This window comes from Takifugu flavidus, chromosome 21 (assembly GCF_003711565.1).
Source record: "Takifugu flavidus isolate HTHZ2018 chromosome 21, ASM371156v2, whole genome shotgun sequence".
Taxonomy (NCBI): domain Eukaryota; kingdom Metazoa; phylum Chordata; class Actinopteri; order Tetraodontiformes; family Tetraodontidae; genus Takifugu; species Takifugu flavidus.
The window spans coordinates 490,055-595,022 of record NC_079540.1 but is presented as its reverse complement, the minus strand read 5'-3'; the positions used below and the strand labels follow the sequence as shown (position 1 = coordinate 595,022).

Sequence of the window (104,968 nt, the reverse complement as noted above, 5' to 3'; positions counted from 1 at the left end):
AAGTTCTTGAGAAGGTTGTGGTGACTCTAGTTGTGGTGAGCACCTGCAGAGGAACAGCCTGTTTGAGATGTTTCAGTCAGGCTTTAGAGCTCATCACAGCACAGAAACAGCACTTCTTAAAGTTACTAATGATCTTCTCATAGCTTCCGATCATGGACTGGTCTCTATGCTGGTTCTGCTGGACCTCAGTGCTGCTTTTGATACAGTTGATCACAGCATCCTGTTACAGAGACTGGAACATGTGATTGGGATTAAAGGGACAGCACTAGACTGGTTTAGATCATATTTATCTGATAGATACCAGTTTGCTCATGTCCATGGTGTTCCCTCCTCATACAGTAGGGTTAGCCATGGAGTTCCTCAAGGTTCTGTACTTGGACCAATCCTCTTCACCTTGTACATGCTTCCCTTAGGGAACATTATTCAGCAGCATGGGATACATTTTCATTGTTATGCTGATGACACTCAGCTTTATTTATCCATGAAACCAGAGGAGACAGAGAAGTTAGTGAAGCTTCAGACCTGTCTTAAAGATATAAAGTCCTGGATGTCTTCAAATTTCCTCCTCCTTAACCCAGGAAAAACTGAGGTCATGGTGTTTGGTCCTGAACCTCTCAGGAATAGATTAGATCACATGATCACTCTAGATGGTATCCCATTAACATCTAGTCTCTCTGTGAGGAATCTAGGAGTAACTTTTGATCAAAATCTGTCCTTCTACTCACACATTAAAACAGTCTCTAGAAGTGCTTTTTTTCACCTGAGGAACATCCCAAAGATCAGGAAGCTACTGACGCGGCACGATGCTGAAAAGTTAGTCCATGCTTTTGTTACTTCCAGGCTGGAATATTGTAATTCTTTATTATCAGGGTGTCCAAACTCCTCTTTAAGAGGCCTCCAGGTGATCCAAAATACTGCAGCCAGAGTTCTGACAGGTATTGACAAAAGAGATCACATAGCTCCTGTAATGGCGTTGCTTCATTGGCTGCCCATTAAATTTAGAATATATTTTTTAAAAATCCGCTGACCTCTAAGGGCCTCAGACTCAGAGTCCTAACCATCCTACCTGGAGGAGCTAGTGACACCTTATCATCCAAATAGACCGCCCCGCTCTCAGAATGCTGGTTTACTTGTGGTCCCCAGAGTCTCTAGGGGTAGAATGGGGGGCCGAGCATTTAGCTACCAGGCCCCCCTGCTGTGGAACCAGCTCCCTGTCCAGGTACGGGAGGCTGACTCCATCTCTCCTTTAAGATAAGATCAACTTAAAATCTTCTCCCTTGAAAAAGCTTATTGTCACTAATTCTGTAGTTCCATTTATTATCCTAGACAGAAAAATGATTGCGGGGGTCCAGGAACATGATCACCTGACAGGCCTCTGTCATCCCACTGGATAAGTGCTTCCTCTCCTCTCAATCATTGATGATGTTGTTTGACGATTGTATATCGTCTTTTTGTATGTGTTTCTATGCTCTGTGCCTCTCCTCTCCTCTCCTCTCCCTTCCTCTCTCTTTCCCTCCTCCTCTCTCTCTCACCTCCCCTTCACTAGTTCTCCTCTCCTCTACCCCTCCCTCTCCCTCCTACTTCTATCCTCTACCTGTCCTCCCCCTTCTCCTCTCTCCCGCCGTATTCATCAACAGGTCTAGTCCTTTATAGCTATGCTGGCCTGCGACCTCTGACCCTGCTGACCCACTCTACTCTATACCAGCAGCTGTGCTATTAATGTATCTCTATGTTCCTATGTTCTCTATCTATTCTCTCCTCTCTCTGTCCTCCCCCCTTCTCCTCTCGCTCTACCCAGCCGGCCATCAGCAGGAGGGTCCCCCTACATGAGACTGGTCCTGCTTAAGGTTTCTTCCTGTTAAAGGGGAGTTTTTCTTTGCCACTGTTGCTTGTTGGGGTCAGGCCCTGGGATTCTGTAAAGCCCTAGAAACAATTTTGATTGTAACAGATGCTATATAAAAAAGATTGATTGGTTCGTTGGTTGTCAAATTTCTTCCGTGTCCATGTGAGGGTGACGTTAATTGTGATAGGGATGTCTCACAAGGATGGAAAATGTACAGATTCAAGTTTATTGTAGCAGATGAAAAAAAAAAAACACCGGTTGATTATTTTCTGTATAATTACTATGTTGATTTCCACTGAAAACACTGGTGAGAGCAACACAGACATCTGCTAAGGATGACTGTGTTGATGATTGTGCAGGTTTAATGAAAAATCGTTGGATACAAGTAGTTTGGGGATATCCTGTGTATCTTTATCAAACATATCTTTAGCAGTTATTAGCTGTTTCCTGTCTGTTTTGCAATGTTTTTATCTTCTAGGAATAAAATATTTGAAAAAACATATTAAATATTGTTACTCCAGGTTTGTGTGCAACAATAGGCAGAGTAAATGGGACAAAGTAAAAATCGGTCAACTTTTCCTCAGGCACAACAAAACAAGGGAATAGGTTCCCAAATAATAATTATATTAATTTGAATGCACCAATTTGTTGGTTGATTTTCTGTAAACATTTTATGGTGTTGAAAAAAAACCCAGAAACTAATGTTTAAAATAATGAAATCAGCTTCCTTTATTGTAATTCAGGGTGAATATGTGATTGAAAGACCAGATGGGACTGTCCCCCAAACATATGTATTCTGGGAGTCTGTTACTTTTTCTCTCCTTTACTGCCTGCATATTTCCTTCTTCTTTTTAAAACTTTTTGGCTGAACCTGGGCACAGCCATTGAGGTGGAGCAATGAGGCCCACCATCCTTCCCATCAGGCAGCTTCCTCTGAACAGTGGAATTAACAACATTCATCTGTGTGTCCGTCATTGGTGTCACCCCTGACTGAAATTTAGGCCGCTTGGAATCTTGACAAGTTGGGTCGTCATCGTTAGAGTCACGATTTCTTTTCTGCCCTGTTTTTAATTGGCTCTCTTGGTTCTTCTGGGGGGTTTCACACTGCGACTGCAACGTCTGTCCATTTTCCTGGCTGGCAGTGACCTCTAGCTCTTCAGAGGTAGTCCCCACCCTTTAAGACACAAATACATGACTTAAATAATTATCTGCAATCCTGCAAAAAAAAAATTAAATGGATAAATCAATGTTTTAGGACTGAAATGAATGACCTGTGTGTAGACTTACTCAGTGTTTGTCAGAAACCCATGATGCAGCAGTTGAGCTGGGGTAATGCGCGTAGCAGGATCTAGGTCAAGCATTTTCTTTAGCAAGTCAACAAAAGGACCAAGTCCTAGATTTTTGCTGCCTTTAGTAGGGATGTCCTGGAACAATAAAAATTTATTTAAGTAGTTAATTACCCTGCAAATATATTCTTTATGCTATTAAGAAAGCGTTGTTACATTGATGTGAATAACAAATTAAAACTGGAAAAACATACGCTTAAAATGTCATCCAGAGAATCCAGAAAATGACATCCTGTGTGTTCTGTGGCATTTCTAAACAGATAACAGAAAAGGAGTTAATGACAACAAAATAAACATTCCTACCTATTAATTTGGGAAAAAATTAGAGTCCGTAAGAAATATCTTAGACAAACTACCACAGATACCTTTAGTTTCCATGATCGATTCCCTGCGCACATATATTTCTTAAAGTATTGCTTTGTATTTATTCCTGCATCCAGCATTCGATTTGGAGGTTGACCTAGGAGGTCCACAATGCTCCTCATCTGTGGGTAAAGAAAACACCACGTCACAATATTCACCAAAAAAAGTTTATGTTGCAGAAAAGTTCAAAGAAAAGAATGAAGTAAACTCCAAATACCGGTACTACAAATATACTTACCATGTCATACTCATTGTCCCCATCAAACAGCGAAATCCCCAGGTGTAACTTGGCAGCCAAACAGCCCAGAGACCACATGTCGACAGCCTCTGTCAATGGAAGACCCAAAAGGAGGAGACCTATAAAAGGGTGTTAATTTGCTTTTTACAGTTGGTTGTTTATAGATTTCCGTGATTTTAAACATTTGTAAAACATAATTACATGGAACAGAGGGCCTGTATAACTGAGCCCTGTGGTATAGTGGAGGCAACAGTGGCAATTCCAAAGTCGATGAGTTTGACTCTGAAAGGCTGCTTTTCATGGTCCACTAACATAATATTGTCCAGCTTTATATCGCGGTGAGTCACTCCCACGCTCTTCAGCGATTGAAGTGCAATTGCAAGCTTAAAGAAAATAAAACACTTTCAGAATACTTTTTCAACATTAGATCAAAGGGCTATTAATGAAAAAGGAAGTGCAGTGAGATGTACCTGTTGGACAACAGATTTGATTGCGTTTAGAGGCAGAGGACGAAAATCGTTCTCCGCCATGTAGTCAAAGAGACTTTTGTCCAGGTACTCGAAGACGAAGCAGAAATACCCTCTGTCAAAAAAGGCTGCGTGAATCTGGACAATGTTGCATTTTTCTGCATCCAGTCTTTGAAGCCTTAGCAGAGCTTGTATCTAAGGAGACAAATGTCAAGGTTCACCTTAATTAAACCACATACAGGGGCAAATAGGAACAAAAGTTGTTGTTACATACTTCCTGCTCTACACAATCATAGTAATCTTCTTCTTTCTTCATGACTTTGACTGCCACAGTCTTGTTGTCTCTCAACCTTATACATTTGACTACTTTGCCAAATGCACCCTCTCCCAGAATGGATTGCACCAGATAATTGGTTTGTCTGGAATAGAGGATGCTTCCAATTTCCACTATGTTGGGCTCATATGCAGATGGATATGGACACCAATGTTGGTAGCTATGTTAGAAGAGAGAAGAAAAAAGATTAAGAGAAGTTTCCTTTTCAATCAAAATGGAGTACAGAAATTCTAGGGAAATACTGATCTCATGACAAGTTGGAGTCATTCTTAATTATCAAGCATAACAGGAAATTTATTAAGGTCGTCTTCAGTATCATTGATCACCTTAAGCTTCCCCTCACTGCACAGTGGCCCATTTACCAAAGGACTAAGCCACCCTAACAACTGTATCCAAAGATATACGATGCCTGCTATTTCTCCCCTGACACCATGAAAATAACCCATAATTTCTAGTTTTGTTGCAGAAACTTTATGAGCCGCTTCACACATAAAGCTGCAGCAGAACAGCAATAAAAGGGATGTACGGCGCTTCCAGTTGATTTGGGGACATGGGTTACGATTACATTTTTCTAGATCTTGTCTGCCAATTTTGTCGGCCGATATCTGCTGTCACTCTATTCTCAAAATAAAATTATTTCATGTTCATTTCCAAACAACAATATCAAATTTTCACCACACCTCAAGTGTGTGTGTATTGTCATGATTCTTTGTGCATGGAGAAGGATATATAATAAAAATATAACTTGTCCAATGCTCAGACACTAAAATAATCATTAGAGAGAAAGTCAATCAGGTCCACCATTTTGTCAACAACCTTCAATCTCAAGGCCAGACACTTTATTTTTAGCTAATGTAAATTTCCTTGCCAAATAATTAAATTCATCAAAACTTACCAGTGTGCCATCTTTTGTGTAGTGCTGAGTAGTATGTTTGTTATGACTCTACAAACCAGAATATTTCCAAGCAGAATGAAACAGCCAAGTTATTCCTATCTTAAAACCTTCTGGCAAACATGTAATTCAAATTGTCGACCAGTTTCTCTATTAACCCAATCCTTACAAATACTGGATAAAAATTACTAATGTTAAACTCTGTCCTTTCATACCAAAGCTCAAAGTCTATAAAATGGGCTTTTATTAAAATATATTTGTCTCAAATATCAGACATGTTCAAAGATCAAAGACATGATATCCCTTTACCCACAACCCCTCTGTCACCCTTTGTCATTTTATAAAGTACTGGTAGGTTTAACAATAGAAAACTGTAGTTTGTGTGATAGTAGACTCTCCTCTCCTCATAGACTTCAATGGAAAATGACAAAATGGAGGGAAAATCCAAATCTCAAAGCCCACTCATCTTAAACCGAGGCTGTATTTTAAATAAATGCTCTTATTTTATTTTATTGGTTGGTATTGGTTTTGGTTTTAAAGGTTTTATGGGCAAAACTTAAGGGTACATATGGGTTAAATGTAGCGTTTAAAGGACTGATCATCAAGGTGCTGTATTACGTTAGCCGCTCAGTGGCAGGAGAGAGACAGCAGCAACATTGTTAAGTGGAGAAGAGAGGAGCACATGCCCTTCACTGGACTGTGATTACGAAAAACAATGTCGGACTCTGTAGCATTCTATGGTCCCCTCAACTGTCTGGCCAGCGATGAAATGTTAAGTCTCATGTTGTCGCTTTGTTGCTCGCTGTCATCGTGGTGCCCCGAAAACCAGGTGTCCTTTGTAGACGATTGGAACAGTTTTTGGGGGAAACCTGGTCTGATTAGGAGAGACGGTGTCCATCCCACACGGGATGGTGCCTCTCTCATTTCTAGTACCGTGGCCAAAATTATTAGACCCAAAGTGACCTGACAAACCAGGGTCCAGACCAGGATGCAGAGTTGTAGTCTTACACACCTCTCTGCTGCTTCCATAGAACCCTCATCCACCAACAATAACATATTTAAAACTATAGAGGTAGTCTCTGTTCCACGGTTAAAAGTTCACCAAGCACAGAGCAGGGGAGCGGTCAATCACCAAAATCTTATTAAAATTAATACTGAAGCACAAGTTGGAGAAACTAATATCACAATTAAGTGTGGACTGTTAAACATTAGATCTCTTTTGTGTAAATCCTTGTTAGTACACGACCTGATAGCGGATCATCACATTGATTTATTTTGTCTTACTGAGACCTGGCTTCAGGAGGAGGAGTATGTTAGCTTAAATGAATCTACTCCTCCTACCCATCTTAATCATCATATTCCTCGTGGCACTGGTCGAGGAGGGGGAGTGGCAGCAATCTATCACTGCAAGTTATTAATTAATCATAGACCCAAACACATCTCCAGTTTATTTGAAAGCCTGACTCTTGGCATCACTCATCTGAACTGGAAGGCAGAAAAGCCACTTTTGTTGTAAATGACAGCTTTAGAAATGTCTTCATTTCATTGCTTGAGTCAGTTGGTTTCCTCCAGCAGATAAACCAACCAACTCATAGCTTCAACCACACCCTAGATCTAGTTCTGACTTATGGTGATGAGGTAGAACATGTGTCAGTGTTCCCTCAGAACATTTATGATTAAGGTTTATTCTATGCTCAGAACACAGTCTTACTATAGCAGATGTCTTTCAGATAATGCTGTAGCCAAGTTTAAGGAAGTGATTCCTGTGCTGATCCCAGGACCACTGTGTGCTTCTCCAGGGATCAATCATAATCTTAGCCCTGCTGAGGTTGAATATGAAGGTGAAGGTGCAGCAACATCACTGAGAATCATGCTTGATTCCGTTGCCCCCCTGAAAAAGAAAATAGTAAATCAGAGGAGGTGTGCCCCCTGGTATAATTCACATATCAGGACCCTCAAGCAGAAAGTGCAAAGACTGGAAAGGAAGTGGCATTCTTGTAAAATAGACAGCTATCATGTAGCCTGGAAAGACTGTCTATTAGTTTACAAAAAGGCCCTCCGTAAGGCTAGAACAGCTTATTTTTCTTCTTTAATTGAGGAAAATAAGAACAACCGCAGGTTTCTTTTCAGCACTGTGGCCAAATTAACTAAGAGTCACAGTGTTTTAGATCCATGTATACCTTCTTCCCTTGGTGGTGAAGACTTCATGAGCTTCTTCACTGATAAAGTTCTAGCTATCAGAGAAAAAGCTAACTAGGCCATCCCAACAACTGGACCATCACCAGATGTGCTGACTGTGGGAACATACAGGTTCTCCAACGAGCCCTTAAACTCCTTCAGCCCTATATTTTTTTCTGAGGCGTCATCGCTAATTCATAAATCCAAGACCACCACGTGTCTTTTAGATCCCATCCCAACACACCTGTTGAAGGATGTTTTACCATTGATAGGCAGTTCTATCCTGGAGCAGATCAATGGTTCTTTAGTGTCAGGTTATTAAGATTAAGATGAACTTTATTCATCCCCGTGGGGAAATTGAATTATAGTAGCAGCATATGCAGAGTAAAGAGACAGAAAAAAATAAATACAGATAAGATTAGACTGTTATAAGCATATATACAGCATATATTATAAGCATATATATAATATATACATAATATAATATATACATATTATAAGCATTATAAGCATATATACATAAATATAGAATAAATTAGAAATAAAATTACAACATGAACATTACACAGTTGTTGTTATTGGCTGGGTTTGGATGAGTTATATAGTCTGATGGCGGACGGCAGGAATGACTTCCTGTACCGTTCCTTGGAGCAGCGAGGCTGCAGGAGTCTGTTGCTGAAGCTGCTCCTCAGTTTGTCCACTGTGTTATGGAGGGGGTGGGAGGGACTGTCCATGATTGTCCGCAGTTTCAACACCATCCTGTCCCTCACCACCTCGTCCAAGTTATCAAGTCTACAGCCAACAACAGACCCTGCCTTTTTGATGAGTTTGTTGAATCTGTTGGCATCCTTTGCTTTAATGCCTGCACCCCAGCACACTGCAGCAAAGAAGATGGTGCTAGCCATGACAGACTGGTAGAACATCTGGAGCATCCTGCTGCAAACACTGAAGGACTTGAGTCTCCTGAGGAAATAGAGTCTGCTCATGGCCTTCTTGTAGACAGCATCGGTGTTTGTGGACCACTCCAGTTTATGTCCAGATGGACTGGAGTGGTCCACAAACACCCCATGCACCCCAGTCCTACAAGGTGGCAGTTAAGCCGTTGCTTAAAAAAACATCACTGGATCCTGATGTATTAGCAAATTATAGGCCAATATCCAACCTTCCTTTTATCTCTAAAGTTCTTGAGAAGGTTGTGGTGACTCTAGTTGTGGTGAGCACCTGCAGAGAAACAGCCTGTTTGAGATGTTTCAGTCAGGCTTTAGAGCTCACCACAGCACAGAAACAGCACTTCTTAAAGTTACTAATGATCTTCTCATAGCTTCCGATCATGGACTGGTCTCTATGCTGGTTCTGCTGGACCTCAGTGCTGCTTTTGATACAGTTGATCACAGCACCCTGTTACAGAGACTGGAACATGTGATTGGGATTAAAGGGACAGCACTAGACTGGTTTAGATCATATTTATCTGATAGATACCAGTTTGCTCATGTCCATGGTCCTCATACAGTAGGGTTAGCCATGGAGTTCCTCAAGGTTCTGTACTTGGACCAATCCTCTTCACATTGTACATGCTTCCCTTAGGGAACATTATTCGGCAGCATGGGATACATTTTCATTGTTATGCTGATGACAGTCAGCTTTATTTATCCATTAAACCAGAGGAGACAGAGAAGTTAGTGAAGCTTCAGACCTGTCTTAAAGACATAAAGTCCTGGATGTCTTCAAATTTCCTCCTCCTTAACCTAGGAAAAACTGAGGTCATGGTGTTTGGTCCTGAACCTCTCAGGAATAGATTAGATCACATGATCACTCTAGATAGTATCTCATTAACATCTAGTCTCTCTGTGAGGAATCTAGGAGTAACTTTTGACCAATATCCCTCCTTCAACTCACACATTAAAACAGTCTCTAGAAGTGCCTTTTTTCACCTGAGGAACATCCCAAAGATCAGGAAGCTACTGACGCGGCACGATGCTGAAAAGTTAGTCCATGCTTTTGTTACTTCCAGGCTGGACTATTGTAATTCTTTATTATCAGGGTGTCCAAACTCCTCTTTAAGAGGCCTCCAGGTGATCCAAAATGCTGCAGCCAGAGTTCTGACAGGTATTGACAAAAGAGATCACATAGCTCCTGTAATGGCGTTGCTTCATTGGCTGCCCATTAAATTTAGAATATTTTAAAAAAAAAATCCTCTGACCTCTAAGGGCCTCAGAGTCCTAACTCCATCCTACCTGGAGGAGCTAGTGACACCTTATCATCCAAATAGACCGCCCCGCTCTCAGAATGCTGGTTTACTTGTGGTCCCCAGAGTCTCTAGGGGTAGAATGGGGGGCCGAGCATTTAGCTACCAGGCCCCCCTGCTGTGGAACCAGCTCCCTGTCCAGGTACGGGAGGCTGACTCCATCTCTCCTTTAAGATAAGATCAACTTAAAATCTTCTCCCTTGAAAAAGCTTATTGTCACTAATTCTGTAGTTCCATTTATTATCCTAGACAGAAAAATGATTGCGGGGGTCCAGGAACATGATCACCTGACAGGCCTCTGTCATCCCACTGGATAAGTGCTTCCTCTCCTCTCCTCTCAATCATTGATGATGTTGTTTGACGATTGTATATCGTCTTTTTGTATGTGTTTCTATGCTCTGTGCCTCTCCTCTCCCTCTCCTCTCCTCTCCCTTCCTCTCCTCTTTCCCTCCTCCTCCTCTCTTCTCCTCTACCTCCCCTTCACTCTACTTCTCCTCTCCTCTACCCCTCTCCTCTCCTCTCCTACCTATTCTATCCTCTACCTGTCCTCCTCCCCTTCTCCTCTCTCTCTACCCAGCCGCCATCAGCAGGAGGGTCCCCCTACATGAGCCTGGTCCTGCTCAAGGTTTCTTCCTGTTAAAGGGGAGTTTTTCCTTGCCACTGTTGCTTGTCTGGGGTTAGGCCCTGGGATTGTGTAAAGCGCCTAGAAACAATTTTGATTGTATAAGACGCTATATAAATAAAGATGATTTGATTTGATTTGTTTCTTGTATAGTTTCTCTGCTCACCCCCCCCCCCCCCCCCCCCCCACCGTATTCATCAACAGGTCTAGTCACCTTTATAGCTGTATGCTGGCCTGCCGACCTCTGACCCTGCTGACCCACTCTACTCTTATACCAGCAGCCTGTGCTATTAATGTATCTCTATGTTCCTATGTTCTCTATCTATTCTCTCCTCTCTCTGTCCTCCCCCTTCTCCTCTCGCTCTACCCAGCCGGCCATCAGCAGGAGGGTCCCCCTACATGAGACTGGTCCTGCTTAAGGTTTCTTCCTGTTAAAGGGGAGTTTTTCTTTGCCACTGTTGCTTGTTGGGGTCAGGCCCTGGGATTCTGTAAAGCCCCTAGAAACAATTTTGATTGTAACAGATGCTATATAAAAAAAGATTGATTGGTTCGTTGGTTGTCAAATTTCTTCCGTGTCCATGTGAGGGTGACGTTAATTGTGATAGGGATGTCTCACAAGGATGGAAAATGTACAGATTCAAGTTTATTGTAGCAGATGAAAAAAAAAACACCGGTTGATTATTTTCTGTATAATTACTATGTTGATTTCCACTGAAAACACTGGTGAGAGCAACACATACATCTGCTAAGGATGATTGTGTTGATGATTGTGCAGGATTAATGAAAAATCGTTGGATACAAGTAGTTTGGGGATATCCTGTGTATCTTTATCAAACATATCTTTAGCAGTTATTAGCTGTTTCCTGTCTGTTTTGCAATGTTTTTATCTTCTAGGAATAAAATATTTGAAAAAACATATTAAATATTGTTACTCCAGGTTTGTGTGCAACAATAGGCAGAGTAAATGGGACAAAGTAAAAATCGGTCAACTTTTCCTCAGGCACAACAAAACAAGGGAATAGGTTCCCAAATAATAATTATATTAATTTGAATGCACCAATTTGTTGTTTGATTTTCTGTAAACATTTTATGGTGTTGAAAAAAACCCAGAAACTAATGTTTAAAATAATGAAATCAGCTTCCTTTATTGTAATTCAGGGTGAATATGTGATTGAAAGACCAGATGGGACTGTCCCCCAAACATATGTATTCTGGGAGTCTGTTACTTTTTCTCTCCTTTACTGCCTGCATATTTCCTTCTTCTTTTTAAAACTTTTTGGCTGAACCTGGGCACAGCCATTGAGGTGGAGCAATGAGGCCCACCATCCTTCCCATCAGGCAGCTTCCTCTGAACAGTGGAATTAACAACATTCATCTGTGTGTCCGTCATTGGTGTCACCCCTGACTGAAATTTAGGCCGCTTGGAATCTTGACAAGTTGGGTCGTCATCGTTAGAGTCACGATTTCTTTTCTGCCCTGTTTTTAATTGGCTCTCTTGGTTCTTCTGGGGGGTTTCACACTGCGACTGCAACGTCTGTCCATTTTCCTGGCTGGCAGTGACCTCTAGCTCTTCAGAGGTAGTCCCCACCCTTTAAGACACAAATACATGACTTAAATAATTATCTGCAATCCTGCAAAAAAAAATTTTAAATGGATAAATCAAAGGTTTTAGGACTGAAATGAATGACCTGTGTGTAGACTTACTCAGTGTTTGTCAGAAAACCATGATGCAGCAGTTGAGCTGGGGTAATGCGCGTAGCAGGATCTAGGTCAAGCATTTTCTTTAGCAAGTCAACAAAAGGACCAAGTCCTAGATTTTTGCTGCCTTTAGTAGGGATGTCCTGGAACAATAAAAATTTATTTAAAGTAGTTAATTACCCTGCAAATATATTCTTTATGCTATTAAGAAAGCGTTGTTACATTGATGTGAATAACAAATTAAAACTGGAAAAACATACGCTTAAAATGTCATCCAGAGAATCCAGAAAATGACATCCTGTTGTTCTGTGGCATTTCTAAACAGATAACAGAAAAGGAGTTAATGACAACAAAATAAACATTCCTACCTATTAATTTGGGAAAAAATTAGAGTCCGTAAGAAATATCTTAGACAAACTACCACAGATACCTTTAGTTTCCATGATCGATTCCCTGCGCACATATATTTCTTAAAGTATTGCTTTGTATTTATTCCTGCATCCAGCATTCGATTTGGAGGTTGACCTAGGAGGTCCACAATGCTCCTCATCTGTGGGTAAAGAAAACACCACGTCACAATATTCACCAAAAAAAGTTTATGTTGCAGAAAAGTTCAAAGAAAAGAATGAAGTAAACTCCAAATACCGGTACTACAAATATACTTACCATGTCATACTCATTGTCCCCATCAAACAGCGAAATCCCCAGGTGTAACTTGGCAGCCAAACAGCCCAGAGACCACATGTCGACAGCCTCTGTCAATGGAAGACCCAAAAGGACCTCTGGAGACCTATAAAAGGGTGTTAATTTGCTTTTTACAGTTGGTTGTTTATAGATTTCCGTGATTTTAAACATTTGTAAAACATAATTACATGGAACAGAGGGCCTGTATAACTGAGCCCTGTGGTATAGTGGAGGCAACAGTGGCAATTCCAAAGTCGATGAGTTTGACTCTGAAAGGCTGCTTTTCATGGTCCACTAACATAATATTGTCCAGCTTTATATCGCGGTGAGTCACTCCCACGCTCTTCAGCGATTGAAGTGCAATTGCAAGCTTAAAGAAAATAAAACACTTTCAGAATACTTTTTCAACATTAGATCAAAGGGCTATTAATGAAAAAGGAAGTGCAGTGAGATGTACCTGTTGGACAACAGATTTGATTGCGTTTAGAGGCAGAGGACGAAAATCGTTCTCCGCCATGTAGTCAAAGAGACTTTTGTCCAGGTACTCGAAGACGAAGCAGAAATATCCTCTGTCAAAAAAGGCTGCGTGAATCTGGACAATGTTGCATTTTTCTGCATCCAGTCTTTGAAGCCTTAGCAGGCTTGAATCTAAGGAGACAAATGTCAAGGTTCACCTTAATTAAACCACATACAGGGGCAAATAGGAACAAAAGTTGTTGTTACATACTTCCTGCTCTACACAATCATAGTAATCTTCTTCTTTCTTCATGACTTTGACTGCCACAGTCTTGTTGTCTCTCAACCTTATACATTTGACTACTTTGCCAAATGCACCCTCTCCCAGAATGGATTGCACCAGATAATTGGTTTGTCTGGAATAGAGGATGCTTCCAATTTCCACTATGTTGGGCTCATATGCAGATGGATATGGACACCAATGTTGGTAGCTATGTTAGAAGAGAGAAGAAAAAAGATTAAGAGAAGTTTCCTTTTCAATCAAAATGGAGTACAGAAATTCTAGGGAAATACTGATCTCATGACAAGTTGGAGTCATTATTAATTATCAAGCATAACAGGAAATTTATTAAGGTCGTCTTCAGTATCATTGATCACCTTAAGCTTCCCCTCACTGCACAGTGGCCCATTTACCACAGGACTAAGCCACCCTAACAACTGTATCCAAAGATATACGATGCCTGCTATTTCTCCCCTGACACCATGAAAATAACCCATAATTTCTAGTTTTGTTGCAGAAACTTTATGAGCCGCTTCACACATAAAGCTGCAGCAGAACAGCAATAAAAGGGATGTACGGCGCTTCCGGTTGATTTGGGGACATGGGTTACGATTACATTTTTGTAGATCTTGTCTGCCAATTTTGTCGGCCGATATCTGCTGTCACTCTATTCTCAAAATAAAATTATTTCATGTTCATTTCCAAACAACAATATCAAATTTTCACCACACCTCAAGTGTGTGTGTATTGTCATGATTCTTTGTGCATGGAGAAGGATATATAATAAAAATATAACTTGTCCAATGCTCAGACACTAAAATAATCATTAGAGAGAAAGTCAATCAGGTCCACCATTTTGTCAACAACCTTCAATCTCAAGGCCAGACACTTTATTTTTAGCTAATGTAAATTTCCTTGCCAAATAATTAAATTCATCAAAACTTACCAGTGTGCCATCTTTTGTGTAGTGCTGAGTAGTATGTTTGTTATGACTCTACAAACCAGAATATTTCCAAGCAGAATGAAACAGCCAAAGTTATTCCTATCTTAAAACCTTCTGGCAAACATGTAATTCAAATTGTCAACCAGTTTCTCTATTAACCCAATCCTTACAAATACTGGATAAAAATTACTAATGTTAAACTCTGTCCTTTCATACCAAAGCTCAAAGTCTATAAAATGGGCTTTTATTAAAATATACTTGTCTCAAATATCAGGCATGTTCAAAGATCAAAGACATGATATCCCTTTACCCACAACCCCTCTGTCACCCTTTGTCATTTTATAAAGTACTGGTAGGTTTAACAATAGAAAACTGTAGTTTGTGTGATAGTAGACTCTCCTCTCTCTCCTCAGACTTCAATGGAAAATGACAAAATGGAGGGAAAATCCAAATCTCAAAGCCCACTCATCTTAAACCGAGGCTGTATTTTAAATAAATGCTCTTATTTTATTTTATTGGTTGGTATTGGTTTTGGTTTTAAAGGTTTTATGGGCAAAACTTAAGGGTACATATGGGTTAAATGTAGCGTTTAAAGGACTGATCATCAAGGTGCTGTATTACGTCAGCCGCTCAGTGGCAGGAGAGAGACAGCAGCAACATTGTTAAGTGGAGAAGAGAGGAGCACATGCCCTTCGCTGGACTGTGATTACGAAAAACAATGTCGGACTCTGTAGCATTCTATGGTCCCCTCAACTGTCTGGCCAGCGATGAAATGTTAAGTCTCATGTTGTCGCTTTGTTGCTCGCTGTCATCGTGGTGCCCCAAAAAACCAGGTGTCCTTTGTAGACGATTGGAACAGTTTTGGGGGGAAACCTGGTCTGATTAGGAGAGACGGTGTCCATCCCACACGGGATGGTGCCTCTCTCATTTCTAGTACCGTGGCCAAAATTATTAGACCCAAAGTGACCTGACAAACCAGGGTCCAGACCAGGATGCAGAGTTGTAGTCTTACACACCTCTCTGCTGCTTCCATAGAACCCTCATCCACCAACAATAACACATTTAAAACTATAGAGGTAGTCTCTGTTCCACGGTTAAAAGTTCACCAAGCACAGAGCAGGGGAGCGGTCAATCACCAAAATCTTATTAAAATTAATACTGAAGCACAAGTTGGAGAAACTAATATCACAATTAAGTGTGGACTGTTAAACATTAGATCTCTTTTGTGTAAATCCTTGTTAGTACACGACCTGATAGCGGATCATCACATTGATTTATTTTGTCTTACTGAGACCTGGCTTCAGGAGGAGTATGTTAGCTTAAATGAATCTACTCCTCCTACCCATCTTAATCATCATATTCCTCATGGCACTGGTCGAGGAGGGGGAGTGGCAGCAATCTATCACTCCAAGTTATTAATTAATCATAGACCCAAACACAGCTCCAGTTTATTTGAAAGCCTGACTCTTGGCATCACTCATCTGAACTGGAAGGCAGTTGGTTTCCTCCAGCAGATAAACCAACCAACTCATAGCTTCAACCACACCCTAGATCTAGTTCTGACTTATGGTGATGAGGTAGAACATGTGTCAGTGTTCCCTCAGAACATTTATGATTAAGGTTTATTCTATGCTCAGAACACAGTCTTACTATAGCACAGGGGTGGGCAAACATTTTGATTCGTGGGCCACAATGGGTTCTAACATTTGACAAAGGGGCCGGACCAGGAGCAGATGGATGGATGGAGTGCTTTGGTAACCTCACCTCATTGGAGAAAAAATACACATCTTGGGATATGGAGAAAACATGTGCTTTAATTTCAAATGAAAATGAAGAGAAGCATTACAACAAAATATCTGACTTTGGAATGAGTCTTAAAACACTTAAAATCAAATGAATAAAATGTGCCTTTTTAAAAAAAAATGAATAACCATTTCTATTTTAAAGCACTGAAAGTTCTGTTATCCTTCAGGATATCACCATCACTCTCCTCCTGACTGTCTTTTTTTTAGTGGGAAAACACCAGAATTGCCGTGAAAATTTAACATTAACAAGGTTTATTCATTTAATTTTTCAAGTTTGGCGGGCCGGATTAAAACGTTTAACGGGCCGCGTGTGGCCCCCGGGCCTTAGTTTGCCCATGCCTGCTATAGCAGATGTCTTTCAGATAATGCTGTAGCCAAGTTTAAGGAAGTGATTCCTGTGCTGATCCCAGGACCACTGCGTGCTTCTCCAGGGATCAATCATAATCTTAGCCCTGCTGAGGTTGAATATGAAGGTGAAGGTGCAGCAACATCACTGAGAATCACGCTTGATTCCGTTGCCCCCCTGAAAAAGAAAATAGTAAATCAGAGGAGGTGTGCCCCCTGGTATAATTCACATATCAGGACCCTCAAGCAGAAAGTGCAAAGACTGGAAAGGAAGTGGCATTCTTGTAAAATAGACAGCTATCATGTAGCCTGGAAAGACTGTCTATTAGTTTACAAAAAGGCCCTCCGTAAGGCTAGAACAGCTTATTTTTCTTCTTTAATTGAGGAAAATAAGAACAACCGCAGGTTTCTTTTCAGCACTGTGGCCAAATTAACTAAGAGTCACAGTGTTTTAGATCCATGTATACCTTCTTCCCTTAGTGTTGAAGACTTCATGAGCTTCTTCACTGATAAAGTTCTAGCTATCAGAGAGAAAGCTAACTAGGCCATCCCAACAACTGGACCATCACCAGATGTGCTGACTGTGGGAACATACAGGTTCTCCAACAAGCCCTTAAACTCCCTTCACCCCTATATATTTTTCTGAGGCGTCTTCGCTAATTCAGAAATCCAAGACCACCACGTGTCTTTTAGATCCCATCCCAACACACCTGTTGAAGGATGTTCTACCATTGATAGGCAGTTCTATCCTGGACCAGATCAATGGTTCTTTAGTGTCAGGTTATGTACCCTGGTCCTACAAAGTGGCAGTGATTAAGCCGTTGCTTAGAAAACCATCACTGGATCCTGACGTATTAGCAAATTATAGGCCGATATCCAACCTTCCTTTTATCTCTAAAGTTCTTGAGAAGGTGGTGGTGACTCAGTTTCTGGAGCACCTGCAGAGAAAAAGCCTGTTTGAGATGTTTCAGTCAGGCTTTAGAGCTCATCACAGCACAGAAACAGCACTTTTTAAAGTTACTAATGATCTTCTCATAGCTTCAGATCATGGACTGGTCTCTATGCTGGTTCTGCTGGACCTCAGTGCTGCTTTTGATACAGTTGATCACAGCATCCTGTTACAGAGACTGGAACATGTGATTGGGATTAAAGGGACAGCACTAGACTGGTTTAGATCATATTTATCTGATAGATACCAGTTTGCTCATGTCCATGGTGTTCCCTCCTCATACAGTAGGGTTAGCCATGGAGTTCCTCAAGGTTCTGTACTTGGACCAATCCTCTTCACATTTTACATGCTTCCCTTAGGGAACATTATTCAGCAGCATGGGATACATTTTCATTGTTATGCTGATGACAGTCAGCTTTATTTATCCATGAAACCAGAGAAGACAGAGAAGTTAGTGAAACTTCAGACCTGTCTTAAAGACATAAAGTCCTGGATGTCTTCAAAGTTCCTCCTCCTTAACCTAGGAAAAACTGAGGTCATGGTGTTTGGTCCTGAACCTCTCAGGAATAGATTAGATCACATGATCACTCTAGATGGTATCTCATTAACATCTAGTCTCTCTGTGAGGAATCTAGGAGTAACTTTTGATCAAAATCTCTCCTTCAGCTCACACATTAAATTAGTCTCTAGAAATGCCTTTTTTCACCTGAGGAACATCTCAAAGATCAGGAAGCTACTGATGCAGCCTGATGCTGAAAAGTTAATTCATGCTTTTGTTACTTCCAGGCTGGAATATCGTAATTCTTTATTATCAGGGTGTCCAAACAACTCTTTAAGAAGCCTCCAGTTGATCCAAAATGCTGCAGCCAGAGTTCTGACAGGTATTGACAAAAGAGATCACATAACTCCTGTAATGGCGTCGCTTCATTGGCTGCCCGTTAAATTTAGAATAATTTTTAAAACCCTTCTTTTGACCTACAAGGTCCTCAGAGGCCTAGCTCCATCCTACCTGGAGGAGCTAGTGATACCTTACCAGCCCAATAGACCGCTCCGCTCTCAGAATACTGGTCTACTTGTGGTTCCCAGAGTTTCTAGGAGTAGAATGGGGGGCCGAGCATTTAGCTACCAGGCCCCCCTGCTATGGAACCAGCTCCCTGTCCAGGTACGGGAGGCTGACTCCATCGCTAATTTTAAGATCAGACTTAAAACCTACCTCTTTGAAAAAGCTTATTGCTACTAATTCTGCAGTTCCAGTTATTATCATAGACAGACAAATTATCATTCTTAGGGGGTCGTCTAATCATTACGTTAACATCTTAGCTATGCTGCGATAGGCCAAGGCTGCCGGGGTCCAGAAACATGATCACCTGACAGGCCTCTGTCACTTCTGGGAAATGGTCTCCTCTCCTCTCCTCTCCTCTCCTCTCCTCTCCTCTCTCCTCTCCTCTCCTCTCCTCTCCTCTCATCAAATAGACTAGTGATGCTATTTTTTGTGTCGTTTTTCTGCCCCCCCCCCCCCCCTTCCATATTCGTCTACAGGTATCGCCACCTTCAGAGCTGCATACTGACCTCCGACCCCGCTGACCCACTCAACTTGACTCCACCGGCAGCATAATTTACTTAATATAATGTATTTCTGTATGTAATCTCTATGATCTATGCCTATTCTCTCCTCTACCTCACCTCACCTCACCTCTCCTGTCCTCTCCTCTCCTCTCCTCTCCTCTCCTCTCCTCTCCTCTCCTCTCCTCTCCCTCTACCCACCCCCCCATCAGCAGGAGGGTCCCCCTACATGAGCCTGGTCCTGCTCAAGGTTTCTTCCTGTTAAAGGGGAGATTTTCCTTGCCACTGTTGCTTCTCTGGGGTTAGGCCCTGGGATTATGGAAAGCGCCTTGAAACAATTTTGATTTTAAAAGATGCTATATAAATAAAGATTGATTGATTGATTGATTGATTGATTGATTGACAGAGAACAAGAAATTTAGGGATACAAATAGCTCAATGTTTGGACTAAAGGAGCAGGTGGCTGAAAAATAGTACTACATTAAAACACTACCTGAACTTTTAGTCACAAAACCCAGCAGAGCGAGGTCACAGGGAGTCTCCCGACTCGGGGGAAAAGGTTGTTTTCTCTCCATGTTAGACTTGTTGGGTAACCATGACCCCATGATTTAGAAAAAGACTCCAACAACAAGGTGCAAAATACACTAATAAAGCAACACACAATGAAATGCTTGAGTAATTGGCTGCAAATCATCCAGGAAGTTAAAACCAGCCAGCAGATTCCACCCCATACATATTTTTCTATATTCGCCCCTTCAATTAATAATTAAATATGAACAAGACATACGTGGTCGTGCACAGGCTGTCATGTTGTGACACCAATTCTCACTTTGGCCGCTAGATGTCAGGCTACGACTTCTAACTGATGTCGACATTAAAGTTACATGTAACTTTATTTGATGCCGTCATCGGGTGATATTAAAGGTCATTCCTGTGTAAACTGTCTATATTGTACAGAGACAACTCTGTTTTTAAACTTTCAAGCACTTCTGATACCGTCTTAAACGAATGCGTCAAATTAGATGTGCCACATTATCTGTCATACTTGTTTTGATTTGCATTCTTTTATTTCTTCAGGTGTTTCAAGCTTAGATGTCTAGCATTCGTCAATGATTCCATACCAAAGGAGGGCTAATGGAGAGAATGACTGCAGAGTTAGTGACTTTTCCCCCTTTCTGAATCTGGAAAGTGGCCCTTCTGTGAGCCAGGCCAATCACATACCAAACATATCTGACTTGACGCTCCACTTTCACAGTGCTGAGGGATCAGTTTTGGGGGACCGGTATAAGCCCGAGGCTGATTAAGTAATGATGACTTCATCTCGGTGGTGCAGCTCAGAGCGAGACAGCTGGAGGTTTGTGGGCACGATGACTTTTCCACGTATCTGTTCGGCGCTACCACGACTTGGAAAGTTTTGTTAAGATCTGTCGGAATGGGTTTTCCATTATTTCTGCGTCTGTGGTAGGCTGCCGTTAATCCCAGAATGAAACCCAACACCCTAAATGTGCAGCCTCTCATCAGGCATTCCAGAAAGCTGCTTCCACGATATGAATCGGCAGCCTTATCAGTGATCTTTCTGCACACACAGAAATGCCTCAAGGCCAACTGTACGGCTCCAACATGCACTCGTTGGATACAAGTCAGGATTTGTGACGTGGCCTGGGTCAGCTTCCAAGCATTACCCAGGCCTGTTTGACAAAGCTGGACAGACCGATGGGTCACTGAACTCTGGATGTTGCTGCTGCCTTTGTCAGCAAGGGTGCAAGTGTGAGTGCAACACTGAAACATAGCTCCCCCCCACACACACACACTTCCAGGGCTGGAGGTGATGCTCGCTGCTCGGCTGCCAGACGGACGTCTCAAGTGTCGCCAGCTGCACATTTCTGTAGCGTGCAGCGGAACGAGAACTATTATTCCAGAGATATAACACAGTGTACTTGGGATGAGCATATTTCCTTGCGTAAGTATGTCTTTAACGTGTGCGTGCATGTGTGTGTTCCGGTACTTGCAGCATAATGGGAACCAAAAGAAATATTTAGACAGCAGAGTGAGAACATTTTTGGACTGTCCTGTGGCGAATCCCTGCAACACAAAGAGGGCCCATTTGAGCCGATAAAGCTAGCACGCGTGTGTTTGTTGTTATGTCACGTGCGCTCTCTCAAAGCCAAAAGTTTGTGTTTGTGTGAGTGTAATGCACACGTAGCTCCACATCACCCACAGCTTCAGGAAGCAGCACTTTTCCTCCGCTGCGAGTTGCGCCTGTTTGGCTCCAGAGCGGAGCCCGGTAAAGGCGGAGAGAAGGTCCAGCCTCGGTGTTGGGTAGAAATCTTCTCATTACAGAGGTTGAAATCATCTCAACGCTCAGGAAAAAAAAAAGAGGCTTTCCAGGTTTGTGTCACGCAGTGAGGAGCTTTTTTGTTTTTTGATGGATATGGAAAGAACCTCAGCCAGAGAAGGAATCTGTTCCTAAGTGGTTGATGCAGACGAGCCATCAGTGATACTTTGTGTTTATCCACACCCACCCTCACTATCATAAGTCAACACACTGTCTAAGGAAAGGGAGGAACGTGTGTTCCAAAGTGAGATGCTTCCAATTTCCTGGATATAATAACCAGTCGTGCCTGCTTTTGCCATTTAGCAGATCCAGTCATATGCTGCATTTAAAGCCCTCTGGATCCCCTGGTATGTAGGGTGGCCTTCTGTTAAAGGAACAGTGTCATTTCTGAGTAATGGCCAGCAACCTGAACGCATCTCATAGATTTGGAGCTTTGTTTATTCATATTGGTGCATTCTTAGCTCTCTGTGTTCAAAGGAGCAATCAATCAAGGGAATATTTCCAGCGTCTTTCCGGAGACAGCGAAGGCCTGGGGCTCTAAATCATGCTGAATATCAGATTTATGAGTTTGCACTTTTGATCTGATGCACTGCAAAAAGAACAGAACTACAAATTACAATTAGAAAGTTTGGCTTTAAATGTGGTTTAGTTCATTTATTGAAAGACTCCCATGTCAGTAGAGTGAACATGTGACTAGGAAACACAAAGATGGGAATAATAGTGTGAGTGTGTTCTATCCTTTTCCTGACATTAAATGACCAGAAATGTGACAGACGTGGCAGCATGGTGGCGTATGGTTTCCTCCCAGAGTCGAAAAACATCTTAGGTTGATTGGTGACTGTAAATTACCCCCAACTGTGTGTATGTTTGCGTTTGTTAGTGTGCTTGTCCTCACATTTACTACATATTGTCCCTAAATGCTCATTCAAGTAGGGCCACGTCTGCAAAGTGGGGCCCTTTTGCTGGGCCCCACGACTTCAAAGGCTTGATTAAGGGCTAAGACAGGGTCTTGTGGCTAAGGTTAGAATTGGGTTAAGGCAAGGACCTGGGTAAACTATGTAATCCATTTATCTTGGATTATTATATATATGTGCGTGTGTGTGTGTGTGTGTGTGTTCTTTTTTAAATATTTTTTATTCTTATTTCAATTTTTTTCTGTGTGTTTTTGCTGCTGTTGCGCTGTAAATTTCTCCATGTGTGACAAATAAAGGAATCTGAATCTGAATGTGTACGTGTACATCACCACAAAGATAGAAATGTGAGGATATGTGTGTGTGTGTGTGTGTGTGTGTGTGTGTGTGTGTGTGTGTGTGTGTGCAGAACGCCGCCAGGTGATGACTGTGGAGAGATTAGCATCAGGAATGAGTCTGAAATGAAAGAAATGACGGATGAGCAGCAGGTCAAACGGGGGGCAGGAGATGACGGCTCCACAGAGACACGGTCTTCTGCGAGACTTGACTCTCTCTTTTTCCCCCTTTTTTTGCATTTTCTGCCCATGTCAAGTGGAAGGTGAAAGGAAGGTGGAAGGAACAGCCTGTGCAGACCTTCGTGCCCTTTTACCCTTTTCCAAACATGATAAAAGAGCTTTCAGGCAGTGAGAGGGGCTTCATCTGCTGCCAGGAGACGAGGAATCCCTTCCTTTAAACACACACACATCAATTCAGACTTCATGTTCTGATACTTGTAGCGTTTGAAGAAATAAATCTCTGTGCTAGGCTCTGTAAATCACCCTTTTGTCGTTATATGTTTTCAGGAATGACATTTTGGCTTAAACCTCACGTATGCCTGATAAACATCTCACTCTCCCCAAAACCTCTGGCTTCATGGCTACTCCCTTTATTTCTACATCAGCCCCACATGTATGGCTTGCTGCAAAATCCTGCGCAGGGCGAAGGAGCCAAAGTTCAGAGCTGGAATCCCGACCACGACTTGTCAAACGCGTCGCACGTCTTTATGTTTTAAGAATAAATGAAGTGGTGAAAGAGGCTAAACGTGGTTCTGTTGCACTTTAAAGGTCCAGTCTGTAATCCATCCATCCTGGAGAGGGGCAGGAATAAACCCTGGACAGGTCAGAGGGCCAGCAACGGATGTGCACGCTCTCTCTCACACACACACACACGCACACACACACACACACACACACACACACACACACACACACGATCAAATGAAAGTTCTGGGCTCTGACCAGATGCTTTCTTTTTCCATCGCCGTAAAATTTAACGAGGCTCTTTAATGAGACACCGAAAGGCACACTCGCATTAATATTAAGCCAACAAATGGTTTCATTTAGCTTTGGAAATAATTGCAATCACAACAGCCTCTGGACACTGGATGGGTTAATGATTTCAGGGAAGCCACGTGGCAGGCTACAGGGAAGCCTCCTCGTGGGAAGCGGACATGTCTCCGAGCAGCGCTCCACCTCTGGAGTGTGACTACAGCAGGCTGGATGTTCTGAGCTCAGGCTGGTCCGATGAGCCAAGTCCATTTTCTCCCCCCAAAATGCTCACGTCTGTCTCTCCGGTTGAAGCCTTCCAGAGCTAAAAATTACGTTTTTCTTCAGGTTTGGCTCATTAAAACAGCCTTCCCGCTATTTTGCTAAGGTTTATTTAACATGTGTATGTGTGTGTGTGTGTGTTCGTTTTTATCTCAGTGGAAGATGTCAAAAGTTGCTGTTAACAACTTCTGACATTTCATGAAAGAGGCAAAGTAAAAGCTTCCCCCTGCATCGATGGCAAAGCTCACGAACTGCTGGGCCACATCAGCCCCGTTGGAACACTTCATTCTTTTCTTTTAAAAAGAAAATTCCTGTAAATGATTCTTGTTTGTGTTCCCATAAATCTCTGGAGCGCCTTGTGTTTATTGGCTGGGACGTCTGTAACAACACGGGAGGAATAAATGTCCTCATGCACTTTTTTTCGGACAAACTGTGGCTCTTACGTGATATCTGCCGCCCCGCATTTCTATTCTCACCTCAAGGAAGTGGTCAAAGCTAAAAATAGAGCGGAGCATCGCACTTATACACCAGCTTAAGCTCATGATTTGAATCAATTTGTCCCAAGTAATGAACATGAGGCGCAGATTTGAGCCCAAAAATTCCAACCAAGGAGAAAACAATGTTGAAGTAAGAGGAAAAGCGCCACTGTGGGAGCAAGCAAATCACACAATTTGGCAGGATTGCTGAAGTCAGGGGTTTTGACAGCTGGACATCGGGATGGAGGAGAAAATATGTCGAGAATAAAAGAATCGCTGTAATCGAAAACAGGCGAGGAGGAGGAGGCGACCCGAAGCGTCTCGTGTGCAGAGACGTGGACATGGCCCAGCTCTCCTTCCTCTTCTTGTTATCATTAAAGAAGAGGAAGGTGAACACATCAGAGTGTTTGGCTTTGTTCTTGACTTCATTCAGCCTGAGTAAGAACCTGGGCAGAGCGCCATCCCGAAGACGGGACACGCTGCCATTCTTCCCCTCAAATCCGTGATGCCGGACGGACCTGGGAGTTCGGATGAGCACCGAACATGCGCTTACCGTAAACTTTCTCCCTTCCCACTACCGCTTCCACGTAGGCTGCTGTGAACTGTGCTGACTGGGCCGGCAGAGCCGCGGTGGGCCACCAGATGTCTGTCTGCATCGCTGGCTGTTCCACCCGTGCGCACTCACAGGTGTTTTACGAGGCCTTAAACGTGGGGAACTCCAGCATTTGATGTTGCTTTTAAAGTGGGCAGAAAGTGCTGACCTTGTCATCCAGAGGTCGCTCAGGAATGTAATAGATGCTAATAAATTAGACTGGAGGAGATGCTAATTTTGGTGGTGCTAATTTCCTGAACCAGCATTAAGACCTCGTCTCGTGCGGCAGGGACGCTGTGAGAATGGAGAATGGCCTCGATTGCAATATTTTTAGAATTTCGAGCAGAAAGAAAAGCAAGCACATCCTCCCTATTTCCTGCCTTTTTAAGGCACACACTTGTAAGAGGTGGCTAGTTTCTACTCAATATATGGTTATTTCTTCTTCACGTCATTAAGCTGAAGTGTTTTAAACCCCAATTTCTTTCCGGAGGTAAAATGCGGTTAAAATGTGTAAGTTGCGCCTTTTAAAGGTGGAAGAGGAAATGACTTGACCACAGGCCAAAAATGGCTTTAGTTTTTCCGGTTTAGCAATTTCCTTATTTTACAACAGTCGTTTTGCCACTACAGAGACCTTTACCAAGTAACCATCCGAACCATCCGAACTCATCGCGTAAACAAATACTTCCAGCGGACGTGAACGCGCCTGTGCTCCGGCGGTGATGCTGTTTTCATAAAGTGACAGATGTGTCGTTTCTTCAGCAGAGGCCACAGCTAATTCCAGTGGTCCAACGTCTCAAATCAAAGGAAAACAGAGGCCCCCGTCCAACTTTCGACTCGGCCGAACAGCAGAATTTATGAGGCGTTTCCCATCCAGCTGTTATCTGCTTTCCAGCGGCGTGTTTTTGGAGCGAGGACGTGATGGAGCGCTGCGGGCTCGGCTCTGAATGCTGAAACCTTCGGGCAACCACAGAAGTGGTGTGGCAACATTTTTTTTCTCGCTCTTGTTTTTCGAGACACAGGCGCTACTTACTTCAGTCCTGCTGTCTGAGGCGTTGTCTCTGAACGTCCACACATTGTCAGCTGTCCCTTTAGAATGGAATGTCAATTTAAGCCCATTTTTTAGGCTTTGATGACATTCGACTATTACTTAATGTGCTTTAGTATAAACCTAAGTTGTAGTTTAAATCTCTAAATACAAAGAAAATACTCGACTTTAAGGGTGGAAATACTCCAGCAAAAATGTATTTTGTCCTTCTACAACCACCGTAGGAGGTGATACTGGACCAAATCTTTCATTTTAACTGAAGTCAATCTCCAATGGTAAATCCAAGGAGCAGATGCCATTCAGCATTTATGTCACTGAGCTTAATTTATCTTCCTTCCTCCAGCTGAAAATTGGAGTCTCCAAACTTCTCTTCTCCCTATACAGCTACAACTTTCCTTCCAGACTCACAGGTACCCTCAAATAAATAAAAGGACTAGAAGTGCAGTTGAAAGTTGTTAAGTATAATTTACTATATAACATTTATTTAGCAAAGAAAAGTCTTAAAGCCACAGAAATCAATGACGATGCGTGTGTCTCTGTAGAGATCATCCACAACGCTTCAGCTCAGGAGCCTCCTGTCAAACCTGCTGAGTCAGCAGTGCAGAATGCAGACATTCATGCAGTTTATGGGCTTTTTTTAAAGAAAAAAAAGATGCAAAAGTGCTCAGAAGTGAAACCTTCCTCCCAAAGGCCCTAAAAATCCAAAATAATGCCCAGCTGTGGTCCTTATGCGTCATAGTCAGTGTCAGGGAGCACGTACACGGACCTGCTCTTCTTTTTCCTGCTCTCGGCCCTCCTGTGTGTGGCCTCCGGGCTCTCAGAGAAGGACAGGTAGGCGGCGATGCTGTTCCTGACACCGTAGCTCAGCGCGCTGTCGTCGCAGCTGTCAGCGCTGACCAGCTGTCCTCTGCCAAAGGCGGCGAAAAAGAGAGCCGGAGGTTAGACGGTTGCATTTTCCCAGCAGTCCCCAACGGCTTCGACGCCAAAACAGATCATCGATGCGACCAGAGGCGGTGTCCACGCTTCTCACTCACCTGTCCACTTTATTCCAGTCGAAATTGCGCCTCATGACGACCGGTGGCGCTCCGGGACTCCTGTCCAGCGGTGCATTGGCGGCGGACAGGCAGGGGGAGGTCAACACAGAACACAGGCCATCTGCAAGTTCTGAGACAGCGAGGGTAAGTTAAGACAGGCGCTGTGGGAAAGACACTGCCCGGTTACCATCACCGTGTGCTTCTCATTTCCCCTTCTGTGTCAGAAATATGCACCCAGAAACAAAAACATCTATATTTAGATCCCGCTGCCATTTCAGAACCTCTAATGTTTCATTACTCCACTTCCCATAGCTGTGGAAACACACTATTAACGGGACATTAAGAGCTGTGCAACGTCTCCGTCCACCCACCAGAGTAGTGGTTGATCATGTCCTCCAGGCACTGGAAGGTGAGGCTGGGGGAGATGTAGTACCAGCTGTTGTCCAGTCTGTAGATTCGGTAGTGCTTCACGCTCCTGTGCTTCACCGACAGCGAGTACGTGCCTGCGCACACGAGGCAGACTTTATCCACAGACAGCTTTTTTATCTCCGTGTGGCCCAGTTGTGTTAACCAGACTTCAGAAAACACATTTCCAGCCTGATTTTCTACCCTACGCACAGAAAACGTGTCCAGAATTGATTAGTCATGCATCATCAACTCCCTCGTACCTTATCTGTCTGCCGAGTCCAAATTTCAAAGGCGTGAACCCAAATTTTCCGGTTATTTATTGATATTCTAGGACTAGACTGGAAGAAGGAATCCGTCAGGGTTTTAGTCATGTGACTTAAGGAGCCTTTGAAGTTCTGAGCATTTAGGTTGGCTCCTCTTGGCTGTATTTTGTGGAGTCGGGCCCGTACGGGGACGCAGAAGCGGCTTCCTGGTACTCACCTCTCTCCCTGGAGCTCTCTCGCACCATAAAGGAGCCGACTTTGTTCCCAGGTAGGCTGAGCAGCTCCTCGGCCTTCTGCCTCCCTACCCCCTCGAACAGCCAGCTGCAGAAGCCCAGAAACATGACCGAGACTCAGCTTTGACCTGTTTCCAGCCCGATTACTCTCCTGAAAGCCGTGCAACAGTGCTTAGACAGCAGGTCCAGCTGCACCTACCCGTGGTAGACCTTGGCAGCGTGGCTGTTGGGTATGATGTTCTCCTGTCCCGTTTGGACGGAGCGGACTTGCCACCAGTAAGCCCCTCTGTCCACCATTGACAGACAAAGAGGAATCATTTTGAGGAAGCGTCTGTATGTGACGCAAATTCAGAGGTGCAAGAACCAAGTAAATGGTGTTGAATGCAGAAACCACTGTCTTACTGGGCCACAAGCTTGAGCTTCTCTCCTATCCTGTAGATGGGCTCGCTGATCTCGGCGGACGGGTAGTCCTGCAGCACCACGATGTCGCCTTCGGGAGCTGTGGAGAGCCAGCGGAAAAGCCCACCCCATGAGCGTCGTAGCGTTTTTAGCATTCGGCGTGAAAGCTCTTTTCCCACCTTTCAAAGAGCCGTCGCAGGTATCCGTGGAGACGTCGGGGCGGCCGATCGCGCTTCTCATCAGGTTCCCCATCCTCCAGCCTGAAGTCAGCGCCTCCTCAGACGGCGTCCATCAAGCTAATGGCAGCTTTCCTCGGAGTTTCTACAAACCAATGAGCGCTGTGACACTTTAAGGAAGCTGAGGCTAGACGCTAACATCATCAGCTATGTGGGTTGGCAGCTAACGTCCAGCTTTGACAGCAACTTCACTTATCCCAGAAGTTGCATGTGAATTGCAGTGCACACATTTTCCACACCTACTTCTATCCTGAGGTCTCGGAACAGCAAAGAACGTCCTTTAACACCAATAAAGAGGAAGGAGGAGCTTGTGTCCCCGCGGGATCTGCAACTCACCTGCTGGCTTTTCATCCACCGCGGCGAAAGAGCGGACGGCCCGGGCAGGGCATGACAGCGGCTCTGGCGTCTGCCACTAAAGCAGAACTGTTTTCTCGAGAGTTTGCCGCGATGACGCAAAGCAAGGTGCAACAGCATCATTCTGCAAACTCACTTCCTGCAGCCAAACAAGGAAGAAGAAATCAAACCAAAAAAAAGAGTGGTAGCGAAAACAAGAAAGAGGGTTATGAAAGCTGCGATCAGCTCTCTGAAAGCTTAGTTAGAATATTAGAGGCTAATGCTTTTGACTGGACACCGTTTGGTTATGCTTTTTCTTATGAAAAAAGTTTTAAAACATCCCATGAACTAAGAGGTTTGGTTCCAGCCCCAACCACAGCCGTGTCAGGCAGTTGCAGGGAGCCACGTCGTCCCACAGTGGAAGGGGGCCTTAAAAGCACCGCAATGCTGTAGGTTTGATCAGCTGGTGCGTTTTCATGTGCAGGGCTGAAACAGGAAGTGTTGGAGCTGCATCTGGGAACCAGAACCCCGTTTGGTTTCAGGTCTCGGAGAGGCTCTGCAACTTCCTCATTTCTGCTTGAACGCCTGAACACCGTCATTAATGCTTTCTTTTCGCAACACCCCAGTAATGTGTGTGCGTCCTCTCTCGGCCACAGGCCCCCGCTCCACTCGCTTCGCGCCTCATTTATTTAGGCCCGTGCAGGTGCCCAGCAGTGGAAGTTAGCTCGCCGCGGGCTAACTGGATCATTCTGGGAAGCTTGCAACCATTTTTAAAAATCTGAATTAATGTGAAGAAGAACATCTGCCGACACACAGAAAAGATCTTTTTCATCATACTTCCGAGCCCTCTGCAGGTCAGAAGTGAAGAAAAGCCGCTGAGTTGAGCCTTTTTCCTTTTTCAGGCTTCCTGCTGTGGACGAGGGCGATTGTGAGAAGCGTCGTTTCTAAACGGAGCTCAGGCGTTGTCACAGCGGAGGAGCAAGTCAGCCGTAAAGGGTTTTAGATGGAAAGACACAAGAGTTCAGCGCACAACCTCTGCAGGGACGGTTCAAACTCAGAGTTTATCTTTGGAATGTGAAAGTGCAGCACTTCCTGTTGTTTTTTTTTAAGGACGAACTCTAATCTGAAAACAAACACATTTTTCTGTCTCATGCACAGCATTTTGTCCTGAAATCCTCATAGATGCAGCAACGGGAACAGTTCTGGGACAAATTCAGGCAAGAATTTGGGGAAAAGTCGGCACTCCTGTGTGGTTTTACCCGCGTTCTGGCTTCTTTGTGCTCGCCAGCAGAAATAACAGGTGAAATTTAACCACTTTGACCTCTGTCTCAATGGACCCTTTGTTACATCAGGATAAAAAAATGGATTCCCTGAGCAGTTAAACATAATTAATTGTGACTCTGTCCCATCTGAGCCGCCACTTTTAATAACCTTGGGCCGATTGGATCAGGCAGGTTAGGAAAAACAAGAAGGCGGCTCAGATTAGCCTCCGACTCACGAATCCGCCCTCATTTCTAAACGCATGCGGAAATTTGAGGATGGATGCAAATAAAAACAATGATTATCATGGTTCACAGCGGTAATCCTGCCCATAATATGACCAGAGGAGGCCAAATAATATCAATAATGTAGAAATGTGACCAGATATCTGATGATGTAGTTCTTATAAAATTCAATAAAATTGAAGAAGAGGCCAAAAATCATAGAACTGTCTACATGACCGTTGCTGCTGCGTCACTTTGTAACACCCAAACACTGACTTATGTGCACATTTCTGCCTTTTCCCTTTTCCCAATGACAAAATTGCCGACCGTTGAGAGTTTCCTTCATAATTTCTTGCTTCAAAGAGTCGGAATCAGGAGATTGTCGCTCTCCTCACTCTGTGATGTGTAATAATATCTACTGTGTATTTCCACATGTTCCTCTGGCACCGGAGTGGCTTCTCATGTGGTGTTTGTGCTCCAGCTATAATGAGCAGTAGCTAAATGCGGCAGTAGGGCCGACCCCACTGGAGACGGAACCACAGGGCTGACAGGAATGGGGCGTGTGTTCCGCTATATGTGCATATGGATCTGCAGCTTCCTTCACTGCCGCTTTATCCACAGAACCTTTGGAGTCTGAGGTATCCACCAGTACAAAACGACCTCCAAATCCTCCCCGGGTGGGCCTGTAATCATTAAGAAGCGGTGGCCCACGAAGACGTCAGGAGTATCCTCTGCACAGCCAACAGTCAGTGTATTCCGAATTGGTTGGTTGTTGTCCTCAGCAGTGCTGGATTGCACGTATCTCTGAGGCAGGGACGTCCCTATCGCCACGGCAACTGAGGAGACGCCGCAGCCACGCCTCTGTTCTGCTTCCCAAAACCAAGATTTCCCCGATGTACGTTGCTGGCGTTATTTTCCCAGCTTCTTTCTCACCAAAAGACGCTCTGCACCTTGTTTTCCCTGGCTGAGCAGCGGTCTCCACGGTGTGTAAAAACTTTGGAAAGCACCTCTTAAGTCGGTCAGCAGCGGTGGAGGTTATTCCGGGACAGACGGGCTTCCACCAGCGGATGATGAGGCTCGCGCCTGCAGCCTAATCCTCATAATAAAACAGGAGCGCTGAGCAGAGAGGGAAAGTGCTCCTTAATGTCAGGGTGTCATTACAGCTCTGTTATCAGCCCCTGAACGAGGCACACCTGGATCTGGCCGCCCCCACCATTTACACGTGCACGCTTCAAACATAATGCCAGCCCTCACATGCAGGTCGGGGTAACTATCTGTTACCTGGTGGTGCTGCCAAGCCCATAATAATCCACCGCCGTTCTCGTGATCCATCACAACCATACTGCTGTTCGACCCCAACAAGCACGGGCGGCGGCCCTGCTGACAGCTCTCGTGGTCGTTTTTGGCTTCGTCTGATGAGGTCCACACTAAAACCCAGGGTCTAACCTCGGCGCTACCTTCAGTGCGCGCCAGAGAAATGACCAGTGACATAAATGGAACGATTCCGCCTCTTTAACTGGGACTGGGGCAAATATCACGCGACCATAGTAGAAGTCTAGACTCACTCATCATGTGGGGCTTTTATTCTGAAATTCTTTAGCAGCAGTGCGTCTGATTCTTAAATGCTCAGTTGTTTAATGGTCAACAGCAGGAAACGAAGCATCATTATAATGTGGCTCATAACGTCAGCAGATATCCTCCCTTTTTCTTGGGTTTCCTTTTTATCACATCAGATCAGGTTTCTGTGCATGAAAGTTGCATCTGCAACGAGCCGAGCTGCCGTGGGAGGAGGAGGAGAAGTCGAAGGCTGCTTAATCACTGCAGCTATCGTGTGATGCTAATTACTAGCTTGTGCACACTAGCGAAGAGTCAGCTATTCGATGTGATTGGAATGAATACTTGTGGTCACGAAGAGCCTGAAACGTGGCGAACGTGTTCAGTGTTTACTGCTCCTACCAGCTGATGATGGTGGCGAGGAGGAGGGGGAGGGGGAGGGGGAGGAGGTTTGAGTAAGAGTTGCATAATAAACGAAACAGCCTGAACTCATTTTTCCACAAGCAGCTTTTTTTCCCCCAGACTTTGGGATCATCTAATGTATTCATTTCCTGCAAAACGCTCCACTCTGGAACTGTAAAATCTGCTGCCAGCCTTTCAAATGTTTCCTTCTCTGTCCTCTTTGATTTAACCGGTAGGTTTCACCCGTTCTTGTGGAGGAGCCAAAGATTCTTCCCGTTCTCGGTTCCTCTGATGCTTCCGTCACTGTAATGCGACTCATTTCCTCACATTCCTGAAATTCCTACCTGGAGTTTTAAACCCTGGGATTCACCTCGTGGTTGGAGCCAGCCGGCGTTTTGCTCGTTTCCCTCCATCGGGAGGTGGCAATTGCACGTCTGCCGGTGGTTTTACGCTCGTTGCGGCAGGTTCCTAGATTCAGACGCAGTTGGTTCATTTCTAAAATGCAGAAAGGTCATTAAAACAGGAAGTGCTGGCTCAGGAACACCTCCCCCGTCGACGGCTCCATGCTCTGAAGCTCTATCGAGGGCATTAAACTGCAGCGTAAGATCGTGCTCCAGGGTCAGAGGCAGACGTTTCTGAGCAGATGTCCAGCGGTTGCAGGGTTTTAACAAAGCTTTGAGTTCTGATCTAATAAAGCAGACACATGTGATGGGGTTCTGTTGTGATTCTGCTCAGCTCTGGATCCTGTTAACAGCCTCCAATCCTCCCAGCCTCTGGGTCCAAGAGTCTCCCTGATACCCCAACAACTAAGAGATAAGCCCACATAAACATCTCCCAGCAGCAGCAGCAGCAGATCAGAGTGCTTGGGCTAATTCCCAGACGCTCGCACAGGCTTTGCATAACTCGGGTTATTGGCTCTAATAAAGTCGTTCCCCTCTTTGATGAGCCAGATGAAAATATGAAAGAAGAGTCGCAGCCGAGCAGAAAGGCCGATACACAAGTCAGATAACATCACGTGCCGTTTCTTGGCTGCTAATGGGAGCTATTCAGACTCATCCTCGGGCTAGGTCTTTAAAGATCGTGGGTCAGCCAGGATAAACATCGTGGGACGAGGCGCTGTGTGGGCGCGGCGCATACGGTGGAGAAATGTCTGGATCTCAGCACAGAAAAGGGCTTTTTACTGTATACGGGGGGAAGAAAAATGGCCATGTGGTTACGCTTTTAAACAAATGGAGTGAAGCCAGTCTGAATTACAGTCAAAGTTAAGCTGGAGAGCAATCAGGATCATCCCAAATCCCACCATTTGTTGACATATCATCTCTCGCCAGCCAAGAAAAGCAACGCAAAAGCACCATCCTTAGGTGCTTAAGACCACGGGCTCTAGACACGCGTGTGCTTGGTTGCATTTGGCCTCAAAGGCGGCGAGATGGCGCGGCGTGCTCGCGTGCTGGCCGAGCCCTTAGCGCGCGTGGTGGCTGAGTGAGGACGTGTTGAGCGGAATCTCAGCTTCGCTCCGCACTGCGTCGCCCTGGCGCTTGCGTTGGGTCCAAAAGAGGCCCAGGTCGAGGCAGAAAACACAGACCGGAGCGCCGCGCTGTTTAAAAGGCTATATGGTTCAGAGTAAATGTAGCTGCAGACAAAACAAGCCATGATGGAAAATAACGTCATACGGGGGGGGGGGGGGGGCTCAACAGCGTTTGATCGGGACATTTTCATGTAAATCCACTTATAGGAGCGGAGCTCCAGACCTCCAGCAGATCCCTCGCTGCTCCATTGTGCACATCAATCATTTTCAGGCATGTTTACAGTCATTTTTATTGCAGGACATTTGGACGCCATAAATCAACGTTTGAGCTGTGGCGTTTGGTTTCGTTTGAACACCTGCGTTTGGCCGGCCCACCGGAGTTGCACCGCACAGGTTCGAGTGGTCACAGATGCCTTGGTGACACGAGGAATCGCTCGCTGGCCGGCCGCTCAGGGCTCTCGCGGCTTTCTTCATCTTGCGGATCCCCGCAGATGTTTTCCTCTGTCCGTGAGCCTCTGCAGACCACAGCTATATAAAAACGGTATAATTAGCAGACTGCTCTGCCATGCCCTGTATATGCAGCTCCCAGAGTTCAGTCAGGTTAAAGGACAGTAAATGAACCCACATGCACATTTTCTGAAGATGCTTTTATGCTAATGCTATGTCTAGCATTTGAAGCACAAGCGACTGGTTGTTAGCATCTAGCAGTCATGCATAGTGAAAATGGGTGATGTCTGAGCCAACACTGCCTGAGAGCAGGCAGACAGGCTATAAAAATATATTCAAGAGCAGTCTTGAGTAAACAAGAAGTGACTCTTTAAGCACTCCAGCAGTTGCCTAAGAGAGGGGTGAAGGTGGCCACCAGGGCACCCATGACGCCTCTAAAGGTCAGATGCTGAGCTGAGAGTGGCTCAACTGCTGGAGTTTGTTGGAGTCGTCACACAGAAGCAAAGACCGCAGAACGTTTAGGCTAATAAAAGGCCCAGTTCATGCTAGCACAAGCAGCTCGTTTAGCTGGAACTGCACTTTTACTGTGTAGCCAAAAATAAAAGATAGAGATCTCAGCCCATTTGCGTCATTTATGTTGGACTCCAACTGCCACTGTGCAGCACGTATTGATTCAAGCGTGCTATTTAAAACTCCAGAGTAAACAGTTTATGAAGTTACCTGCCTGCCGGAATGTACGGAACATTTTCCCACACTGGTTTGCTCACACTTGCTTTGTGTGTGTGTGTGTGTGTGTGTGTGTGTGTGTGTGTGTGTGTCACCTCAGCAGTTTTCGGTCGCCTCAAGGTGTCGTAAATTCATTTTCCCGTTCTGAGCAGGATTACCGACTCTACTTGACTTTGAAGCTCGAACATTTCCAAAACACGGCCCGACTTCAAGGCTTCTTCTTGATTTTAATGAGGGGATTTTCAGTTTGACCAGCTAAGCAAGACTGGAGCCAGAGATGGTTGCCCCCCCCCAATCAGGAACCCTGTCGCACTTTTATTGTTTTAACTGCAGTGCTTTTGTCTCTGGGATGCAGATAAACGTCACATTAATGCAACGGCTCACACCCTCAGGTGATGCGCTGGTCATTAGGGCACCTGTATTTGCACAAATTACATGTTTCCAGACCTGTTCCATTTAAATCACATCAGTCCTCCAGATTAATTTATATTTGTGAGTGATGTAACGTGTTGACATCCCCATTTGTGAACCCAGGAAAGTATTTTTATTACCATTTTAATAACTATACACAATGTGACTAAAGATAGAACGGTGGGAGTGCACGAACACAACAGTTATTTACAGTAATTATAGCTCTAAAAGTGCTAGTAGGTGGATTTTGTTCCCCTCAGACAGCGCTGTCTCCATCTTTGAGGAGGCCACTAATCAGTTGTTAGCAATGGCATTTGTCAGCAACAACAGCCGCAGTCCTATTGTTTCAGACATCTCGGCTCGAACCTGAAACCTTTAGGTTAAACACGCTGTAATCGAAGTGAGTGGGTCACGCTAGCCTGAGCTAAAGTTTAGTTCCGGTGACCAACCTGCCGTTCATTATGGGATTTTTTTGCCACAACAACAGAAGCACCGAACTGATGTCACCCGATGGTGAGCGTGTACAGGGATGTAAAGCAACGCAACCACCGCTGACACATCAGACCAGAAAATGCGGGGCAGATGCTCGGCGAATGCGCGAACGTGTGCTGTGATGCTTTTTATTTCCTGTTTCTATTCTTGATGACCCAGAAAGTCCCTCTCCATTGAAAATAGCCTTTGCGACACGCCTGCGTTTGTGCGCTACATCACGTCCCCATTAGCGCAAACAGCTAAGATGATGGAACTGATGCGTAGCCGATCACACCCTGAACACACAGAGGTGTGAAGATTAATGCGGTTCCCTGAGAATGACTGCTACCAAAAAGCTGTGATTGAAGATTCCAGATGTTTAATCTTGGCCTTTTGTGACATGCAGGGCTGGAGCCGAACCATGAGAAAGGAGAGACTGCTCACAACAGAGACGAGGGCCATTTAAGAATAAATGGAGCAAAGTTTTCTCTGGCTCTTTTCAGGCAAAATCAGGTGCTTTCCTGTTAACACTGGTCCTATTTAGTGGTAATAATAAGTCATCAATCAATTAGGAAACCAAAGATGATAAAAGACACCGTTGAATTATTGCGGGTCCAGAAAAGACTCTAAATATGAGAGAAAAATGGCAGCAGAGACAGAGAGAGGCCATTGTGAGGTGGCGAGACCTGAGCAGAGATGGTCTCAGATCAGCTCGGAGGACGACAGCTCTCTGACAGGGAAAACGATATGGGGTTCAGGCCCGGGGCACCTCGCCGCTCTTCCCCCGTCTCCTTCTCCCTCCCTCTGTCGCCTACAGCGGATAATCCCCGCTGGATTATCGCCTGTCACATTTCTCATCGGCCAAATGAGCAGCGTGAGCTGTCAGTAAAGACGCTCTCCACATATATCAGCCGGCGGGTTCCTCTCAAAGACAAATGCTCACATTTCCTGGAAAATGGAGGGACGGCAACGCCTGAGAGGCAGATGACATCACTGATTGGAAGGGAACATCTGCGGGCCAGGCGTGGCCCCAGCCTCCGACAGGACCTGTGCGGTGTATTTATTCAGCTCCTGTAAAAGCAAAGGTTGGTATGGGGGTTATTCCTGGAGCAGCTGAGCGCTGACTCACCTGCGGTGGTGTCAGCGGGGCCTCAAAGTGGACTTTAATGAAACTGACGCAGGGAACTCGGGTCAAATGTTGGACTAGCTGTAGTTGGGAGCACTCGGGTAAAAACCGGTTCCCCAAAGCCCCAAAACAATTCAGGTACACGTGTGGAGCAAAAGCCAGATGTGGCTCCAAATGACCCCAAAGGTGAGACGAATAATCCGCCGTTTATCCGACGCCATGTAGGATTCTGAGGCATCTGTGGAGCCTCCAGTTTCCTCTAAATCGCCTTGAGATTTGAGAGGGTGTGAGTGATGTCTAGCACCGCGGCATTCGTAGGGCGTGACCCCTGGAAGACCGCCCCAGAGGATAAATCCTCCATTTTTGTGTAAGGCTGCCCACTCACATATGCTGCGGTCAGAGAAGCTTCCTAAAACTGGTCCAATCAGAGTTAGCAGTTGATTATGGCCCCGCCCATGCGGCTGTCAATCATGTGTCACACTTTTAACACACTTTTTTAAAACAAGGAAAACTACCATAACGACTTCAAAACACGTTTTATATATTTAATAACAGATGTAGTAGTTCAAATACATACATGTAAAGAACACACTTTCTCCTTTGTCCTGGTCCTGGTCCAGGTCCTCTGAGGCTTCCCAGACCCGCCCCGACCACCTCAGAGCTCCGAGGAGGGGACGGAGCTGAGGAAAAGGAGGAGAAAAGCCATCACATCCCAACACCAGTGTGCGGGGCTCGTCCTTGGCAGCCCTGACGTCAGCCCGGACTGTTTATCAGCCCGTCAGACGACGCGGAGGTGACAGCGGACGCTCGGGGATGTAGGACACCTGCGCACGGCGGCGTCGGGAGCCTCTGAAACGGGACCCATTCTGGATTCAATGCATAATTCCCACTCCCTCTCCAGTGATGAGTTGGCTTCTGTGGTGGATTGTAACAGCAGCCGGGATTCAACAGGTGGGGCGGAGGAAAGAATTGGACCGCACCGATGTTTGGTCAATGCGCTCCAGACCCAGACGCGCTCAGAAGACGTTTATGGCAACATTTACAATGCCAGCGTTGACTGGTGCTGGCGTTAGAAATGGATGGGCTTTACTTATATGGTCATTTGATTAAATATGGAAAGCTCCAGCACCCTGTTGGATCAACTTATGTGCTTGAGAATTAATTTAGGTTTAAGGGCGATTGGTTTGGTTTGGATAATAAGTAAGATATCCGAAGCTGGGACATGGGCACATTGAGATTAATCTCATTATTCTGGCTAAATGTTGACTAAGTCTCTGTTTTAACAAGAACAAACTGCTAAAAAATGTAGCTAAAACAAATTTTCCCCCTATTTTTAAGTATTAAAAGCTGAAGAAGTTTAGGTTGGAGTGGCGTTCTTTCATATTTATGGTTTTAGTGACACCTAGAGGTGGAAACCGATTACTGATTTTATCTCATTCTGGATCAGTTTCTAAAACTAGATACTGAGATAAATATATTTTTTTGGAAATTCAAATGAGTTTGGCATTAAACTGTAAAAATACAGTTATAAATGAATACATTCTCCCACTATTATGTTGTGTAGCAGTAACTAATATAAAATACTTCACCTTCCTGGTAACTGCCTGTGTCAGCGCAGGTTCTAGTTTCATATTTGAAAGTATTTGCCACCCATATGTGACCATCATTTTGTCCAAACGCATGCAAATCTCACTCAGTCAGTTGAATTTCATAGCTTAAACCTTTTTTAATGGATGATAGACAGCGAGGTTCATTTCAGCTCAGATCATTTGGGATGTTGTTGTGTTATGAGTGGATCTTTAGATTGTGTTTTATTCTGTGCAGTCATTGGCAGAACTATCCACCTTTCTGTCCAAAACGGCTGTTTTTTATGCGCATTGTGCCTTAAAAGTGATCAGAAGTGACTTTAAGTGCGGCAAAGTGGATGATTGGTCTCTGAGAATGAGGTCGCTGAGGGAGGGAACGTACAGCAATGGATGATTGTTCCTCTTGGCAACCTTCTTGTGACTGTTGCTGGCTTCAAGCATCGTAACAGAATGAGACTTTCCGTGGTTTTGAGATTAGCTTCATTAATTATCGTTGCCTTGTTGCTGCGGAGAGTCGCAGAAGCAAAGAACGGGAATGATTAAGCGTAAAAAGCATTGAGAATATCGCCCAGGCAACGACTTTGAGTTATTATTGCGCAGGGCTGTTGTGATTAACGACCTGCATTCTTCAGGGAAAAGATCCTCCCGGACTAAAGCCTCCCTTTTCTTTCCTCTCTCCAGGCCTTCTCCCAGAATTCCACTGCCATGTCCCCCGCCACCACCACCCCGTCCATCACGACCGCGGCGCCAGAGACGTACAACCGCACGCAGTACTGCAAGTGGCCCTGCGAGTGTGCCAGCGTCACCCCGACGTGCCCGCTGGGGGTGAGCCTCCTCATGGACGGGTGCGACTGCTGCAAGACCTGCGCCCGCCAGGTGGGCGAGGTGTGCAACGAGGCTGACACGTGCGATTACCACAAGGGACTGTACTGCGACTACAGCTCGGACATGCCTAGGTACGAAAAAGGAGTGTGTGCATGTAAGTGTCACTCACTGGAACTGACGTGGTATTTTACACCCACCACCTACAGCACACACACCCAGCGTTTGCTGCGTTCGCGGTGACAACGGGGGTCATGTGACCAGAATAGTCGACCAAGTGCGTTAATTTAATAACTGCACAGGGCGAGGATTTATAAGTGATGTATATATAACAGTAATATGCAACTTTGTTTTAAAAATGATGCTTTAAAACATCTCACGATATTGACCGGCTGCATTGTTTGACATTTAAAACCATACAGTGATGAAATGGCACAAAGTCTGGTGCAAATATGGTAAAAAACATCTAATTTCTGCAGATTTTAAACACCTTTTTACCTGTTTGCCTCCACATTTTCCATGTTTCGGACTAAAATGGGGGATTTATGCATATTTGCCATGATTGGACGGAACATTTAAAGTTGATTTGCTTGTGTTGTCATTTACAGCAGGTTTGAGATTTTAACCTGCAGCCTGACAGAAGAGTTCTGCTTCTCATTTTCTCCGTCTGTCCGGCTTCCCCTCGCTCAGATATGGCGGGATCGGGCTGCGAACACGACGGCGTCATCTACCGCAATGGGCAGAGCTTCACGCCGAGCTGCAAGTACCAGTGCGTGTGCGTGAACGGCGCCATCGGCTGCGTGGGGCTGTGCACAGAGTCGCAGCCCCCGCGCGTGTGGTGCCAGACGCCACGCCGGGTCAAAGTCCCGGGGCAGTGCTGCGAGAAGTGGATCTGTGACGAGCCCAGGAGGGGACGCAAGACGGCGCCGCGGCACGCCATAGAGGGTAAGATGCTTCACCAGGGAACCCGTCCAAAATCCAGCTGACACAGGACAGAAGGCGCATGTGTTGTGTAGCTGAATGTGAGGTTTGTCAGGAGGCTCTGGAAGACCTCCGCCACGTTCCCATCACTCATTAGAGCCACGCTGTGAAGGGAATAAGGTTCTTTTTGTTCTGCTACAGCTGTAATCCCCTCCAGATAACAGCAACTTAGATCACAAACAGATGTGGAGGAGGAGCTCTAGTTGATGCATTCACACAGGGGAACCAAGACGTACCGTTTGCATATGCTTCCGGATGGTTACATGCAGGGTTTCTTAGTTTGGCTCTTCGTTTCGCTCTAATTGTCTCATGATTCGTAACACCAAAGTTCTCTGTTGGTCCAGCTGCTCCGGCTGAGACCAGGAGCGTGCACAAGAACTGCATCAGCCAGACTACCTCATGGAGCCCCTGCTCAAAGAGCTGTGGCCGCGGCCTGTCTCTCAGGGTGTCCAACGCCAACGAGCGCTGTGAGCTGGTCAAAGAGTCGCGCCTTTGCAACCTGCGGCCCTGCGAGGTCGACATCACCCATTACATCAAGGTAGCGAGACCCCAACCCACGGTTTTTATCCGTTTTGACGAGATGCTTTAAATCCCCTTTTGCTCCCTCCCTCCACCAGCCCGGGAAGAAATGCCTGAACATCTACAGAGAAGATCTGCCGTCAAACTTCACCCTCTCAGGCTGCACCAGCAAGAAGCTATACAGGCCCAAATACTGCGGCGTCTGCACGGACGAGCGCTGCTGCATCCCCTACAAGTCCAAAACCATCGACATCGAGTTCGAGTGTCCCAACGGGACGAGTTTCACGTGGAAGATGTTGTGGATCCAGGCCTGCTTCTGCAACCTCAGCTGCAGGAACCCCAACGACATCTTTACCGAGCTGGAGAATTACTACAGTTACTCAGAGATCGTGAACTAACGGGCGCCGAGGGGACGAGGGCCCGTTTCCTGATGTTACGCAATGATTTTGGCGCATGAACATGTGGGAGGGATATTTCTAATGGCCTTTTTTCCTATTGGAAAAAATATGTAAATATGAGATGTACGTCTCCAGAGCACTTCCTCAATATATATGATGAGTTTTTGAGGACAATATTTGGGAAAACAAGTGTAAAATACTGAGGGCTTAATTTATTTATGCAGACAAAGTGCACGCAATGCTCCTACGCTAATGTATAGCTGGACACAGGTTTTCCTCTATATGGAATGAACGTAAAACAAAAATTAAAAAAAGGACCAACATGCATTTAAAGTCAGTTACAAGTTTTTATTGTCTTTTTTTAATAAATACAAACCGTTATGTCACCTTAATGCCTCTAAAAGCATTAGAAGCCTGTGAATCCCATCTTTACAAAGCTGCATGTGTGTTCTACAGAGCACGGAAAAAGGAGCAGAGGATGTCGAGAACGTTTCTATGGTTACACCTCAACTCCCCCCCCAAACATGCACAGCTACACAGGAGGTGAACTAGTCCATGGCACATCTTTGTTCCTTCGTGCTTGATTGCATAGAAATTAATATTAAAGTGAATCTATGGAACGAAGCCTACGACACCACAGCTTTTGAATTAAACCTCCATAAAAGGTGTTTCGATTGATCTCAAACCACAACGGTCTTCTTGAAATGGACCAACCCCCTTGAAAAGAGACACCCGATTGGTGGACAACACAATTTTGAAACTAAAAGTCAAGAAAGAGGATGCGGTCGCGCCACCCTGTGCGATTTGTGGGATCGACGGCTGTTTATTTATAAATCCCGAGCTCATTGGCGACACACCTACGTACAAACACTTCAGACATGAACAAATGAGATGATTGGATGAGTACGGCGAGATTGGCGGCGGTGGGGCTGGGGGGACGGGAAAGCCATGTCAGTGTGGTCAAACGACAGAAACGGGAAAGGGACGCGATCACAGAAATGAAAAGATTCTTATAAACAAATGAGATTATTAGCGATACATGTACAAGCTGGTGTGCAGCTCGCTCCGATTCTCTGCTTTGGTGTCTTGTGCTGCGTTGCCCCCGACGACACACTGGCCAATCAGCCGACAGCGCCGCGGCATGGCTGCCGCAACACTGGACTCAATCAAAATGGGGCCACTCGTCTGGGTGGATGATTTGCAGATGACCGTCCATTGTGCGTTTTTATTTTTCTTGCACGACAGCTTCAGGTTCCACATCAGTGTGCGTGCGGAGGATATTCGTGTGTCAGTCGGAGGCAGCGCAGCACAAACAGAAAGGGTCCTGAAGCGGTTTTCAGGAGAATGGAGGCTCGCTTAGCAGGACACTTCGGTGGACTTGGGCGCGGCCTGGTCGTTGGCCGTGCCATCCACGTGGGGGTGGCCGTGCTGGTTGTCGGCCGTGTGGCTGCGGCTGCGACCCTCGTTGGTGTGCGAGCGGGAGCGGTTGCCCTCGTTGGTGTGCGAGCGGGAGCGGTTGCCCTCAGTGGTGTGGGAGCGGGAGCGATTGCCCTCGAAGGAAGTGACGCTGGAGCCCGAGGCGGTGCGGGAGCGGGCCAGACGGGTCATGCTAGCAGCGGGCACTGAGGGAAGGAGGAATTTGGTAAATGCACAGGCCAAAATCTGCACATAATCCATCCAATCTATACCTACATAATTCCTAAACTAAGCTATAGCTCTAAAGTACATTTCTCAGATTTAACAGCGTTAAAGATAAAAGGCTCCGTTTGCGATTATTAACACAGCCACTAGATGGCGACACACATCCTGAAAAGTGCGCCAGTCTAAAGGAAGGACGTGCGTGTACTCACTGTAGCCCATCCCCTGAATGAAGTACTTGAAAGCTTCTGTGAGTTTGCCGGGCTGCAGAGAGGAGAGAGCTGCTGTTAATCATCACAGTTACAGAACACCAGACAGTGACAGACTCTGGTCCAGGAGCCTGTTGCTCACGGTCTGGAATCTGACAGCTGCGATGAGCAGGTGCTGTGTAGGGTGGGAGGACGGGGGGTGGGGGCCATTATAACCAGAGGACTGTGGCTCATGTCCGTCACTCGCTAATGCTCTTAACCCTAAACTTCTTATGCCATCCAGCCTCCCACTTGACCCTCATCGCTGATTATCCAGCCTGCTCGACAACATAAACAACGCCCCGAAAATAACTCCTGCTCCACTTGCCATACACACCTGATCGACTTGGGGCATGCCGCCACAGTCGGCCATCTGGAGGAGAGGACGGAAAACAGAAGAAGCTGTTAGCATTGGGCATGTTTTCGCTTGCACATTTACACGAGGGTGGACACACGTCATTACCCCCTCCCCATTATACACCACACGTCCCGTTTAAACGCGTACGGCATCGCGTCGCCCACGATTAACGACCATTTCAGCTCCAAGGGCCTCTGGGTTTCAGCTGTGGGGCGTAAAACGGTTGCTATCGGCCAAAGTAGGTCAGCCACAGTGGATTGCGTCGTGCAAATGAACAAATACTCCAAGGACGCCTTCGCAGGTCCTAACCCTTGGTTAATATGTCACCATGTAGATGCTGAGCTAGTGGAATCTTATCAGGACTCTACCTTGAGCAGGGTAGCCTTGGTCGGGTCCAGCTTAGTGTTGCACTCCACCTGTGGATGAGGGTAAAAGTCTGTTTATTCCTACGACTCTTCTGCATCCTGAAGATCCAGTTATAGCCAGTGGCCATTGCTAACAGATGCTAGCAATTTGCGTTCTTGAGTAATTGTCTTAATCAAGATCTGGGGCCAATTTTGTAATTTTCCCTCTTATTGTGGAGTGACTAATGCCCCCGCAGAGGGAAGAATAAACATTCGGTGAGTACATGAACTCACCACAGCGTCCACAGCAGGAGAGTTGTCTCCAACCACCAGCAGAGTAGGACACCTGGACAAGGAGTGAGAGTATATGTGAGAGGATTGTATTTAATAGAAGGTATCCAGAATGCTGGACTGGTGTGTCATGACTCACTTCAGGGTTCTGACATGGCTTCCAGGGACCGGCCTCTCGATTTCCAGGTCCCTCCGGCTGAGGACAGAGACGCAGGATTACTCTCACCTTCACCGACTTTGGTTTTTGTGTGTGTGAGCCTCATTCTGGGAGACTTTACCTCTCGTACGCCTTGACAAAGAGGTCCAGGTTAAAGTTGTTCATGCCCTGGTGGATGTGGTGCCGGTAGGTTCCAATCAGTTCATGGTTGTTGTGGATCTCCGACTGTGGCGTTCAAATGAGACAGTCAACCAAACATGACGAAAGGGGCGGGACAAAAGGAAACGCGGACCGAAGCCGTACCTTGCCGAAGAGGTGGCTGATGATGGTGTCGGGCAGGGCGTGGGTCAAGCCGCTGAGCTGAGGGAGGAAACCACAAAACAGGCTCTGTCTCGTCACCATTTCTCCAATTTGGGGCTTTATTTAAATGTGCGGTGCGAGCGTTACCTTGTGTGCAGCCCAGTCCATCCATCCCTCAGCACACGGGTTGATGTTGATGAGCAACAGGCCCTCGACCATGTTAGGATAATCCAGCTACAACAGCAGAATCGGGAAACAGAGTTATTAGTTATTAGTAAGAAACAGCGGTGAGCTTTGTGTCAACGCAGTGAGCCTTTGGCGCCGCCGTACGGCCAAAAATCCGATCCATCTTGGCTAATCTTTGAATAATTAAAACTCACTGCTGTCAAAGGAGGGGAAAACTTACGGCGAATCTGGTCAGAATATAGGCCCCCGCCCCCATGGCTATTCCGATGAAGCTCTTCAACCTGCAGCCAAACAAGTGGGGATACTGTTAGAACAACGGGTTGGAACAGTCACTTGGGAATAGAGCGCCGGGTATCAGTGTGAAAAGGCAGCTCCGCTTACCCAAAATGCTTCAGCACCAATGGGAGGGTCTCAGAGAGCTGGTCCATGGACGGATACTCATAGCTGGGAATCAAAGCAGACACTAGTTCATTCATGGATTTTAGGTACCTGAACGCACCGTACGGCTGTTAATATGCGGTATTAACTATGGAAAAGCAAGGAAATGAAAGCGTTTGTTCCAGTTTTCCAGCATTGAAAATGCGAGGAATAAAAGTCTAATCTCTGATCAGCTGCTTCTACATGATGCTCAGATGGTGGTAAACAAAGTCCAGTCATCAGAGCCGAGATTAGCTTGAATGAGATAAAGGCCGGCCTGTCTCAAGGATACGTTTGTCAAATTAGGCCACCTTAAGTACATCCGCCGTGAAGTACTGGCAAAGTCAAAGGTCACAGACTGACATACATCTGGTAAGTAGGCGTGTGTCTGCCTCACCCAGTGGAGAAGGTGTTAGCCCCCTCGTGTTGGCCCGGGGCGTCGACGTGACAAACGGCAAAGTGGTGCATGATTTCCGACATGTCCTCGTGGTTGAAGAGCGTGTCCCAACAGGTTTTGTCTGGGAGAAGAAGAGCGGGACTCGTTATTGTCTGTGACTGCAGGCAAACAAAACCCAGAATGCTGAAAGGAAGAAAAACTTACGGTTCAGGCCGATGTCATGCATGGTCAGGATGATGGGCCTGTCGTTCTTGGGGACCCCCTTCATCGTGCAGTGGATTCTTCCATATGGAGTCTCCACATCATGCTCCTATAGGTGCAAAGAAGAGGAATATACAGCCCAAGTTGAGGCGTAATGTGAAAGAATGCCTCCCACATCATGTTCGCTGTCTCGTCTCAGCATCAAAATTCTAACCCCCCCCCCCTCATTTCAAGCTACTTCCAAACACAAAAGAGACAAAGCGGCTGCCATAATCCGACAAATCCAATAAAGTCGACCGTGTGCACACAATAGCCATCTACTCACGCTGACTTCAATCTCCGCGACGATCATTTCCACATCAGAATCCTCCAGAACCATGTTTACTAGCGAGGAGTTTGAAGCGGTCTATAAAGTGCACTCACAGTGGCTCCCTGAGTTAAGTTCCGAATGTCGGTAAGCCACTAAAGAAGTCTCTGCGCTGAGGGCTGCGTTTTATACCCCCACTGCTTACCGGTTGTCCTAAGCCTCTGGCTTCCCACCTGGAGCCTGGTCAAAACAAGCTAACTCTAGATGGCAATATCCCTAAATTGGATCAGTCAATGTCAGACAGAGGGGCATCAGCTGATGGGACAGACAGGAATAGTTGTGCAGGGATGTGATGAATGGGAAAGAACGCTGAGTGAATGTGGGAGGAGGGTGTGCTCGTTATTTAGCAAGAATTACAGGAAATCACGATCTCAAGAGGCAGGAAACTGCATCAGGATTTGCAAGCAGGTGCAAATCATGATACTATAAACATCACATTTGCACTCGTGCTCGTCACAGTTTGTCTAAACAATATATCCAAACTATGGAAGAGAAATATTCCTTCAATTTGACCTAGATGGTTCTCAAGATGTTCCCATTAAAAGGGACATTCAAAAGGGTGTGTAACCTATTTAACGTTCATGTAAACAAGCAAGGATTCACCTAAAGCCTCCTCTTTAAACGTAAGCACCTTATCTGCATGGGTGGCAGAAACCTACACACTCAAAAGGTATTTTAGGCAATAAATGGAAGTGAAGCAATATAATCTGAAATGTCTACTTCCTGACCCACAAGTTACAACAAACTAATGATGTTGTAGCGTTTTCCCTCACGCTCTCTCTTTAAGATTGGTGGCCTGAGTAACACAAAAAAAAGGGCGAGGGAACTGTAAAAGATGCCAAATCCAGTTAAAAGTGAGATTTGTCAGTTTCAATAGCTGGATAAATTAACGGATGCACAATTCAGTCCCCGGCCTAATAAAGTCACAACGGATGAGAGCCAATCAACAAGATAAATGAGCCACTGTTGATCTGAGACTGCAGTTCTGGAGATCATCACCAGGGGGCGGAAGGTAAACCTAAATAGTAAAGGCCGCGGAACAAAAACCCTGGACCTGAACAACCATGAGGTCCAGCTTTTGCCAAACGCAAACTCAAGTTGAATTCACCAAGTTTATACACAGTTTATGCGATAAATGCTGGCTCTGGCGTCCAAAACATACCTTAGTAACGAGCTGCTGCACAGCCTCTCTGAGGCCCTGCAAAGGAAGAAGAGTGATGAAAATAACACAAATGCAATTACAGAGTAACTTAATTTAATATCCTGAGAGTGGCATCCTGTCTACAAATTAATTTCTTTGTAAAAATACATGACCTGAGTCATACTGCTAATATTCCCATTAATCTAACATGAGTTCTAACATGATACATCTTCATGAGCATCAATGAATATTTTCATATCTTTTAAACTAAAAACAGAAAAAAGAGGCTTATTAATAAAGACTAATGGTTAAGCCTGGACTGTACCTTTGAAACTAATGTGCATCTGATATTAAAAACAGATATAGGCTTGATTAAATACATTAAATCTTCATCTTTATGTTATTATGGCAGCTTTTAAGCAAACGGAGTTAAAAGCAAATATCAGTAAACGTTTGAAGAAGAATTTGAATTTTAGCATCGCTAATAAACAGAAATAACTGGCAGCGGTCATGCAGAGCTGAGCCGAAGAGCTGTGTCATCGGTGTTTCTTCAGAATACATACCGGTATTTCCAGCAGGGGTTTGGACTCAACAACCTGGATATCGTCCATTTCAAAGACTCGTGCAGCCTGACAGTGAGACAGATGAGAAGCGTTAGAGAGCGAGCCGCTCGACCGGTTTCATTTTAGAGCTTTCAGCATGCCGATTCATGCTAAACAAAGTGCAGGGCTTCCTCTTTCCTGCAGCTCAGGTGAGTTTCACCTGTTCAAGCCCAGAATCCACCACAGTAAATCACTTTTGCTGTGCTTTATCTGCCGAAAGACAACAAATTCCAGTTTCTAAAATGTCACAGGGCCGACTCTGATCAAATCTTTCCAAATCTGTTGTGCTTTTGGGTGCTGCATCAAAGTGAAAAAGAATTTTAGATGGAGGGGGAAGGCCAAGGCGTGCCGATGGGAGAGATTCACAGGCTGCAAAAATGAATACAGATGTGTCCGCGCTTCAGTCAGTAAGGAACGACTCTCAAAGGCTGCTCTGAGCCCTCAGACTGGATTCTGCGGCCCAATTCAAGGAGCCAGATGAAATATCAACAATGCAGCTATCACAGACAACAGGAAATTCACCACCATTCAGATAAAGAAGAACGTTTTATATTATGCAAGTGCTTCCTTTCAGCTGGATTTCTCCAGTGGGGCTCAACACAGGACTTGAAGGCATCTGTTTAAGGGCATGGCTTCATTTGATCCAGTACAGTGCACCTCAACCAGCCTCGTCTGCCGGAACCCCAGCAAGAAAACTGCTAAACAAATGACGTTTATTATCAGCAGTCAAATATTTGTCCTTTACCCGCCTGACAGACATTCATTTACGTCATTTCTCTGCTTTTCAGAAGCCGTCACCCAACACGCACGATCTTGAGACTCTTGAAAAAGGTGCGGCGACCGCTTGTTGGGTCAAAGTCAGATGTTATTGAAGGCTGGGTGGTTCTTGTTTGCAGAGGCTTGATCACACACCGGGTACACTTGTATGGAGGCCTGCAGAGACTTGCTGAACTCTGCACCAACATGCTGCACCAACAGCCACCAACTGTCTGAAATCTCAAAAACAGGAGCTGCTTTTTGAGTCACCATAGCACATAAGAATACTAGCTCTCCTGACCTGGAAGACTTAGGTGACCGAGCGATCAGAGAGAAATAAAGAGAAAGAGGAAGTCGGACTTCAGCTCATGGACTGCGATTCTGTGAGTGAAGGAAATGAGGAAGGCAGCAGCTCTGCATGCAAATCAAATTAGCAGGTCAAGAGGCCTCTTTGTCCGAAACACTGAGGGCTCCCGACAACCAGGACGTGCTCCCTCTCCCCCTATTTTGACAAAGTATGAAGATCCCCACCTTCATCGGCTGTTCCCAGCCCTTCCCCTCGCTCCCGATCTACTGCGTTCCGTCACTTTTCCACCGTCTGTTTCTGGTTTGGCCCTCCTCTGACTGTTTTGTTCTCTCCGTTTGTCTTTCTCAACGCACGACTAGAAGGCAAATGGCGCCGCAGGGCCACAATGCGACCACCGGGGCAAGTTGGTCCCTGTGTGCGCGGGGGCGATTGTTGCCGGGGTAGAATCCACCCTGGATAATCAAGTTCACAACAAAGCTCTGTTTGAGAACAGCGTCTGGAGCCAGTTGGATCCGACAAGAGCGCAGAGGAAGAGCGGTATCACACAGCAGGTTCATTTTCCTTCTGGGGCCTTGGAAAACATGCAGAGATCATCCCCCGTCGAGATTTCACAGCCATGTGTGAGAGACGGCATGTTCTCCGCAGAGGGAGAGAAGGCCTGACCCGAGGTTTCGAGGTCAGGCAAAAGAGCCAGAATCAGTTCCTACGTCAACACAAGGGCTCCACCGAGCCCCTATTCTATTCAACCCACCCCAGAGAGCTCCCTTAAGAGCCTCTAAAGATTGCTCTCCACACCACAGGGGGCGCTGCCGTTCACCTAGATCACAGTATCAAAACAATCCACCCAGCAGCTGTGCAAATCTGCGCACTGATCAGCTGCGATCAGCTCTACAGCTACAACAACAACAACAACAGACTTTCACACTTAACGCGAGCAAACCGACAGACGGGGAGGGGCGCTAGCCTGACAAATTGGGAAGAACACATGCTCCAGGAGTCCACGCAGGCTCTCAGTCATCCAGGTCATGATGCCCATCACAGGGGTGTGAATAGCCATCGTTAAACCCTTGTCAGCTAGACAAACGCCCATCCTAACCACTTGATGGGGGGGTGCCTGTCGGGTGAGTCCATTTGTCCCAGGAGAGAGGGTAGGGTTTACACCTAGGTGTGAATAGCTGGTTTCCTGTTTAGGAGGGATTAATTAGCACTGTTGGGTGAAAGGTTAGCCTTAGGCCGCCCGCTCCGGTTTTAGGGATGGTTGTTCCAGCCTGACTGAGATGTATTCCCGTCCATAGGAATTGTCTCGTCTGTGTTGCCATCAGATACAACTGGTAACACACCCAATAGATTTTCCTCAGGTATTTCTTTATGTGCCCTGATTTGCTCAGTCGGAACAGTCACAGAGGGTAACCTCACTCACACGTGCGTGCCAACATGCAGACTGGCAGCATCAGGTACCAATGAGGGGGCAGATGAGATCAGGTTGAAATGTACACCTAGGAGATGATCACGAGGGTGTGTTCGTCAAGGAGGAAGGAGGTGTCTCCGTTCTGAACTATCGTCTTATTTACTATGTAATAATTAATTGCATGTATATTAGGAAATGTGGACCAATGGTCAACAGTTCACCGCCTGACGATCTTTGTCCCCGCAATTTGTGAAATACAATAAATGACTTAAGCAGACTATAAATTAAAACCTGTTCAGTCGCCAACATCTGATACGGTCTTTAACCAGGTCTAACCAGTTCTTTTACTCATGATACCGGTCAACTGCGTCCGCGCTTGCTAAATATTAAAGAGAGCGTGAAGTGAGTGGACTGTTCAATAGAACCTCTTGGCAGAAGTGAAACTGTTACGCAACCATGAACAGGAAGCAGGAGGACAGACTTGGGATGATCTCAAACATGTGCAGTCGTATGGTTTCTGAGAAAACAAAAACATACACCCCCTCGACTCCAAACTTTCAGGAATAATGATCACAGCAGATCCTGGACTGTCCTCCAAGCATCTTCATCATCATTAGCGTCCATTTCTAAAAGCTCACCTGCAGCAGCCATAAGAAGAACAATAATAATAGGACCTGCAAAAGACATGTTTGCTTTCCAAAGCAAATCCAGACATGACACGAATTAAGACAGGAACTCAAAGTTACAAAACAATCTAAACTCTCTCTCTGTTCACTGGGAGTGGGGGGGGCAGCATATGCGCTGATGAGATTTGGCAGCCAGAATCAAGGCCATGCAATCCCTCCTCTGTGTAGTGTTAAATCCACCGCTGTCCATCTGCAGAAACAATGATTGCTTCCGTAATCTTTGGGAACTCGCTTAATCTGTCAAATCCCTGGTTCTGAAATATCAGTAGCAGCACCGCTGGACTAAGCTGACACAGACCTACATTTGGAGAACGTAAACTGCCTAAAATGGGTGCGTGATCGCTATGGTAAAGAGAGAAACGGGTGGGGGGGGCTGAGGGTGGTCAGGACCGCAACTCTTCCACATGCGATTTAGGGTTGTAAACAAAGACGTGTAATACAAGGGATTGCTCTTTTACATTTGGTATACACAGATTCATGCGGATCTTATGCGCTCTCGGAGGAATAGTAATGCTTATTTAAGGAAAAAAAAGTTGTTTCATGTTTGATGATTAAGAATTTACATCCTTGCTTTTCTATGCCGACTTTAAAAACAGCTACAAAAATACACCAGATCCAGCTGGAATATCTCAGTTTATCGGAAAGTGCCAAATCGTGTTATGGCACGCATCAAAACTTTAAAACAACGCGGGTCCGCACCCGCAAAAATACTTCCATCTTCCCATTTATCTCAATCCTACCTGTTGCTCGGAAAACTTGTGATTGTCCTCAACACTTGAACGCAAAAAAGTCCACTATTTCTTTCTCCCTCTTCAGAAGAACAAACTGCAGCAGCTGTCAGCTTTGTTTATATGGAGACGCGTGAGGCGGATGTATGAAGCAATTTTTATAAAGGCTGGAGTCTTTCTGGGCACGCCCACTTCCACCCATCCTCTCTTCTCATTGGTCAACAGCAGCTGCGGGGTCGACAAGGCAGGTTTCCAGAAGTTGCGCGAGGAGCACGGTGATTTATGGCTGCGACGTCTTCCTGGACGTCCTTCCCGCCCCTGTGATGTAACATCGACCCAACCACAGATAGTGTTTCTGGACTTTTGGTTTTTTAATCTACAAGTCTAATTTTTGTTGTTTATCAGCTCTATAGTTCTGTCAAAAGGAGCTCAGAATCTAAAGATGTACTGGAGAAAAGTACTCATTGTCACAGAGATACAAGTTTAAGTAAAAAAGTTGTTCATGCAACAGATCTGTTAAAACAAATTATATATATGTTAAGTATATGTAGCACAGTATATACTACATGATGTATTTACTATATGGGTCAGGACTTTAAAACTTCAGCAAAAGTCAACAGTGTAAAGTCAGCATTCTTTGGTGGTGGTGTTTTGGCAATGTGGTAAATGTTTGTTCTGGGTCTTGGGAAGAATTTAGGGATGGGGGGTTTGTTTAAAGCTCAGCTTGTGTGCTTGTTTTGACACCATGAGGAGACGTGCACAAATGGCAGCCACTCTTCATCATGGATCCTACAACTCTTCCTCAAGGCAACGTTTACGCAAAAACATTGCTAGCAAAAATGGAAAAGTGCCCTTTCAAAAACGCTCTGTGTTCACACAAGGACTGTGTCAAAACGATGCACCGTCACGCGTCTCAGCAATAACGGCTGAAAACACCGTAGCGAGCATGCCAGGCCAGTAGTTGGCGATGTTTGTAGGAAAACATCTGTTTGTAGGGTTTCATCATGTTACCTTTATTTGTAAGAGTAATGTGCCGCGTGTCACCGTTGTCACTGAAAATGTCACGCCCTGTTTACACAAATATAACAACATTTTCAAAACCTTTCACTCCGGAGACCCAAATGTGCGGATTCAGGCACTCCGGGCACTGTTTTCGTGTAAACGAAAGGCGCAAATGCAACAAAACCTCGGTCATTTTTGTTGTAGTGTAAACGGGGCCCCAGGAGTCAAACCAAACACCAGCTTCTCCTTGATGCAATGTTCATAGGGGGGATTTTCCTCAACATGAGAGAAAACAAGAAACTTGCAACAATCTGCTGCATAAATTGGCCCATCTGCAGTCATGCTTGGTCCTGAATGGCCCCTTTGTTGCTTTGGCAACTGTTTGAAATCGCAGTTGAGTGCGGATCTAAGCGCGTGAGCATGCATTGGTATCTTCTGGCTGTGACTGAACTGGATGGGATTCACCTCGGTCTTATTGCGTCCATCGTCTCCAGGAATTCCTCATGGAAATTTCCACACCTGTAAGGATCTGACTGCTTCACTGTGAATCTGCCAATAAGCGCGAGTAGCGGCAGTAAGCGTGTGAAAGGTCCTTGTCAAGATACAATAGCCGCTCTGTGGGCCTGTAATGTGAGGCCCTCAATAGAAACACCCTGGACAATAGGCGCTTTGGGTGGAAAAATATAATCAGCAGGCTTATTTCATGTCAGGCCTGAAAATCTTGGAAATGTTCAGATAACATCCCTTCAGTCAGTGTGTGTGCATGTGTTCTGTACTTGCTGCATATTGTGTACCAGCAAAGTCAGGACATTTTTAGGAAATGAGGACATTTTGGCTGGTCCTCACAACTGGGTAAAGACCGGATTTTAAGGTTGAATTGAGTTTTAGGGTAGGGAGCTGGGTAATATGTCCATGAGAATCCTCACAAAGATAGAAGTACAAGTGTGTGAGTGTGTGGGTATATGTAGGTTGCAGAGTATCTCTGCTTGATAAAAGAAATGGACTTTCCCCAGTTTGATGGCATTGTGTGTAGGAACAGCCGGCAGAATTCCGAAAGTAAAGGTGAAACAAGGACAGATGTTCAGGGACCAACCCTGTACTGCTGCGTATTCTGACCTCTGTTCTCCATCACTACTTAAAGATAGTTTACACAGAGATAGGAGAGATTATAGTAATCAGATGGAGCATCTTTGGAGGTGCTAATTTAGTGACCAGTAATGTGTGTGAATACTGGAAGTACCCTATTCATATTCCATGCTGTGTCAGAAAGTCTAAAGCCCAGAACACAACAAGACAATGGCTGACTGGCTGAAATCACCTGACAGGGAATTTTTTCACCCCATGCTCCTTAATTTTGAACAAACACACATTTGATACAAGTCGTTTAAGTCAATCAGAGCAGGAGGGGATACGAAAGATACAAGAGGACCGAACATTTAGAGGTGTTTGGCCAGAGGCAGTCACAAACAACTGAAGCTCAACTGTAAGCAATCGAGGTTGAATAAGCTTGCGGTGGTTCTTGTTTGTGCATTTAAGATAGCAATGTCTTTGTTGTTATCACTGCCTTCAATAAAGCAGGTTTGACAGCGTAAGCTGTTCTGGCCCTGCTAGTCTTATCCCAACAGTAGTGGAATTAGATGAAAACATCTCCAGCTGCATGTTAACAGAGGTCATCGAGGTAAAATGTGTTTGATACCTAAGTTCACCACACTCGGGACAGATGATAGATGACAGACTGTGACTCCAATGTTCAAGTCTTGTCCCATCGACAGCACTCATGTGAGGGGAAATAAATTTCCAGTTTAATTATGAATGTCTGTTCTCCTCTGAGAACACACCTTACGCCTCCTCCTATGTAGGTGGATTTCACAGTGATGCAATGCATGTGTAACAAAAGTGGCTCATGAGTCAACGTGTGTAGAGTCACGTCCTGAAAAGTCAGGAATGTGACGTAAATTCTTGACTAACGCTCAGAGGCATGCCTCAAAAGGCTTTGCAGTGCAATGAGAGAGCCGCCACAAATGACGATATTTCAACTTCAGTCATAAAACTTAACAAGATGTCGGAAAAACAAACAACAGGACTTGTACCCTCGTCAAAGATTGTTAATCGCTGCGTTTGTGTGGCCCAATTCGGCCAGGAATATTAAAGTGAGGTGTGTGTGTGTTGGAGATAATACCTATAACCTTTAGTTACACTTTAAACAGTAAAAAAAAACAAGCTAATTAGCTTGAATCCAAAACAGCTACCTACGTATTGTATTGTTTGATTGTAGAAATGAGAAACAACAACTTTGTTTGCAGTCCATAATAATCTCAACATGACAAATGATCCTGAAATTATTGTAAACTGTTTGAGATTAGAACATTTTGTCCCCAAATAAATTGGCTGTTTTTTTTCCCAAATGATCTCTGAGTTATTCCCAAACTGAAAATGAAATTTCATTTCGACCTTGTCAATGATAGATAGCAATGTTATGTTGGCAATAAATGTACAACTTGGCTGATAGAGATCTGATCTGAATGGGTAAAAAAACCTCCAGACATTTAACAATGTGAGACTTGCAATTCACGATTTTTATTTTGTTGTAAAGTGCTTTTAGCACCACTGATAGCTCAAGCTCCTCTTTGGTGTCGCTGTGAAGACCTCGCCAGCCTGACCTATATTCAGTAAAGTCACTAACTCCGATAAGAATGTCCTCTTTTCTCTTAAGGGTGATAAGGTAGTTACTGAGTGACCATGCTGGCTTATATATTACAGTCCCCATTAAACAGTAAAAAACTTAACAACTTGCTCTGTTTGTCTAACGCTCTTGGAGACAAAGGTTAAACCAACTTTGAGTCCCCCGCCGCCATCGAAGCGGATCGAGTAATCTAGGAATCATTTTCAGTCGTGCTAATCAGAATGGTTCTCAGTTCGTGTTATGTTAAAAGTTATCGTTATTAGTGGCACAATTTCAGAGTCACACAACGCTGGCTGACAGCTGACACGCTCTCATGGCAACCCGAGTGTGTGTAATTATTAAAGGCTGACAAGGCGTACACAAACCTCTGTTTCACAAAGTCACAAGACTTGTGTGTCTATTTATGTATTCACAGCATCTAAGTTAACAAACGCAAATCTTTACAGACAGTTGAGAGATAATAGGATACGCATTGTTGCTTCTTTATGCCACCCGAGGCCCCACGTAGGATCCGAGAGGGAACTTTGTGAGTCAGGTAGTTTGATAAATTGAGTTGTAAGCTAACTTTCCCTCCTAGAGCTGCAGACAGCCTGTACTTTCACTGTTTTATACGCATGGTCGTCCCATGGTTGTCAGGAGAATGCATGCTTGCTTATCTTTAGTGTTATTTATGTGCAAATTCCAGTATTATTTTTCTGCATGCGGTTGTGGGAGGGGTGACACACATTCCAGCAGCGGAAGGACGGCTTGCGCAGATAAAGGTGGAACTGTTTTGATTCCTGAGGAAAATGTGTGAGATCATGATGACAGGATGTCAGCTGGTGGGGGGAGACTAAAGGGTCAGGACCGAACCCGGCAGAAAAATAGAGCAAAAAAACTGCTGGAATGGGAGCTCAGGTGTTGAAAACAAACAACCTGCTGGAGAACGTGCAAGAGTGGAGAAAGCTTGAAAGCAGCCCCAGCTGTTGCACTGCTGCTTCTCCATGATCCCCCAAGATCTCCATGAACAAGACGGTTTGTATCAAGTAATTGGAGTGTTCAGATCGCCGGGGTGTCAGAAGGAATCTGCCTGCTGGAATGTTTTTAAAAGAGAGAAAAGCAGGATTTCTGTTGTTAATTAGCTTTGTCAAAGGACAGTTGTATTCCCTTTGTTCCCTGCTAGTATGTGCATGCATGTGTGTGTGCATGCGTGTGTGTGTGCGCGTGTGTGTGTACGTGTGTGTGTGTGTGTGTGTGTGTGTGTGTGCATGTGTGTGTGCTTTTGTTGCTACATACTAAGTACCAAAATATTCATTCTACTAGCAAAGTGGGACCATTTAGCTTGTCCTCACAATGATAGATAGATAGATAGATAGAGATAGATAGATAGATAGATAGATAGATAGATAGATAGATAGATAGATAGATAGATAGATAGATAGATAGAGATAGATAGATAGATAGATAGATAGATAGATAGATAGATAGATAGATAGATAGATAGATGGTTGCGTTTTTGCACATGGTTATTGTTTACTGTAGTCATGAGTCCAGCTGGTCTGTAGGTCAGACGGTCCTTCAGTCCCATCGTTCTTCTGATGCTCTGTTCACCCTCCTCCTCCCCAAAAGAGGAGTTTAACAGTTTTAGCTTGCTTCCATTTGGGTAACGGTGGAGTGATTTTACGGGGCCGGGGCCATTGGTGCATGTTTCCCCTACAAGAATCTCCCCCAAAAGATTATTTAAAAGAACTTTTACAGAGCCTACCTGAGACCCTGTTCCAGGGTAGGGTTTCAGATCCTGCCGAGTCGGTCTTGAGGCTCCCTCGATGCCGGTTAAACATAGAGATTGATGTGTTGATGAACCCAGAAGAAGAGGAACACATAGACCCCTGCTTCTCCTCTCGTTCCACCATGTACACGAACCCAAAAGCAAGAAAAGCACCTAGCTTTGGCCTTCTTGCTTTGTATTTATACAAAGTATATATATAATAATTATCACAGCACAACCTGTGCTTTTTACTTGATATTTATGAACACATTGATATGTACACAGATACAGCTTAACAACAAAGGTAGTGTGGCTCCGTAACTGCACCCTTCAAGAACCTGTAGGAAATTATATGTTAGGGTCTAAATTGCTGCACGATTGCGCTGCCAGTGAAACTACCCCACATTGGAGACATAACCATCAAGAGGGCCAAGTGAGAGGATTGGTTCCTGTAAAGTTCCTGCCCCAGCATTTACCAGGAACTTCTGCAGTAGACATGCATGTTTTGATGGAACTAGGGACAAAAGAGTTCGCCCGACCAGCAAGCCAGCCCACCTGATCAGCTTTTAAAAACTGGAGGTCTGCCTTAGATGTGCTTCCACCCTAGCACACCACAGCACCGGAAAGAACACTGGTGACCATAGACTGATGAAGCGTCGACAGGAGCTTCCTGCAGATGTTGAAGGACCACAGCCTTCTCAGGAAGAACATCTTGCTCTGAGCATTGTAGACCTACTTGATGTTGCTTGACCAGTTCAGCTGTTGTCCAGCCACAGGCCAAGATATTTAGAGGTCCACAGGAAATCCACCTTGTCTGCTACCAACAGAAGAGTTCCGGGACTGGGATTGTCTCCTGAAACTAAGTACCTTAGTCTTTGAGGTGATGTCCTTCGCTCTGACGGATTGTCCATGAGGTCACTGGAACTCCAAGCCACCAGGCAGGAGTCTACTTGCATTCTGATGTGTTATCCAGACACAAATGGGCTTGTTGTGGGAGGTAGAGGATGGTGTCATCAGCAAACTGTAAAGTGTTCTCATCGTGCTCTACCTGAGGCCTGAGGAGGCTGACGAAGAGCTGCTCAAAGATTTTCACCAGGTGTGAGTGCCACAGGCTGGATGCCATTCAGTTCTCTGGACAGGTTCTTCTTTTGAACTGGAATAATGCATGATGGCTTTCAGAGTGTGGGCAATCTCTCGAGTTGCTGGCTCAGGTTGAAAACCCGTTGAAGCTGCTCCCCTAGTGCAGCAGCTCAGGTTTTGTGTAGCTGGTGACACACCCTGTCTGGTCCTGCTGCCTTCCAGTGCTGGAGCTTCTTCAGGTCACATTTACACAACAGTGCTCTCACCGTAAATGATTCCCTTTGCATTTCTAAAACCGCTCTGTGTTCACACAGAGATGGTTTGAAACCAATGCACATTCACACGGATTGCGATGACAACGGAAAATGCTGTAGCAAGGAGGCCAGGCCACTGATGTGCCATGTTCAACCTGACGTTTAGTGAATATACCAAATGCCTCTATGCTGGTCAGAGTATTGATGCAGCAAATCCACATTTTGTGCGAGGAGCGATAACACCCAGTAGTCCACCATAGCTTCTGTTGTTGTTACCTTTATCTGAAAGTTGTGTGAGTTCTGTTTCCACTGAAACAGTGTTTACACGGAGATAAAATCAATAACGTCTTCAATTTTTTGCAGTGTTGAGCACAGTTTCCAAAGGTTGTGTATTCAGGCGTTTGGGGCACCGTTTTCGTGGCGGCAAAAGGCAGAAACATAAAGAAATCCTGCCATTTTTGACCATCCGGACCAAAGTTGTCCCCTCACCTGGTCAACTGTGAGAAGAGAAGGGGGGGCTGGGCAGGGGTTGGTGCGAGACAATGTTGAGGGAGAGGCGACAGGGTGGGGGGTGGCTGGAGCTGGTGGATTCCTGTTGCGCTGCCTGGGTGGAGAGGCACTGGGATGGGGGAGGGGAGCTGACTGAAGGGGTGGAGTGGAGGGGTGAAGAAGTTGCTCAGGTAGTTCACTCTCTGGGGAACAGGGGGGTTGTACTGGGAATGTATTTGCTCCAGGTTGTGGTCTGACTTGCCCAGTGGGGGAGGGCATTGACTCTGTGTATGCTTCAACAGGCAGCCACTACTTCCACCTTAAAAAAGGACAGTTTGAGGAATAAGACATTTAAAGCTGAATTTAGAATTTAGGTTAAAATTGGGCTGGGGGTGGGGGTTAGAAGGGATGGTTCAGGCAGGGAACTAAGCAATATGTCTAGGAAAATACCCACAGAATTTGAAATGCAAGGATGTGTGTGTGTGTGTGTGTGTGTGTGTGTGTGTGTGTGTGTGTTCATATTTGAGTGGGCTTATTTCTTCTATCCAGGAGGGGTGAGTTTGTTTCATTTTTGGTATATTATATAAGTGAAGAAAACTTCTATCCAACCAACACCAGGAATCCCTTCATCACTAAATCAGGAGGATATTCATATAAATAAAGGCTGTGAAATGATTAAGATAGTGAAACACAGGTTTATTGTGGATACATTCCATTGTTGATTCCCATTCATTATTAATTGTGTTTCCTTTTTCTGGACCAAAAGACTCATGACAGAAGGTAATATGTACACTTAACACATGCACTATAAAAGAGATATTATACCCAGATATCAAAACATTTTGTTTGTACTCAGCCTTTCAAACATCCCATTGCATAGAGTGGTCGTTCTTAATCAAATGCTCGCCATTAAGTGGAACTTTTAATTTAAAAAAACTCTAATTAACAATGCAATTGGATCAATCTGGATTTTTCCTTTAATTTATCAGCCCCAATAAAATATAATAATGCTACTTGATGCCATATAGCAGCCTGGAATGGACAAATTAGATGCAAACTGAAGATAAAATCACTTATAACCGCCCACTTTTGCTCTGTTTTTTTTTTTTAACCTTTAAATGGATCCAAATATATCAGCAATAAACCTCTGGACCATGAACAACTGTGGATGGAAAATCCATGTTGTCAAAACACACACGGTGATTAACATGGCTCTTGGAGTCATGCTCGTTACCCTGCTTTTAATAATTGACTGCATGTTTGGGCAAAAGGTGGACAGCACAATGATTCCTGACCTAAATGGCACCATTGTTAATCATCCATTACTGAGCCCAAGGTAATGAAAAACAATCCTATCTCACCTTAAAGGCAGGTAATAATCCCATAATATTGCTGTTGTAAATCAAAGGCACTCCTGAAATAGGACTCATAGGTCAAAGCGTCACTGGTCATTGGTTTTAAATAGCATTTTAAAATGTTTACTGCATATATGTCTGTTTTTCTTCATACTTTACTTGCCAGCTACAACGACGGTGCAGCGTGGGTGAGACGGGAAACATGTTGCTGCAGTCGCCGTTAAACACACGTTTCCAGTCCCGACGGACGCAACGTTTGCGCTATAATTGCTAGGTGCAGATAAGTGCCGAAAAGAAGATGCTCCGGTTGTGTGGCAATGCGTAAACCAACCTAAAGACAACAAAGCTTAAAAGAAGATAAACAGGGTCGAAAAAACTGAACATACTTGTACACTGTCAATGCTTGTGTGACGTGGGGGATTTAAGTGACACGTTGTGGGTGGAGCTGCGCGGTGCCGGGAGCGACGACGACGAGGAGGACGAGTGAGACGTGACTGAGCAGAGAATGGTGGATGGTCGTCAGCTCGGGGTTGATCTCCTTAGAAAGGGTTAGGTCAGTGAGACTTGTTAAGGACTTAACGATACTGAATGTTCCTTAAACCGAAGACCTGGATGTCAGGAAGTACTATTCCTCTGCATTTTTAGGGAAAAGAAAACACGTTCCATATTCACCTCAGTAAGCACTGTGTGTATTTATTATCTCTCGGTTGTTTTTTTGCAACGTAAAATTGATGAATATTTAATAGCCCGGATTAAAATATTGCTTTCATAGATGCTCAGCACTGATAACCATTACTTCACACATATTCGTGGAATTCTGTGTTAGTTTAAGTCACATGGGTCAGTCATTTGTAATAGTACTTGGCAAAGCTTGGGGCTTTTCCATTAACTTATTTTCAGCCACTCCAAAGATGTAACTCTCAACGGGGAGGAAATGGATGAGCTAATATTAGCACTTTTGTCCTTTGTGCAACAACAAACTCCCGCGCTATTCCACTGTAAACAAGCTGCTAACAACTGTCTGGGATTAAGTTGAAACGTGTAGACGTGCACACACACACACACAGACAAAATACGGATACAGTGGGAGAGGTCAGAGTCAGTCAGGAGGGACTTCAGGAGCTCAATTGCTCGGAACAGTGGCAGAAACAGCATTTAAACATGACTCTGCGAGTGACCTCAAGTTACTGAACCGGGGCAGAGATTAGTAAAAGGTAAGAAACGGCACACATATGGAAATAAAGCTCACAGAGCAACAACAGAAAGCAAATGTGATGGGGATCTTGTGCACAAGGCAAAGTGTGTCTATGGGTGGGGGATTAAAGTTTAAACCAGTTTACTCAGCCAGTAAACCAGCAACTGAAGTTAATCCTTAAAAATAAACACAGGCAGGCAGACGAGCTTCGGATTTAAAGATCTTGGAACTGCATCTGCGCCTGCACTGAGAAATGCCCGAAGGGAGTTTCAGTTCCATTGTGGCCTGACGAAGCAGCTCTGGAGAATAACCACACTGTGCAAAACACGGCGGAGCATAATAAGAAAAGCAGAAAATTCACCCCCACCCCCGGTCACATGCTCGGCCATGCTGGCTGCCAAACCTGCTGACTGTAATCTCTGTTGGGAAGTCAGCAGAGGGGAAGAGAGAGAAACCACGGAGGTCAAGAGGGCCGCCTTTCAATCTAGGTCGTCCCTCCGTAATCCCACATGGTGGAAGTATGTCGTGGGCCTGGATCGCCAAATGCTGAGCTCACCCAGCACCTCTGCCTCCGTGTCAACCCCCCCTCTGCCCCACCCGCCCAGTTTGTCTCACACGATCTGATGTTATCTGCATGAATTCCTGATGTCAATAGGAAATTACCCTGACAATGCTAAATTCTGACAACACTTTATGCCGTCAATGCATTAAGCCTCCCTGCTCTAAACCATTATCTCCATTTATTTCACATGAACTTGCATATTACTACCAGAGCTCCATCAAGACGTGAAGGTAGAGCAGCCCAGAGCTTCATATGAGGACATCTGAAGATGCCCATGGACAGATTATACGTTAACTCCTGAACATACGTGTCACAGATGGCAATGTTGGTGTTCTCTCTATACCTGGCATCTGTTGCACATCTGTCCCCCCCCCCTCCCCAGGTTTTCCTTACTCAGGTCCAGTCCATTTTGTTGCAGATTTCACCTATTTGTTCAGTTTAACCTTGTCTGTCTGGTCAGTCAACCTGCACGTTTCGCCACCTGAGTTTGAAGTCCACGTTCTGCTCCAGCACATTTATAGGTGAGATTAGGAGGAACCATGTGGGCAAACAAGAGCAGGGTTGAACGATGTAGTCCGCCGTTTATTGTTCAAAGTTTTCACAATATTACATCACAGTTGTGTTGTAAAATGACAGGCGGCGCTCATGCCGAACACAAAAGAAACACCCCTTTTTTTTAAAAAATAAAATAAAAATCGTGTTCTAAAGCATGTCAATTAAAACGTCTGAAACCCACTAAGAGTGTGGTTCAGGTGCATCTATTCAAAAACAAACACGGAGAAGTGCGACTGTAGCAGGAAAATGAACTCTCACAAACAAAAATGCAAAGCATCGTGGGTAAATGCTGGAAGGGTGTATCTAATGTAGCTGCTGTGGGCACTGGTGAAATGAGGAGCAGCACTGGTTCTGCTGGAAAAAGGCCACGAGGCCCCTGTGAGTATCTTCTTGGCTTGATCACCAGCAAGTCCTTGGTGTGTGCTGCCCCCTGCTGAGCAGACGGGGGCATGACCAGATGGCCTGTGAAGGAGGAGAGGCTCTCCAGAGTCCCAGCTGAAGCTCCTGTGTGGACCAAAGCCAGGCTGCTGCTCCGATCTGACCTGCGCTCCTGACAGAGGAGAAGATCTGGAGGTGCGAGCGGACGGACCGTCTCTCTTCAGGAGGGATTCGATGGAGAACGGCCCACTGAACTTCACCTCACGTCGGTTCTGAACTCTGCGCGCTGCTGCTGCTGCTGCTTCAGGGGCTTTAAGGCTCCCCTGGCCCCCCAACGTCCTGCTCCTGTTCTCCGCTTCCACCTTGGAGGCCAGCTCAGGGAAGAGCTGCAGGATTCCTTTAAAGTGGCGCCGCGCCATCTTCGCTGTGATCTGGCTGGAGTCCAGTTTCCAGTATTTTCTTTTGCTGTCCAGTGAATCTGGAACCACTGGAATCTGAGAAAGACGGCAGATGTGAAGTTCCTCCATCAAGACACTCAAAGCACGTGAAATATGAAAGAGCCAGAGATCGAATGTCACCTTGACAAAACACTTGTTGGTGGACAAACAGACTCTGATGTTGTTCTCAAAAGATCTTCTGTTTTCAGACATGATTGGCATCAGATGGTCCATCAACTGGAAGGCAGCAGCTTTAAATTAGAGCCGGGCTCCTCACAGGGAAACTCACATGAAGAGAACTTGCCACCGTACCTGAGGAAAGGTCAGCATCTTCTCTGGAGCACACTGCAGCACCACGGCGATCTTAGCCAGGTAGGTGCTGCTCTTCCTGAAGAGACGCTGCTGGGAGCTGCCGACTGGAGCACACAGAGTCCCAAACGTCTCCATCCTGCTCTGGACCTTCAAGCTCGACACAGAACCCCAAGAGTCAACTCTCCCTCACACACACTCACACTCACACGGAGGAGTGTGTTCACCAGCAGGCCGAGTGCTGAGGTGAATGTGTTGTCCGTGGATAGAACTCCTGATGGGACAATAGGACATCAGAGGGTGGAGCTGCAGGTTGATGAGGAGCGATTGATGCCTCGATGAGCCGTTATTGATGGAGGCGGAGCTACAGATCACAGCAACAGTCCCTCTTCAAAAGTTCATCAACATGGCTTCAAAAGTCTCTCTAACGCCACCGTTTGGTCTAAGATGAAGGGGAAGCAAAGATCATTTAATCTATAAATCCCAACCTCGATCCATCACATTTAACAGGAATCAATTAAAGAATAACCCATTTAGTTTCAGCCTAATTGTTTGTTGTAAGTCAATCAGAAGTCTAGAGCATTAGCAAAGACGCAGCATCAGACAGCAGACTGACAAACAACTAAGAGCAAACAGATCAACAGAAACCTGCACAGCTTTAGCCAGAGTTCTTTTGTTGAGTGTGAAGCTCTGAGGACACCCCCACCCTGGAATCCTCACACCACTCTCACCAGAGGCTCTTCTCTGCTTTAGACAACATTTCAGTGGCTGATATTTGGACAATCTTCCCGATGAACTCACAGTCAGGTTATTTTTAGAGGAACCCTGGGCTCTCCAAGAGCCAAAGGTGTAAACCCCAGGAGGAGCAGGCAGAAGTGGGCCTGATTACCAACCTCCTGCAGCTGTGCGCTCCTCACCACCGTCTGCACGAGTGTTTCTGCCCAAAGCTTCTCATTTACATCAGATGTTTTAGGTTTACCCTTATGTTATAAATGCTGCTGCTGTTATTCAATACACAACACAGGAATTCCAATGAGCACTCGTGTCACATTCCAGCCATTTGCACGTCGTTCCTCTCAAATCAAACATGCTGCCTTTTCTCTGCAGTAATGAAGAAAGGCCATTTGCATCTTTGATGCCCTTTCAGATGCAACGACACCTCAGCTGGACTGAACAGTTCATGCAAACTCAGGCAGGAGTTGACTTGACAGGTTTCCATTTGAAGGAACAAGGCGATTGTTCCTAATAGCGTTTAACCCATTGAAGCGTTGCGCTTTGTTTAACCCAAACTATTACCCATCTATATTTGCTAAATCTTTAATGACATCATATTTAAAGTAAAGGTTTTTTTTAAATGAGGTAACAGAGAAGAACATGACAGCAATGACATCTTGAGCATATTCTGGTTTAAAGCCACATAAACTTCCAGGAAAAGGAATTTTTCAGTATTGTCCCCCATCATTGTGGGTCTAAAAAGCTTTAGTTTGAACTAACGATGAACTCTCTCTTTTAAACTGCGCTTAAATGGACCACAGCAGCAGAGGAGGAATGTGGGTAAGGGATAGATGTGATTTGGTTCTTTTTAAAAAATCATTTCTTCTTCCAAAAGTCCTTCATTGACAAAATCAACCACTGAACGAAAAAGAATTTCACCCCAAAAACTCCCAAAAGAGCCTAAAGCTAAATGCAAGATAAAGCTGAGCTGAGTTCAAATCTCCATTTTCTGCACATTTATACTGTTTATGAACAAGTGTAATTCATTCATTTATACTCTGGATCTGCTCGCTCCTCAATAAGATGGTGCTGTTTGTTTCTGATGAGAGGATTCTAGGGTGGGGGTGTCCTCAGAGCTTCACACTCAACAAAAGAACTCTGGCTAAAGCTGTGCAGGTTTCTGTTGATCTGTTTGCTCTTAGTTGTTTGTCAGTCTGCTGTCTGATGCTGCATCTTTGCTAATGCTCTAGACTTCTGATTGACTTACAACAAACAATTGAGGCTCAAACTAAATGGGTTATTCTTTAATTGATTCCTGTTAAATGTGATGGATCGAGGTTGGGATTTATAGATCAAATGATCTTTGCTTCCCCTTCATCTTAGACCAAACGGTGGCGTTAGAGAGAGTTTTGAAGCCATGTTGATGAACTTTTGAAGAGGGACTGTTGCTGTGATCTGTAGCTCCGCCTCCATCAATAACGGCTCATCGAGGCATCAATCGCTCCTCATCAACCTGCAGCTCCACCCTCTGATGTCCTATTGTCCCATCAGGAGTTCTATCCACGGACAACACATTCACCTCAGCACTCGGCCTGCTGGTGAACACACTCCTCCGTGTGAGTGTGAGTGTGTGTGAGGGAGAGTTGACTCTTGGGGTTCTGTGTCGAGCTTGAAGGTCCAGAGCAGGATGGAGACGTTTGGGACTCTGTGTGCTCCAGTCGGCAGCTCCCAGCAGCGTCTCTTCAGGAAGAGCAGCACCTACCTGGCTAAGATCGCCGTGGTGCTGCAGTGTGCTCCAGAGAAGATGCTGACCTTTCCTCAGGTACGGTGGCAAGTTCTCTTCATGCGAGTTTCCCTGTGAGGAGCCCGGCTCTAATTTAAAGCTGCTGCCTTCCAGTTGATGGACCATCTGATGCCAATCATGTCTGAAAACAGAAGATCTTTTGAGAACAACATCAGAGTCTGTTTGTCCACCAACAAGTGTTTTGTCAAGGTGACATTCGATCTCTGGCTCTTTCATATTTCACGTGCTTTGAGTGTCTTGATGGAGGAACTTCACATCTGCCGTCTTTCTCAGATTCCAGTGGTTCCAGATTCACTGGACAGCAAAAGAAAATACTGGAAACTGGACTCCAGCCAGATCACAGCGAAGATGGCGCGGCGCCACTTTAAAGGAATCCTGCAGCTCTTCCCTGAGCTGGCCTCCAAGGTGGAAGCGGAGAACAGGAGCAGGACGTTGGGGGGCCAGGGGAGCCTTAAAGCCCCTGAAGCAGCAGCAGCAGCAGCAGCGCGCAGAGTTCAGAACCGACGTGAGGTGAAGTTCAGTGGGCCGTTCTCCATCGAATCCCTCCTGAAGAGAGACGGCCCGTCCGCTCGCACCTCCAGATCTTCTCCTCTGTCAGGAGCGCAGGTCAGAGCGGAGCAGCAGCCTGGCTTTGGTCCACACAGGAGCTTCAGCTGGGACTCTGGAGAGCCTCTCCTCCTTCACAGGCCATCTGGTCATGCCCCCGTCTGCTCAGCAGGGGGCAGCACACACCAAGGACTCGCTGGTGATCCCGCCTTATTTCGCCAAATTCCTCAGCAGCTACATGAGATACACCCTTCGTACATTTACCCATAATGCTCTCTGCGTTTGCCCCCAATATGTGTTATGTGACTCACTTCAAAGAAGCACTATACTGTATGTTAATGTCAATAAAGGACTTAAAAACATCCACTCGTCCATCCCAACAACAGGATGGTGCCCCGGACCCTCTGGTACTTTGGAAGGGTGGAAATGCAGCACCTTTAAAAAGACTCTATTAGGATTTTAAGTAGATCTAAAGAAATTCAAATGGGATTGTAGATCAGTTGAGCAGGATTTGCATCTTTAAAAAAGCCATTTAAGAGAGCGGGGAGGTCGTTCTCCTGTGAACAGGCTCCCATCAACTGAGAATACAGGTAAAATTTGTTGTTTTTCTTGCTTTCAGACTCTCCATCATCATCATCATCATCAGGAGGGCACGAAGATGTGACGAGGGTAGGGGCGGGGGGGCTAAGATCTTGGCAGCAGGGCTGATGCACTCAGTTAATCCCATCTCCAGATTCTTCCTTACACACTAAAAATCTCCTAATCCAAGTCGTCTGAAAACATTTAGAGCCGAATTTTCCTCTGATGAACGGTAAACAAAAGACGCAGTTTGGAGTCAAAATGAAATAAAATGGCATTTTATTGTTCAGCCGTGTCATAACTTTGTCTCCAAAATAAGCACAGCAGGACTACAACTGGTTTGTCAACCTAGCTACCCTTGATAGCACATAAAACTGGGTTTTATCAGACCACCAATGATAGAAGCCTTTCTATCACACATCCAATGATGCCATACAAAATAGTTGTTAACCTACCAGTGATACTGTATATAAAACACTTGTCTCTAGATTTCCCCCCCGACCCTCCCTCAATTTCACCCATACCCCTCTTTAGAACATTTGTGACACCAACATATTTTATGCTTCAACAAGCACATATTAAGAATGCATAATTCTCCATTTCTGAGATTATAAAAAAAACTACACAATGTTACACTTAAAGTCAGAGTACAATTTAACTGATTATTAGTGTTCTACACATTCGACCATAAACCAAAAGGAACATTGTATAATATCACTATAACTTAACACTACGTGTAATATATGTAAAAAAAAAATAAAAGAAAAAAAAAAAGAAAGGAAATTACAAATGATTAGGAAATGAAGCAATGAAGAGGAAATGAAGATGACTAGTGCGAAGGCAAGGTGGGTCAGTACCATAACAGAGAATGAGTAAGACAAAAACAAATCAATAAAAAAAATATAAGAAATAAAAACTGATATTACAGGCAAAACCAAAACATGTGTTTCAAACTTAAGATCAACCCATGTGCACTCATCCGTTCAGGTAACCTGCTCAAGACCTCCATTGTGTGATCCATGTGTAGTACTTTAAGCTCTGCTCCTGCTTCCACTTGCTTAAACCTTCCTGTGGCAACCTTCTTTGTTTTCTGGTGTCAGGCACTTTCCAAGACGCCTCCTCCTCCTCCCCACCTTTGACAACTCTACAGGCCAATCATAAAGCTGATTCAAACAATCCGGGCCAATTTCTACGCAGGTTCTATCAAAGTACAACTGCAAAAAAAGCGCACACAACGTCTGCTCTCGTCAACACCGAAACATTCATTTTATTGGAAGCTTGTAAGTTTTAAATGGGGAGGGGGGGGTTCTTACCAATCCTACAGGTCGGTGTCAAACCAGGCCAGCTGGTTACTGTCCATCAGGTCCTGGGTGTGGCCCAGGTCTGGCAATGGATCAGTGTGGTGGCCCAGGTCTGGCAGAGCATCAGGATGGTAGTCTGCACCTTCCATCATGGGGTCTAGGAGGGAATCCTGCCCGTAGGCTGCTGGGTAGGCCCTGTAGCCGTCTGATCGGGGGAGGGGGGACAGCCAAATGTTTCAGGCTTTTACGACCAGAGCAGCAGAATATCCAATAAGGATAACGTGTTTGATTCTAGGTGATACAACGCCACTCACCATCCTGCCTGTAGGCCAGGGGGTCTCCCTGAGCCCCCATGTCCAAGCCCATTTCTCCAGTCTGGAAAAGAAGAAGTAGAAATAAGTCTCGTAATACACATCTGAGTCTACGGACCATAAATAACATAACACTCGTCTACTCGACGTCTTTGACGGACGAAGACCCACGTAGGCAAGGCCGTCAGGGTGCACGATGGTTACCGTATCAAAACAAGCAACATCATTTTAGAAATTCAATATTCGTCAAAGGCGTGGCCTCGGTCCCATGGCGGAGGTGTGGCTGTTGGATGGACCGCTGCCATGTAACCACCTTAGCAGAAGATTTCTAGCTGAAAAAGTTATCCTGAATGTCAAATTATTGGCCCGTGTGTGTGTGTGTGTGTGTGTGTGTGTGTGTGTGTGTGTGTACCTCATTCCAGGCCATAGGCTCCGTCCTGAACAAAGAGCTGGTCAGCTCCACTGACAGGCGTTTCTTGTAGTCCTGAGGTTTGTCCTCAGACATGCGGAAGAGGACGGCGGCGGCGTAGGTGGCTAGAGGACACAATGAAGCGGCGCGATGTGAAGCAGAAGGTTACAGCGAAGCCGGACGGTTCCGCTCCTCGGACTCACCCACGCCTTCGTTACGGGAATGCAGTAGTTCGGTGAGTGGTGCGGTGGCTCCTTCCGCTTCGATGGCCTCTGCGGCTTCCTTGTCCTGAGCCAGCTCGCACAGAACGCCAGCGGCCACGCGCTGGATATTTTCGACTGGAGAATACAGCAACTGGAGAGGGGAGAGCGGAGGGAACGGTGACACTTGAACGCAAAGCCCTGGCGTGTCTTACCGCCTTAGCCGAGTCTCACCTGGACAAAAAGTGGAATGGTATTAAGCCCTCTGATGACAATTCTGTTGTGGACATCCCGGGCCAGGATGTGCAAAGCTCCTGTGCAGCCCTCCACTATCTCCTCCATACGCACACCCTCCTGAAAAAGGAAGGGGGGAGGGGAATCAAACACACCAAACATCTGAACGTTACATTCTTACGGGTGTTGGCATGGTTACGCACCACAAACTGTTGCTGGTTGCCTCCCATGCTGGTGCGCCTTTGGGTATCCTGGTGAGCTCTGACGAGCAGTTGGACCAGCCGGGGGATGGCGCCCTGCTCCCGCAGAGCGCTGTGGTTGGCCGGACAAAGAGCCAGGTTGCGGATGAGACCCACCGTGGCCTAGACAGAGAAGGAAGGGCTTAGAGTCAATACCGATAAGGTAGCAGAACAGGAGGAACATCTGTAATGTGCTATGATTGGTGAGTAAATAGTTAAAACTTGGATAAAGATATTTCCAGTAACCTTGATTAGTGGCCAGTGGGATGGAGGGTGCAGCAGTTTGACCACCACAGGGAGGCCGTAGTGAAGACGCACAGCATTCTGGGCCATCTCGGCATCCTGGTGGCGCGACGTCAGATGGCGCAGAGCGCAGACGGCGGGCTCGGTGATGTCCTCCCTGTCGCCGGCGCGGAGCACCGTTCGCACCAGGGCTTCGATGCCTCCAACCTACCCGGGAGGGCATCGGTGTGGAAAAGACGGCAAAGACGTTGGTTTTCAGAGGAGATGCAACCGAGTGAAAACCCTCGGCATTCACGGTCAAATAGGAAGAGAAGCGTTTCCCCAACGGTACGTACCTGACACACCATGAGTTTATTACTGTAGTTGTTACACGTCAGGTTGGAGAGGATGCCGGCAGCACATGTCACAACATTAATGTCATCACTGCCCAGCAGCTGGACCAGAGTCCCCAGAAGACCCTCCATTCCCTCCTGGAGAGATCCCAGGTTGGGTTGGAAAAGGCAGATGGATGAAAGCATTCCAGATCCATTGAAGTCATTATGTCACATGGGACTCTATAAAAAGGTGCCGCCATGGAGACGGAGCATCTAAACAACTCCGTCCTCTGTGGGACTTCATCGCTGCGTTACCTGTTTTGTGGCAGCATCTGAAAGATTCCTCAGAGTCCAGAGGCAGTTCTGGACTAGACGCTGGCTCGGGTCGGTCAGATGGAGACCCAAAGCCTGCATGCCTCCTACACAGACATACAGCACCCAACAAAAGCTCTTTTATTACTCCGCTAGATACAAACTAGTCCAGTATCACAGCTGTAGTTATGGATCATTTTATTTTCAAGATGAACAGAGACATGCTTGCAATATTTATCCAAAATAAATAAATATCTAGCCCATTAACCTAATGTTTTATGTTTCTGACTAACAGCAACCAAGCCTGTGTCCATCGTGGGACTGAAGCAGTGACGCAGCAGCGATACAGCAGTTCAATATTACAGATCTCAAAGAGCAAACACGTCTTTTCATCTTGAAACCATCTTCAAATCCATCCAACAGGCAGGTCAAACTCAGTCCTCGAGGGCCGCGATCCTGCCGGGTTTTCTATCCCAATGAATGCATTTTCAGCCTGGTAGGACAGAAAACCCGGCAGGATCGTGGCCCCCGAGGACCGAGTTTGACACATGTGATCCAGGATCTCCAATGACAGCAGTGACTAGAACCAGAGCTGGAATATTTATAGTGTTTGTTCTGACCACCGCACCATATGTTTGGACTTACCGGCCTCAACGATGGCGGGCTTGTTGCTTGAGCAAACAGAGAGCACCTTGAGCACCCTGCTTGTGGTCCACAGCAGTTTCTCATATGTGAAGGTTCTCATGATGTTGACCAGAGCCTGAGGACCTCCGCTGGCCAGAATGATCAGCTACAACAGAGACCGTTTCAACCCAGGTCGCGATCCAAGAACAGAACCCACGACAACGTGACGTTTAGCTACCTTGCTCTCCTGGTTGCCGTAGGCCAGGATCTGCAGACAGTCGGTAGTGATGGCCAGGAACTTGACGTTGGTGTTGGACAACAGCGCCACCATCTTCTGCAGCCCCCCGGCCAGACGCACAGCCATCTTTGCACCCTCCTGATGCAGCAACAGGTTGTGAAGTGTAGTGATGGCGTAGAACAACACGCTGTCCACAGGTGAGCTGAAACAACAAAACGGGAAGGATGAGTTCCACGGTTCCAACAGACGCATCCCAATGCTTCCACCATGAGGCTCTGCATGGGACATCACAATCATGAATGATCCGTGGGAAGGGGGGGGGGGGGCATCCACATTTTCAGAGCAGCGATGAGCATAGTGACTAGAGAAACATAACACAGCTGAGCGGATCACAAGAACTCACTTATGGATCTGTTCCAGCTCATTCCACTGGTTAAACAACAAGGTTCTGTCAGGAATGGCAACCAAGGCAGGAAGAATTAAGTCGGGAATATTTATATTAGAGAAATCTTCCTGAAGCTACAAACATTTGGAATAAACTTGGCTAGCAATAGACACATGGGGATCGTTTAGAGCGACTGGAACACATATTCCTTCCTCACTGGTTCCTATGGGCCCATTTTGTTTTCCAGTCCCAGTGAACAATCGTCGCCTTTAATCATTAACTAGTGGAAGATTATCTGTGGTTATGTCAGCCCGTGTCAAAGTGGAGCGGGTTCGTGCTCTCTGGTTATTTTGAAGACCTCTTTGAAATGAGCCGATGTATTTATTCTCACCAATGCCATTTAGCTAAACGTACCACTTTATGACCGTGGTGTTTATCGCTCCAGCCGAGCGGGCAGACGGGGGAGGAGCGACGCCAGTGGCCTGTTCCCCAACAGCCAATGGCGTGCTATAGGCAGTATAGCCCGCAGTACTATAGAGAAAACACGCGTTGCTCCGAGGTGACGCAAAAATAACGCAAAATAAGTGATATTTGGATTTCAGCATTGAACACAAGTGGAATCAGCCTGGTATTGGGGGGGAGCTCTTACCCCAGCATCTTGACCAAGGCTGGGATGCCTCCAGACTTGAAGATTGCCAGGAGCCCCTCGCGATGGTGGGAAAGGTTATGCAAGGTCCCGGCAGAGCAGCGGGCCGTCTCCACGTCGCCAGAGTTCTGCATGGCACGAACAACTGCTGAAACCATTTGTGGGGAGCGCATGAGGGCGTGGCGCGATGCCTCCTTCTTTGATAATTGATGCACCATCACAGCTGCCTTATTCACAACAACCTAGGAGGAAAAAAGGATTTCTATTGTTAAAAATACACAGAACCTTGTAAATAGTCAACAAGAAGACAAGAGACTCGGTTGCACACGTACTTGGTCCTCATCGTTGAGCAGTTTGGTGAGCTCGGGGATTGCACGAGTAGCCAACTCAGCATCATCTTGATAGTTAATGAGGTTGACCACGGCATGCTTCAGCATCTGAGAGGGCTCAGCCAGGCGCTGCACCGCTGTCGGGTGGGCAGCATCTATCTGGGTGGGTTGGATGTGGATCCCCTCCTCCAAGGTCTCGGGAAACATGGCAGCGCGAACCCGCTGGGCCCGAGTCATGGCATAACCCTCTATATCTGAAACCAATGTAAAGATTTAAATGTTTCACTCGATGCTCAAACCCCGGTCTATGGTGCCGGAGCAGCTCGGCGTGCTGTGATCGAGGGCAACGGGACGTCGTGGTATTTACAAACCTGTAGTTTCAGGAGTGAACGGCTGGTTGAACTCCCAGTCGTAGAGAGCTGGGTCGTCCTCCTCGGCGTCGGGGTTGCCTTTGCCGCTCAGAGATGGTGCCGTGGTGGTGACTCCAGACTGGATGCCTGAATCCAGGTACGACTGCTGCTGCCACTGGCTTACAGCGACCTTGCTGTCTCCCATTGCCATGTCCAGCTCCATCAAATCAGCTGATAAATGGTCGTTTACAAGAAGATGCAGTGCGTGAGCATGGTTTGTATCACTGGTGCTCGGGGGTTTCATTAGAATCTGTTTATTTTGTCAAATGCTCAGCTAACAAGGTTTTTTCCAGATGTACATCAATGTGTGTATTTATGCAGAGCATTTAAAAAACTCTCTAAAAGAAGTGACTGTGTTGGTATTTCCATAGATGTCGTTGATGCGCGGGCCCGGGAACATGTGTTTCTAATACTCACACTGGGTGGCCATAGTTCCCTCAGCCCGTACAGCAGTTGGTTTCTGTGGAAAAGAATCCAAAAATCACACAAGAAAACAGTGATCGGGGTCGACAAAGAGCCCCAGCTAATGCCAACATGGGGAGATTCTTTGCCCTGGTCTTCATGTGTGAGCTCCCACGTTTGTTTAGGCTCAGGTAGGTGGAAAGGGGGGGAAATACCGAAGCCTCCACCTCCACCTCCGCCGAGGGGGCAGAGCCGTGGGTATTTCCAGGCCAGCGTGAACACAATTCACCATTCAGCAGCAAATAGCATCAAAGGCATATTTGCCCCCCTTCCCCCGCCACGGCCAAGTTCCGACCTCACAGCTAGGTTTTCCAGCGAGAAACTACCCCCCACCCCGCAATCACTTCCACGACCTCTTATGATGGATTTAACTCCGAATCGCAACCGCAAAACACATACGACATAGCAATCGCAGCATAAATTACACGTTACATGGAATACTCCATACAAACCCATAACGCATGTAAACTAGCTACCACCGCTAGCTAACAGGTTGACTAGCTTACCTTGGAAGCTCGCTAAGCTAGCCCAACATGCATAGCCATCCCCTCCGCTAGAAAGCTAACTAGCTAACATAAACAAACATTGCTGGTTATGTCGCTAACCGAGCCTTATTTATGAAGACGTCTCCGGATCATCCCTCACTGAGTCGGGTCAGCACGGATGAATTCACCTTAATACGCCTCATTCACGCCTTCCTCGCCAAGCCTCCAAATGATACATTCTTCGCTGATTAGCTTAGCCAACCAGGACATATGAAAAGTAGATCCAAACGCCGCCGTACAAAACCTGCTGTGCTGCCAGCCGAAATCTGAAAACCCCACCGGAGCCCCCGCCGTCTCCGAAGATGATTTTCCCCTTTCCTAAGCAAACGCTGACGCGATGCGCGCACACAGCACAACACATGTACGCAACATATTATCGTTACCACAGTCCAGCGGCTCCTCCGTGATTCCTGTGGGGGGAATTTACTCCTTTGACTGGTCTGAAAATAGGAAAACGGCCGCCTGCTAGGTGAACCACCCGTAGAAGTCCGAACCACACCCGCTGTTCTTCCGCCAGAGATGTTTCTTCCGCCCGTGCCACCGAACGTCAAAATGGCGATGGAGAGAATACAGCTGTGTATCCTGCCGCACTCGGAAAAAAGTAGGGCGCCATTTTAACCAGAATTTACTCAATTTAAGTGAATAACTTATACACCCAACATCCGTTAAAGAGTTTTATTCACGCAGGTGAAACATCAGTGATAACTGTGCAGTAGGGAGACACAGACGCCATTCATTAGAATGGAATGTGAAGCATGAATGTTACTGATGAGCTGGTTATTGATTAAAATGTCATCACCGATCTGCGGTCCTTAATCATCCCAACTAAACAGGAATCCCCGACAACTGCCTCCTCAAAGTGACACACATTCATCTTTAAAATGAAGGTTGTAAGAAAATGAACTGAACTCACACATTAGCTGCTCCATTTACGTCTGATCTACGCGAGTTTCTAGATTTTAAATACATTTAAATCCTGGTAACTGGGCGCATGTTGGTTTCTGCAGGGAAACATCCCACAACTGCATTTTGAACAATATCCCCTGGGACAAAAACAGGTTTAAAATATTTGCATTGTTTTCTAGAGAGGACATAATGTGAGCCGCTGTGACAAGTCTTCGTAGCCCCGTTTTTGATCAGCTTGATTTGCCCAACTTATTTACAACTTTTCCTCACATGCTTTGATTCTATTCCACGATCTCCGCTAACATTTCCTTTATTTCCCAAAAACCCACCTGCAGAAGGCATCCAATAGAGGTGTTTCTTTTTTTTCTTTTTAAAAGAAAAATCATATCTGACCATTTTCGAAGGGGGGGTGAATGAAACAAAGGGAAGCCACGTGGATGAATCCGAATAAATACACCTTTTTATTTGATTACTTAACGGATCTGATTATACAAACGCCAACACAGAGTTCTGAAACAACAGGACCGATCCGTGAGACAATGACTGTACATCCTTGGTGTGATCCTTCTGGTTCTGACCCCCCCTGCCCACCCACCCACTCACTACAGAGCCAAATCTCTAGTGCTACGGTCTGTTCGAGCCCCCCCACCCTTAACTAGCTAACACCACCCTCCCGTTCCAGTGTACTGTCAGTTCTGAGCAGAATGTAAGAAAGGAAGTTGGGCCGGTGACAGAACTGGGCCGCCGGTGTCTTTCATGCAGGGCCGGAGCGTCGGCGTCTGGAAGATATTGTGTTACATCCGATTTGCAGTCTGTAGTGTTGCAAAAGCATCTTTAGGAGGGTTTCTGGTGCAAACACAGCTGGAAAACCTTCATCCAAGACGTGTCTCACCCCCACACACACACACACACACACACACACACATGCACGCGCGCACACACACACACACACAAATACTGGTACGTCTGTCCCTTTATGTTAAAATAAAACTGTTTGCAAAGGTTTTGATCTCGTTCTCCTCCCCCTGGACGAGTGAGACTCGTCCCTCACTAAACATCTTTGCTAATCTAAGTGCAGATTCTCCCTCAGGCGCCCTTCAGCAGCTCCTACGGTAAAAAACAAACAAACAAAAGAAAACGCTAACGGTACCATCACATAAAATGGATGGATAAAATGTATTTCCTCAGTATTTCAGACTCACTTCATTCACCCCCCCCCACCCTGTAGTGCCCCACCTACTCTCACATAACAGACAGTCTTATATGTAACGGTGAAAAAAGTAGTTCCCCCCTCGGCGTAATAGCCGGGTGGAGAAGAAATGGAGACGGGGGAGTGGGGGGGGGCGTGGAAAAGAGGGGTCGGGGAACAGTGTGAGTTCGGAGATGGCGGGGAAGCGAAGCCGTGCGTCGACCCCTGCTCCCCCCCCGCATCCCTCTTTCTCCCTGCATCTTGGTGATGGAGCGGGAGAGCGGAGAGGCAGGGGACATGGAGGATGAGTGAGGCGGGGGAGGAGGGAGGGGGGAGGACAGATGGCGGTGCCTTCATGTGTCCTGGCCGTCGGCGGCGGGCGTCTCGTTGGCGTTGGGCAGGTCAGAGTCCGTCTCTCGGCTGGATATGCGGTCGAGTTCTGCCTGTACGTCCCCCAGGCCCAGTTTGGAGGCTGTGTGGGTTCACCCAAAGCACAACATCAGCATCAGCAACCGACCAGGAACGATGAAATAAAGCAAAAGAGGCCGTGATTCAACCCCACAAAGTCGGCCGAGGCAGAATGCACATCAAAAAAATTGCACATGATTAAGCGCAAAATTCACACTGTGAAGCTGCAAATCTGACCAATCGTTGGCATCCTCCAGGTCTGGACACGGGTCTGGGCAGTTTCTGACAGCTGGAATCACAACTGCAGCACCTACGACACGGCGGCGGCTCCAACAGGGCGCCGCGGCCGCCTGGCACTCAAGAAACGAGGCGTTTCCTGCACCTAGCGGCCACTTTTGTACCCGTTTCCACATACTGTTGAACCTTTGCTAATCATGTGCAACTTTGTGGCAGACGTAGTTATAAAATGCGATGCAACATGCCAGAAAAGCGGCAATCCACTGGGAACTAGGACACGGGACGAGCGCAGCTGTGCTGCTGCTGAGCTTCCACAGGTCCGGGGCAACGAAAATGAGGGGAAATGAACCTCGCCAAAGGACATAAAAGAGGCTCGGCAACGACGTTGGCAGGCACGAGCAAAGGGGGGGGTCTGCCCCCCACACACCTTAGCGTGGCCAGCATCCTCTGACTACGGCGCACAGACACACACGCGGCGAGACGGTAACACAGACGTTGAGCGGCGAGGAACGAGAAGACAGAAACAGGCGTGACAATGGCGATGGCTGGAATGGAAACGCCGCCCTTCATCCGGCCGACATTTCTTACCTGACTTGCGCACCGTCCCCGGCGTGTTGTTACCGCCCCCGGGCGTCCCCGTCGCCCCCGTCCCCGATTTCTTCGTCAGTAGACTGTTGAAGAAATTGGCCAGCACGCCCTCGCTTGTCTGACCTGCAGAGAACCGAGATGCTGGGTTGTAGGAGGGGGTCAAGAGTCGTGACTGTGGCAAAAAAAATGCGACCGTTTACCCGACTGGGGCATGGCGTTCGCTACGTTGGCCGCCGCCGACCGATTACTCGTCCTGGGGGAACCGGTGGGGGCTCTGCTGGAGGTGTCCTGCGAACAATACAAGCGTAGATGCTCAATGGCGGCTCCTTTTCCTCCTTTAAGATGAAGCAAGGGGGGGGAGCACTCACCACTGGCCTCCCTGCTGTGACGGCGGGCTGTTTAGCGAGCAGCGACTGCAAATGGAACCAGGACACTCACACAATTAGCAGTCAGTTAACAAACCCAGAGCGTCAAGACAGATTTGAATGGGAGCAGAAAGCTGGCAGAAACCACAGGATGACCCCCTGACCTGTAGTTTTACCAGAAACACTTGGTCGTCCTCGGCCTGTATCTCCTTCTCGTGCACAATCTGCGGACAAGCAGGAGACGGCACGTTTACTTTGCGTCAATTTAAGCTTCCCGCTCACGGCGCCGGCAGCACACGCACCTTTCTGACCGGCGGCTTGACTATTACGTCCTCGAAGGTGTCGTCTGATTTTAACGTCTGGAAGTTCTCGTGAAGGATGGCGATTTTCTTCTCGTTGTCCCACCCTGAGGGACTGAGACAGAAGAGGACGGGTTGGGAACCAGGCACGGGCGGACGCGCCAGCCCTCGTGCGTGAACGGGAGCTTACATGAAAACGGCGTCTCTCTCCACCACCTGCGCTGGGCAGTGGAACGGAAAGCCGTAGAGTCTGTGAACCAGGTATTTGTACAGGATGTCCAAGTTTTTCATCTCCTTGACCGACGTGTAAACGAGGGACGCTCCGTCTGACCTGGCCGTCAAGGATACTTTCATTATTGAGTGGCTGCAGCTCTGGAAAAAAAAAAAAAAAGCGGCAAAAAACATAGCGGAGCGCCGCTACCAGCAGCTCTCAAAGGAACTTTGACTGGCACGGAACAATAAAAACAAGAGGAGCATTAGGAGCAACGATGGAAGGCGCCACTAAAGCCCACCGTGCACGGATCATTAGCTTTGACCTTGTTAAACGCGCACTGGTGCCACGGCTGAAGGATACACTGCAGGCAGAAACGTCTGACGTGGGACTGGATGAAGTCGAGGTGCTCGTCCTTGTAGTCGTGCTCCTTCTCCAACGTGCTGATGGCGTCGCACTGGGGGTCGAGGAAGAGCCGGAAACCGTTGAAGTTAGATCGTGGGATTGGTAAACAGCAGAAGCAGTGAGGACGCGTGTTGGGGTCTACCTTGGTGCACACCACCACCACCGGTATTCCCAGATTGTGTGTGAGCGTGCCGTCGCCTAATGGCAGCAGTATGCTCTCCTCATCCTCGCTCCGCCTCTGCGGGGTGCCGTCTTCACCGCTGCCTGGTTCTACGTACTCCTGGAATTGTTTAACAACTGCACATTTAAACAAAAAGGTATTAATCAATCATAAGCCCTGGCGTGGAGTACAAGTTTAAACATCTTAGGAACTATGATTATCAAGGAAAATAATAAATTAGGCTCATTTCTTTTAGCTGTTGGCGTGACTCACGATTGTGCTCCAGCTCCCGCAGCGTTTCCGGGGCAACCCGGAGTTTGTCGATGTGTTCCCTAGCGACTGCGGCCCACTTCTGGAGCGAGTCCAGCGCGTTCCACGGCCGGGACATGTCCAACGTTATCAGCAGCAACGTGTTGCTGATGGAGTCCACTGGCACGGCCACACCCTGAAGACCTTTGTGATAGAGGTCTCCGTCCAACACCCAGGCATTACACCTAGTGTGGTCTAACACACAGACGCGCACGTGCTTTTACTGTCAAACACACGCTCCTAACCAAAGATACAGCTGGAGTTCTTTTTACCATCAATGTCGTCGTCATGGACGCTGAAGTAGAGGTATTCCAGGCCGCGCCCTTTCATGTACTCCTCAACACCCTGTAGTTTAGCAACCAAAGTGGTCTTTCCTGACCCCACCTCACCTGAGCACACATACACGCAATAGCAGCAACAGCGTTAATAATAATAATAGATCCATAAATAAAAGACTGGGTGGTGGGCTACATTTTGATCACAATGCTCCAACAACAACCCTGCAGGTGCACTTTTTGTTCAATCTCAGCTGGTGTTATTTGAGGTGATACTCGACGTGGCCGACAGGGGGAGTCACGGCGCCGTGCTGATGTTGTCACAGATAAGATAGCCGATAAATGGCCTGACAGCCACACTTCACATCAGGAACAGTCCCGCAGATTAGCTGGGACGGCGAGCCGGCAGCCGATTATAACGGGCGGATGCGTGAAGCCTAAATGCGGGCCAGCAGCGCAGTCAGGGAGGCACAAAGCCCCGTGGCCTCTTCCTAAGACACAGGCTGATGGTCTGTCTGGTCCCCTCAGCATCATCTCCACCTAGCTACAACTAGCATCCCCTGATGCTAGAATGACTTGCAAGTGGTTGAAACGGGCCCGTTCCTGCGTTGTGATTTATTAAAACAATTTGATGAGAGGCCGTTAAACGAGTGTTACAGTGCCCGCTAGGATGATCACAGCTGCCGGGCTATTCCACACAACGATGCCCATTGGCTAGCAAGGAAGCTGCAGACAGATACCCACCCATAACCAGGACATTTTTCCCGGACGGTAGCTTTGATCTGGAGTGGGTTGACACTTCGCTCAGGATGGTGGACCTGTAGACAGAAAACCCGCATTACAAAAACGGTCGAACCGAGCCTGGTGGGTTGGTTATCACCCGCTGACAGCGAAGGGCTAAGCGCTGCTGTGTCACTGAGCACCCAGCCAGTATGGTGCTGATGCTACCTAGCCTCATTAGCCTACTAGCTGTCAAACCATCCTCTCTGCACAATAGACCCCACAAACAGTCCTTCCCCCCCAAAAAAAAACCCCAGTTCAGAACAACTCAAATAACGGGTCGCCCACCATAAGTCCTGCCCGTCTTCCTCCTCTGGGTTGGAGTTCTCCAGTGTGTTCTTCAACCCGGTATAGGTGGAGGATAATAATGCACTCCTCCCTGAAGTCGCCATCTTCGCAGGGTTTGTAATGTAAACCGAGCAGAGCGCCCGGATGTAGCATCGGCGTTAGCCTAGCCTGAAGCGCCGCACGCTGCCGCGGCCGGGGCGTGGTCACCCCGCACAAAGCTGGGATTCCCGTCCCAGACGTGGCTCGATGTCCTCCGCGACATGACGGATCTGGAGTCGCTCCACCAACACAATAGATTCCAAAAAAAGACCACTGGATTATCGGCAATGTTGATGTTCAATTTATTTATATAAGAATGCCACATCAAGTCAGTCATCATTAAACATATTAGAGGGTGAGAGCCTGTGCTGGCCCCGTCTGATATATCAGAAATAAATGATCCGATTAAAGGGGCTTTCGAAAAAGCTTAAACCATTTCGGGCATTTAATCTTGAAATATATATATATATCCATATATATGTGTGTGTGTGTCCTCTTGGAACTGTTGACTCTTGAATCAATCCTTTGATTTGTGAATTATATGGCAACTGGCCTAATCAGGATGAAGCTGTAACCCCATGGAGGATTTGGGTGTTGAAAATGACTTAATCATTTATAGAAGGGAGTAGAAGGAAGGTTTGGACAGCCCATAATAACACTGCGGAAGTAATTGTGGCTCACCTGTCCCAAAATGATTTAGAAAAACATATGAACAGTACAAAAGTAATCGAGGCAGTAGGCGGTGATTGGCAGAATAAACCCAAACTTCAAAAACAAACTTTAAACTGCTCTCAACCAATGAAGCCGGGGAGCGACGTGAACTTTAAATTACCTGCCAGCCGGTCTCAGGTGTGCGGTCATCGTGCATTACAAAACCACCGGGGCGCATCGGAGCCTATCAATGCAGAGAAGCAGAAAATCAGGATCTTTATGCGGCTTTTCGCCACGTCTGCCACGAGGTGGCGCTGACGCGCCGCGGTGAGTGGCCCGCTGGGTCCCTGCGCCGTCTACACGGGCCCCGGTGGACTCAGCAGGATGACAAACTCTAGTTAAGTGGCGCACCCACCGCCTCCTCCTCCTCCTCCTCCACCACCACCTCCTCCTCCTATCACACCTCCCGCCTCATCCTCCCCATCGTTCACCCGGAGTCAACCCAGGCGCACGGAGCGCATCCTCGCCGTGTGGCAGTCAGCGAAAAGAAGAAGAAAAAAAGAGAAACCAGTGGAGCTCTGCGGTGTAGACAACTGGTGGGAAAGATAAAGACAAAGAGGGTGAGGAGAGGGAGATGGGTCCGAGGTGTCCGTAATTGTCAAGTGAACGGCGGCGAAGTTGCTCGGCTCCGCTCGAATCTTTTCTCCAGGTCCTTGAGGTGAGTTTGCTCCCCCAGGCAGGAAGGATGGAGCAGCCCGGATCGCGCAGAGCTGCACCGGCCATTCCGGATCTTTTCTTTATTGTGCTATTAATGTAAATCGCGTCATCCGATGTTTACGTCCTGCTGTGTCTCCGTCGCCGCAATTAATGTTTGCGCCACTTTATTGGTTCGTTTCTAATGTCCTGCTGAATGGTGACGGGCATAACTATCACATTTAATGAAATTCCCGGGGACTTGAGGAATGGAATGATAAATTCCTGGAAAGCTTCTGCTTTAATTGCATTCTGTTGGAGTGCTGTAAGACAAGATAAGCCCTCTGACATGGGCAGATCTATTTCCTTCCCTCTTGCACCTCTGCTTCATTATCCCTCACTTGCCTGGCTTTCGCTGCCCCCCACCCACCCCACCCCTCTCTCTCATTCCATCTCTCTAATCCTCCCCCTCTTCCTCACCTCTCTCCCTCCTTTTGTCAGCTCTAATAACAGAGTTTTTCGCAACACCAGGCTGCTTCACTTCTGACACCTTCGTCCCTCTGATCCAGCTAAGCATGTAGCCGGATCCAAACATGCTGCATAGTTTAGATCTGGCAGCCACTCCGAAGACGCTGCTCCCCTTCTAATCAATAGTGGAGCAGCCGATTGCAGCGTACTTGAGGGTCTTAGACCTTCTGCGGGCTCCATTAGCGTCACAGCTGTCAATCACGCACGTGTCAACAGAGTCAAGGGTCACGGCAATCAAACTCTGCAGCGACTGATTGTGGCGGCGTGGACAATGAGAGCTGGCGGCGAGGAGCCTTGGGTTCCTGAGATGCTTTAGCGTTGGTTACTTTAGTTTACCTGCACCTTTCAGAGAGCTCCAGTGTGTCGATGTTTTGTCCTTGTCGCTGTTATAAACAGACTTCACCAGCAGGACCTTGGGAAAAAATGTTCTTTTCTGATTTATTTACCTTCCATACCTCCATTCGACCATCCTCCTCCCCCGTGGGGGTACAGTTGTCTGTCTGAAAAATGTGGGGGGTGCTGGAGAACATTTTCCCTTCTCCCATGGGAGCCTCTGTTGAAGTGTGACATGAAATTTCTTTGTCAACCCTTGAAAATGTGCATCGCATGTGACACCGCGCCGACTCTGATGTGCGAGCTGGGAAAAAATCGGCCACGTCTTCTGTCAGTGTCACCGTCTGCTGTCAAGCAGAACAGACATGCATCTGCTGCTTTTACACACATGCGGGGGGACAGGGGAGCTACGGAGAACCCACCTACACACTCCTGCCACCGTGTCCCTGCCCAGTTCACTATACAGTTCAGAGTGCTTAGCTAAAAATAATCCCCACACATCGACATAGAACATGAATTATGGAGGACAGACAGAGAGAGAGAGAGACATTCAGGTCAGTGTCAGACCCAGTTCCAAGAGCTTTCGTTCCCTAAGGATGGTTCTGCCAGACCGTTGAATTAATATTCAGTTTGTACCATGCAGCCCATCGGCGCGGCTATTGTCTTTGAGTTTGGCCCAACTGGACTTCTCCAGTTTCAGAATTAGCTACGTGGTTGGATCCATACCATTTCAGATGCATCCTTTATAGAATACTGTGTCTCCATTGCATGTTCGCCCGGTTAAAAAAAACGTCTCCATTCCTTCATTTCCCAGTGATGATTCCATTTTTGACCAATGGCGTGTCAGCCTAAATATGCCGTTAGCCTAGATGACTGAAAAAGTCCAGCTGGATTTATATGTTTACTTGCGTATTTTCAGCTTCCATGTGTGTTAATATTAGACACCATCATGTCACTGTTATTACATTGGTATAAATCAGAAAGGATGACGCCTTGCCACTTTCCCCCTGTGAACCAAATGAAGCCAATGAAGCGGCTCGTTCTGCCCACCCATGGGAGTGACCACACGTCCAACAGCAGTGCTTGCCTGTCAATCATCATATCCGCCTCATTTTATTGCAACAAATAGCCAATTAAAATTAAACTGCATACCAAAATGCAATCTTTGGGAGAGTTGTAACAGAGTAGAGCCATAAGTGTCGATCTTGCCTCAGGTCTTCCATAAAATAAAAAGGGTTTCTTCCTTGAGGCCAGATGGAGATCAGGATGTTTAATGCTGCTGTTCCTCATTTTTTTTAACTCTCCTTTACACCTTTTTAGTTGAAAAATGGGTGGAGTTGGCCCATTTACCATCGAAAAATAGTGTCGGTGCCTGATAGCACACCCTTGGGTGCCTGCACACAAGACAATCCTGACGTGTCTAATTAAGGGGCATCCTCGGGAAAAAATAAATAAAAAAAGAACCCTTTGTGCGTGTCTAGTGAACGTGTCAGACCTTTTAGATAATGAGCGCTATCGCTAATTTCCTTGCATACTTGATACTGTGCTGGGAGATGTTCACCGCCAACACACGGAATAAAGTCTGATGAGGTTTTTGAAAGAATTACACGTCTATGCTGTGGGACAAACAAGACACGGCAGGTGCTTCCGGCCGTTGTTGTGGCAACGCGCCAAACTGACTTTTTGACGGTTCAGCTCACATTATGATGGGGAAATTGTCCGTGTCACACTGATTAGTTGCTTGATAGCGTTCTATTTATGGAATCTGGACACCGTATCCTCCTGAAGCCTGAGGCCAAACCTGCGAAATAAATCTGCACTGTGTGCATTTCAACCTTTGCGTGGGAAAACGTGTGCCTGCAGCGTGTGTGCGTGGCCCAAGTGGATCGTGTGTGTGCATGTGCTGCAGGAGCTCTGCAGCTGTGTGTATCCTGAGACCTGCTCTGATATTCGATGGCTCCGGAGTCCTGACCTTGAGCAGCTACAGTGTGTGTGCTTACTCAGGGCCACTGCATCAGCCCGAGCGAAGGCGAGCGGCGTTTTAAACGTGCTGCGGTGCTTTGCTCTGTTAATCTGACTGCCCGTGTTGCACCCAACCTTCTCCCGTTTCAGCTCCCACCCCCACCCCCTCCAAGTGTGTGTTCAGCATGAGCAACATCTACGAGTCTGCGGAGGCCACGTTGGGCTTCATCAGCTCCCCGTGCCTGACCAAAGTGGAGCTGAGAGTGGCCTGCCGGGGAATCTCCGACCGCGACGCCCTCTCCAAGCCCGACCCGTGCGTGGTGCTGAAGATGCAGTCGCACGGGCAGTGGTTCGAGGTACGGTGGCCTCCTTTATTCAGCATCACAGACACCCACTCGCCGAGACACTACTTTACTGACAGAGCATCTGTTACAGTCGAGGGCGCAATATTGCAGCCGTGGAGTGTTTTCTATTTACTAACGTGGTATTTTTGAAATGACAACCGTCGCCAGTGACTCCAACATTATTGTCTCGAATTTCCGGCGCCGAACTGAATTGCCAATTAGACCAGAAGGACCGTGTTTGCTCTTCAGGTGCCGCCGCCGACAGTTCTTTGAAATTATCCGAGTGTGTCATTAGATTCATGTTTGGCTAAATGATTGTGTTCAATCAAAGCGCTGCGTCGTGGTGCTGAGCTCTGATTGTGACAGAAAGCCTCTCACTCTTAATCACCGGGTGTGAGCGGCGCATCTGAATTACAGATGCTGCTTGAAACGGAGGATGAGAGGAAGCCCGTTGTTTGGCTGCTTGATGCCACGGGCGCATTGAAACCGCTGGCTGTCCAAACTCTAAAGTCTGGATGAGGATCTTCCCAGAATGGATGCTCAGACCTGGAAAAATGAAAGATAAATATTGAAGGGAGGAAAAAAACCAGGAACGCATTCAACACATCCTCCAATTTTCTGGACTCCAAATGTTCCCTCGGGGGTTCCAGATAGAATCTGCTGCTATCAAAAATGGGTGGCAGATGGACTAACTGAACTCACACACACACACACACACACACACACACAGCCATGTCTTTAATTGACAGGCTGTGAGCTTCACCTTTTTTTGAGTGAAGGAATGGACAAATGTTATCGCTGCCTATCAAGTTGCGCCGTTGAGGAACTGAGTAGCCCAACAATTGCTTGTACTCATCCTGCTGAAGAGTCTGGGCATGATAATAAGCACACGCCTTTGTGTGTGTGTGAAAGGAGACAAATAAAGAGGAACAAAAAGAAGTCAGTTGTTGTTGAACATTGTCTGGAGGACAGGGGATTTGGTGTTTACTTTTGCTTTCTTCCTGCTTTCAACCAGTTAGAGGAGAAAGAAAAGGCAAAGGATCGATGTTGCAACTATAAACACTTGTTTACGCATCTTGTGCAAAATGTACTATTAGGAAAAATCCATACTCTTGATTTTCATGTTGAGAAGCGTCAACAATGCAGTGCGGTTGGGTAATTGGGGTAATTGCTGCTGAGCTGAAAAGTCTTCAGAGCTTCATAATCAATGCAAAGTGACAATGGGGCTGCATGAAACGTTTAAACTTTGTCCCTCAGTAGAACGATACATCAAAAACTATTTTCCTGCATCCGTATAGACAGATTATTGGAACCCATAAGAGCCCATGGTGTCACAAGCACTTTGAATGCTCTTAAGTGAGTATTTATGCCCTTAATGTGAGCATCACGTGCCCGAGACTTCTCCAAAGTGATGGTATCGAAATGGGAAAGAAGGCTTCTTTATTGTAACTGGTTGTTACATGTTTTGATGCATTTTTATGATTTATAAAAAAAATATGTCCGAATTTTTGGGGGCTTGGAACGGATTAGGGCATTTACATGGAAAACGCGTCTCTACTTACATAATTTTCAGGTTACGAAACAACTTCTGGAACGAATTAATTGCGTAAGTAGAGGTCCCACTCTATCTAGTTCTGTGGCGGCACACAAAGCTCCGGCGACACACAACCCGTCCAACGCCACCTCCGCTGTTTGAGTTTCTCCTGCGGGAGTTGTGATGCCAGTAATGGCGGCCATAAATCACAATCAAACTGCGTGATAATGAACGCCGCAGACCGAAACCGACGGAGCGCGTGCGGGCACCCACTCGGAAAAATAAATAGTATAAATTGCATGTGGGCAATTGTGGGTGATAATCATCTGTTGGGAGAGGGTACACTTTGGTTGTAATGTTTTATTTATCTTATTCAGCGCCAGTTCTCATCCTGGAGTGAGGTCAGACTCTTCAGAGGTGTGATAAGTGCTTTGTGAATGGAGCCAATGATGACTTGTCTCTCAAAGCCCGCACTCTAAAAACAGACCTGCTCGGGTGGCCAGCAGGAATTTCAGATCCAAAACTGAATTGAGCACGTTGAACCCTTGAACCGCTCTATTTACTTTGTTTAAATCAATCGCAGTGTGTTTTATTTCAATCATTTGCTCCCGTCTGTGTGTGTGTGCGTTTGCAGGTGGACCGCACAGAGGTGATCCGCAGCAGCAGCGGTCCGATCTTCTCCAAGATCTTCCTGGTGGACTACTATTTTGAGGAGGTCCAGAGGCTCCGCTTTGAACTGCACGACATCAGCTCTGGGAACAACGGCCTCCGCGATGCCGACTTCCTGGGGGCCATGGAGTGCACCTTGGGACAGGTAACCATGGCTGTAGTCACACCTGCAAACTGAGGGGAAGAACTCTTCCGCTGACCCACGTTTCTGCTTTCAAATCCAATTTAATAACCAGGAGGTTAAACTTGGGAGTGTTTTCTCTCCTGAGGAAAACTTGTGCAGGTTAATGGACACCCGTGCAGTCACCTTTCAGTTTAGCCTATTAACAACTGCTGTTTATTGTTTTGCTAAAGCGCTCTCAGCTCTCATAATATTCCCATTAATTATGATAAAGCGAGTTTAAGATAACAAAGATAGCAACTGCGGCCGTGGATGGAATTTTAATTCAGGATCGAATTTACTGTCACTTTGTTTACACTAAGACAGATGCTGCCCTTAAGTCTCTGGTTATATAAGGCTCAAAGGGGACTTTTGTTTTCCCAGCATTTACATATGCTTATGCTAATAGATGTGACCTTCCTTAATGGTGTTCCTGCCCCTGGTCTGTTTCCCAAACAGCGATTAAAGATTTTTAATTATTTATTTATTTATTTATTTGTGCAATTACAGCTCGGGAATATTCTCAAAAGCAAATCAGAGCTCGTTAGTTGCAGATTTCATGAAATGAGCAGATTAATCACACTCGGTAGCGGGGAACGCGGGGAACGCAGAGCGGGCCGAGGCTCCAAAAGCACTTCTTATTGTCAGACGCTATCAGCGACACAAAGCTAGTGGATTTACAGCAGCTGGGAGAGATGAGAGGCAGCCGGGGAGGAGGTTTACTGAAGGGGGATAACACTCCAACAACAGTTGTCTGCCTCTAAACAACAATATCACCGCCGCCTGTCGTGTTGTTAAGAAAAAGGCAGCGTTGTATCAGCGCAACACAACAGCGCCAGAGGCTCGTAGGGGAACGTGCTACTAAATGGCCGGCTTTTTTTCACTGGCATTTGTGCAAAGTAACACACACACATGCACTCACACACACCCTCTCCCTAGTTACTAGTGTCCCCACTGGGAAAGGCAGCCGGAGGGAAGAATATAACAGCAAATCTGTGGCTGCAATATTGTCACAGACGGCATGTGTGCAATTATGTTAGCATGCTCGCGTGTTTTCTGCCAGAGAGCATTTGCGGCAAATCTTTCTCCAGCAGCGAGAACAAAAGCTTTATTATGTCAGGGATTCATTTCAGGACCTGGCGGCGATTCAAAACTGCTAAAAACAGGAGCGAGTCGGGAATATTTGTTAGCGGCGAGGAAATACCGTAATTACAAATGATTGCAAATGATGCTGGGGAGGGAGAAAAAAAAGGCCTTTGCGCTGTTTACTGCATATCAACAAACATTTGGTATTAATAATGTATTGGATTTAAATGTGTACTTCTGCTGATATCAAGTGGGGGAACAAAAACTTTCTGAAGTTGGGGAAAAGGAACCGAAAGGAATCTTTTTGAACTTTCTTACTGTGCCTTGTTGATTTTTAATTCAAAACCGTTTCATCCGTGCAAACCGTCGCCTCTGGCGCGAAGCATTTTAATCGCAATGCCTCGCTGGGCGGATCTCACTTCCATCTATCCGTGTATGGCGGAGCGTCCGCTTGCAAAGTGGCTTCAACGCATCCTGAAACAGAAGTAGGTGAAAAACGCTGAGCAGATCAAGTCAGTGATTCGATAACAGGGAGGATGTGGGACGGCTGAGTCTGGCGTGCTCCTACGTGTCCATTAGATATCTACAGATTCAGTTACATATATTGGATGATTGGAAACATGTCAGTGGACGTCTTTTCCCCCACAACAGCAACGCAAATGAATACATGTATAAAATAATTAAGCAAATTACAAAAAAGCTCACTTCTCTGAGCAGCTGCCTTTATTTTGCTGGGAGTTTAAGTGCCATTTTGAGTGAAAGGGTCTCACAATTAGTTCTTGTTGGAAGGCCGGACAAAGACCCAAAAGAGAAATCAGAACCAAGGATCAGCGTATTGATCCCAGCCAGACTCCTTCCAAAACGGGGACATGGATCCATATTAACAGCTTTACCTTGAACATGCAGCACTAGTGTGACTATTTACAGCAGGTTTTGCCCCTAAACGTGTTCCTCTTCCTTTCAGATCGTCTCTCAGAGGAAACTGACCAAAGCTCTACTCAAACAGGGAAACACGGCCGGAAAATCCTCAATAACGGTATGACGCGTCTCCCGTCGCCGCCGGTAGACCTCTGCAGCAACGACGCGCACGTGGGAAGGTGCTCAGCGTCATCTTTTCCCCCTTCTCTGCTTGTTTCAGGTAACAGCGGAGGAGTTGTCTGGCAACGACGATTACGTTGAGCTCTCCTTCAGTGCCAGGAAGCTGGACGATAAGGTATTGCTGCCGCTGTTTACTCTTGTAAAAGTTCCCTCTTTGGTGCAATTACTGTTCAGACACATGTGTCAGGGAGTGTGTGTGCATGCGTGTGCGTGTGTGTCTTGGAGGGGTCTTTGCTCACACAGAGGACACAGTACAAGCCCAATCTGGCATCAGGGGAGCCCTGCTTAGATAGATAGGCAGCCCCCTCCCCAATAACTCAGCTCCTATCTCACCACACACAGATAACTATATTAATTTCGGCTTACACACACACACACTGGCATGCACGCGTGTGCGCAGGCACAGCCATGGATGACTAATCCAAACAAGTTGGACCTTTGGGGAAAGATGGATGAACGCAGAGGAGGGGTGGATAAATTGTAGAAGACGGGAAGATGAGGAAAATGTGTTTTTGTTATTATGTGAATCATTTATGGCTATCTAAGGTAGTCCCGAGCCAATGCTTAATGTGAGGTTTTCTCGTCCTCTGAAGGATTTTTTCAGTAAATCCGATCCTTTCCTGGAGATATTCCGGGTAAACGACGACGGGACGGAGTCACTCGTGCACAGAACCGAGGTAATTACACCTGCAGACAGACGCGTCGCATATGATGCGTCAGTAATTAACCAGAGCTGTGATGCCTGTGCCATGCGTGTTGTAGACGGTGATGAACAACCTCAGCCCCGTTTGGAAATCCTTCAAAGTTTCCTTGAACACTCTCTGCAGCGGCAACCATGACAGAGAGCTAAAGGTGAGTCGGCGGGTCACGTTTAAAAAGGCAAATTACCCGAGTGTGGATCCGGAGTGATGTCGCGGCAGGAAACACGTCACCAACACGTCTTCTCCGTGGAGCTGAGCTCTTTTCTCGAAGCTACTGAGGCCAGCGGAGAGTGCTCAGTGGTCACACTAAACTCTCACTTTACCACAATACATCTGCAAGCATGCGTGTGTGTGTGGGTGTGTGTGTGTAAGAGGTGGTGCACATCAGATCAACAGTTATTCTTTTTAATGAATAAACATGAGCTTGCTCATTAAATATTCAAAGGCATCTTAACTCCGCATGGCTCCTGACAGCAGGAGAAAGGGCTCACACACACACACATGCACGAGCGCGCACACACGCACATAGAAATGTGTGTCCCAGCCATCAGCTGTGGTTTCCAGGGCTACCTGTTTGGAGCCTAAGAGAGGGAGTAAGAAATGGCAGGGCAGAGATTTCTATTCACACCAGTACTTCCTTTCACGAGGCTCTTAGCTGACCAATGCATAAATGCATAACCTCCCCTGCAGACGCCGTCCGTCTGTCTCCTTATCTGATTCTCCAACTCCCTACTTTTTTTTGTTCCTTCCCCTCCCCTACAGAGGTTCCTCCCCCTGCTTCTGTCCGCCAGTTAGTATTCATCCAACGAATCGAAGATTCTTCTTTTTCTTCTGTTTTTTTTTTCATTACACCCTCACGCAGCTCTCGGCGACGCAAAGTGGAAACGAGGCTGCGAAGACAAGCATTTGCTGCCGCGCGCACGAGCACATCAGGGAGACAGCATCGACCAGAATGCAGCGTGCGGCTGGCGGTGCGCGCCGGCGGGCGCAGGCACTCGGTGGTGAAGTGGGGGACAGGAAATAAGGGGATTACCGCCGGTCATTGTTTTTAATCAAGAGTTGGTGGATGGGTTCCGATTAGTAATTGTTATTGTGGTGCAGGAAGGTCACCGAGCTCAAGAGGAAAATTATTCATTCACAACTACTAAATCTTCAACAAGGTTGGGAAGATCTTTCCCCGACGTGCATGACGGTTCGTCCCCGTTGCCCAGCGTTATCGAGTGTTATTAAGTGTGCACACCTAGTTTCCACATTATTGAAATCCTAACAACATTTGATTGTGATGAACCCCCCACCCCCCTCTCCCCCCAGGACCCAGTGACCATCAGATTGAGGCCATAATTCGTTGTCTCACAGCTCCTTCGAGAGAGACAAACTACCAGGCATCAATGGACACATACAGTCGCGCACACACACACACACACACACACACACACCCACACGACTACGTCATTCTCAGCATTCTCAGATTAATATTTCACTGGCCCATGGCCCCCCCACCAACACCACCTTATCAATCATTCAGCATGGCATTTCCTTGCATGAGTGCGTGCGCATCGAGATGACAGTGTTGCAGCTGCGCTCTAACTGAATGAAGATGCGCGCGTGTGTGTGTGTGTGTGTGTTGCAGTGCACAGTCTGGGACTGGGACTCGAATGGAAAGCACGATTTTATTGGGGAGTTTCAAACCACCTTTAAAGAAGTGAGAACAGAGCAGGATGGCAAACAGGTTCGTAAGAACAGCCGTACAGATTTAAAAGTAGATCAACGCAACAAACATGAAGTAAAATCAGCAGTAATCTGGTCGTAGTTGTACATTTTTTTCAGTACATGTTCATTTTACAATGCTACATTTAGCATCATTTGTTAGCATGAAGCTAGTATTGATATTTTATAGGGTAAACTTCAGGTTTATAAGGACAGATGTTGGGGCTTTTTTTTTTTAGAATTGTAATAAAAATTTCATACCTGCCTGAACCTGCACGTTGAAGTAACTGAGGCTGTTTGCTCAGATTCAGTGGGAATGCATCAACCCGAAATACCAGATAAAGAAGAAGAATTACAGGAACTCTGGCATGGTGATTCTCAACCACTGTAAGGTGAGCTAACGCGATATCCCGCTGGGAGTACGCCAAGAATTTAACAAGACTTGAGTCTATTTAGTGTATTAAATCCAATTGTAAATACCGTGCACAATTTGGTGTTAGTGAATTTATTTTAATCCTCTGCTACTTATGCGGTGTGTGTGTGTGTGTGTGTGTGTGTCACGAGCGCCAAATCCACTGCTAAAAAGTACAACAAGGCGAGAGATGGATTCGTTGGCAAAGTTCGAAAGAGTCACTTGTGTGTCTGTCTGCGGCTGCTCGCGCCTTTTTCCCAGATCCAATCTCATCTCTCTGCATTTCCAATTGCAGATCATCAAAATGTATTCCTTCCTGGATTACATCATGGGGGGCTGCCAGATACAGTTCACAGTAGGTTCTGGATCTTATCTCTTCAACCCTTTCTGCAGCGTGTCATCGCATCGGCGCGGTCCACTCATTCATGCGTGTGCGTGCGCGTCTCCATCTCAGGTGGCAATAGACTTCACCGCCTCCAACGGGGATCCCAGAAATAGCTGCTCCCTGCATTACATCCACCCCTACCAGCCCAACGAGTACCTCAAAGCGCTGGTGGCTGTGGGAGAGATCTGCCAAGACTACGACAGGTAGAATCCATCAATCATCGTTTACCACTGAAAGAGTGACTCTCAGAGCGACTCCAGGTTTGATGAGGAGGACGAGAGGCAGGCTGGAGGTCGGAGCTCTCCCTGCTTCCTGCTGCTGTCCGGCTCCGGCTGGAGCTAACTTGGTTATGACTGCATCCATAAATGCACCATCTGGAGGAGCTGGACACCCTGCAGGACACTTGATGGGGTTGTCGGCACGGCTGGATGCTGAACTTAGAGAAGATCACCCGCCCCTAAATTAGGTTACCTTAACTTATCTCAAGATTACACCAGGAGGAGTGTGGCTTGTTGTTTTCCTTTAGACTCCCCATCCCAATTTTGTCCCTTGTCTTTGCTCCAGTGCCAGGAAAACTGGCACAGCCTTCACAACATTCATCAAGCTAAGCATTCACTTGATTTGCGAGCGCACACACACACACACACACACTCACTCACTAGATTTCCTCTGAGGAGGGTTGTCGGGGAAAACCTTCCTCAAATATTTCTAATGTGACAATTCCAAAGCTTTGTCCTTGATATCTCCCCTTTTCAATGAATGTCATGCCTCTCTTTCTCTTCCCCCAGTGATAAAATGTTCCCCGCCTTTGGTTTTGGAGCGCTGATACCACCTGACTTCAAGGTAGAACATTTGGAGTGTGTGCATGCGCGTCCGGTGCGCCGCTTGCCTTTGATCAACATGAAAGACAAATGCATCTGTCAACCTGCGGATCGGTTGGAACGTGCTTGATGAGCGGCTGCTTTAACGCGCTGGTAATGGATTTTGTGTTGTCTTGTCCCGCGTGAAGGTGTCTCACGATTTCGCTGTGAACTTTGACGAAGACAACCCCGAATGTGCCGGTGAGCTATCAGACCAACACACACGTTTCCATTTACAGACGGCGTCATGTCCATACATCACAGCCCTGACATGTTTCTCCAGTATCAGCACTGCATGGACCTCTCAACATATTTCTTCCTTGCTGCCCCCCCCCCCCCCACACACACACACACATCTCTTTTCTTCCTCACACACACTCATACACAGTGGCTGCACTGCAGGAAGTATTTCCGCTTCTAAGAGACAAACAACACTAATCTGTATCTGTGAAATAGGCTTTCATGCTCTTATCCTCACATATCAATGCTCCCGCTGTGAAGGTGTGCACACGCGTGCCTCGGCCCGCGCTTGAAGGGACAGTATGTGAATGCAAAAATAAACCCCCGAAAAACAACAACCGTCCAGTCACCTTGGAGGGGATTCACATGCAGAGTTTGAGGCGTTTTATTTTAGCAGGTACTTGAGCTAGCAAAGCACTCTGAAACAGCACGGTCAACTCAGCGTGCAAGAAAGTAGATGAGGAGGTGAAAAGGCAGCAATCACTTGTCATTGTATTTGTTTGCGTACCAACATACTAATTCTACTTGTAAAGTGGGTCCTCAGAATACTTCGGAGGACTATTTGAGGTTGGACAGATGGTTTCATGGTTTGAATTAGAATTGTTAGGGTAGTTTTGGTGGGGTTGGGGGGGTAGTTGGGATGTTAGGGTAGGGAGGTGAGTAATGAGTTATGTCTGTGAAGGTTAGCAATGCGAGAATGTGTGTGTGTGTGTGTGTTGTGTGTGTGTGTGTGTTGTGTGTGTGTGTGTGTGTGTGTGGTGTGTGTGGTGTGTGTGTGTGTGTGTGTGTGTGTGTGTGTGTGTGCAGGGATCCAGGGGGTGGTGGAAGCCTACCAGAACTGCCTGCCCAAGATCCAGCTGTACGGGCCCACCAACATCGCCCCGATCATCCAGAAAGTGGCTTCGTCTGCGTCCGAGGAGATGCACACCAAAGAGGCCATGGTGAGAGAGAATGAGCACGTTGCCCGCGTTTGAGGCAAAGGACGCTAGTGAAGTCTAATCCAACTGAGATATCAGAGGAGGTAAAAGATAAAAAAGAAACGGTGGCCAGCTGTTAAAAGGTTGCTGTGCTTATTGATATTAATTAAATTCCGTCTAGTCATGCGTGGCAGAGTGCAAATTCTGCCCTACCTTAATTTCTCCTCTGGCTCTTTAGTGGATTAGAGTTTTATTCAAATTAGTTCCCAAAAGAAGCTACTTTTAAACCATCGGATTCATCACACATGTTCTGTCCTTGTTTTTAAAAAACTTCCACTGTCCCACAGGAATATTTCATCCTGCTGATCCTGACGGACGGCGTCATCACAGACATGGCGGACACGCGCGAGGCCATCGTGCACGCCTCCCACCTGCCCATGTCTGTCATCATCGTCGGCGTGGGAAACGCCGACTTCACAGACATGCAAATCTTAGACGGGGATGACGGGATCCTGCGTTCGCCAAAGGGGGAGCCCGTCCTCCGCGACATCGTTCAGTTTGTCCCTTTCAAGGACTTCAAACACGTGGGTGGCCATTTTTCAGTGGGGACAGGGGGGGTCAAGGGGCAAGAAATGGGAGACTGTAGAGATTAGAACTCTTTGATTAATGGGTCTGACAAAGACAACCTGATTAATTCTACAGGGAAGGCGCTCAACATACCATTTTTACAGACGAGCTGCGTTCAAGTGCAGCTAGTTCGACTTTTCTGTTGGTTTTTTTCAGCTAATGTCAAGACTAATATTCCTTTTTGGCTTTTTTTCTGTTGCCTAACTCAACACTATGACGCAGTTTGACATTAAAATCTGGCTCCCTCTCCAAAAATAGGCAGCCTAAATAGAAGCAAGGTCACAGCAACTCCACTCAAAGTGGATAAAACGGGCACAGTGATATTTCACCAATGAAAAGTATAGTAAAATATAAATAAATACATATAATGTAGTCTGGGAACTAAGCATTACATCACAAATCTTGGCCAGATTTTATAAATTAAATCCTGAAATGAACCGATATGCTCAATTATGCACAAATGGCTGCAAATTAAACACGCAAATAATAAATGGTTTTTTGAAATCATTTTAGGATTTAATAAAGCTTTCTAAATCCTGTTTTCTCAATAGATAAGACAAAACACTGAGCTCGTTAACAACGAGGCTGTTGGAGTATCGGACTTCAAACGGGAATTACTTTTAAAATGAACTTGCTCCTGTTTGTTTGCATGTCGGGGGGGTGGCAGATTGTTGTTCAGGGCAACAATTATAAGTGTGTGGGCTTCACTTTTCTTTGCAGTGCTTGTCAGATCACACCAGCCATGTACGGATGATTTTTATGTGCGTACTTGTTTTTCTGCATCTGTGGGGAGTCATGGTGACGTCAAAATTTTGGACCCCACAACTTAAAAAGTTAAACATTTTGGTGTTTTAAGTGAGGTGTAATGGTGAAGTCTCTGCCTTTCTCTCCTCGCCACAGACACGTGCGTGCACTCAAACACACACACAAACACACACACTTGACTGGCTCTGTTCTTCGGATCTGTTATGGTTTGTCAGGTTCGTGACAGGTTCAGAAATCAACCAATTACGTCCCAGCTAAACAGAAGGAGGCAAGGAAGAGACAAACTCTAGAGGAAATTAAGGGGGAGACCATGGCCGGCCCTGGGAAGCTCTGCCGGTGGTAGTGGAGGGAGGTCATCAAGAGACTGGAGCTAAAGACAAAAGGGAGCGGGGGAGTATGTGACAGAGGTGGAGAGGTGATTTTCTGCTCTGCCGTCTCTTTTCAGAGGGGATTAGCAGGACAGAACCGCTGTGTGACAGGCAGAGGGGGGGGATAACAGGTAGATAGGAGCCAAGAGAGCAGGGAGGAGGGTGGAAATGAAGGGGGAGGGGGGCACATTGATGAAGCATTGTCTCTGGGAATTATGTGAGACAGAGTACGACAGACGCTCTGGATTTGAGGATTTTGAGGGTTGCGCAGTGTGAAGAAAAGGGGGCCTATATGCGCATCCACTTACTGTATTTGCATGTAAAATGTTAGCCTCTTTATTTATTCATGCTCAAATTATGTAGACATTAGCTGAATAGCTGAAGACTTCCCTCCACGCTTACATAACTTTCAGCAACGAAAACAGTGTTTTCTGTATTAATAAACAACAGACACACACTCAGCTTTGAATGCAAGCAACAGGATGTTATGACGTTGTCAAATGAGCTTGTCTGATCACATCAGCCTCGGCAGTCTACAGCTCTGACAGCAGCAGACCTGAAAGTAAATTCTAGCTTCTTGCAGTCACACTTGGTTGGTGATGTGTGTGTATTTGTGACCCGTCTCTATCTCTCCATGTCTGTCTCGGTGTTTCTAGGCCTCCCCAGCCGCTCTGGCTAAAAGTGTTCTGGCCGAAGTCCCGAACCAAGTAGTGGATTACTACAACGCGAAAGGTATCAAGCCCAAATGTACGTTGGACTATGAGTCTACGAGAACCTTCAGCCCCTGATCATTAATCACATGCAAAATAACATTTAAACACACACACACATGCACACAAACGTTCTGTACTGTATAAATATAAATCTAAAAGCACAAAACAGACGCAAACATGTACACCTACTATATACAGTAGACTAGCTCAGAGAATTAGCTTGTTCTGGTGAAACAAAATGATCTATATTGACGACTGTTGCATGTTTGACCTGGGGAATAAACACTCTCTAGTGTATATGTGGAAAAATGTGATTTAAAAAAGGACCAGTCTTCTGAACAAGCATGCAGATCCAGACCAGACCACCCAAAGAGATGACATTTCTACCTTATTCAGATAACTAGCAAGTATTTAGGCTAAACGGTCTGTGTGTAGTTGACCAAAATATATGAATTTCATAGGTGGGAATGCTTAGGATTAGCATTGCAAATGTTATTTAGGGGAAAGTAGCATCCCTTTCATTGTGCTGCATAAATGCATGCATAATTTCTCTCCTGCTAATATTCAATCTCCTGTAGTCGCTTGCTAGTTATGAAATAAAGTATCACTGTCATTTGAGTGACATGCAGGGTTGCCTTGGGTTCTTTTGTACAGATTTTGTTGGAGATTTTGCTATATCAAAATGAACAAAAGAACAATTGTAATAATTTCTTAACCTTTTTACATTGTAAAGGGTTTGGGGAGATTAGAAACCTGTGGTGCAGTAGATACTCATCTAAAAGCTGAATCATGGTTTTTCTGTATTCTGCATGACTATTAAAATAAAGATACTTATTTATAAACATATCTTTCTTATCTTTGTGTTTATCTTGTGTTTTTATAGAGTGCCATGCAGTTCTTTATATTTTTAAGTCTCCAGGAATAATAAAAAAATGCATAAACTGTAAAAACTGAATAAACGTACCTCTATAGAAATAACTGTGACTAACCGGTGAGTAGGAACACAAACTGCATGTGCCTCTCTCTGAGATAAGATCAGTATTCAAAACACGACTACTGATATCTGGGATATCACAGTCAGATGCATCGGAGGAGTAACAGATGGAATTTCTGCATCAAGGCCGAGGAAGATTAAACATTCCTGTATGTATATGCTGTTATCTAGACATAGTTGGTAACAGTATCTTACACAGGATATTTTATTACATCACACCATGCTAAAATTCAGAAGATATAATTTTTATTAGTGACTGGCTTATTTTACTCCATTATTGCTGTATTGAAACCGACTGTTTGATTTGTTTTTGTTTTTTTTACTTCTGGTCCAAGAGGGGTTTTCATTAATTTTTAAAGCCAAATAGAATTATTTTCAACGATTTCGGTTATTTTCACATATCAAGTGAATAAATACATTTTCTTGTAAGTAATTAAATAGCGTGAAATAAAAATATTCGCCATTTTAAAATAAAGGCACAAAAATATAACGTCGATGATTTAGCGTACAGTTGTGCGGAACCTTTGGCGTCGTTCTCGGTTATACGGAACTATTTTGCTAAGGTACCGGAAGTACAAAGAATGACATTAAGAACAAGACGAAAACGAGCATGGTTGTGAATGATTTCTGAGGTTACGCCACCTTCTTTTTTGTGTGCCTTTTTTTGTACATAAGTGAGCATATTGAGTTACACAATGGCAGCGTGGACCTGCCGTTTTCTTCTGCGTCGAGGACCTCTTCGAACAGCTGAAAGGTAGCCAAAGCATGCTAGCTAATGCTGAGAGGTAAACTCAGCCTGATTCATGAGGTGCGACGCGTTAGTCCAAAAAACAGATTGAATAAAGAATTCCACTCCTGGGGTTTCTAAATACTGGAGGTTGTTTTGACATTAAGTTTAAAATTTGTATTTTACGACTTTGACTTTGGTTGCTCTGACGTTTTCGGTGTTCTACACCAGTTAAAGCTACAGCTGAAAAATTGTATTTCTGGCTTGCATGGCTAAACATATTAATAAACTTAACGATTCGTAAGGCTACACAACCCCAGGCTGCACATTAATGCTTAACAGACAAAAATCATCTCCTTTTCATCTTTGCCTTGTAAAAAATATCTGTGTGAATCTGAATATTTTTCAAGAGCTCAGGATAGTATTGAAAGTTCTGAGAGATTGTAACTTCTCTACATTCGGGTTGTAATCGAAGAAAAAGCATCCGTAATCACTACGTTTGTGTAGAGTTAATTGTGCAGTCGTCTTCATTAATCTGGCCATGATCAGTGTTAGTGTGAACATATCTGAATGTTCTTGATGTCTTCTTTTGTCAGCGCATTTCTTGTCTTTGGGTTCCAGACCTTTTTTGCTGGGATGTGTCAGGACCGTAAAGACCACCACATGGTTTGAGGAACACCTCACTGAAGATAACCAGGAGTACATGAGGAAAAGTTTAGGGGAGGAATACAGAAGACAAATAGCTGAAAAGCTTTGCCCACTCAAAGATGAGCCTTGGCAGCGACATAAATGGACAGAGGGTGTGTGTTGTGTTTTTAGAATGAATGAATGATCTCCTTGTTTTGACACCTTTTAAAATCTTGTTCCAGGGAGTCGAAGAGTTGGCTTAGTTGCTGTGAAGTTAGGCATGGCACCCATCTGGACTAAAACCGGAGAGAGACATGTAGTCACAATGTTACAGGTACTGGTAGCACTAAGATTTTTCCAGCTGTCCTCTGTAATGATCAAACCGATACTTCAGAAAAGGTACTAAGAACTTGAATCAGGCATTAGTGACATAATGATGCCACAATCGGTCTGTGTGCCATTTACTCTGATTTACAGCGTAGGCCTTTGGACTGGACGCAAACCTGAGCTTCCTGGAGCCAGAGTGTGCATCTATTCACTTAATGTTGCACCACTGCTTTATATTTGGATGTTTTAATGACCATAAGGTAGTCTTCAGAACCTGACTAAAATATGCAGGTGTGGTGGAATGTGCCGGACTCAGTTAGGTCCACCAAACACTGTTGTTATTACTAAGATCATTACTGTCCCCGAAGGTTGAATCCACCTTGGAAGGACTGACTTTCCCAGTAGTTCAAGGACTTTCCAAGTACTTCCTACACATAGTGTCTATCTAGTTTTCAATTTCCAAGGCACTTACGTTTTCACTTTCAGGAGCTCATCTTGCTTACATTTTAAAGGCTAAGAGACGGTCTGGTATTACAGCCCTTCTCTTAATGCACTGATGGTGGTGTGTTCTGATCTCTTCTGCTGAATGTGAGGATTATTGTGCCATTGATCTCAGTTTGTTAGTGAGCCTGAATGGTGCGCTTGTGAATAAGATGAGCTCAGCCTTCCATTATGAGATGCATCTCTTTCTCTTTCTCCAATTAGACAGTCACAAGATACGGACAATGTTACAACAGAAGTTTTACTTTGACAACTCACACCTACTAAATATTCCCTGTGGATTAAATAAGAGCCAAAAGGAACCAGATTTTTTCGTTAATATTAACGAAGTGTTTCAATTCCACCCAAATGTTGATTTTATGAAATTTAAGGATCTGCAAGAACATGTATGTCTAATAGTTGGTTACATTTTTACCCTCTTTTTAAGGTGCAAGACTGCCACGTAATAAAATATCTGCCCAAAGAGGAATATGATGGACACACCGCCGCCCTTGTGGTTGGAGGAAAAAATGCATCACCATTCTACGTAAGAATACCTCATGATAAAAAATAAAGAATAAAAGGAAACAGCTAATAATAAAATAGTAATAATAAGTAAGTAATAAGTAATAGAATTTTAGTTTTTTGGGTTTTTTTTTAGATTTTATGATATTTGTTCCATAATTATACTACAGTTAGTGAATATTCTCATCCCCCTTTAGTGTGAAGCCCATAGCTTTTGGAGTATTTAAAGATTGCAGTCATTTCAAGTCTCTAAATAAGTAGTAAAATAGATTTCGTTTTTTTTCTTTAGCTATATATCAGATTCAGTTTCATAAACACTGAGGTTTGTTTTCATAATGGCCTTTTTATAAGTTTCCCGGTTGGGTAGAAAATCAACATTTAGTATGCATGAAGGAACGGCATCTCTCGAATGTTACATCTATCTTACTGAGATTAAAAAGAAAGGATTAATACGTCAGGGTGGAATTTATTCATTGAGCGGCGATAGATGCTGAATGGACCCGCGCCTGGGTTTTACTCGTCGAGCGTGACGTCGTTTAGAATTCCCGTCACACATCCATTGCTCTCCAGTCTGAGGCAGAGTTTGTCGGGAGTTTAAAGCCTTGGAAGCCGTATTTCTCAGAACAGAAGGCGAGAGGGTGAGAGGAGGGGATGGAGCCAAGTGAACACACATGTCGGAGTCACTGTCTGCGCAGCTGCACTGAATATTATTTCCTTTTTTCCTTCTGTTCTTTTTTTCCTGACAGAAATCACAACATCAAATGGAGATGTACGGGAATGCAGGAGTTCCCCCCAAACAGAAACTCACTACGTTTAAAATCTCAGACAATGCTCTCATCAAGCCAGGTACGCTACATCTGTGACTGCACCTAGCACACGCAGGAGAAACACCATTGTAGCATCGTGTGTGTGTGTGTGTGTGTGGGCTTTTCAGGCACTCCTCTGTACGCTGCACATTTCCGTCCTGGCCAGTATGTGGACGTGACGGCCAAATCGTGAGTTCTTTCCTGGACGCTGATCATTCCTGCTGCTCTTGTGTTCACTATTATACTATGATATTAATGCACCACTGATCATTTTCTTCTCTCACATGTAGCATCGGTAAGGGGTTTCAAGGTGTGATGAAGCGCTGGGGGTTCAAAGGTCAGCCTGCGAGCCACGGGCAAACCAAAACTCATCGCAGACCAGGAGCTTCTGGCCCCGGAGGGGTGAGACCCACTTACACACGTCAGTTTTTACGAGTCTCTGTTTTGCTGTAGTGCAGTAATGGGAGCGTGTTTGGTGTTCATGCAGGACCCGGCAAAGGTTTTTAAAGGAAAAAAGATGCCCGGCATGTTGGGAAATATTTACATCACAGCTTTTGGACTGAAGGTACCGAAGCTCACTTGAAAACTCCAAAAAAACAACCTGTTTTGTGAATAATTTGAGTTCTGGCATCTGCTCTTTGTGCTCTAGATTTGGAGGGTCAACACCAAATATAATGTGCTGTATGTGCACGGCTCTGTTCCCGGCCACAGGAACTGCGTGCTGAAGGTAAAATCCCACACGCGCACATGGATTGCTCACACTTGGGTGTGAAGCATGACGCCCGAGTCATCCACGGTGCAGTCATTGTTCTGACGGAAAGCGGTGACCTTGCACCTGTATAGCGTCATCACACCTGGGAGACGGTGTGATCGGTCTTCAGTGACATCGCGCTGGTTCAGCAGTGTGCCCGTATGCGCTAAGCATCTGTTTTATGTGTGTCAGGGACGGAACGACGGCAGGCGCGTGCCTCGATGATGTTAATATTTCCAGCATCCTTCCGCCTACTCAGCACTTTCTGCGTCCTCTCAGGGACGCGCGCATCCTCTTATTTGTCTGCAGAAATACAATAAAGAACATAAATAGACATCGCGTTTTACCCAAATCAGCAGCATTTGCCCTCAAAGTCAGCACGTGCAGACTGCTCGTTGGTTTTTTATGATTCAGTCAGTGGGGAGGAGCTTCAGGTTTCCTTTTTTCACAGAATCCCAATTTCCAAACGGTAAACGGGCTGGAATGAGGTAATCCACCTTCATCAGGTCCTGTAACTCTTTCCAGTTTTGGCCCTGGTTGAGTTGTCGGTGCTGGTCGTAACCAGTGTTGGGAAGGGAAAAACCCCTGAGGATTATGTTGGTGCGGTCCAGTCCAACCTCAGCGGTACTGATGGCTTCCTCCTGATTATGTGTCAGCAGTAAGATGTGGCGAGTGGACCAGTGAGGTTAATTATGATGGATTGAATTCAACCAGACATGACTTTCGGGAAACTTTAAAAAATCTGCATCAGTCACAAATTGTTAGTTCATTTTCATTAATTTTCAGGCTTTGAAGGGTGACGGACAGAAAATTACCAGCTAGCTTTATATAAGAAGCTTGAGGAGCTATAATTATTTATCAGCCTTCGTGGTTTTGGGCCCTTTTAATTAAGCATTCTGAGATATTTTAAACATTTCAGCTGCTTATTTCTTTCCGAGCTATCTAAAGTGCGTCCTGTTGCGTGTCTGTGTGGCTCCAGGTAAGAGATACGGTTCTGCCGACGAGGAGCTCCACCATCGCCAACCCTCCTTTCCCCACCTACTTCACCGAAGAAGAGGGCGATTTGGACGAAGATCTGTACGAAGACAACTTGTTTGTTCACACAGAGCCGTCGTTAACGCTGACGTAACCCCACTCGCTCGCTTAAACACACGATTCACGTCCCGATCCTGTAATAAAGAATAGTTGCTTTGACCTCCAACGAGTACTTCTCGTTTTTATTCATCTTGGCGTGGAAAAGGGATCCAACAGCTCCCAGACGCTGTTTGATCCAGTTATTACAGCCCCCTTCCCCTGAAACCATGGAAACTGTAGCAACGATGATGTCACTAGAGGATCCCCAAGCAGAGAGAGGAAAAGGAGTAAAAAAAAGAAACTATAACTACAGTACAAAGATGGGGTGGGGGGGTGCACAGTATCTGCACAAGAGAGGATGTTGGAGGAGGGGCAGACGGCTACAGCGGGCTAAGGAGTGAGGGAGGAAAGAACAGGTGGAGCAAATAATGAAGATATGGAAGACAACACAAAGGAGTCCAGAACAGG

The 104,968-nt window shown here is 46.0% G+C and overlaps 10 protein-coding genes and 1 long non-coding RNA gene across 24 annotated transcripts; 4 read left to right on the top strand and 7 right to left on the bottom strand.

The window, feature by feature from the left end:
* Nucleotides 1-11,444: 11,444 nt before the first annotated feature.
* On the bottom strand, nucleotides 11,445-12,646 carry LOC130518736 (uncharacterized). Its single transcript, XR_008948130.1, has 3 exons — nucleotides 12,487-12,646; nucleotides 12,233-12,369; nucleotides 11,445-12,117 (listed from the first exon to the last, which is right to left on the bottom strand). It is a non-coding gene; the product is annotated as an uncharacterized LOC130518736 (long non-coding RNA).
* A 16-nt stretch (nucleotides 12,647-12,662) lies between these two features.
* LOC130518701 (homeodomain-interacting protein kinase 1-like) lies at nucleotides 12,663-13,679 on the bottom strand (the record flags this gene model as incomplete). The annotated part of the gene is made up of 5 exons (XM_057021519.1): nucleotides 13,634-13,679; nucleotides 13,368-13,558; nucleotides 13,099-13,280; nucleotides 12,893-13,016; nucleotides 12,663-12,776 (listed from the first exon to the last, which is right to left on the bottom strand). Coding segments are annotated over exons 1-5 (657 nt in total), but the record flags the coding sequence as incomplete, so codon positions are not given.
* A 12,962-nt stretch (nucleotides 13,680-26,641) lies between these two features.
* sla1a (Src like adaptor 1a) lies at nucleotides 26,642-29,281 on the bottom strand. 3 transcript variants are annotated; one of them, XM_057021576.1, is made up of 8 exons: nucleotides 29,106-29,281; nucleotides 28,713-28,854; nucleotides 28,537-28,633; nucleotides 28,334-28,420; nucleotides 28,119-28,222; nucleotides 27,602-27,733; nucleotides 27,231-27,360; nucleotides 26,642-27,103 (listed from the first exon to the last, which is right to left on the bottom strand). In XM_057021576.1, the coding sequence occupies exons 2-8, from the start codon at nucleotides 28,783-28,785 to the stop codon at nucleotides 26,923-26,925; spliced, it is 804 nt and encodes a 267-aa protein (XP_056877556.1). In that variant the 5' UTR covers nucleotides 28,786-28,854; nucleotides 29,106-29,281; the 3' UTR covers nucleotides 26,642-26,922. The 3 variants fall into 3 exon arrangements, with proteins under 3 accessions (XP_056877556.1, XP_056877558.1, XP_056877557.1); XM_057021578.1 differs by having other exon boundaries at nucleotides 29,009-29,150; XM_057021577.1 differs by having other exon boundaries at nucleotides 29,013-29,135.
* An 8,629-nt stretch (nucleotides 29,282-37,910) lies between these two features.
* On the top strand, nucleotides 37,911-42,178 carry ccn4a (cellular communication network factor 4a). Its single transcript, XM_057020478.1, has 5 exons — nucleotides 37,911-38,199; nucleotides 39,516-39,813; nucleotides 40,347-40,601; nucleotides 40,982-41,175; nucleotides 41,255-42,178. Exons 1-5 carry the CDS (start codon nucleotides 38,152-38,154, stop codon nucleotides 41,552-41,554), a joined length of 1,095 nt encoding a protein of 364 aa, XP_056876458.1. The 5' UTR covers nucleotides 37,911-38,151; the 3' UTR covers nucleotides 41,555-42,178.
* Nucleotides 41,882-52,257, bottom strand: ndrg1a (N-myc downstream regulated 1a). 3 transcript variants are annotated; one of them, XM_057020477.1, is made up of 17 exons: nucleotides 52,099-52,257; nucleotides 48,163-48,228; nucleotides 47,621-47,656; nucleotides 46,095-46,200; nucleotides 45,891-46,011; nucleotides 45,458-45,520; nucleotides 45,297-45,357; nucleotides 45,038-45,124; nucleotides 44,894-44,950; nucleotides 44,712-44,815; nucleotides 44,573-44,629; nucleotides 44,437-44,488; nucleotides 44,167-44,214; nucleotides 43,778-43,813; nucleotides 43,405-43,456; nucleotides 43,079-43,176; nucleotides 41,882-43,048 (listed from the first exon to the last, which is right to left on the bottom strand). In XM_057020477.1, the coding sequence occupies exons 2-17, from the start codon at nucleotides 48,208-48,210 to the stop codon at nucleotides 42,911-42,913; spliced, it is 1,164 nt and encodes a 387-aa protein (XP_056876457.1). In that variant the 5' UTR covers nucleotides 48,211-48,228; nucleotides 52,099-52,257; the 3' UTR covers nucleotides 41,882-42,910. The 3 variants fall into 3 exon arrangements, with proteins under 3 accessions (XP_056876457.1, XP_056876455.1, XP_056876456.1); XM_057020475.1 differs by having other exon boundaries at nucleotides 41,882-43,176; XM_057020476.1 differs by lacking the exons at nucleotides 47,621-47,656; nucleotides 48,163-48,228; nucleotides 52,099-52,257 and adding an exon at nucleotides 46,417-46,682 and having other exon boundaries at nucleotides 41,882-43,176.
* A 10,757-nt stretch (nucleotides 52,258-63,014) lies between these two features.
* Nucleotides 63,015-65,070, bottom strand: LOC130517987 (forkhead box protein C1-B-like). 3 transcript variants are annotated; one of them, XM_057020255.1, is made up of 4 exons: nucleotides 64,934-65,070; nucleotides 64,136-64,406; nucleotides 63,965-64,060; nucleotides 63,015-63,880 (listed from the first exon to the last, which is right to left on the bottom strand). In XM_057020255.1, exons 2-4 carry the CDS (start codon nucleotides 64,268-64,270, stop codon nucleotides 63,263-63,265), a joined length of 849 nt encoding a protein of 282 aa, XP_056876235.1. In that variant the 5' UTR covers nucleotides 64,271-64,406; nucleotides 64,934-65,070; the 3' UTR covers nucleotides 63,015-63,262. The 3 variants fall into 3 exon arrangements, with proteins under 3 accessions (XP_056876235.1, XP_056876236.1, XP_056876234.1); XM_057020256.1 differs by having other exon boundaries at nucleotides 64,781-65,019; XM_057020254.1 differs by having other exon boundaries at nucleotides 64,864-65,019.
* Nucleotides 65,071-65,948: 878 nt separating this feature from the next.
* Nucleotides 65,949-68,252, top strand: LOC130517988 (forkhead box protein C1-B-like). Of its 2 annotated transcripts, XM_057020258.1 has the most exons (4): nucleotides 65,949-66,022; nucleotides 66,230-66,668; nucleotides 66,744-66,839; nucleotides 66,924-68,252. In XM_057020258.1, the coding sequence occupies exons 2-4, from the start codon at nucleotides 66,534-66,536 to the stop codon at nucleotides 67,464-67,466; spliced, it is 774 nt and encodes a 257-aa protein (XP_056876238.1). In that variant the 5' UTR covers nucleotides 65,949-66,022; nucleotides 66,230-66,533; the 3' UTR covers nucleotides 67,467-68,252. The 2 variants fall into 2 exon arrangements, with proteins under 2 accessions (XP_056876238.1, XP_056876237.1); XM_057020257.1 differs by having other exon boundaries at nucleotides 65,952-66,668.
* Nucleotides 68,038-75,600, bottom strand: LOC130517984 (catenin beta-1-like). Of its 6 annotated transcripts, none has more exons than XM_057020248.1 (17): nucleotides 75,361-75,600; nucleotides 74,388-74,430; nucleotides 73,932-74,141; nucleotides 73,564-73,814; nucleotides 73,235-73,473; nucleotides 72,201-72,402; nucleotides 71,984-72,128; nucleotides 71,342-71,445; nucleotides 71,048-71,182; nucleotides 70,716-70,919; nucleotides 70,434-70,592; nucleotides 70,231-70,350; nucleotides 70,000-70,150; nucleotides 69,800-69,921; nucleotides 69,391-69,451; nucleotides 69,089-69,281; nucleotides 68,038-68,989 (listed from the first exon to the last, which is right to left on the bottom strand). In XM_057020248.1, exons 2-16 carry the CDS (start codon nucleotides 74,398-74,400, stop codon nucleotides 69,094-69,096), a joined length of 2,304 nt encoding a protein of 767 aa, XP_056876228.1. In that variant the 5' UTR covers nucleotides 74,401-74,430; nucleotides 75,361-75,600; the 3' UTR covers nucleotides 68,038-68,989; nucleotides 69,089-69,093. The 6 variants fall into 6 exon arrangements, with proteins under 6 accessions (XP_056876228.1, XP_056876229.1, XP_056876226.1 ...); XM_057020249.1 differs by having other exon boundaries at nucleotides 75,348-75,503; XM_057020246.1 differs by lacking the exon at nucleotides 75,361-75,600 and adding an exon at nucleotides 75,106-75,237 and having other exon boundaries at nucleotides 68,038-69,013.
* Nucleotides 75,601-76,325: 725 nt separating this feature from the next.
* Nucleotides 76,326-81,615, bottom strand: dync1li1 (dynein, cytoplasmic 1, light intermediate chain 1). The gene is made up of 13 exons (XM_057020253.1): nucleotides 81,398-81,615; nucleotides 81,074-81,147; nucleotides 80,327-80,443; nucleotides 80,019-80,249; nucleotides 79,728-79,882; nucleotides 79,544-79,637; nucleotides 79,160-79,295; nucleotides 78,973-79,084; nucleotides 78,835-78,894; nucleotides 78,674-78,718; nucleotides 78,506-78,593; nucleotides 78,306-78,428; nucleotides 76,326-77,544 (listed from the first exon to the last, which is right to left on the bottom strand). The coding sequence occupies exons 1-13, from the start codon at nucleotides 81,499-81,501 to the stop codon at nucleotides 77,426-77,428; spliced, it is 1,458 nt and encodes a 485-aa protein (XP_056876233.1). The 5' UTR covers nucleotides 81,502-81,615; the 3' UTR covers nucleotides 76,326-77,425.
* Nucleotides 81,616-82,487: 872 nt separating this feature from the next.
* cpne4b (copine IVb) lies at nucleotides 82,488-99,035 on the top strand. Its single transcript, XM_057020251.1, has 16 exons — nucleotides 82,488-82,805; nucleotides 85,754-85,959; nucleotides 88,116-88,295; nucleotides 90,361-90,432; nucleotides 90,535-90,609; nucleotides 91,088-91,171; nucleotides 91,257-91,346; nucleotides 92,826-92,924; nucleotides 93,208-93,294; nucleotides 93,610-93,669; nucleotides 93,769-93,902; nucleotides 94,488-94,542; nucleotides 94,709-94,760; nucleotides 95,607-95,740; nucleotides 96,064-96,300; nucleotides 98,133-99,035. The coding sequence occupies exons 2-16, from the start codon at nucleotides 85,789-85,791 to the stop codon at nucleotides 98,262-98,264; spliced, it is 1,662 nt and encodes a 553-aa protein (XP_056876231.1). The 5' UTR covers nucleotides 82,488-82,805; nucleotides 85,754-85,788; the 3' UTR covers nucleotides 98,265-99,035.
* A 674-nt stretch (nucleotides 99,036-99,709) lies between these two features.
* mrpl3 (mitochondrial ribosomal protein L3) lies at nucleotides 99,710-104,627 on the top strand. Of its 2 annotated transcripts, none has more exons than XM_057021623.1 (10): nucleotides 99,710-99,937; nucleotides 100,532-100,710; nucleotides 100,780-100,871; nucleotides 101,793-101,891; nucleotides 102,616-102,715; nucleotides 102,804-102,864; nucleotides 102,966-103,077; nucleotides 103,163-103,240; nucleotides 103,325-103,402; nucleotides 104,406-104,627. In XM_057021623.1, the coding sequence occupies exons 1-10, from the start codon at nucleotides 99,879-99,881 to the stop codon at nucleotides 104,553-104,555; spliced, it is 1,008 nt and encodes a 335-aa protein (XP_056877603.1). In that variant the 5' UTR covers nucleotides 99,710-99,878; the 3' UTR covers nucleotides 104,556-104,627. The 2 variants fall into 2 exon arrangements, with proteins under 2 accessions (XP_056877603.1, XP_056877604.1); XM_057021624.1 differs by having other exon boundaries at nucleotides 99,738-99,968.
* Nucleotides 104,628-104,968: the final 341 nt, after the last annotated feature.

Bases quoted from the DNA above. Each gene is read 5' to 3' on its own strand.
- sla1a (XM_057021576.1), bottom strand. From the start codon at position 28,785: ATGGGGAACCTGATGAGAAGCGCGATCGGCCGCCCCGACGTCTCCACG. The intron at 28,634-28,712 runs GTGGGAAAAGAG...GGCTCTCCACAG, and splicing joins CTGCGACGGCTCTTTGAAAG to CTCCCGAAGGCGACATCGTG. The intron at 27,361-27,601 runs GTGGGTGGACGG...TCGCTGTCTCAG, and splicing joins CATGATCAACCACTACTCTG to AACTTGCAGATGGCCTGTGT.
- ccn4a (XM_057020478.1), top strand. From the start codon at position 38,152: ATGAGTTGGCTTCTGTGGTGGATTGTAACAGCAGCCGGGATTCAACAG. The intron at 38,200-39,515 runs GTGGGGCGGAGG...TCCTCTCTCCAG, and splicing joins CAGCAGCCGGGATTCAACAG to GCCTTCTCCCAGAATTCCAC. The intron at 41,176-41,254 runs GTAGCGAGACCC...TCCCTCCACCAG, and splicing joins ACATCACCCATTACATCAAG to CCCGGGAAGAAATGCCTGAA.
- ndrg1a (XM_057020475.1), bottom strand. From the start codon at position 48,210: ATGGACGATATCCAGGTTGTTGAGTCCAAACCCCTGCTGGAAATACCG. The intron at 45,125-45,296 runs GTAAGTTTTCCC...CTGCTGTTGTAG, and splicing joins ATATTCTGACCAGATTCGCC to CTGGATTATCCTAACATGGT. The intron at 44,630-44,711 runs GTAAAGTCTCCC...CTCTGTCCTCAG, and splicing joins TTTGTCAAGGCGTACGAGAG to CCGGAGGGACCTGGAAATCG.
- LOC130517987 (XM_057020255.1), bottom strand. From the start codon at position 64,270: ATGGAGACGTTTGGGACTCTGTGTGCTCCAGTCGGCAGCTCCCAGCAG. The intron at 64,061-64,135 runs GTACGGTGGCAA...GCTGCCTTCCAG, and splicing joins AGATGCTGACCTTTCCTCAG to TTGATGGACCATCTGATGCC. The intron at 63,881-63,964 runs GTGACATTCGAT...CGTCTTTCTCAG, and splicing joins CCAACAAGTGTTTTGTCAAG to ATTCCAGTGGTTCCAGATTC.
- LOC130517988 (XM_057020258.1), top strand. From the start codon at position 66,534: ATGGAGACGTTTGGGACTCTGTGTGCTCCAGTCGGCAGCTCCCAGCAG. The intron at 66,669-66,743 runs GTACGGTGGCAA...GCTGCCTTCCAG, and splicing joins AGATGCTGACCTTTCCTCAG to TTGATGGACCATCTGATGCC. The intron at 66,840-66,923 runs GTGACATTCGAT...CGTCTTTCTCAG, and splicing joins CCAACAAGTGTTTTGTCAAG to ATTCCAGTGGTTCCAGATTC.
- LOC130517984 (XM_057020246.1), bottom strand. The intron at 72,129-72,200 runs GTAGCTAAACGT...TCTCTGTTGTAG, and splicing joins ACGGCAACCAGGAGAGCAAG to CTGATCATTCTGGCCAGCGG. The intron at 70,351-70,433 runs GTGCGTAACCAT...TTCCTTTTTCAG, and splicing joins GCAACCAGCAACAGTTTGTG to GAGGGTGTGCGTATGGAGGA.
- dync1li1 (XM_057020253.1), bottom strand. From the start codon at position 81,501: ATGGCGACTTCAGGGAGGAGTGCATTATTATCCTCCACCTATACCGGG. The intron at 79,296-79,543 runs GTATCCTTCAGC...CGGCCAGGTCAG, and splicing joins CAGACGTTTCTGCCTGCAGT to ACGGAGCGTCCCTCGTTTAC. The intron at 77,545-78,305 runs GTAAGAAATGTC...GAACCCACACAG, and splicing joins GGGGACGGTGCGCAAGTCAG to CCTCCAAACTGGGCCTGGGG.
- cpne4b (XM_057020251.1), top strand. From the start codon at position 85,789: ATGAGCAACATCTACGAGTCTGCGGAGGCCACGTTGGGCTTCATCAGC. The intron at 92,925-93,207 runs GTTCGTAAGAAC...CTGTTTGCTCAG, and splicing joins CAGAGCAGGATGGCAAACAG to ATTCAGTGGGAATGCATCAA. The intron at 94,761-95,606 runs GTGAGCTATCAG...GTGTGTGTGCAG, and splicing joins AGACAACCCCGAATGTGCCG to GGATCCAGGGGGTGGTGGAA.
- mrpl3 (XM_057021623.1), top strand. From the start codon at position 99,879: ATGGCAGCGTGGACCTGCCGTTTTCTTCTGCGTCGAGGACCTCTTCGA. The intron at 100,711-100,779 runs GTGTGTGTTGTG...ATCTTGTTCCAG, and splicing joins GCGACATAAATGGACAGAGG to GGAGTCGAAGAGTTGGCTTA. The intron at 100,872-101,792 runs GTACTGGTAGCA...CCTCTTTTTAAG, and splicing joins ATGTAGTCACAATGTTACAG to GTGCAAGACTGCCACGTAAT.